The 126,876-nt window shown below is 40.4% G+C and overlaps 13 protein-coding genes and 1 long non-coding RNA gene across 30 annotated transcripts; 5 read left to right on the forward strand and 9 right to left on the reverse strand.

The window, feature by feature from the left end:
* The first annotated feature begins 2,771 nt into the window (after nucleotides 1-2,771).
* LOC135679811 (uncharacterized) lies at nucleotides 2,772-4,420 on the forward strand. The gene has a single exon (XM_065193795.1). The coding sequence runs from the start codon at nucleotides 2,999-3,001 to the stop codon at nucleotides 4,085-4,087; it is 1,089 nt and encodes a 362-aa protein (XP_065049867.1). The 5' UTR covers nucleotides 2,772-2,998; the 3' UTR covers nucleotides 4,088-4,420.
* A 1,183-nt stretch (nucleotides 4,421-5,603) lies between these two features.
* LOC135678087 (uncharacterized) lies at nucleotides 5,604-13,994 on the forward strand. Its single transcript, XM_065190453.1, has 12 exons — nucleotides 5,604-5,734; nucleotides 6,249-6,350; nucleotides 6,560-6,642; nucleotides 7,077-7,152; nucleotides 7,273-7,340; nucleotides 8,918-9,002; nucleotides 10,695-10,813; nucleotides 10,902-10,985; nucleotides 11,228-11,374; nucleotides 11,832-11,940; nucleotides 12,029-12,148; nucleotides 13,615-13,994. The coding sequence occupies exons 1-12, from the start codon at nucleotides 5,629-5,631 to the stop codon at nucleotides 13,686-13,688; spliced, it is 1,173 nt and encodes a 390-aa protein (XP_065046525.1). The 5' UTR covers nucleotides 5,604-5,628; the 3' UTR covers nucleotides 13,689-13,994.
* Nucleotides 13,995-14,905: 911 nt separating this feature from the next.
* Nucleotides 14,906-20,194, reverse strand: LOC135678088 (LRR receptor-like serine/threonine-protein kinase GHR1). Of its 2 annotated transcripts, XM_065190455.1 has the most exons (4): nucleotides 20,113-20,194; nucleotides 18,414-19,963; nucleotides 15,970-17,520; nucleotides 14,906-15,561 (listed from the first exon to the last, which is right to left on the reverse strand). In XM_065190455.1, exons 2-4 carry the CDS (start codon nucleotides 19,474-19,476, stop codon nucleotides 14,978-14,980), a joined length of 3,198 nt encoding a protein of 1,065 aa, XP_065046527.1. In that variant the 5' UTR covers nucleotides 19,477-19,963; nucleotides 20,113-20,194; the 3' UTR covers nucleotides 14,906-14,977. The 2 variants fall into 2 exon arrangements, with proteins under 2 accessions (XP_065046527.1, XP_065046526.1); XM_065190454.1 differs by lacking the exon at nucleotides 20,113-20,194 and having other exon boundaries at nucleotides 18,414-20,070.
* Nucleotides 20,195-20,611: 417 nt separating this feature from the next.
* Nucleotides 20,612-27,985, reverse strand: LOC135678089 (uncharacterized). Of its 6 annotated transcripts, none has more exons than XR_010514809.1 (10): nucleotides 27,242-27,985; nucleotides 26,494-26,560; nucleotides 25,728-25,845; nucleotides 25,588-25,647; nucleotides 25,271-25,492; nucleotides 25,074-25,130; nucleotides 21,977-22,136; nucleotides 21,663-21,872; nucleotides 21,351-21,574; nucleotides 20,612-20,951 (listed from the first exon to the last, which is right to left on the reverse strand). It is a non-coding gene; the product is annotated as an uncharacterized LOC135678089 (long non-coding RNA). The 6 variants fall into 6 exon arrangements; XR_010514807.1 differs by having other exon boundaries at nucleotides 20,613-20,951; nucleotides 21,351-21,585; nucleotides 27,242-27,984; XR_010514808.1 differs by lacking the exon at nucleotides 20,612-20,951 and having other exon boundaries at nucleotides 21,113-21,574; nucleotides 27,242-27,984.
* A 1,925-nt stretch (nucleotides 27,986-29,910) lies between these two features.
* LOC135679812 (uncharacterized) lies at nucleotides 29,911-35,070 on the forward strand. The gene is made up of 7 exons (XM_065193796.1): nucleotides 29,911-30,267; nucleotides 31,269-31,416; nucleotides 32,746-32,937; nucleotides 33,814-33,942; nucleotides 34,314-34,483; nucleotides 34,616-34,746; nucleotides 34,912-35,070. The coding sequence occupies exons 1-7, from the start codon at nucleotides 30,048-30,050 to the stop codon at nucleotides 34,987-34,989; spliced, it is 1,068 nt and encodes a 355-aa protein (XP_065049868.1). The 5' UTR covers nucleotides 29,911-30,047; the 3' UTR covers nucleotides 34,990-35,070.
* Nucleotides 35,071-36,959: 1,889 nt separating this feature from the next.
* Nucleotides 36,960-43,529, reverse strand: LOC103990958 (homeobox-leucine zipper protein HOX32). Its single transcript, XM_009410276.3, has 18 exons — nucleotides 42,795-43,529; nucleotides 41,469-41,628; nucleotides 40,948-41,060; nucleotides 40,756-40,846; nucleotides 40,581-40,676; nucleotides 40,389-40,502; nucleotides 40,209-40,292; nucleotides 39,898-40,053; nucleotides 39,747-39,821; nucleotides 39,563-39,669; nucleotides 39,277-39,469; nucleotides 38,968-39,159; nucleotides 38,794-38,874; nucleotides 38,579-38,713; nucleotides 38,082-38,410; nucleotides 37,647-37,752; nucleotides 37,365-37,514; nucleotides 36,960-37,268 (listed from the first exon to the last, which is right to left on the reverse strand). The coding sequence occupies exons 1-18, from the start codon at nucleotides 43,025-43,027 to the stop codon at nucleotides 37,122-37,124; spliced, it is 2,562 nt and encodes an 853-aa protein (XP_009408551.2). The 5' UTR covers nucleotides 43,028-43,529; the 3' UTR covers nucleotides 36,960-37,121.
* Nucleotides 43,530-49,141: 5,612 nt separating this feature from the next.
* Nucleotides 49,142-58,771, reverse strand: LOC135583152 (nuclear transcription factor Y subunit A-7-like). 3 transcript variants are annotated; one of them, XM_065190458.1, is made up of 6 exons: nucleotides 58,638-58,771; nucleotides 56,143-56,369; nucleotides 53,547-53,695; nucleotides 52,675-52,746; nucleotides 52,348-52,512; nucleotides 49,142-49,488 (listed from the first exon to the last, which is right to left on the reverse strand). In XM_065190458.1, the coding sequence occupies exons 2-6, from the start codon at nucleotides 56,168-56,170 to the stop codon at nucleotides 49,327-49,329; spliced, it is 576 nt and encodes a 191-aa protein (XP_065046530.1). In that variant the 5' UTR covers nucleotides 56,171-56,369; nucleotides 58,638-58,771; the 3' UTR covers nucleotides 49,142-49,326. The 3 variants fall into 3 exon arrangements, with proteins under 3 accessions (XP_065046530.1, XP_065046528.1, XP_065046529.1); XM_065190456.1 differs by lacking the exon at nucleotides 49,142-49,488 and adding an exon at nucleotides 50,504-51,102; XM_065190457.1 differs by lacking the exon at nucleotides 49,142-49,488 and adding an exon at nucleotides 50,504-51,102 and having other exon boundaries at nucleotides 56,143-56,391.
* Nucleotides 58,772-60,641: 1,870 nt separating this feature from the next.
* On the reverse strand, nucleotides 60,642-71,494 carry LOC135678091 (single myb histone 6-like). Of its 6 annotated transcripts, none has more exons than XM_065190459.1 (9): nucleotides 71,343-71,494; nucleotides 70,243-70,439; nucleotides 69,915-70,135; nucleotides 68,757-68,841; nucleotides 68,603-68,674; nucleotides 68,411-68,530; nucleotides 66,619-66,702; nucleotides 65,187-65,522; nucleotides 60,642-60,946 (listed from the first exon to the last, which is right to left on the reverse strand). In XM_065190459.1, exons 2-9 carry the CDS (start codon nucleotides 70,390-70,392, stop codon nucleotides 60,932-60,934), a joined length of 1,083 nt encoding a protein of 360 aa, XP_065046531.1. In that variant the 5' UTR covers nucleotides 70,393-70,439; nucleotides 71,343-71,494; the 3' UTR covers nucleotides 60,642-60,931. The 6 variants fall into 6 exon arrangements, with proteins under 6 accessions (XP_065046531.1, XP_065046532.1, XP_065046533.1 ...); XM_065190460.1 differs by having other exon boundaries at nucleotides 71,274-71,423; XM_065190461.1 differs by having other exon boundaries at nucleotides 71,267-71,421.
* A 4,979-nt stretch (nucleotides 71,495-76,473) lies between these two features.
* On the forward strand, nucleotides 76,474-78,396 carry LOC135678093 (phospholipase A1-Igamma1, chloroplastic-like). Its single transcript, XM_065190467.1, has one exon. The coding sequence runs from the start codon at nucleotides 76,522-76,524 to the stop codon at nucleotides 77,986-77,988; it is 1,467 nt and encodes a 488-aa protein (XP_065046539.1). The 5' UTR covers nucleotides 76,474-76,521; the 3' UTR covers nucleotides 77,989-78,396.
* A 3-nt stretch (nucleotides 78,397-78,399) lies between these two features.
* LOC135678092 (CSC1-like protein ERD4) lies at nucleotides 78,400-85,482 on the reverse strand. Its single transcript, XM_065190466.1, has 7 exons — nucleotides 84,505-85,482; nucleotides 83,221-83,369; nucleotides 81,996-82,271; nucleotides 81,062-81,906; nucleotides 79,392-79,647; nucleotides 78,726-79,107; nucleotides 78,400-78,649 (listed from the first exon to the last, which is right to left on the reverse strand). Exons 1-6 carry the CDS (start codon nucleotides 84,773-84,775, stop codon nucleotides 78,727-78,729), a joined length of 2,178 nt encoding a protein of 725 aa, XP_065046538.1. The 5' UTR covers nucleotides 84,776-85,482; the 3' UTR covers nucleotides 78,400-78,649; nucleotide 78,726.
* Nucleotides 85,483-89,011: 3,529 nt separating this feature from the next.
* LOC135678094 (protein kinase PINOID-like) lies at nucleotides 89,012-91,326 on the reverse strand. The gene is made up of 2 exons (XM_065190468.1): nucleotides 90,214-91,326; nucleotides 89,012-89,882 (listed from the first exon to the last, which is right to left on the reverse strand). Exons 1-2 carry the CDS (start codon nucleotides 90,798-90,800, stop codon nucleotides 89,123-89,125), a joined length of 1,347 nt encoding a protein of 448 aa, XP_065046540.1. The 5' UTR covers nucleotides 90,801-91,326; the 3' UTR covers nucleotides 89,012-89,122.
* A 3,225-nt stretch (nucleotides 91,327-94,551) lies between these two features.
* LOC135583258 (kinesin-like protein KIN-14R) lies at nucleotides 94,552-100,909 on the reverse strand. Of its 3 annotated transcripts, none has more exons than XM_065190469.1 (17): nucleotides 100,680-100,909; nucleotides 100,524-100,583; nucleotides 99,775-100,358; nucleotides 99,525-99,693; nucleotides 99,388-99,443; nucleotides 99,118-99,313; nucleotides 98,962-99,038; nucleotides 98,760-98,859; nucleotides 98,508-98,615; nucleotides 98,248-98,424; nucleotides 97,879-98,164; nucleotides 97,639-97,800; nucleotides 97,334-97,549; nucleotides 97,210-97,247; nucleotides 96,935-97,098; nucleotides 96,705-96,830; nucleotides 94,552-95,581 (listed from the first exon to the last, which is right to left on the reverse strand). In XM_065190469.1, the coding sequence occupies exons 2-17, from the start codon at nucleotides 100,537-100,539 to the stop codon at nucleotides 94,745-94,747; spliced, it is 3,312 nt and encodes a 1,103-aa protein (XP_065046541.1). In that variant the 5' UTR covers nucleotides 100,540-100,583; nucleotides 100,680-100,909; the 3' UTR covers nucleotides 94,552-94,744. The 3 variants fall into 3 exon arrangements, with proteins under 3 accessions (XP_065046541.1, XP_065046543.1, XP_065046542.1); XM_065190471.1 differs by having other exon boundaries at nucleotides 100,524-100,604; XM_065190470.1 differs by having other exon boundaries at nucleotides 100,524-100,909.
* An 11,233-nt stretch (nucleotides 100,910-112,142) lies between these two features.
* Nucleotides 112,143-116,554, forward strand: LOC103990952 (putative ALA-interacting subunit 2). Of its 2 annotated transcripts, XM_009410267.3 has the most exons (9): nucleotides 112,143-112,365; nucleotides 113,592-113,653; nucleotides 113,735-113,809; nucleotides 113,919-114,035; nucleotides 114,889-114,959; nucleotides 115,060-115,357; nucleotides 115,512-115,801; nucleotides 116,080-116,142; nucleotides 116,295-116,554. In XM_009410267.3, exons 1-8 carry the CDS (start codon nucleotides 112,287-112,289, stop codon nucleotides 116,132-116,134), a joined length of 1,047 nt encoding a protein of 348 aa, XP_009408542.2. In that variant the 5' UTR covers nucleotides 112,143-112,286; the 3' UTR covers nucleotides 116,135-116,142; nucleotides 116,295-116,554. The 2 variants fall into 2 exon arrangements, with proteins under 2 accessions (XP_009408542.2, XP_065046544.1); XM_065190472.1 differs by having other exon boundaries at nucleotides 116,080-116,554.
* Nucleotides 116,555-118,153: 1,599 nt separating this feature from the next.
* Nucleotides 118,154-118,691, reverse strand: LOC135679813 (glutaredoxin-C9-like). The gene has a single exon (XM_065193797.1). It carries the CDS (start codon nucleotides 118,561-118,563, stop codon nucleotides 118,162-118,164), a length of 402 nt encoding a protein of 133 aa, XP_065049869.1. The 5' UTR covers nucleotides 118,564-118,691; the 3' UTR covers nucleotides 118,154-118,161.
* Nucleotides 118,692-126,876: the final 8,185 nt, after the last annotated feature.

A 126,876-nucleotide genomic window follows, 5' to 3' on the forward strand; every position in this document is an offset into this window, starting at 1 on the left:
TACTGTCTTCTCCAGGTTATCTACTCATTTCAACACTAGATAGAACACACAAACAAACATATCTCAACATCGAACATAACAAATAATTCGACAAACTCAAATAATGAAAACATTTAAATTCCAATACAGTTTGGCAGTCATGAGATGCATAAACCAACATATCTTGCATCACTTTATCTGAATCTTGACAACAAAACAGCATATAAAAAAAACTATTATCTGAATCTTGCTTCCAAAAGAAACTGGGCCAATCAGTAACATATGTTTCTTCTCTTTTCCAATCCAGTAGGGAGTAAAATTCGACAACAGCTCTCTGAAAACTGAGCAGAAACAAAAGGCATAATAGTTGCTGGTTAAAGATGTTGAAGCCAATATAGTGCCTGTACAAAATCAACAGTGTGAGACAATGGCCAACAGGTAATGGATTTGCCTTATTATCCTGCAGATACTAAATAAAAATAGTAGAATGGACAGTTGGTGTGCTAAATAGAATACGATAGAGATATGATACCATGAATGACTCCATTTAGTCTGCTTATTATACAGAATCATGTAGTAATACCTCAGGAGCATCCATCTGAAGCAAGAATTAACTAAATGTGGTGTGACTTTGAAGGCTGGAACTCCAGAAGAATTTTGTATTGTGAGGTCATTGAATTATTTTTATTTGAAGAAACAAGAGTAAGTCGAAAGAAGTTTATGCAAGCAATTACAGCAAACAAGCACATCAAGCAAACAGATCTTTCAGTCGTCAAGTAACAGTAAGTCCCTGTTAGCTGAACTCATCAATGCTATAAACAGCCAGCTTACACACCAAGTTTTGTTAAGAAGAATTCATGTATCAAGTTAGTGCAATAGGTTGATCAAAGATTACATGCAAGACTAGATTGCAAGAACTTCAGATGGTATTATGCTCCTACTAAAACGCATTAAAAAAACTGCATTAGACATTGCACGGAAAAAGTAGATAAGTGCATCATACAGACAACTGCGAAAAAGTGTAATTCAGGATTTGGTACGATAAAATTCCAAAGGAGAGGTCAACAAGGTCTGCACATTTGAGTAATATGACCAAAGTTAAGCATGTTATATAGCAAATACCAGTAGGCCTTCCTCTTGTGCAGTATCAGATCGATCAGAATTATCTACATGAATATGTCTCCATTATTGACTACGTCGCAACAGTACCATTACAGAAAACTGAAGTACACTCGAAGCAAAATAGGCTAAAAAATTCTCATGGTTAGCATCAGCGGGTATGATAAAGCATGCTGTTGGGACATTGTTAGGATCATAATGACGACACCTTTAATGATGCCCAAGACTCAAATGAGCTAGACCGAGAGTTATCTAGAATACGGAGTTATTGGTGCGTTAAAATTCTGCAGATGGAATAGTTCAAGCAGACTGATTGCTACATGTTCATGCCGCCGAGAGTTTCTGAAACCATAATTAGCTCATATGTATTTGTTTCTACTGGGGATAACTCATCAATGTGGGAGGAAAGCAGCAGCCTACCATGAATTCGCACTCGATGTAGGGGTGAGCTACCGCCTTGCAGTGCTCCCGGGAGAAAGAAGAAAGAAAGAAATCCCGGCGTCAGACGGACAATTTCACGGAGTACGGCGAGAAGATCCTGTAATGTCTCGTCTACGCATTTCATCGAACGGATGTTGCCAGGCGAGACTGAAAGAAGAGAGAGGGCGTCTCCCGGCCGCAGTTCACGCAGACGAAACCCAGCCGAAGGTCATCCGTGCTCTCCCAGGATTCGCCTACGGCGTCGGCGGTGGCGGCGATGGCAGCAGGGGCGTTCGCTCTTCGGACTTGTTGGGGCGAGCGTGCGCACCGACTCGACCGCCAGCGCGAGGAATAGACATCTTGGGACTTCTTCTTCCAGCGCAGGGTGTTCATCGTCCGTGCAATGCAGGGCCAGCGGCAATCTCAAAGAAGTTAATCAGGTTGGGAAACGCATCTTAAGAACGTGGGCCCAAAACCAATAGTATTCCTATTTGGTAAGACCGGTCCAAAAATATATATCAAAATCATAAGGTATTTCGATAAACAAGTTAAATATATGTATTTAATAAAAATTTATACATTGGTATGAAAAGTCCAACTGTTAAAATACGATGAGAGTATAAATAAAAAAAAGATAGTTGATGGTTTAGTGAAATCAATGGACCATTTTGTCTCTACGCAAAATATGAAATCACAAAGACACACGTTTCAGAGATCTATTGGATTTTACGGGAGTGCGCTGTTCTATATAAAGGAGCGGATCCAACTCGGGCATGGTGATGTCATCAACGTGACTCCGATAGCAGACGTTAGACGTCCATCGGCTTTTATGAGAGTCGGCTGTTCGAGATCGATGAGTGGATCCAACTCGGCGGAAAAGGCAGCAACGGTGATGACATGCACGCGACTCCGATCAGATCACGGCGATCTGGACCGTCAATCAGGCATCACGGAATGATCACGAGGATATGAATGCCATTATAAACAACCGAGGGACTGTTCCGTAATTTCAGGTGGCACGATAACTTCGAGGGAACCAGCCGTGCCGTCGACTTTCTCTTTATTATTATTATTATTAGTTATCATCTTTCGATTAGAAAAAGAGGAGCCTACTCGTGTTGCTCCTCCAATGGTGATCTCTTCGAAGAAGGAAGCAGGGGATAAGAAAGAAAATGGGGGGAAGATTCCAGTGTTCTTCCTAAAACTTCTGTTCTCGAGGTAAGCGTTTCGTTTCTCTCTGGGCTTTAAATGTCAACGCTTTACACGAGAATTCCAAACTGGTTGACCTGAGATTGATACTCTCTGAATGCTACAATATCAAGAGATCCAATCCTGTCACAGGAGATAAGAGTTGCCCTGCTGCTTCACGTGTGTTTTATTTATATCGATAAGTATTGATCTTGTTGTGTCTTCCAATGACTCAGAATGAGTATGCACAGTGCTGTTGTTTGCAGCCTGCACACCTTCATAAGCCCCTGCCATGGCCAGGAGATCCCCCCCCTTGGTCAAGAGGAAGCTCCACCACAAGCACGTCCTGGGCCTCCTCCTCCTCCTCCTCCTCCCAGCGTTTGTCGTCGCCGTCTTCTGCCATGGCCAGAAGATATCGTACGTCCTCCGCCCCATATGGGACACCCCGCCGCGCCCGTTCACACGCATCCGGCACTACCACGCGCAGGGCTTGCCGATGGATCACCTTTGCCGCCTCCATGGCTGGAGCCTCCGGTCCTCCCCTCGCCGGGTGTTCGACGCCATCCTCTTCAGCAACGAGCTCGACATACTCGAGATTCGGTACCGCGAGCTGCTGCCTTACGTACATAAGTTTGTCATCCTCGAGTCGAACGTCACCTTCACAGGCATCGCCAAACCACTCTACTTCGTCGACAACCTCGGCCGGTTCGAGTTCGCGAGCTCCAAGATTGTTCGCGGGGCTTTCTCAGGCAATTCCGGCGGCACGCTGGGCAGAGATCCTTTTGAGCTCGAAGCCAAGCAGCGGGTGGCCTTGAGCTCCCTTCTCCGGCGGTCAGGGATCGCCCCGGGGGATGTGGTCATCATGGCCGACGCTGACGAGATCCCGAGCGCCGAGACGGTCAAACTCCTGCGATGGTGCGATGGCGTGCCGCCGGTGATGCACCTGGAGCTGAGGCATTACATGTACTCCTTCGAGTTCCCTGTGGACTACAGCAGCTGGCGAGCCACGGCGCACTTGTACAACCAGGGGACCGGATACCGGCATTCGAGGCAGGCGGACCTGATGCTGGCGGACGCAGGGTGGCATTGCAGCTTCTGCTTCCGTACGATCGAGGAGTTCGGGTTCAAGATGACGGCATACAGCCATGCGGATCGTGTGCGGCGGTCGAGCTTCTTGGATCGCCGGAGAATTCAGCAGATCATTTGCCGGGGCGAGGACCTGTTCGACATGTTGCCCGAGGAGTACAGCTTCCGTGAGCTGATCAAGAAGATGGGTTCGATACCGAAATCAGCATCGGCAGTGCATCTTCCCTCATTCCTGCTGGAGAATGCTGACAGGTTCACATTCTTACTGCCTGGTGGATGTTCAAGGTTGAAATAGATGATGTTAAGTTTGTTTTACTTGATGAACATGGTATAAGATCACCGGAAACAATCATACAATTGACACCAATAAGTCAAGAACCTTTATGCAAGAAGCAAAGTAGAAGACTTCTCATGGTTCACAAAATGAAGTTAGCAGTGTGGAAATGCTTCACTTGTATGTGATCACTTATGAAAGAGAACAACAAGTTGAATCTGTGATGTTTGCAGAACAAAACATCTAAATAGAGAGGAAGATGATGGCCAAAAGCTCTGAGACTTTTCTCCAATACCAGCTATTTAGTTGCATCTGGTCACTGCAGGAAATTTCCTATAGTAACTTCGGGTAGTCAAGGACAGAAATCTGCATTGATTAATCTGCTTCTTGACGTCAATTAACAACTACAAATGATTTTTTTGGGGAGAAAAGTCAAACACTTCTTCCATTTCTGAACTAGCTGGTGCCTCAGAAACATGTTCTGAGCACCAAACTACAATGATTCTTTTATGGGTCTCCAATCCTTCCTTTTGTTAGAGACTGCCCTTGCAACTCCTGCAAGAACGTAGTAGAAAAGATCTATTTGTTGCTAAGACATGGAAGACAAGGATGCTTCGATCCATCCTGATCCTGTAAAGCTATATAATTCCATGATAATATTTAAAGAAAACAGAAGAACTTGGAAACAAATTTCATTAACTATATTTGCTTATTCTCAACAAGAAAAAAAAAAAAAGAGGAAAGCAGCTAAATCATTAATCAACAGATAAAATATTTTTTAATAATTTTCCACCTGCAATTTTTATACATGGCAAGTCTTATTGCATTCTACAAAGTATGGCTTTAATTGCAGCAAAGAAATGCATGTAAACAGAGGGTTAGCCATGGATTCATCTTCTCAATTATCAACTCAGACTGCAAAAGAAAAGATAATTATAGCAACAATTTTTTTGGTTGTTTTGAATGATAATGACCTAATCAGAATTGGTCCTGTAAGTGGTCACTATGTAAACAACATGTTTTACAAATATTATATGGAATATCTCTTTGAGAAAGACTATTAGAGTATAATTTGATGGATGCCAACTGAGCTCTTGTTACAATCTATATATGTTATAATTAAGTATAATTTACTAAAATTTTAGGTCATTCAAATTTATAAGATATAAATTTTAGTCTTATAAGTATATAAGACTATTAGGTCATTCAAAAACATTTACTAAAATTTGAACCAACTATAGATAAAAGTATAATTAAGGTATATAATTAAGATATAGGTAAAAGATTTATATATGTTAATTATCCAGATATCCTCTTTTGTTTTTTCTAAGATAGTATTTATTATGTTTCATGTATTGGAATTTATTATTATTTTTTCTGTACCAAATTCTATTTGAAATATCAAATATGAATTTTATTCTGTATTTATTAGATTATCTATCGGATTCGGAGCCTAGGAGAATCCGCCCCGACAATGCGGATAACCGTTGTATGGCAAGCCCAAAACAGGAGCATCTCTACCGTTCGTCTGGCGATTTCCTCATCATATTTGATGGACGGTGATGCAATCCTTAATCAATACAATACGTATTTGCACCTCGACGCCCTTCTCTGGTTTCCCACTCCATCGGCGACAGAACCTTCGCGCTGAAGATCCAAACCTACCTGGTACGCAGAATAATTTAGATCCGTACTTTCCGATTCGTGTTTGTGCTTTCCGCTTATCTGAAGTATAATCTGATGTTTGATTTGGTTTGACGAGATCTTTCTCGATCTCGCGCCTCGGATTTTTGGATTAGGGTTTGGATCCTTGGTTTTCATCGAATGTGTGTTGCTTTTTGTTGTTCTTTTCGGTGGTATCGAGTTTTTTCCTTTCTCCGTTTTTATTTGGGCAAGGACTAACATAATTTGCTTCAAAAGATGCTTGGTTTATTGTATTTGATTGGTGGTTTTCCGATTCTCTTGTGCTATGATTCTCTAGGTGTGATACTTCGATTGACCTAATAGCAAGGTCGTCGCTTGTCTTTTTTTTTTTAATAATTTCTTTTGATTTTTGATCTCGTAGATTCTAATTATGAGCATACCGTGCGAAGAAATCCATTGCTTTAGCAAATTTATGCCCTTGGCTGGTGATATCCAGGCACTTGTAGTAACAGGAACTGAATCTAAGTTGTTTTCACAGACCTGATATTGAAGATGGGGCGACTGCAATCTTTGAGGAGTTTTGACGCATTTCCTCGTGCAGAGGAGCACCTACTAAAGAAGACCCATTCTGGAGCTGTTGGTATGTAGACATCAAACGTTGTTCCATTCTTCCTTTGTTCTAAAATCAGGAATCCGTCAGCATTTTGTCTTATACTTTGTACTCAGTTGTTTTTTCTTTTGTAGTTTCTATGCGCTGCTTGCACATTCTTATAGATAGTTTGTTATTTTGTTTCACATGGTATATGACACTTTTGACTATTATCAAATTCTTTGTTTTATTCTTTTCAGTTTCCATCATTGGCCTTGCTGTAATGGGAACCTTGTTTGTGCATGAGCTGAAGTACTATCTCACTACATACACTGTCCATCAGGTTTGCTAACAATTCTTCCCGCCAATGAACCTTGGCTTCTTTTTCTCAAACTTTTTTACTTCTCTAATGGGTTGTCCCTTGTTAGATTTATCAGACCTTATCAGCAATTCTTCTAATAAGGTGTTTGACATCCAAGCTTCTCTTAAGAAGCACTAGAATGATTATACATGTGGATCACCATTTAAAATTGAAAATGGCCAGAGTAATGAGCAGTTGCTGCATAATTCATTCACCTTTTCCAGAAACTGACAATAACTTACTTGCTGTTTTGTTTCTTATATCATTTCTTTGCTTATATGCGTATGTTTTGAAATCTCTGTAAAGTGTTGCTTGACTGAATTGATTTTCTCTTCGAAGATGTTTGCTATCAGTTTTCAGCTAATTGGTTGTGCATTTGGATCTATATTTCCATTCTAATACATTTATTTCTGCAGATGTCTGTAGATCTTAAGCGAGGAGAAACACTTCCAATTTATATAAATATGACATTCCCTTCATTACCTTGTGAAGGTAAATCATAGATTTTTCTGTCTTTTGCATTCTTTCGTTATGATATTAAGGCTTGGAAGATTCTCAGTCTTCTTATATCAACTTCCTGCATTATGACTGATTCTGAACTTTTTGTCCAAGTTCTGAGTGTGGATGCCATTGACATGTCTGGAAAACATGAGGTGGACTTGGATACAAATATTTGGAAGGTAACAACACTGATATTTTCTACATCTAGCTTTGTTTATGCAAGTTCACATCTCTGTAACTTGCAGCTATCATAAACTTCCATTGATTATAAACACACTGAAATTTCTATATTTGTCATCTTATAATTAGATATCCTCATTGTTATTCTTAATTAGGTTAGCAAATTTCATTTTACACTGAAATGCATGAATGAGGTAAATCACTAATGTTAAATGTCCTGGACTCTATTTATCCTGTTATTTATGGACAACAAAGTACCATGCTTTTTGTAATTGTGAAGACTTATACTGGAAACAAGAATCTCTTATGCTTTCTAAAATTGTAAAAAATTATATTGTAAATGAGAATCTCCTAGAAATAGATTGCTGTACGGACATTGTAATTTTTTTAGGTTCTTGTTTTATAAATTTGAGCAATTTGAAATTTCTTTACCTTTTCTATTTGTCAGTCTTTTACATTGTATTTGAAACTCTTTCACTTCTATGTTTTGCAAAGTGTACTAAAACTTCACAGTAGGATTCCATGTTGATATTGATTTTTTTCTTCTATTATCTGATGGGGAAAATCTATGCACAACTTAATATCATCAATCTCTTTAAATTTTGGCCATGTAGAGCTACATGGTCTCATGCCACACAGTGTAAGGTAGAGAGGGAAGGCAAGGAATGCAGATAGTGAGCGGTTTGAAGTTTACAATTGTTAATTGCAGGAATTGATTGGGTTCCATGAGGAAAGGATGTCAAGTTTAACTTCAGTAATAAACTGGACAATGAATTATAACAAAAATTAAAAAATTCTGGCTGTTCACAGGTGTAGAATCTTCCAGATATAGGAACACATTATTCAAAGGGAATATGGTCGTTTGGCCTCGCATAATCTTCAGGAGTTAAGGGTGGGAAAGCCTAGACGCTCTTAGATTGTTAACTATTTTTTTCTGTTCATATAGCACTTATTATTATAACAACATTAAGAGTAAAGTGTGCGACTATTATGCTTGGGATCTATCGTGAGAATGTAGATTTTCCTCTTAAATATTTCACCTTTCCTGTGTATTGAGATTGTGTAATGTACAATTTGATGAGCTTTCTTTTCTCTGCATATATTGCAGCTTATTATAGGTGTCAATGCTATATTGTACTTGATGAACTAACCAAAGGCCCATCTGTATTTTTTTTCATTTGTATACTGATCTTTTTTTCAAAATAAAACTGCAAAAATGAATTGATGTTTACAATTGTTTCTGTTTATATTTTTGTGGACTCTAAAAAAAATGGGAGTATTCTATACGCTTTACCATCTGATCCATGGTCATTAATATTCATTCTTGAACAAATAGGTTCCCTATTTTTCAATTTGTAGTCACAGTTAAGTTACAAGCAGCAATACTTTATTTAAAATAAAAATAATTAAAGAAAAATAGTTTCCTATATCTAAAGTATAAAAAACAGCATAGTGCAAATTAGGCTAAATGTCATGCAGACTTGTAGGATACAATGGGATGCGTAGTATGGCTGATACTGACTATGGTCATTACTGTTTGTTGACCTTTTCTTTTTCCTCTTTTTGAATATTAAAGCTTCGCTTGAACAAAGAGGGTCAAATTACGGGCACAGAGTACCTATCAGATCTTGTTGAAAAGGAACACTCAGCTCACAAGCATGGTAATTTCCTCTCCTGGAAGTAAATATTTTTTTCTTTTAGCTGGTTGTATGATCATCTTTGTGTTTTACTTACCATTCTTTACTTGATGCATTAATTGATCTTCTCCTCCTTACTGGCATGGTTTAGAAGTGACATGTGAAGCTTTTTTCTTAGAGGAAACAACTTTTTATGCTCCAGATGATCCATTTTAGTGTAGGATATTATGGTTCAAGGGGACAACACATCATAATTGAGCCATTGTCAGGTGAAATACCATCATTGAACCCTTTGACCTTAATATATTTTGGACATTTTCACTGATTTTTTTTTCCGATTTTCTACTGTTGCACAAATATCTTTCTCTGAATGAATGCTGCTGGTGGTAATAGTGGGAATTGGGGTACAGTTTATCAAGATTCTTAAAACAAAAGCCTGATTTTTTCAAACTTGAGGGTATTATGTGTGTTGATAAACTCTAAGAGTAGGAGGGATGCTTGTTCCTCCTGTTCTTATTAGGCCATTTAGAACAGCATCCAAGAATTACTAAGAAGGAAACCCTGGATAATCTTTTCTCAAGATGAATCTGAAGTCTGAACTCTACCATTACAAAAGGGTCATTGCACTATATAGACTACAGCTGTATAATTTGATGCCCCTGGCTGAGCAGATACCTCCTCTATGTTTGTGGTGTTTAAATTATGAATGACTATTCCCTTTTGTCTGACTGTCATGGAAAATGTTGACAAATTGACATCTCTGCTTAGTACAAGAAAGTCGAAACACTAGATTTGAAAAGGCAGAACTAGAGAGGTTTGTGCCCAGTGGGAAGATCTAAGCAGGCAGAAACACCAGGGTTTGGCTTGGAGATTCCAGTCTTAGCCTTTCTCTCCAGTTAGTGGGCACCCAGGTAGCTACCAAACACTAGATATTTATAGTTTTATACCAAAGGAATTCCTGTTCCATTTCCTTATACAGTTAACTGATCTTACCCCACTTGTCATGAATATGAAAAGTTACAGATATTTGATACACTTACCATGACTAGAGTGAAAGAATTATCATCTATGGGGTAGAAGTCAACCTTTGCTCTTTCGTAACATGACCGAATAAAAGGGGTTCAATATTATCTTTGACCATGGTTGTGCCATTAGCAAAGTAAGAACTACAAGATACTCTCATCTAAGTAATGGTGATACCTAAAATGTGACTTTTATTATTAATATTGAACAAATTGGTCGGAAGTTGACCATGTTAATTTTTTCAGATGTTGTTTATTGATGCTTCATTTGTAATTATGGTACTAACATAGTTATTGTGAAATTTATTAAGCATCACAAGATGTAGTTCATATGATGTACGAGTAATCTGTCTCGTGATCTCTCATAATTGACATGTTCTGATAATTCATACCTAGAAAACAGTGCATCATCTGATGGTGATCCGAGAGGATCATAAACAATACTGCCTACTTATTATTCTTGTTTCTCTTCCCAATTGCATTTATGCTCATTTATCTGGAGTTATTTACTTATTGAAATTTTCATTATAATTCTTTATTGTCTAACCATAAGTAGTTTGCTGATTTTTATGGTTGAATTTTGTTGTTTGCATTACTGGAGTTTAAACAGTTTTTGTGATTGAAAGGAATGTTTATTGGATATGGCATCAAGAAAATAATTGAATAATGGTTTTGTTGGGTAAATTCTTCACAGATGATAGTGATAATCATGATGATTCCTCCCAGAAAAAACATGAGGATACTTTTGGCTCAGATGCTGAGAAAATGATTGAGAATGTAAAGCATGCTATCTCAAATGGTGAAGGATGCCGAGTATGTTATTTACTCAATATGTGTATTTGTCTGCCATATTTTCAGGTTGAAACAGCCCACTGCTAATCAAGTACTTCAAATGAAACAGGTATATGGGGTTTTGGATGTGCAGAGAGTTGCTGGTAACTTTCATATTTCAATCCATGGGTTAAACATTTTTGTAGCTCAACAGGTTAGTTATTTAAAATCTTAATTAGTAGTTTACCATGAAGCTGAAGTCATTACCCAAGTAAATGCCCTTTTCATATTATGCTGATTATGAAAGTATGTTATTTATTATATCCATTGTTTTAAAAGTTTGTGACCTGTCTGGATGAAGGTCATTGTTTCTGAAGTTAATGACTTCGTCTGAAATTGTTAAAATTGTGTTCTGGGTTGTGCAATCATCTCCTCATTTTTATCTTTCACATATAGATTTTTGGAGGTGCAAAACTTGTGAATGTAAGTCATGTGATCCATGATTTGTCATTTGGACCAAGCTACCCAGGGATTCACAATCCCCTTGATGGAACTACCAGGATGCTACATGATACAAGTGGTACTTTCAAATATTATATAAAGGTAAATGCTAATCTATTATTTGGTACTCGCATGCTGGTATTTTATGGTTATAGGGGATGGCTTGATGTTAAGAATTAATTTACCATTTATTAAGTGTAATTTTTATAGGTTTTGATGCACAGACTCTTCCTTCAATTTCATGGCTCAATTGAGTTACATTTACTCTGTACAAGCATAATAGATGTTTTATTAATTATTATAAACCAGATGGAAGGATTCCCAATTTTGTGTGACTCTGACTTCTGGTCCTTTGTTTATCAACATTAGCTAGGAAGTTTTTCTTTTTTCAGAGAGACTTATGTAGTGATTTTTTACAATTTTCTTGTTCCTCTTTTCATTATAAGCTTCCAACCTGTTCTTGAAATTTCTTTAGTCTTGACTTAAAATTATGTTCTTTAATTATTATGAAGCAAGCAATGTGTTACATTTAAAAATTTTGTGTGTAAACATAATGCAGATTGTTCCAACGGAATATAGATACCTTTCCAAAGAAGTATTGCCAACAAATCAGTTCTCTGTTACAGAATATTATGTTCCAATACGTGTTACTGATAGGTCATGGCCAGGTCAGTGTCCCAACTGGCATCTTGAAATTCTTTATATTGCTTTTGGATGTTTTTTGCTGCATTTGTAAGTCTTTTACCTATGGTGCAGCTGTTTACTTTTTGTATGATCTTTCACCTATCACCGTGACAATAAAAGAAGAACGCCGCAGCTTTCTGCACTTCCTAACTCGACTTTGTGCAGTGCTTGGTGGTACATTTGCTTTAACAGGTTTTTATCTGATACCAAGTGTATGCCAGTTATTTTGCATGATTTGATGTTTTTTTAACTTTTAAAGTTTCGCACAAATATCAAACAAACTGCCATGTTTACTTCCCATCTCTATAGGGCTTGTTTTACATTTATTTTTGAAATTATTATAGTTAAACCTACAGTTACAAACATCTTTATTTCCTAAATAGTGATTGTGAGGATCTCATATTCATGGGATTCATAATTTATAGTTGGTTAGGGTTTAAAGTCTAATAATATTCACTGAGATCTGTTTTGATGTCTAATATAATTTAAACAAGAACTGGTGGTGCTAGCTAGTTTAGCTGATAAAGATATATATTTTTTAAACAGTAAGATGCTGGAATCAAATCCTACATTCATCACTTATCCAAAAAAACATATAACTACATCAATATCTGGCTATCGCATATCTTTATCATTTTTTAATGTCGCTTCCAATAATCTTTAAGATAATAGATGTTCATTCCTATCCATATCTATATGTATTTTGAAGTGATTAATTACTTTTTAAATTTTGGTAATTTGATTTATTTTGTAAGTTCAATTTTTATTTTCAGATTCATCCTTTTCTCACAAATTTGCTACGATGCCTCCTATCGAGATATATTTGGTGGGTTCAAACTAGTTCCTTAATTACTTCTGAGTGGTATCTTTTTTCCAACTTGCTGTACTTAGTTGAACAAGTACAGAAACACATATTACAAGAACAGACTTCAAGTGGGAGAAATGAACCGAAGGCTTAGGAAGAGAAATTTGTACTAGAAGTCTGCGTTCCTATACTAAGTCTATGGCCAAGTAATCCATTACAATTTGATTCTGTGAATGTTCTTTCCACAAGAATTCATAATGGATTGCTTGGTGATAGACTTAGTTACGAACGCAGGCTTCTGGTACATATATCTTTTCCTAAGCCTTCGGTTCATTTCACCCACTTTCCCCAAGAATTCATAATGGATTGCTTGGTGATACACTATTCGTAGATCAAGTCCATGACATATTTCAGGTTCACTTGGAGCTTTGGCAATCATCATTGTAGGTGTGTTTACAACTTTACATATACACTTTTCAAGGGGGTGCAAGACTTTTCATTTTGGCCTAATCTTTAGCCTATATATGACGTTCACATGGGTGGCCCAATGTTCTGCATGAACTTGCATATGAAGAACATTATCCAAAAGTTATACAACTATCATGGTCCTTTCTGTTCATATAAATACGAATACATCATTTAGATCTTATCTAAAAGGTATCAAATGTCTTATTTGTTCAAGCACCTGGTCATATTAGTGATCAAATGAATTCGCTTTTTACTGCATAATGATATATTTCTCTCTGTAAAAATGGTGTTGAAGTTTAAGCATAAAAATACTTGCCTGAGTATTGATTTCATGTCTAACGCTCAATGATGAAGAGGAATGACATCTTTGTACTTCATTCAACAGGAATGCTCGACAGGTGGACATACAGAATTGTCGAGGCTGTTACGAAGTCGAAGAGCAGAAGCGTATTGAGGTGATGATAAGTTCCTCTTGGTGGTTTTTGATGGGAAAGTGTCAGAGCTCATCAACGTTAATTGTCTTATCTTTGCCACAAGTTAAGAAGAGCATATTGATTCATGGCAAAAGACAGATATTAGGCCTGATCATTGAACTCAATATACCAAGCTCCAATTTGTTTTCACTTGTCGCAAAAGACATGTATATCTAGTTCCATCTGATCATTGAACTGAATATACAAAGCTCAACTTGGTTTTGTATTTTTAGAACAGTCATCATTTTCATGCCATATCACTCTGTGCTGCTAAAGGCAGATGTTTGTTCAATTTCCATAGTGAGCTGAAATGCTGAGCAAGATAACTGGTTGCATCCACTGGAACAGATACTTCTGTTAGAAACTTTTTACACTTCCATGCAAGCCAAATTGAGCATAAATCATCATTCTGTGCATATTATGTCACAGGATTCTGACAAGCTGGAGATGTTCATCTTTAATCCTCATTTTTGACAAGTTAGGTTGGAGTTCTAACTTCTTGGGTAAATTTTCGTCTGGAAGTCCTACAAATTGGCATAGTCGAATGCAGTGGTTGGGTGTTCATTTTGGTAGGTTGTACATTGTTACATGGCTTGATTGATCATGAATGTAATAAGTTGCTTTGGTCATCAGATCAATTTTTAGCATATGGAGAAAAGATGCATCAAAATGAGAGTTGCCAATACTTAATAAAATTATCAGTCTCACTCGAAGTACATAACATAAATATGTCTTCCTCTGTTCCCCAGTTGTAGCAGCAATTGATTTGGCTCATCATTCCAACCATTGACATTGTGATCTACCAAAATACAATATGCAGGTGATCATAATTCATACAACCTCATGTAGCTAAAATCTTCTCGGCAAAAACTACTTTTCTCTAAACTAGTTTTCTTTTGTTCTTTATTTGATGTCCTATCTGCCTAAAACCTGATTTGAATCCCTGCATGTCATATATCCAATTCACTTGGTATATCATCACCGATTGATACTGGATATGTTTTCACACCCAACCTTGGAAACAATGAGAAAAAAAAGGACTCAATTATATCTCACTGGCTAATGAGATCAATAGCAGCAAAACTACCACAAATGATCATGAGCTCTTGACTAGTATTAGACTGGATCTACATTCTAGAACACAAATCTACACAAACTACAACTGGTGAGTGATCTCTCGTAATAAGCTCAAAATGCTCAGCATTGATATAACACCAGCCATTTCAAATTACCTAAAAGTTAAATAAAGTCCTGCACAAATCGCTCAGCTAGAGCTCATATGGATGAGAGATCCTCATAAACAGACTTAATACCTGGTCGCTCCGAGAGCGGACGGATACATCTCAGAGCTATTCCTAGCATCTCTTTCATACCCTTGGATGCGACCGGATTTTCAACATCGGCAGCCATCGCAGGATCGAAGCAATCTGACCCACGCCCTTCTGCCACCCTAAACCTGACCCAGTCTGTTAGATCGACAACTCCCTCCTCCCCTGAGATCACATCCCCTGCGCATCTGCCTGTCAACAGCTCCAGCAGAACCACTCCGAATGCATAGATGTCCGATTTGAAGGATGGGGATGGCTTCTTGGATGCTGCCAACTCCGGCGCACGGTACCCCAGCACCCCAGCATCGAGGATCTGCTCGACTGTTCCTGATTGAGTCATCAGGCGGTGAAGGCAGTAATCTGCAACACGCGCATTGAGGTCGAGACCATCAAGTAGTATGTTTGTTGCTTTAAGGTTGCCATGAGGAGTGGCTCGGTCAAAATGGAGATAGTTGAGGCCACGTGCAACGTCGACTGCAACTTTGAGCCGCTGAGCCCAGGTTAGTGGTGGGCCTTTCTTCCCAGCTCGATCTAAATGCATAAGTTCAATCAGTGAGTTGCCAAACATGAACTTTAAGAGGCGACGAATCATAAAGTGTGGCAAAATTTTCTGCTCTAATTTAACACCGGAAAAAAAAAAGCTATAATGTAACTTCTTATCCAGAAATGTTGGAGAAAAAGAATCTCCATAAGAGCCAAGTTTATAAGTTGGATAAAACACAACTTGCATGTTCTCAATAGCATCATTGCTTATGTAAAGATTAATTTGGCTCTGTAACAAATCTTTTATAAGAAATTTAAACTTAATCTTTCCCCTGAACTGAAAACAGCGAAGAACAACCACTAATTCATTTATTAGACTTACGAAACCAACAACAGCGCATTTAAAAAGAGATGTAATGAGGGTTAGCAGTAATCAAGCTGGGAACATAAGCATACCATATAGAAAACTAGCAAGGCTTCCGGGTGACACGTAATCCGATAATAGGAGTTTCTCATGTTGGGTAGGGCCCCAGTAGTATCCACGCAATCCTACCACATTAGGATGCCTGATGTTTGCAAATTTCTTTGCCTCTTTAGCAAATTCTTTCTTCTGCTTTGCCACTCCTTCCCTAAGCCATTTCACTGTCAAGAATACCCCATTATCAAGTGTAGCCCTGTAAGAAGTCCCATGGCTGCTCCTTCCCAACACTTCTGCTGGTGCTCTAGATAGTTCCTCTGGTGTCAATGTAATTGTTTCATCCAAGAAATGTAAATCACCTGCCAGTCTATCAGGTGAACGGACATCCAACCTTCCAAGATTTTCTTGCGCATAAATATCACCAGAATCTGGTGACCATGAAAAGCGGCTGTTCTTGGATGGTGAACACCCACCAACTGCAGTTATTTTTTCTTCTGGACTGATCATCTCAGATGAAGAACCTTTATGGGGAGCTATAAGATCATCAGCTGAGATCACCACTGAGCCACCAGAGTCCCTGCTTTTGCTTCCAGTAGTTTCTGGCAGACTCCTTGTATAAACCTTCTTGTCCGAAAGATTTTCTGATCCAGATCTACTTGAAGCTCTCTTGTAATGCAAAATTATGGCTAAGAGGATTAGAATAACCATGACAACAACACATGCGGCAATGATTGCAGCTTTGAGAAAAGTTCTAAATGGCCTGTGACTGGGGCTTTCAGGTTGAGAATTAGCAGTTCCAGGCAGACCACTAGGGAACTCCAATCTGGAATTTCCTGGATGAAAAGAAGAATCTGGAAACTTTCTGAGGTTATCCGGGACAGTTCCAGATAGATCATTGAAGGAAGCATTGAAGTATACCAGCGTGTCAGGCAGTGTCGACGGCAAGGAACCAGTGAAATGGTTAAGGGATATATCAAAGGACGAAAGGTAAATGAGTTTTGTAACAGCAGGTGGCAATGTACCAGCAAAATTATTCGCAGAGATATCCAGGATTTGGAGGCCAGTCAAGGATTCTAGATTTTCAGGAAAGCTACCATTAAAGCGGTTTCCAGATATATCAAGCACGCGAAGGTTGGAGTTGTTGGAAAAAGATGGTGAGAGTACGATGTCACCAAAAAGCATATTGTTCTGAAGATGAAGCTCTTGCAAGGTAGAGGAGGCTAGTAGGTCATTCAGAATAGGACCACTGAGCTGGTTAGAACTGAGATCGAGGATGGTAAGCTTGGGAAACTGAACAAGAACTTCAGGGATAGTCTCCACCAGAGCATTATGGGAGAAGTTCAGATAACTAAGTAGCAGGAACTGGGAGGTTACATCTGGAATCGGCCCCATCAACAGATTCTGGCTAAGGTCAATGTACTCAAGATCATTTCCCCACTTAGCAATTAGAGACAAGTTCCCTTTAAACTGATTATCTGATAAATCAAGCACTTGACAGCTTCCTTGGACCACAGGAAGCTCACCAGATAGAGCATTAGAGGAAAGATTAAGGATCCGCAAAGTTGTCGATGTGATCATGTTAATATGCCCTAAATCATATATTAAAAACATGTCAATCTACAAATGAAAATCAAATACGAGAAACATAACATGGTTCCAGCTTCAAGGTGGAAAGATGTTAATGGAATCCGCTAATCCCAAAGAAACTAATTTGTGTTCTAGACAAAATGAGTACTTTTTTTCAGATTCTTTTAATGTGCCAATCCCAATAGGAAAAGATTTTATAGAACTTTAGATGTCAGCTTCAAAAATTAGTAATTGATTTAGACCTCAGCTTCATGATGGCATTGTTACATAGTAACTACTAGATAGTAAATTGATGGTTGTTAACTGACAAAACAAATGAATACTGTTGAGAAGTCGTTATGAAAACAAGTCAATACAAATGGATGACTAAGAGCAACTAAATGACAATAAAATTCGTCAATTTCCCTTCATTGACAAGATTCAACTTAACCTGTGAAATTTTATGAAAGTTAAATAACAATCCTTGCTGTTCAACCATTACATGTGGCGTACTCTACATCAAATTATTCTTTAACCAATTCAAGAACCATCCAGTCATTGTAATAGTCCATTGAGATGATATTAAAAGTTTTCTCGTGACTAAATAATCCTTCCTTCACTCTGACATCTGTCGGCCTTGTTCAACAAGCAAACAACAACGGCCGTTTTTTTGAAGCAACAAGTTGATGAAGATCATAAATCTTACACTAATAGACTTTTTCCCCTCGTCCTTGTTGCCATTGTGAAAACTACAAAGGCCATGATTAGAGATTTTATATAGAACTGGTGACATTAAAGTGTTGTTCATTTCCTAATTCACAACCACAAAGATCAATGCAAGCATCAATGGTAAGCATGAAAAGAAATCTCAACACAATCATCACAAAAAATAGATCTTCCATAAAATAAATCACACCTGTTAGATTGTTTGCACTCAAATCCAATTCACTTAAAACTAGAGAATCTCCTTTGAGAAGTCCACTTGGTAAGAAACCAGTGAAGCTGTTGTTCCGTAGCCTCAGAACCTCAAGATCATAGACATAATTAAACCCTGGTAGCTCTCCATATAGCTGATTGCAGCTTAAATCCAATACCTTCAAGTTTCCAAAATTAGCAATTCCAACTCCTTCAATCAGTGACCCAGTCAATCGGTTGTTACTGAGATTTAAATACAATATGGTCTCTGAGATATCTGACAAAGCCCTCAGCTCCTTTGAACTTGAAGTTAGCAAATTCCCACTGAAATCAACATAAACACTTGTGGTCTGCATAAGAAAATTCCAATCAACACTACCATCCAGCTGGTTCCAGCTTAGATCAACAGATTCTAGTGTGGAAAGCAGAGCCAGACCAGTTGGGATACTTCTGCTAAAAGCATTATAAGAGAGGTTTAAGTAAACCAAGTTCCTGAGACCTTTCAATGCCACCGGCAAAGGACCAGATAGAAGGTTTCGACTCAAATCAAGAGATTTGATTGATGCCAACCCACCAATGGAGTCAGGCAACGGCCCTATGAAGTTGTTCCCAGCCAAGGTAAGGTTTTGCAAGCTACGAAGCTTACCGATTCCTGATGGTAGCTCACCGGAGAAAGCATTGTTGGAGATATCGAGATACTCCAGGCTCTTGAAGACGGCCACATTGTCTGGCAAATTCCCTGAAAGGTTGTTATTTGTCATAGAGAGCTTCAAGAGTACTGTGAGGTTAGCAAAGACAGATAGGTCAGCATGGCCAGAAATGCCATGATTGTCAAGAACAATGCCAGCGACATTTGCACCGTTACAGACTATGCCATTCCAGGATGCAGGGCAGCCATTGAAGTCAATGGACTCCTCGTTCCAAGATCCCATGATGTAGCCCGTCGGGTCGTGGGTTATACCCTTCTTGAATGCAAGGAGAGCTAGGACATCTGGTGAAGGTAGCTGCGACGAGGAAGGGATTGCAAGCAGAAACAGCAGCAAGATTCTTTTAAGGAGCTCCATTTACTAGTACTTGTACTCGAACAACAGAAAGAAAACCAAAGAACGGCTTTTAAAACCTTTCGTCACACCATTTCACCTAAGTCTAGAGTGCCAAAGACGCAGCATTTGCTATTACAGCAGCGATCTGCCATTTCTTCACTCTTTACAGCAACCGAAATCTCCCACCAGCCAAAGAAGCGTAAAAGATTCCCACTTTCAAGTAGAAATGGGGTTCTAAGTAAGATTGGAGCACAAAAATTGCAGCTTCTCCAAAGATCCGAGTCACAAACAGCTAAAGATGACGACTTCTCGAGGGAAACAATGATTCAGCAGCAAGGAGAGGAAGGACCTAGCTTTTCCCTCTCTGGGACAAGGAATGCGGTCAGAGTAAGAGGGCTAACAGCAACTCCACTGCCGCGAGGGGGCCAGAACCAAGAAATGCTCCCAGCTTTGAACCCGCAGCAATCTCTGGCGCGGGCCCGCAAAAGATCCCTGCTTCCCCCTTCCTCTACAAGAACAAAACTACCAATATACAGAACATAGAAGGAGGAGGAGGAGGAGGAGAAAAACCCTAGAAACGAGACCAGGCAAGAGAAGAGAGGAGGAAGAACAAATGAAAACTCTGGTCCACAAGGAGAGAGAAACCAAAACCCTAACCGTAGAATGGGGTCGCACTCCGTCCTCGCCGAGCTCTGTAGCTTTTGTCATGGAGTGCTCCGTTCTACTTGTATACACCAAGTGTGTTTTACCCGCCAAAGTGGCCCTGCGCGCCTCGCGGACCCCAAATACCACTAAAATTCACCTTATTAATTAATTAATTAATTAATTATGGTTTTACATTTAAATCCTTACAAATTTTCGAAATAACATATATTACGTTCGGTATGTATAATTATTCAAGATAACTTCGAGATAGAAATATCAAACTTCCAAAATATCACTTATACGAAGAACAAGAGATCGAGAAAGATTTTTCAACTCGATCCCTTTAATATCTACATTAATAATCTAGAATATATTATTACGAATGTGATAATCAAGAGAGATAAGCCTCTCATACCTAGGTTAGATTTTATATGTCTGTTAAACTTAATTTTTGGAGATAAATACGAAAATAACTAACTAACTATATGTATATATATATATATATGTGTGTAATTTTATTATTAATAAATAAATGGAGGTGGATCCCGATAAAACCACACCCGATTTCTCATCAAAGATGCAGAAGAAGAGGAAACGAAGGTGGGTAGTGGGAAGTGGATGTAGAAAGCAAGGGAGTGTGTGTCGTGGGTCCATCTTTAATCAGGGGATGGGGCCACGGCAGGTGGAAGGAATTCTGACCCATTCTTTCTTGACCGCATTCTGCCGCTATGTTAGGCTTTGGTGCAGATTTGGCATGTGAATCGGAGAGAGAGTACTTCTCACTTGGAAAGCAAATATGTGAGTTCGCGTTTCCATCAGGTCTGAGCTGAGTCCGATTCTAAATCTTTGATCTGCAATGCAAAGGATTTTTACATGTTAGTATTATTATCAGGGGTTAAGAATTTGGGTCCGTCTCGTACCAATTTCCATATACTCTTACCAAATTGGTACAGTAGTACTATGTTACCAAGTGACATAATAACTTATGTTATCCAGTACTATGAATAAACAATAAAATATAAACTAAATGATATTGTTATGTATTCTGATGAGATGGTGTTTCGTTAGATGAGTAAACAAAAGTGAGGAGAGAGGAGACCGACTGAATGAATTAGACACTAACAAGAACCACAGACAAATAGCCTAATAGAACAAAAAGATTGGAACCAGGTTTAACAAGACATGTATTTTCTGATACCCTATCAAGATTAGATCCAAGCTAGCTAGGTCAGAGAAGGATGTGAGCTAACCCAAAGCCAGTTGATGTGTGAGATGGCATGGTTTCTTGGTTTTGCAGATTCCTCCCTGTTCCAAAAGTTTCTCATGGGTTGGTGTGAAGCCCAGCTTTTATGTATTAAAACTATTGCACCTTTCATATTTGGCTGAGAGTGACTTTGGATTCTCAGAAGCAAGCCTTTAAAAAGAGTTGGGAGGCTACTGGAGCTCCCCATCCAAGCTGTAGAAGTTAGTGCATCTGAAGAGTGTCTAGCAGCAGCAAGCTATTATTATGAGGTAGCAGAGTATGATTCACTGGGAAATGACAGATTTGTAGAAAAACTCACTCATGTGCTGAGTTGAGATGTGGCTTTGAGAAGGGGGAGTCAGATGGCGTTCAATTGTTGCTCTGCCCTTTCTCTCTCTCTCTCTCAGGAGTGGGGCCAAGCCATGCAGCAGCACTTTGAAGTCTTGACAGGCTCGTGCACTGGATCGTGATGCAACATGAGCTGCTGGGACCCGAACCATGTTTGTTCTGGTACTCACAGAAAAGCTACCTAGCAGCCAGTCACAACACAAGAAAACAGGACAAGAGAAAGGACATGAGCTACTGTGATAAATTACCTGAATGCAATACCAACAGGAAATGTAGGACCCAAACCTGTCAATTTATCTCTTAGTCCTTTAAGGCTTCTCAACCCAATTTCCTCAACAAAGTAAAAAAAGAAACATAATCCAATCAAAATATTGTTTGCCAACAGCTACAGAAACATATAGTTGGAAATGATTCCACAGTTTTGATCATCCCTTCATCCATATCCCTAACATGGTTGGAAAATGCTTGATGAGAAATTCAAATGTTAAGTATGCAACCTTGTATCATCTTTTTCGCCATCCAATTCAAGGATATGAATGAGTTCATGAATAAATAAATTAAGTACAACCAATGTTATAACTATCATGAGCGCATCATGCATGCTACACCAAAATAGGAGATAATATTGGCTGTATTGATATTCTATTGATAGTTGATCATCGATATACTACTTGCAAATTGCCAAATCTAAATGAAAACGTTACCAGGGAAATCGCAAATACTAGTTTCTAATAGTGAAGTGGTTCATGGATTCACATGAGAAGAGAAATAAGTCACACATCCAGTTAAGAAATCAAATATTCTCCAGCACATGAGTTGCCATCCACCATCAAAGGACTACCACGAGCAACAAAGCTTACATTAAATTCAGGCACTTCCCATCATTAAAATGGCTATGCCAACAACTCTGGGAGTAGCCATGACTAATACTTCTTTATCAAGAATAATTGACTGGAGGAAAAACAGTCTACCATTTTGCAATTCAAACTTTGCGTAAGATTTGCTACTGACATGTGAACAACATCATGCATATGCAGTTTAGCAGATGTTTATATTTTCTAACTGACAGGATCTTCTACATGCATACCATAGCATAGCTGAATCTTACCAAATACAGCTTATCAAACTGAACATAACTTCAATATTTAGACCCCACAGGACAAAACCCTTCTACCATATCATAAGTCATAAAATAACAAAGTAAATTTTTTTTTCTGAAGAGCAGTTGAATGTTCTTTGTTGCATCTTACAGCAGATAGGTTTCCAGTTCTCAATCATATAGATCAATGTTTCATAGCATGAACAAGAGATAACCAACAGATATAACAGAAGATAATACTAGTTACACCAATGTGAAGAGATAACTCAAAGTACGAGCTTAAGTGCAGTATTGCAGCATTGCTGCTTGAGAGTTTTTAAGTTTCAGAATTTGTATCACAGATGAAGTAACCCCCGCATTCCCATGTAGAAAGTTGGTGTCCCAAAACCTTAAAAACCTATACGATATGAAAATCTATATAAAGTTTCAACTAAAGAGAAAATAATAACTGACTCAAAAAACAAATCTTAAAAATTACTAATCTTCCTCTTCATGTAGCTGTTAACAACTTCAGATAAATCTGAAGTTCCTTAATCAAGTAAAATGTTATAAATGTCACTTTCTGCTGATAACTTCTCATACTTTCCAGAATAAGTACTTGCTTTTACTTCTTTGCATAACAGCAGACAAAACAAAACTCATAAAAGCAGTCAGAAGGACCACTTTTCACAAAAAAAGGCATTACCTGAGGAAACAAAAACACCCTTTGCCACAGTCAGAGAGGAGAGGCTAAATACAATACTGTTGTCATGCAAGTAGGAACATATTTCCACCGTGAATTCAACTATTGCTTTCAAGTTCTTGCTCATAGAAACTAGAGAGTTATGAGGATAATCTGCAATTTCGTTGATGTATATGGCTTTTTTGTTGCAAACAAATTACGATACACAGGGATGGTTGGAAGAAGCTCCACAGGTAAAGGGTTTGCTAAGCAACTAGTCTGCCCAAAAAATGCAAGACAAGTTTAGTCTAGGAAGGCTGGCATTGTGTATGATGCAATCCTCATCAACAAAAAAGAAAGTTAGTTATTAGTTAGTGCATGTAAATGTTTGTAGAAGCCAGAAAATTTGTCCAGTCCTACATTGAAGAAACACATGATCAAAGTTTTATTTTGGGTAATTAACTGTGCATTCAAACTTTGCTAGATGGTACATTAGAAATTACTTTTCTGAAACCACTATGTTCCTAGGTAGATAGAGAGTTTAATAAGATAAGGATGTTAACAACATAAAACACCAAAATGCTGGCTCTTGTAAGATCTCAAAGTCATCAGAATCATTTAATTAGTGGCATTCTCCAACATGAATTACAAGGGGTCGCAATGCCAATCTGAATCTGTCAGGTCAACCTAATCTGAATTGGACCAACACATTTAAATCACCCCAGTGGTTTGACAGGTTGTGTCAGGGTTGGTTTGGTTTCATCTCATCCATACTCTCCTTCATGATTGAGAAGCAACTTGACCTAACTCATCCAGACCATTTTCTACAAGAACATACATGTAAAAGTCACCTCGAGACGTCAATCCAATTTGATGCAACCAAGTCAGATAGAACCAACCAGCGCAAAGTACTTTTTTGCTTAAGAGGGCAATGAAGTAAAACCTATTATTTGAAAGTGACCTGTGATGAATCTTTTTAAGAATTGGAAACCAGCAGAAAAAAAGCAAGGAGAGCATGTTACTTCTTTTTAAAAATATCTATGGACAAAGTTTCTATTCAAAGACCACACTAACAAGCTGAAGGATATCAGGTTGTGTCATGTATAGCATCATGCAACATCAACTGCCAGGATCATACTATGCAGAATTACCCTTATACTGAACAATTATTAAATGCTCGAAGTGATTGTCTTTCAGATAGTGTGTTTCTTACTAAAGACTAATTTATTAGCCTCCATATGTTTTCCAATAATTATGACCAATACACATCTTGGTTTAGTCCCATATCGAAGGTGGATAAAAATTTAGATCGACTTACAAGAGTCCAATGGGTCCACTACTATTAACTTGGGCTTAAAATATTCTAGATCAGTGGTTCATATGCTATTGGTTTGGGTCATGATACCTCACATGCACCATATTAGAGTTGATATAAGCTATGTTTGGGCCAGGACATGAAGCCCATAAGTGGGAAAGATTTAGCACAAATGTTCTAGAATTACAAAAGACGACACAATTAATATAGCTAAAGACTCAGCCAAAACAATTACCTGAAAACATCTATGAACTGAACTCTTAGATGAATCATAATCGAGAAAGATATTAAAAGAGAAGTTGTCTACCTCAGCAACAATTCATGTCATTGATCCGAGAACCTTCTCATCTAAGAGCTCAGTCATCTGATGCACATCATATGGTACCAGGAAAAACATGTTCATATTTAACAGGATTTAGTTTTAAACAAGAGATCACATCAAACATACATCAAATAGTCCAGCAACTAATCCTAAATTATGGGCAAATCGGCAAGTGTACTTACAATAGTGACAACTGAAATTCCATCTTTAGGCAGCAGTTGAATGAACAAGCTCAGAGCCCTTCCTTTCTCCACATGACACACATAAAAAAGATCTTCTCTGTGAGGTTTCACATAATTTGCTCTGTTGGGGCTCACAGACTGGAACATGTTGTTCTCATCGACAATGATATTTGAGTACCAATTTTCATTCAATTCAGTAATGAGCTTTCCACCAGTAGCCATCTGCAAAGACATCAAAGGTTTGTAGCTTATCATAATCAGAGTTCCACGATCACTGTAGCAATACCCAAGAGCATCAAACAATTTGGAAAAAGAACCTTTATTTGGCAAGTGGTAACATCATATTTAAACTGATCCTTCCAAGCATGATTCTCCCACTGCATGTTAGTGGTTAAAATGTAAAAAAAAAGTCCCTTAAGGGACCAAAATACAGTAAATGCTCATATAGCTGACATACCTGCGAGGGGAGGATGATGTCCAGAAGATTCTGTCTTCTGTCTCAGAGCATTGTAGGTCCTCACAAGTGCCATCAGCTTTTGCAAGTATACCAAGCCGATATATATTTGTGATAATGCCTAAAATTCAAAAAATAAGTGCATACATGAGTACAGGCTAGATATAACAGAAGATAATACTCAACTCATCAACTGTGTAACTCATTTTGAACAGGAAAAACAAGCATGCTAGATTCACGATATGTTCAATATGAGAGAGGTCAACTTCCAATCAGTGGGGAAAACGTATCATTGCCAAACCTTTAAGAAGCAGTTGGAACTTTAAACATTTTGGATACAAGTATCTGATCATCGAAACTGACTCAAAAGAAAAACAACCTAAGTACAAAAAAACAAATATATCTTCTCTCTTCCACACAAGACTATTTTATGGATATAATAATTAGTGGTATTCCAAAGAATCCTTTATCAGTTTTAACAATTAAATGTGGAGAAGAAGAGTTCTATGAAGAAGTTCATCAAGAAATAAGAGAATGGATGACAAAAAGCAGCAAAGTAGTTGTCTGCAATATTTAACACATCACGTTCAGACAGTTAAGAAATCAAAGCTGCCCCAAACTTTGGAACAAGAAATCAAAATATACAAGTTATGTCCCAAAAAGTTAATGAACATTGGAAATATTAAATAACCACTTCACCACCTTAACAAAGCATATCTTGCAGCAGTTAACAAAGTAGAATTCTACTTCCCTATAAACAAAATAATACCTGCATTTTTTTAGTTAGCATTCCTATTTTCGTGACAACTCCATAAATCAACTTCAATTATTTTAACCTGCAGGCATACATCAGTTAGAAACCTTCTAGACTAGGTAAAAAGGGAAAGAGGCAGCAAAAAATTATTGGGCAAATTTATGCATATATAGAGTTTCTGGTTAATTGCACATTAGAGCTAGGAAGTCATCTATAAGCAATCACTTACATCATGCTGGCAGGGAGAAAAAACTTAAACAAGTGCAGTAGTTGATAAAAGCAACCAGTTTCCCACTTCTTGAGATTCTTTGATTATAAGTTTCAATTTTCTCATGCTATTCATGTGAACTTTGCTATATCCAGTTATATTACTAAAGCCATGTAAAATTAGAATATGAAGAAGCAACAAGCTTCCAAGGACTGCTTCAAGATAAACATAACAAAGACCCATTGAACTAAGGATATCAAGCGATAATATGGAAAGAAGATGAGTTTCGGTGCAAAGATCTAGTATTTCGCTATTAATCACAGATGCAAGTCATCCCAAAAGACAGGAATAACATTGAGTTTAGGTGCAAAGATCTGGTGTTTAGATTTCCCATCACAGATTAAATCATGCTACAATACATACAAATAATGCCGACAACATTGAAAGTTAATATGTAAACTGGGGGGAAGAAAGTTTAAAAGCACAAAAAAAATTTCCAGACGAATAAATCCTTTAACATGAAAAAGTGAAAAAGCTGGTGAAACGAACACTAACTATTAGAGGCGATTGACGACTTTTAGACCGCTCGAAGCTCATGATCTGCTTCAGAGTGGCCGTCTCACCTTCAACCTGTTTGGCTGACAACATACTTATCTAAGTCTCCAATGCTTAACTACGCCAACTATGATCAATGTAAAAGCAAATCCGGATCTAACTTTGACACCACCGCCCGAAAGGAATGTCAGATCCGAAGGTAGGGCACCCCTACCACCGTGGAAAGAAGGGGAGGCAAGCAGAAACTTAGTAGAGAACTGAGAGCATTGTCCTCCCCTTTGACTTAAAGCACGGTATTCTTCTCCTGGAGCCATGGTTGGATTATTGAAGCCAGCCCTAACCGGACCAGCAGTTCCCCAGATCACCAACAAAATTCTCTAGAGTCCGCCACAAGCAATCAACACCTCAATAGCTCAATAACTTCTCGATCCTGAAAATACGATGCAAAAGAAGGGGAGGAAAGAAATGAGAACAAAAACATGAACTGCAACACAAATCACCATCAGTACATGGGGGGAAAGCCCAGGTAGAATTAAACAGCAACGATTGGATGGACCAAATCCGCGAATGCAGCTACCGATAGCGAGCAGAAAGGAAATCAATGAATCGCCCAAGAAAAACGGATAAGAGAGCAGAGGAGCGAGGGACGTCGTCACCGCTAGGGTTTCTTCGGCGCGAGGTGAGGCAGGGGAAGGGAGAGACGCGGAGACCGGGAACGAATCAGGCGGAGGAGGTTGAAGTAGCCGGTTGGTGGTTGATGGTCATGAAAGCTAAGACGAATACTCTTTCGCGACGTACTCGGCTTGTAAACCTCTCTCTCAGCGGCGGTCCCACCAGTGGATCCCACGAGAACCAATCTATTTCCTAAATACACAGTGGGAATCGGTATATACACAAGGGCGGATACGGCAATGGTACGACTCAAGAATGGTACCACTAAAACGCACCATCATGTTCATTCTCCACGCGTTTACTTGGTGGGGCACACTAGATTAGAGGAGGTGCGTTTTTGGTGCCGCTAGTTGCACACGAACTCATCAAGTTGTAGACCGTTTACAGTTATCAAATCAGACGTGAATCCTAAAGCGTGATTCTGTGGTTGCTGATGTATGATTGTTTAGCGGAGTAATTTAATGAGTTTATTATCTTATCCGATAAACTTAATAGGTCATAAAAATTTAATACACTAACAGATCCTTGAGTTTGGCAAGTAGAATTAAACCGAAATATACGCTAAAAGTCAATTAAGAAAACTGCTAAATATGATAACTAGATTAGCCGTTAGAGTTCATGTGTGTAAAAATGCTAACTTATATAAAAAAAAATACGAAGTTGTAGTCTGTTCGATATTCAAATCAGTCATGGAAACAAAAAATAAGGGTTAAAATCTATTTTAATTTTTAAGTTTGAATTAACATAGATTCTATACGTTGATTCATAATAAATTATTAATATAATAATATATATATATAATTTTTTTTTAAATTAAATAATATATATAAATTTAAAAATATGAATCACTTCAATTACGTACCTTTTACATAATTATTTTCATGGTTACTTGTCTTTTACATCTTTTTTTCAAATGTTTCACGTAAGTTGTTTTTAAGATTTATTAATTTAGATTTTACGGGATGAATTTATATGTTATGTTTTTAAAAATATATAAATTATTTTAATCACAAGTAAATATATAAATTAATTCTGAGATGAAGGAAATCAAATATATAAATATATTTATGAATAAGGTTGACTCAAGAAATTACCCGACAACTTGCATCACTGATTGAGACAATTGGCTTTCTTTTGTCTATTCCTGCTTGTTTGCTTTATGTTTGTCATTTTGGACGTCTCCGCTTATGACCTCAACAAATGGCACCAACACATTGGACAATCCTCAACAGATCAAAATGGAAGTATTTGGAGAATTCTTTTTTATGTATTTAGAGACATTTATGTATCACTAATATTTCGGTCGAGTGACATTCCAACTCGACTCTTGTCGAACTCTTGAATAGAGAATATGAGACACAGCTTTAACTCAGGACTGCAGATGGCAAAAGATTCAATACATTTGATGATACATATGGATTCATTACAAATGCATTTTAAGCTTTGGTGATTAAGGAAATAATTAATATTTTTAGGTTACATCACATGATGCATACAAACAAATAAGACAAAATCTAGCTAAACCAGAGAGTTAACAATCCAACTAAACAAGCATGAATGACACAGAATACTCTTCCTATCTACGTGATTGTGAGCAAAGTGAAAGGCCGGCAGATTTCCTTATGTTTCACGTCTCCATCAAGAAACATCATGCAGGTCTTCCAACCTCACTTTGCCATGTGGCGATCCCACCCTTCTTCTCGGTAGATCTCCATCTCCATGTGTTCTGTATCTTATTTGACAATGTGCTTGTAATAATCATGGTGAAAAAGTCTCATGCAAATTGCTCCCTAATTCACGTACCTTTTGCATGGAATGAGCAGTTTAATCCTTGTTCTTCATTTGATTTAGTTTCAGAGCTTGAATCAGAGCGTCAATCTTATCCTCACGATTAAGTCGATTCCATTCCTGGCGGCGGTGGAGGTGCTGACTCTTCCCAGCGATTTGTCTTTTTGCTCCGAAACTCCTACTCTTTGGCACTTTTGCCGACCACAAACAACGAGCTCCATATAAGAAGAATGAAGGCTTTCTCCTCTGGCTTAATTGGTTGAGTAGGAGGAGGAGAGTGAGTTGAAGAGAGCGGGAGGTCAAAGGCTGCATCTTGCGGCAAGGACAGAAGCTGCGGAGGGTGACGATGAAGAGATACAGGAACGGCGAGGTGTGGGACTTTGAGATGGAGACGCCGGTGAGCAGGGATAGGGCCGACGTCATCCTCGGCCTCGACGGCGGTGCCGCCGCCACAGTCTGCGTGTGTATATCCGCTGCCTTGCCCTCCTTCGCCGGCCGCCTCCCTAACCCGTTCCCTGTCCTCGCCCGCGCCGTCGCCGGCTTCTCCAACCACAACTCCGTCGGAGGTACCTCTCTCTCTCTCTCTCTCGTGCTGAGGAGTTGTCAAAGATTCCGCCTTTATTGTATTTATGAGCTTCACAACGGTTCCTTATGGCATTATCGTCTATATTCACCTTTAATCTGGTGAAAGATCAAATTTTCTTTCTTCGATTTCTTCTACTCTTTTGCAGAACCAGTAGAAAGGTGCCTCCTTTACTGCATTTTGGTAATCGAATCAATTAATCTTCATATGGGTATAAGGAATCAGTTTTGCTTGCTCCCTAATAGAATTTTGTTCTTGGTTTTTTTGGCAAATGTAATTTTCTTTGACAAGGGGACAACATATAAAATTTGTTCTATTCTTCAAGTCTTTGATGTTCTGATGAACAAAACAGAGGATATATTCGTTATTTAAAGTAATATTTTTTTCTTGAAAAAAGAAAAAAAGCATATTCTCTTGCTTACTGTCCTGATAACTGAAAGTTCTTTAAGAAATGCTAAGATGCTTCATGCTCAATTGTTTCATCTTTTTTACTACGAATTTTGATAGTCAATATGATCAACGCTAATTTCGATTTAGCTCTTTAGTAAAGAAGATCAACTTGAGTAGGCTGTTAATAGGAGATGTAGATTAAACGTTATTTCCATGGGTTAGTGTGTCTATTCACATCGTAAGAGTATGCGAGAACATTCAAATGAAACAAGAGAGCTGCAATTTTAAAGGTGATGTTAGAAAGAAGGGATTGGCCACAATGATTTATGTCACATATATTTTTCTCCCACTGACTAATTATCCATGGTTTTTGACCTATTAAATATACCTACAAACTTTAAATCTATTCAAGTTCAAGTAAAATCCTTGTCATCTTTGATAACTGAATAAAATGACTTATATTTGCTTGATCAGACAATCTGAATATGCAATCTTACGGTTTTCTACAATGTGTGGGAAAGGGTTGATTTCTCTTTGTTGTTCCATGATAACTTCTTACTTTTGGTATTTACCTTCTTTTTTGCTATCATTTAGAAAGTGCAGCTAAGGAAACAATAGAGAAGGTCATGGCTGAAGCCCTTCTGAAGGCCGGTTCTAATCGTTCTGCTGTTCGTGCTGTTTGCTTAGCCTTAGCTGGTGTCAATCATCCTAGCGATCAAGAAAGAATACTTGATTGGCTCAGGTTTGTCAATCTCATTTATTGTGAAATTTTCTTTCTGTCTAATGTACTGTTTCTTTATTCTAATTAATATACATCATGGCCTGATTAGTGGATTTAGTTCTAAAGCTTTACATTAGTTATATGAGGAACTTGTATTCAGTTTCATTATTTTCGACATGCTGATAGTATTTTGCATGGAGTTGGAGTGAAAATGTGCTAACCTGCTGTTCGCATCAAACATAAATTTTAGATTGTGATTGAATTTTATGCCATAAAAATTACAGAGGTGTTTGTCATGTTTGTCAAGTTCATGAAGTTTACTGGGGACACTTGAGTCATATATCTCCTTTCCTTCATGGCAGCTCTTAGTGGTGCTTAATTACTCAGGAACTGGAATAAGGAATAGTTTAGTCAATCTGGACTGATCTAATAATCGGATTTACTATCATTCTGAAATTTTGTTGATTTTCTCTTCTCATACTATCTATGTGAGTGTAACTTCCGTAACATCGGTTACTGGCAACATGGTCAATATCAAACCATAAGGCCAAAAAATTGCTCAAAATAGGATCATTAAATCGGACGATTCCACAAACTAAGTTCTGTATCCATGCAGTGCTGACGCACATCTTGCCTTGCTCATTTGATCTTATAATTGAAAGTTGAAATTGATCATCTAGACTCCCCTGGCTTAGAGTACCTTCTGTGCCTGATGAATATGTCTGCAATAACCACATTCTGATGCATCCATGATATTGTTAGGACATCAGATTATTTTCTTGTCTAGCCCTCAAGATGTTACTCTACTTGTGCTAATGTTTCTCTAAGAGGTAATCAGAGGATTTACACTGCTGATCTTTAAAACACTGATATCATGATAGAAGAAGACAGATGAACAGAATGCAAGAACGAGGTGAATTGGCTGAGTTCTGAAATTGTGAATGGATTAAAAAAAACCAATTTTCTATATCATATGATGAAACTTAATTTGGCAAATGTTTGTGTGCCGACTGTTTGCCATTATTAGCATGAAGAACCTCATATGAAAAAGATTTGTTTTCTGCTTCTGCTTCTTTATTTTCTTTCTTCATGAATATTTAATGAAGGCATAGTTTTTGGCTTGTTGGATACTTTATCACATTGATATCTGATGATTATTCTGATTTCTTAATCAAAGCTTTTCTACTTTGAAATAATTAATAGCTGAAATAAAATCAAGCTTTTACAATCTCAATTCTCGACATCTTGTTGTTCAGTAGATAGTTTGCCATTACCTTCTCTACTTTGTAATGCTTTTAGAATTAGCTGAAGTGGTAACGATGTGCTGATCTTTTAATTTCCTTCTTTTAGAAACATATTCCCAGTGCGTGTCAAGTTATTTGTAGAAAATGATGCTGTTGCGGCTTTGGCAAGCGGAACCATGGGCAAGCTCCATGGCTGTGTATTGATTGCCGGTACAGGTACAATTGCTTATGGGTTCACAGAAGATGGAAGAGAAGCTCGAGCAGCCGGAGCAGGACCCATCTTGGGTGACTGGGGAAGGTTAGTCTTTGCTCATATTGTTCGTTGATTCACTGGATGATGGTATAGCCGCATGATTTGTATGTGAGGATCTCATGGAAACTTACTGAAGCCTGTGATCTACTAAATAGACAGGAAGTTCTTTATGTGTGATCACCTAATACTCACCAGAAACATCATCTGACCATATCAGAGGCAACAGTTACATTTAACATTCAAATACAACAATAACAACACCAAAATCATGATGTCCCAACTATTCGAGGTTGGCTACATGATCTTTACCGTGTATTTTTTTTGTCAAATTAAATGTCTTGAACATAATTATGGCGTGAAAAGTAACCTTTTGCCTTGCAGTTACTTCTGCATGAAAGTCAGTTATTTCTTGTTGATCAAGATAATTGTATCTTACCTAGTTGATACTTACAAATGCCATTTTTTTCCCCTTCAAATTCACAGGTGACAAGTGAACAACAAGGGTTCCTTCATATATTGTGGATTCTAGCTACTAATTACAAAAACAGGACATTGTCACAATAAGCAGGCCATTGAGGCTGTTCTTTTTGTTTTACCAACTGGTAGCTGGTGCACAGAGCTATTAGCTAACAAATATTTGGAAGGGAATTTAGAGATGATTTTTCAAGCTTTATATAAATTGGATTCTTTAATTGTGCAATGCCTAGTTTGCAACTGTAAGAACTTTCATTTGTTTTGTCAGCGTATCATACGGATAGTTACGCTTATGTATAAAGATGATTTCATTTTTGTGCATGAAAATAGTATTGATTATTTTGGCAAGCGATTTTAATCAACAAAAAGTTGTTATTATATCTTTCTTAGTGTCATGTTTTTGTTCGGAAGAAAATATAGTTATGTTTGGCTGTTTGCGTTGCACAGTGGATACGGGATTGCCGCTAAAGCATTGACAGCAATAATGAGAGCTCATGATGGACGTGGCCCTCCAACATTCCTTACTTATGGGATCCTCAGCATGCTTGGTCTTTCTTCACCAGATGAACTTATCGGGTATTTCTACGCACTTGCAGTTCTTCTTGGCCTGCTTCTGCCTAAAGATTTGACTAAAAACATGCTGGAGTTCCGTAGAATTTGACTAAAGATTTGTGACCTTTTAGATCATTTTGTCTCATGTTGAGAACTAAAAGTTGCCGGTTTAATTACTGCACAAGCCTCAGAAACAATAGTCGCATGAATGGGACAACCAAAAAAGGGGACTAAGTAAAGAAACAGTTTTCTGGATCGATTAGATTATTCTTTTAGATCATGTTTGCCAGTTATCTTAATCGTGTAGAAGAATTTACTTCTTAGGAGTGCCACTTCCATGAAACCTGATCTCAATGAATTAGCATTGACAGTGTTTTGTCGACTTGCTAAAACAGGTGGACTTATGCGGATTCATCTTGGGCTCGTATCGCAAAACTGTCCCCGGCAGTAGTATCTTCTGCTGAAGCTGGCGACGAAGTTGCAAACAGAATTCTACATGATACAGTCTTAGAGTTGACTTCCAGTGTCAAAGCTGTTGTTCAGAGGCTTGACTTGTGTGGTGAAGGTACAATGATTCGATTAACTTCTAACATCGCAATAACTCATTGGTGTGCCTTGAGGTAGGAGTAAGAAGACTCCTGCTTCACTGAGCTGATGCTCTAAGGTAGATTGAAGGTGCTCTGTGAACTGGATGCAGATGGAAAAGATTCATTTCCACTTGTTATGGTCGGAGGAGTTCTTGAGGCAAACAAGAGTTGGGATATCGGGAAAGCAGTCGTAGATTGCATCACAAAGATATATCCAGGAGCACATCCAGTTCGTCCCACGGTTGGTGATTTATCTGCAAATTTTCTTTACGGTCAAAATTAACTAGCAGCGATCTGACTTCTTGTCGTTCGATGGAGATATCAAACAAATAGGACTTCGACTTCAGTTCCTGATTGATCTTATATTCATGATATGGATCTCTCAATGCTCGAATCTAATCTGCAGGTAGAACCAGCCGTTGGAGCAGCACTATTGGCTTGGAACCATGTAATAAGTAATCTAGTCAGTGATTATGGCAGGTGATTGTTCAAACATGGTGTAGAATTCCTAAGATTTGATTACCACATGTAAGAAGGTCAAACACGAAATACGAACTGCAGTGCAGCTTTAGCTCGCCCATCAGTTTCTTCTTTAGAAATGTAGAGAGTCGAAAGAAGAGAGAATTGTTCTTAACAGCTGAGTGTGTCTTTATGCAGCAGCTGCAGTAATGGCAAACAAGAGGAGACAAGCTCCCTCTTTTCTTGAACTCTCGATCAAGAAGATACGAATTCATCACCAATTATGAATCGAATCGACTCGGATTCCTCCATCTACCCTGCTGCCGGTCAAATCTTTGACATTGTAGTCGGACCGTAGCATTGCTACTCTTGAAGTCCTGGCCTTCCCTGCCCCCGTTAGGCCACCGGGATCCCCGCCAGCCCCTGCCAGGTGCTCATCCTCCCGCCGCCCATCACCGATCCGAGGAGCCATCGATCTGCGGCTGAAAGATCCGCCGCAGCTCACCGAGATCTTGGTGCCGTAACACAACCAAAAGCCATAAAGCGCTCCCATCGAGAGCAGAGCTAAGCGCTGCTCCGCGGCGCGCCTTTGACGACGACGGGAGGACGTGGCTCTCGATGTTGCTACGCCGCGTTCTTTGGTCGTAACATAAATCGTAGCACGAAGCACTTACCTTTGACCAATGACCAGCGCATAGCATGCATGCATGATGGTCGCGACATGATGGGCGGCAATGGTGACACCGTAATTAAATGAAAAAGGAAAGGGTGGTTGTAGTGATAGGGGAAGGCGTGATACGCGTGCCTGCCGCGCTGCTGCCGTCTCGATGACGGAGGACGGGGGAGAATGGTGTGGCTTTTGAGGGGGACAAGCACGAGGTCTTATGCGGTGGCGAAACGTGTACGGTCGACGAGCGCGCTGCGAAGGGTCCCACTCAAATGACAGGCCGAGATCCGTCGTGAGATTCCCGACCGGGCCGAGTTGGTAAGATTTTGCCGTCTGCGGAAAGGGTAGAATTAATTTCTTTTCCTTTTTATCCTCGTCCCGTGTGATCCGTACCATCTCAGCCGTCCGCAAAATCAACGGGACGTCGCTAACCGTCTGATTTCGCCGCCGGCGGCTCGTGAGGATATCTCACACCCGTCTCACCCCACAAGCCACGGACCGAAACGCCTTTCGCCTCACCATTTGCCTACCCGCCTCGTGAGTGGTCGGAGAGATCACCCAACACGTGGGTCCCACATTTCGTGAGGTGGAAGACGTACGAGTACGGCTCGGATGGCTTTTAGTGCTCGCTGCGGAGCGATGGCGACGAGGGCTCGACGACAACAAAGGCCACCACCGGCGCTGCTCGTCACATCACATCATGTCACATCACATCACATCCCATCGCATCGAAGCCGTCAACGGCCGCTGATGCGACGCCGGTCCTCGCGATGTGACAGCAAGCGAAAAGACCGGCACTCGTGATGGGGTTTTCTGCTGCAGCATCGCGTGCATGGGGCGGGGGAGGCAACCTGCAGGTGACAGCGGTCTTTTCGTCATCTGCAAGCGTAAACCCTTCGCAGGTTCAAAGGGCAGCTTCGATTCAATGTGCTCGTAAATGGTTCCCAAACCCTCCCCGGTAGATCCAAGAGCAGATTTTGCTCATTTACTGTAACCTGTAGATCTACATGAAGAATGATGAATGCGATTGTTGTTTGATTCTGTAGACACAGCAGCTCTCAGGAGACAAAATGATGAAGAACCTGCTGCATCTTGAAAGACACATTTAACAGTACAAAATGAACGTGAATACCAGTAAAATCCTGGCATGAATCATCATCCTCTTCCATCGACGGCGACCGATCTCTCGGTTCGGTGCTCGCTCGGTGATACGTCAATTTGCATTCAACTGCTCCAAGCACAGTTATTAAAGCAAAAGGAAAAGAAAACACCATTCAAATGATTTCACCAGGTCGGATGAATCTAGCTAGAAAAAGAAACAAGAAATATAAAGCATAATAAGCAGAATTCATGGATTAAGATCACTTGAAGCTGACATGTTTCTTGGCAGTTCTTTAGAAACTGTAACTTAAGCAAAAGGGATGAGTTCTAAAGTTGCATCCACCCCTAGCTAAGTGGGATCACAGAAGGGCTAGAATTGCTCAGGGCATTCAAACAAAAGACCAGTTCAGAAACATGAAAGCAAGACAATGGGGTGAATCATCGTCATTCAGGACCTTCCATGCCACGGCTTGTTCATACGACACCGGCCTCCCCATGCTCGACAGGCAGATACCAGCAGGAAGATAGGAAAAGCCCTGCAGGTTGACGAGAGATGCACAGGTTTCAGCAAGTATGTATAGAAACATGCGCAGCAACGAGCAAAACAATAGCTGCACTTGTTTACTAATTACCTGCTGCATGATCTTGGGGAATTCCGAACAAAGAAGCTTCCGACCACCATCATCAAGAGTCTTCTCCAGCGTAATGTCTTGAAGAGCGATCAGCGTAGTTTCCAGCATATCAAGACCAGCTTGATTGGAGAAGGTAAAAACAGGAGAACCCTGCAAAAGAATGAACATTCCTGTCATAGACGTATTCTTATGTCTCGAGTATGGTCACATAAATACAGAACATATATTATAGTCAGGTGTTCTGAAAGCATGTAACAAAGACGCAAATATACGAAATCTTGCCTTCAAAGAACAACACACAATTGCATCCGAATGATGCCACAACAGTTTCAGCAATGAATCACTAGTTTGTGAGCCCTCACGGAGGATCTCTAGTCCAGTATGAGCCCTAAAGAACCAAAGATGATTCATTAGCAGATAACACACATCAGAAATCTACAGGTAAGTAAGTTTGTCATGATGTTCAATAACTACTAATTCAACATATACATTATATCGCTTTTGCACAAATAATTATAACAATTTTCAAGAGGAATAAGTTGAATATATGAGATAAGAAAGCAGGATAATATGTAGCCATGAAGTCCAACTTCTGCATTTGTGATAAAAAAAAGTTGGAGTGCAAGAAGGCGTAAAGTCCAACTCACAATTTCTCAATGGATCATAGGCAGGAAGGTAACAAAATGCAGAAGTACATGCAAGTATTGATGAGGTTACCTGTAGCTCTGAGAAATCCAACGTGCCAGCGTGTCAGCTTCAGGAAAACCTTGCGGTAAATGCTCGACTCCAATCTGACCGCTGGGTCGAGGTGCAATTGCCATAGCAACTCTCTGCACTGACGCAACCACGCTTCTAACATATTGCCGGGCCATTGCTGCAACATTATCTTGGAGATGATTCTCGTATGTGAACTGGAAGGCTATCGTGAGGACTGACCGCAGGTTGTATGAACTTGAAGCTGTCTCATTAACAGAGCGTGATGCAGCACCAGATCCAATCTCTAACGTGGATGCCAAATCGAGGGTTCGTGAAGCAACAGGAGAATCCTGCAGCATTGGCAGACAAGCTGTACGTAAGAATCAGAGGTGTGGTGGAAACTTTAATTACATGATAAATGTGCAAATCGTATCTAGCTAAAAAGAACAGCCATAAAAGCAAAACAAGAACCAATCACCATAATTTTTTAAAGACACTATACTGTTAAGGCACACAACTGTTTTAGGTTCCAGTGGTATAACACGGAAGCCTGAGGGTAGCAAAGGAACATCATCAGCAAAGGATTCATCAATGGGTGCAAAAACAAGCTGAGCACAAGCACCAACAGCATCCTCATCAACTCTGCTGCAAAGCTGCCATGGCATGGAAAGCATTAATCATTCAGCCAAAACACTAAAGCCAGATACTGAGGAATAACTTACACAAGACAAACCTGTAACAAGTACACATCCCTCGACAAAATGACATCATCTTGGTTAAAAACATGACCCTCGAGTTTGATCACCTCCAAGAACTATATTCAAGGACATTAGTGCAATACATGAGTAAAAGAAAACATCAATGAATAATCCAAGATACTGCTTCTTAGCATTAAAAAATAAACTACCTCTTCAAGCTCCAGAGTATGCGCGAGAGGAAGGATCACCTGACTCCCCGATAACCCACTGCTAGTCCTAACACCAGGGACTGCATATGGGCTTGTTCTCAATGATGCGGCAGAATAAGCATCAACACCACAATCAGCCCATTCTGATCTATGCTCCCTTAAAAACCGAACCAATATAGCAGGCGGCACATTCTACATGAAAAAATAGCGTTTGAGGACTAGGATTAGAACTGAACAAGAAAGCATATGTTTTAGAAGACATTCCTGCATAGTGATGGAAATCTTCTGCTTAAAAGGCAAAGGTTAGACCTGCAGCAACATTGATGCTTTTGCACATAGAACACCACCTCCTACGGTTGAAAACAATGCTGAAGAGTTCACATGAGACCCAATAAGTTTATTTGAGGAAGAATTTATAGCAATTGTCACATCCTCAACACCATCGCTGCCCAGTAATAACCAACCATCATCAGCAAATCCATTCACAGCATCATTGAAACCTCTGCATGCACCCAGCACATTGTGTTAAATACATAAACCTACCGTGGAAAAAAAAAAGGCTCAAGTCAAACATATTGACAAAGCCGCCAATGACCTGCTCAGTCTTTGACTGAAGGTCCTTAATACAGCAGGTTGTCGACCCCCACCATATGGAACTTCACCACTGGTTTCTTGAGCAATTTGTCTTAGGTGGTGAAGTGCCTGGAAAAATGACAAAAGTGTAACTAGCGGTCGGTCTACGATGACTGAAATGCATAATAACGAGTAATAAGGCTTACAGCAATTGTCATTTTCTGGGCCAGAAATTTTGGTGATTCATACAAGGGTCTAAGAACCTCAGGTACACTCCATGCCTGAAGCATCAAAGATATTGTCGGTAAAATATGGAAAAATGAACCTCAAGAAGTGTAGAAAGCACCTGGAACTCACATCTAAATCAACATGATCAACAATGTGAATCATTGAGCCACCACCCTCACATGGTCGGATTAGATATCCACTGGAAAGCATTTCAGCCCTTATGAAATTTGGAGAAGGAGGCCCAGTCGGACCACCAGTTGCAGGAGTTAAAGATCTCTCACAAATCTAGAAGAAACATGTTGAGTTAATGTGTCTTCTATCACTTGGAAGAAAAAAATTGATGATCATTTAAATGTGTTGGCACACATTTGAGGGCCACGGGTAAAACACCTAATGAGGTATGAAAAACTATCAATGCATAAACGATGCACAACTCATACCACAAGGCTGCCATCTTCTAAACCTCTAGTATATCTCAGAGTCCAAAAGTCACGTGCTGCTGCCAAAGTGGTAGGTGCATATGTCTGATAACAAGAGATTGAAAACAAAAAGTCAAATATTAGAAACACGGAAAAAGATGAACAACTATAATGAAATTCATACGAAAATACAAAACATACTTGCATGTATATAAGTTCTATATTCCCTCCATTACTAGTGGGAATTACAGTAAGCACATCAATGCAACGGCAATCACGATACCAAGCTGGACGATCTTTAAGTATCTCTGCAACCTAAGAGACCCAGCAAATCCATGAATTGCATAACATGAAAAGAACATAACTGCAGAGAGAATTCAGTAAGTGCCTAACCTTTGTGGGTTCCAGACTCACAAGGCCACAAGCTCGAGCTGCTACCCCACTACAATTATGGGAAACAGCAACGATTCCAATGGAATCCGGACCAGGCTATAATATATATGAGAAATCATCATGCAATCTGAATGGAATTGGTCAACACAAGATAAGAAGTCGATCAAAATATTACCTTCATCCCAACCATCTGAACCCAATCGATGGCAGTTCCAGTAGCCTTCGACAAGAACTCTGCCAATGTCTCCTCAGCGATTGCAAGGAGACTGTAGTAGAAATGTCCCAACACAAAGCATGACGCGTTAACAGAAAACAGCCGACGAAAGCAATCTAAGCTAGAGCCATCACAACAAGGAAGTCTGATTACCCAGCTGGGTTAGCATCCCTTTGAGGATGCTGAGGTGTTGGGTTTTGTTGACGTTGGTGCTGACCACTTGTGACTACAGATTCACAGCTGGTGTCGGTGGTGGCTACAGATGCCTGTATATCCATTAACTAGAAGTAAGATCCAAACAAGCATTGTAAATCATGAAAGATTCTACGTAAAATTCTGAAATTAACATGGAACATGAAACATAAACTCGTAATCATAACATTCCACTCTAAAGCAAAGAGTTCAAAGTGATGAAAGCATATATCAGAACTGGCTGGCTCATATAACATATTCAAATGCAGATCTTCGCTTGTTAAGCATAGATATTGGGGAGCATTTGACCAAGCAGGTAGCATAGCTTATATTAATTTATTAAAGTAAAAGCACTGCAGTCTTTGAGTCCTGGAAAACCAAGATTCAGAAGAAAACATGAGAGAATTGCTCTATGTAATACTAATTATATTTTGGATTGCTTCCATTTCCGGAAAAAGAGCACAAACAACATGGACACTCACATTGTGCAGTTGCTGTCGCATATAGCCATTCTCATAAACAAGTTCGGACACCTGCTTCTGCAGACGATCATTTTCCTCCATCAACAGCTTGTTCATGGCATTCAGCTTGCGGTTAACTGTTTGGAGACGAAAGGCTTCCTTCCTCTGCTTCTCTCGGCATCTACAAGAAGGAAGATAATGAATGCTACAAATTAATACAAAGACCAGCATTATAGTATTACACTAATTCGAGTTAATATGACATTCTGTAAATCAAATCTAAATTCTAAACTATTGGACATCATCAGACAATACAGTTACAAGAAGAGATTAAGATGTTAAGAATCTAATCACTTAAGATTGAAGGTTGGTTTCAAAGAGATTGTCATTTGTAGGTACGCTGCCTTGATAAAATTATAAATGTATAGCCTCCTAAATTAAATTTGACAGAAATAAGAACTACTACTTTTCCCATTAATGCAGTGTCAATTTATTTATAGTTTGCGACTACAAAAAGGTCTTCGAAGGTTCAGTGGCCTTCACTTCGGGAGGTAGTAATTATCATACATTAATATGAACCCTTAACCAAAATTATTACCTTGGCTTCCAAATTCAAGCCTAGGAAGCAAAAAATAGAAACTTTACAACCAAAAACTCAGAAACAACAGAAAATTGCAGAATCTGAAACCGATCGAGCAACATGTAAACTACACTCTAAACACATTAAGGAAAAACATAATCCTTCACATGATCATTAGCAAAATCCGTATAGTGATCTCAAACAGAGCAAGATCTTTAAAGACCAAGACAAAAGGCCACTTTTGGCACAAAAGCAACTCTATTGTTAGACAACCAGATTCAAAATCCTCAGAATCTCACTGAGGATTACCAGAAAGAGCCAAAAAAGAATAAGATAAAGAAAAAGAAGCATATTTGATTCTGAATGTCAATAGGAAAAATAAAACAAACAGTATGGAACGATATGTTATCATCTTGCAAAACATTGGCTACAACAAAAAAACCAAATAGAAAACCCGATATTTCAAATACACGAAAAGAATCCACTAAAAATGCTAAAAACGACACAAATGCAATAATGCTAAGCCACGAACATTATAGGATCGAGCATAAGATAGATGGAATACCAAAGGTGAAAAAAAAAATTTCGAGTTATATCCCCACCAGTGTCTCAAATGATTCAAATTTTCTACTAATCATTTCTCAAAGTATCAATTTCTACAAAGTGAACCGATGAAACAGCTACGATGAATCTCAATTGCTGCCTAAAGACACCAGACCCAACTTTGGGAAGAGAAAAAGAAGAGACCCTTTCCGTCGGTCTTTTACCTTCTGTTCTGGAACCAGACCTTGATCTGCTTTGGCTCGATGTTGGAGAGAATGGGACACTCCCGTACGAGCTGCTGCCGCCTCAGGGAGCTCGGCTTCGGGCACTCGCTGTATACCCTCTCGAGCGCCTCCACCTGCTCCGGCGTGTACCTCACGTACTTCCCCGTGTCCATCGCGGCCGCGGCTTCCTGCTGCCCCTTCCCCGCTTCCCTTCCGCTCGCAACCATCGCCATCCCCTCCCCTACGCAAATCCCTCAAAAATCCAATCTTTCCCCACCCGACGCACTCACCACCCTCGGAAGCCTCCCGCCCTCCCTTTCTCCCGGCTCCTCGGCAGCAGGAGACACATCACCGCACCTCAAAAACTCGCCGCCGCCGCCGCCGCCGTGGGGAACCCCATCTGCCTCTCCACCCACGAAGCAGCCATTGCACTACGGATAGAGGGCGGGACGCGGGGAAGAAGAGGAAGCTGAAAAGGAGGCGCCTTGGTTGGCGCTGCTAACCCTTCGAAGTTTAAAGCCGGGGGCGAGCGGCTGTGCTCTCCCGTTTCATATGCTTTCTTCTCAGTTTAATGGCTTAAATAAAGTGTGAGAGGCCATCTATTCTTTCCAAGTACATGTTTTGGGTCTTGACGTGTTGTTTATGCTGCTAATGCTTGGCCTGCTGCAGTGGCAGCAGCTGTCTCTGTGAGGAAGAGGAGGGAAAACATAAAGTGCTTTCTCTCCCTTCGATGCTCAGAGAGAGAGAGAGAGAGAGAGAGAGAAGAATGGATTCTTCAAATATCAAATCAAGGGAGGATGAGGCTGTTCTTTGTGCTGTCAGTGGTGAAAGAGATGGTATGTTGGTATGTGGGAGCAGCAGGCATAAATAGCATGATGCATGTTGTGATGGGCACAACATCCTTCTCCTTCGTCTCTCTCTAGCTTTACCCCCGTCTCTAGATTCATGTATCACATCATCTCCATCTGAAACCTGAGCTTACCCAAGACTGAAGTCTTCGACGGCTGGTGTTACTATCTTCTATGTTTCTGATGGATTTGTGTACTGTTCTCTTTGTGAGTGTGAGTTTGAGAACGATAACAAGGATATATATGACCGCTACTGCTCAACAAAAAAAATCTACGCTCGAAAGCTAAGATTAATACGACAAGCGCAGTTATTATTACGAGGCTTTTACCCGAATCTCTGCAACAAATGCTGTGAGATCTTTTGTCCGTCGTCTTGCCTCTCTACTGCTGCTGCTGAGAGCCATCGAGCTTTTCCCTCGTCTTCTCCCTCTCACTGTTCCCCCAAAAGTGACCCGAGTTAAGTTTGCTTGCCTTTTTATTTTCCGCCCGCAGTAACTCCTTTTCCATCACTGCACGGCCATCAGCAGAGGGGTGTGTGTGCGTTCTGCCTTTTACTCTGCAATCCCACCATTTCTCATCTCTGTTTGACCACACAGACACAGAGAGAGAGAGAGAGAGAGAGATTCTCATAGGAATAGACCTATTGACATTATCATTTAATCGAGCTAGTGCTAATGAGGAAAGCTAAGGGTGCAAAAGATACATATTTCATAGGCAAAAAGACAAAAGTCCTCCTTTTGATAAATGTAATTAGAGATATATATACTACTATCTTAATTTTTATGATAACTATAGAATCAAATATGTATTAAGAAAATAAAATCAATTTATTGATTGACTAGCAAATTGTGCTAAAAAGTCAACAATATCTATATTGCAAAAGTAACATAGATTATTTTTTTTTTGGAGTAAAAAACAGAGAACTCTAAACCTTGTGCTGTCAAAATTATACATGAGAGATCAAGACGCAGACAACAGATTTTACTCTCTTCATTTTTTGGATAGAAAGGATGAAAGTTGAGGTGGTGCCAATATCATTTATGTTTTTAAAATCCTCATAAGATTGCCATTGTTGATTTGAAGACACATATTTCTCTGTCACAAAATTTCACAAACAAAATTAATTTATAAAAGGTCACCAGACTTGTTTCTGAGCCAAAGAACTGAAAGGAAAAAAAAAAGTATTCTTGTCTGATATCAAAACATGAAACTTTGGGATTATGAATTCCACTGAATCTATAGTAGCAGGATTCATATCCTTATATTTGATCTGCATTTTTGTTTGAGTGGTTTCCAAGCAGGGGATTGATTTATCAGGCAAAGCAATTATAGATAGCAAGTGCTATATGTAAGATTGGGCACAACATATTTCATTCATGGAATCTTTGATGATTCATTCATGATCTTGAAGAAGGCTCACTCAAGCAACCTGGCTCACACTCTTCTTTGTCATGACTGAAGTAAAGATCTAATGCTCACCGATGCTAGTGATCTGTGATGTCCAATCCAGAACAAATAAGAAAACAGCAATCCATGTAGATGAATCATTATCATTTACATCAAGCAGCCCTTTTGCATCTCCTTCCTTCTTCTGTTGGTTCAGCAATAGACATCTTCTTCATGGCGGCATGTGCAGTGAATGTTTGTTGTATCATTAATCGCCATGCAGGAATAATCATATGTTTGAAGCTTGTCTATCATGGATAGCATTAGTATGTGTTTGCATCATGAGTTTGAGACTCTTCCCTTTTCATGCAATGTGAATCGTTTTGAATGGTGTAGGTACAAGGAACATGAACTGTGCTTGAAGAATTCGATTGGGAGAATATGAGAGGGTGGATATGTTCCACACGATTAACCATTTAAAATTTCAACCTAATCTATATGTACGAAAACTTGACCTATGATCAATCAACTTCAGCTGCCAGATTGTAGTAATGTCTAGTTATCATGCCAATGCCTGTGTTGATCTTCCTAATAATTTGGGATGAGAGAACCATTAGAATGATGAACTAAATGTTCAATCTCTGAGGCCTTCTCCTCAAAAACTCAAAAAGAACAATGAGAAGCTTTCATTATTGCTTCACTTTCTGCATGAGTTGTTTTGCCACCTCCCCTCTGTTATGGCAGCTATCAGCAAATGTTACAACCATGCATGAAGTGGTCCTGAAATATATCTTCCCATCACACAATTAGTATGTAGGTGATGTTGCATGCACCAATGCAATAATAATAATAATAATAATAATACACAAAAAACTTTGCTGTATATAGTTTGTAGATGAATCAATCAAAGCCTATAGTTGTCCACCTGAACATCCATCCATTACAAGTGCTGGTTCATAGAGCAAATAGTGTCACAAGTTGAATGTTCTTGATGAACTAACCTAAAACTAAAACCACTCTGTCAGACTATTTGAGATGAAGAGTTGTACTGATACACATTGTTTTGTGTTTCCAATCTACTGCATTTCATGCAGGACTGTTGCAAACAATCTTATGCAATTTTTTTGCAGGGGGGGCTTGATTAAGCTGGCATGGTTGGACCAAATATCCATGTTCCATAGAAGCTGTTCTTGCCACTTTACCACTAGAATAATTAGTGGGTCCTTGAAATAAGTTGATTGGTGCACAAAGAATTGGTAGTATAGTTGGAGCTAGGGTTAGGAGACAACTCATGATAGAGCCCTTTTTGCAGGCTCTACATCACATCTTTATGGTTCTAAAAACCAGTCAAAAATTTCTCCATCAGTGTATTATATCAATATATACATCATCAATCATGTTGATTGAGTCATCAGTTCAAATGGTAATTATAAGAGCTGGAAATGAGATCATACATTGCTACAAGTCCATGGATATGTGTTTTCTGAATTGAAACTGTGATGTTGCAAGCTCATAACAGCTCACACAGAAGAAAAGGCATGAACAAAACTCAATCTTGGATGATATCGGAGTGGATGCTGATGGATGTCTTGGTTTTCCAATATTTTCTGAGTCACAAGTCAAGTCTCGAACCATATACTGGTTTGAAGTCCAAGAGAAGATCTCACTTAGGTCATACTACGATTCTTCTTAGTTGCATGTTCTGCTTGTATGTTTCTTAACCCTAACAACACATACAGGCAAAGAAGTAGTAATCAGAAACTAAAATGCTTTCGAGTCCAAGAGAAGAGTCTCACTCAATTCATGCGAATGGAAGAACACATTCCAAAGCAGTAGCTAATATGACAGTGTGGATCAAATTTGAGCCAGTAATGTGCTTTCAAATCCTTAACCCTAAACCCTAGGATCCTTAAAAGCCACTTTGGTGTCATGACCTGAGTTATACAATCATCAAACACACTCACAGTCACCTGCATTTATATATTCCTTTTTGCTTGGTGACAGCATATATATATATATATATATATATATATATATATATATATATATAGAGAGAGAGAGAGAGAGAGAGTTGGCCACACCCTTGCCTTCACTCCCAAGCTTGTCATTAGCTTTACTCACAAAAGAGAAAGGATGTAAGAAAAGCTATTGGAGAGCAAAAGCGCAGAGAATTTATATGTTGCAAGGGTTGACATGCATGCACAGTAACCTTTGATCATCCATCTACTCTTGTTAGACATGATCAATTACAGAAGCAAACAACGACAACAAGAAGAACGGCAGCAATTAATGGGTGATGATGGGTGGTGGGAGAGTCAATGGGCATGGAAACTCGCATAGGGTTGTCTTCCTGTCTACCTTCCGCCATGATGAGGGCTGATGCCACTTTTCTCATGCCTCCCCTTCCTTGTCTCCCCTCCACCTTTTACTTCACAAAAAGAGAAGAGCAGTAAATGGGGGGATGACCCCCTCTGCCTTTGCGGTGCAGTTAATAAAGCATGCATGCTCCGAGATCCATTGCGAGATCTTTGCAGATTAGCAAGTGTGGAGGTCCAGTCCCTTTCACAGCCCCCTCTCTCTCTCGTTAAGGAGGGTCATGGGGTCCAGAACCGCCCATACGGGTGGTGGCGGTGGTGGTGGACGCCCACAGCCGAGCGCCGCGCGCGCGTGTTCTTCGGCATGCATGCTTTCTGCCTTTGCGTGCTTCCCACACCTCACACATCTGTGTTGTTTCTCCGTTGATTTGAACTGCAGATGCAAGTGCTACTGCTCTTCTCCATAAACCTTCGAAGGATGATAGTGATCATGGATGGAAGACATCAATCGAGCTTTGCATGGAACTAGGAACCATGATTAAGAGTCATGGAGTACTGTTTACTGCATGCATGGATTCATGATTAGAGATCCAACAAGAGTGCTGCTGATAATGACTTCAGGATTTTGATGCATTCAAGTCCTCTCTCCGTCTCTCTCATCCTCGCACAGATTGACACCAATCAGCTGGGGTGATGTAATACTTTGCTAGTTGGCAAAGATCGAGGGTAAGGATATGAAAGCGATAGCTATCACAAAGGACATGGCAGTACAACTGATAGCTTGGGCAACAAGAGACTGGGATGAAAGGAAGAGAGGAGGAGGAGGAATAATGTGGGGCTGTCCCCCCCCCCCCCACCCCCCACCCCCCACCCCACACCTTTGAAGAAGTGCCACTCCCTTTAATTATAGGGGGTTGCATCAGATTATTATAGAGTCAAATCAGTTGGAGTTCAATGCAAAACGAGCTCCCAACATGTGGACAGCCACTGGTAATCATGTTTGTCTCATGTTGTGAGCCACAAGGCTTGGGAGAAGAACATCTTTAAGCAGAGAACAGCTAAATAGATGTTTGTGATGATGCCCGTTCGTCTCATGTTGCTCTACATCTGCCTCGATGCTAAGGTAATTGCATCGACATTAACGCAGATAGTGGTGGCCACCATGATGTCTATGGCAACAACGGTGACCACCTCGCTGTTGACCCATTGGGCTGATCCCAACCTTGACCCCTCCCCTCCCCCTTTACATCTATGTCGGCGTCGACGTAATTGTCAAACAGCGAAAAGGGCTGCTCGATATTTGCATCGATACTTGTATAGATGCCAAGCAACTCTTTTGCTGCTTGATAACTGTGTTGACATCGACATATATACAAAGCGAGAGAGGTCGAGACTAGGATTCGCTCGATGAGTCAATGACGAGGCGGCTACCGTCTTCGCCATAGATGCTACGACCACCACCACCACCATTTGTGTCGATGCGGACGTAGATGTAAAGCGATGCAGGGCAGGCAACGATGAGGTCGACAGCGTGCTCCTCGTCGAGGCGGGTGGCATCGTGATGAGGCGGGTGATGTCACGATGAGGTCGCTAGGCAACTATGTCGACATCGACACCAGCGACATCGTCATCTGTCACCACCGATGTCGTCCACCACGGAGCATTAAAATTATATTTTTTACCTTTTTTATTTTCATCGATAAAACTAATATCGTTAAGATAAATAAATCTATATATTTTACTTTCGTAAATATATAAAATGTTAATGTAATTTTTTAAAGCGTATAAACCGAAAACACTAAAAGGGGGTAATATAAATGATCTAACCCACTCTCCATCAAGACTAAAAGAGGCATTTGACGATCTCCATCTGATCTGTTGTTGGTGAAACATGTGCAAACTTTTGTGGCAGAGCAAGTCGATCTTCCTGTGTGTTGCACGCACATCTAGATGATCCATTAACTAGCAAAACCTGTCCAATGGTCACGGTCGTCTATTCTCTCTTTCCTGATCAACGGAGTGCAGATCAGAATGGTGTGTGATGCTCCTCTCTCTCAGGCCCAACAGGCAGGCCGATGCATTTGCACGTTTCATGGACTTGGCGACAACATCGATCTGTGTGTGCATAACAGCAGCACCTATAAACTGTACAATATTATGTATCAGAATAACATCGATAAGGGCACCTTTCTTTAGATAAATAATATAAAACACTAGATGCAAATTCATAAGAGCGCCTCGCTTTAGGTAAATAGAAGAAGCATACCAGAAGAGGAGGGAGTCCCATAGCCAGAAACCTGTCCTCTACATAATCTTATGAGATTCATGTTATGACCACTGGGCACTATGATTCCAAAAGGATGCCTACAAATCTGAATCATTTGCCTAAGGATTTTATCATAACCCAAGAGCTTAGAATTGATTAGGACTTGTTCACCAGCTTCCGAGTTGATTTGTGCTTTATCCAACATGATATTAGAGAAAAAGCAAGAAAATTTAGTTGGATGCAAGTAGAGAATTGATTGGAGGCTGAGACAAGATTTAGAGTTTCTTGGACAAGTGATGATCATTATGAATAACATAACAAGTGATGATCATTATGATTATTGAAAAGGACTTTCTTGGACACAACTTTAACCCCCCAAAAAAAAAATCATACATGATCATCACTTGTGATGATCATTGTGATTATTGAAAAGGACTCTCTTATTCAAAGAACATTATTTAAAAAAAAAAATCCCAAAACACTCATAAAATTTAGCCATGAAACCCATCCGATTCCCAACCATTTCCAAGCCCAATCTGATTAAGATCCGCAAAAAAAAATTTCACCTAGGCTCAAGTCTTGACATGGAAGAAAATGGAGCTTGGCAGAGGGAAAGAGAACACCAGACAGGGCATTCTAATGCATCATATGAAAGTTGCAACAGGTTTCTCAACAATCTACAACAATATGTACCTTGTAGAGGCCACTAAAATACATCGTCCGGTCCGTAGTTCTTAAAAGCATACTCGGTAAGATGACCATAATTATTCTATAGATTACGGATCAAATCATGTCCAACGATCAGGCATTGCATCCTTCTCCGTAATGGATAAAGGATTCCCCTTTATTTTTTGTTCTATTTATCTTCCATCACACAAACATTAACTCCTATAGTGTCTGCAAGAACAACATTCATAGAGAGAATCAAAATTATCAGATGTTCTCTCACCAAACATTTGCTTTTATCAAGAACCTACCAAAAAACACCCGAGGAAGTAGAATCTTTACATGATCCCATGACGTTCCTAACTTACATCATCAAACTCTCCTAAGAGCACACCGATCACCAAAGCTACAGTTCAGATTAATTAAAGCTCTTGCGGTTTGACTCTACACCTACGCTGGCTGGTAATCCTGGAAGATACTGTACAGAAACACTGTCCTTACCAACATTCAGCAAATCTGGTCTCTGAACAAGTAAATTAGGGCGTTGGCTTTGATTCAATGTCCAGTGGTGTCTTTTCACAAACTAGAACCCTGGTCGATTCTGCTCTATTGCCGGAGAGCTTAGTAGTATTCTCCTGGTTAATGGGACACTTACCGGAACCTGGAATGTCAGAAGATTGGGCCTTGTCATTTGCGGCAATCTCGTTCAATTGATTTCCTTTGGACTCATTCTGTTGGTTTGCTTCTAACTTCGAATTAAGAAATCTACCTCCACATCCTCTAGCTCTTCTCAAAGCATGCAAGTGACGAGATTCATGCAGATAGGGCTGTAGAGTCAGCATGGTATACCATGGTTATAAAATATATTTGCAGTTAGTAACGAAAATATATTCAAGAAACAACATCATTTTAAGCACGGATTTGTCCATATTTGTGCAAGCACAAACAATTTAATGACTAATGAATGTTAGGTTTGTTCACTAATCATAATGAAAAGGCAAGTACAGCAATGTCCCAAATAAACCAGGCAGGATGAGATACAAATGATATCAACATAATCTGTCTTGTTGCCCTCACCTTGAAGGTTAAGGAATCTAGAAACTTTTGAGTTCAGTCTATTAACTACACCTCCTGAGAAAAGATTCAAGGTATTAATGTCTTCTACTGGGCAGGTGTCTCACAGAGACATCGAGACTGCATGTGAGGTCACTCATTCGGCAAACAAGACAAAACCAAAGAAAATTCTGATGATACAAAGTTTGTATGCGGGCAGCATACCAACTTGTTTGGAAATTTCCTTGATGTAATACAAAAAAGTGGGCTTTCTAATTAATTGGAGAGGTTAAATATGGTGTTTTGATGTGATACAAAAAAGAGTCCACCCATAGAGTGTTTTGATTTCCATCAGAAGACCTATATTATTCCAAAGATATACATGCATTCCAACCTTTTATATAAACAAGTTAAAAACTCAAGCATGAAAAAATTTTGAACCTATATTATTCGTATTGACTATTGTTTTAGGATAAATTTGTCCAGACCAATGGTAAAAGAAAATATATGATCAATCAAATATGGAAACTCAGAGACCCTGATCGTTTGACTATATTATCTAGCATGTTGACAAACAATTTTATGAACATTTTAAAAGACAACACTTAAATGCTATAGAATATCATTAAAATGAATCGAATCCTAATAACATAAAGTGGTGATTTTTAAGAAAATTGAAAGACATAATAACTCCATGGTCATAGGTAGCTCAAGGAAGCCAGTGGGTGCTCAAACGCTCGTGGAGGCACCTAGGTGAGGTGAGACAAGGCCCGAGTGCCCGATAAGTGGGCTGGGTGGGCGACTTCAACCGGGCATGCCCCGGGTGCTGGGTAGGCCAGGCACCCACTTGATTTAACTCAAGCTAGGTCGAGCCTGAGTCAAGCCAATTTGGTTCAATTTCAAAGCAGAAATAGGTGAATGATTAGTTTATTCAGCCCACTAGAAAACAAAATCTATGCTAACTAAACAATACACTCCAAGTTACCTAGCAAGTCATAGTATATTCAGAAGCTACGCACCTTACGAAGTTTTGCTAACTTATTTTCTGATTCAGCTTTTGCTCGAGACTGTCGACGCCTTAATATACCATGATACTGTTTTGCATTAACATAAACAGGTTCTTCAACTGCATCAGTTGGCAATGGCACCCCAGAATGATTCACTCCAATTAGTTGTGGATGAATCTAAAAATAATTGAAAATTTTCAAGGTAAGAAAATAAAAGATAATCAACAAAATATTACACCATACTGAGATGAAGATATAGGCACCGGTTAGCTCCTTGCCATCAGTGTTTGATATTCAAATAACAGAAAAGCATGTATGTTTAACTAGGATAAAATGTACCACATGTTGTCCACCATAAGCTGCAAAAATACCACCGTAGTAAGGATCCACATATGGGTAAGGTGTTGGAGCCTGCCACAGAAGATTTTTAAAGAAACATTTAGCCAAGCCAGTTCAGCACCATGTGATTTTGAATTCAATTCATAGTGTTCCCACCACTAACAAAGCATAGAAGTTAGGCAAAAATTGCCTTGAATTGAAGTATATTAATGTATTCTACCCTGGAAAAGGTCACCGTCCAAATCTTGTCTACCTAATCCACTGACCAGCATCAACAGACTCAAGACCACTTTATTGCTAATTTAATTGGTCAGCAAACTGTCTATAACTTAGCTAACAGTTATAATACTCTAGGGCTTCCCACATAATATACATTATTTTCCTGCCTGTCACCCGAGTATATGTGTGTACATGATATAACAAAGAAGATACCTCACCAGGAAGACTAGACAGCTTCTGAATTTTGAACTTAAAAAATGCAAGATTCACCTTATACTTTGTTTATTTACATCAATTGGCTAACCGACTCTAGATAAAAATTCCTAGGTTAAGCTAGAGTTGGTAGTCTTGATTTTTTTTCTCAGAAGCATAAGAATGGAGTCCAAAATGATGACCTGCAAAATTCTGGCTCATGTTTTATGACTTCAAATATAAATATAAATAATAAATAACTTCTTTACATGAAAGACGAAACATAACCTAATAGTCAATTTAGACCTGTGTAAGATGCAGAAGCAATAAGGTCATGAACCTGGTGTCAAACTTTTTGACATAATAGAAGGAAAAATAACAGGTTCTTCATGGCACATGACCATACACAAATGATGGGACCAAGAGAATTTGCACAAGATTACAGTTACAAGAACATTTACCATAGTCTGTCCCACTTCGAACTGACCAGCGGGCATCATGTACCCAAGCAAAGGTGTTGCTATGCCAGACTGCAAGCTTGCAGCACCATAGGGCTGCTGTTGGTTCTCAGATTGTGCCTGCTCATGCTGTTCATCAGGTTCACTGTTATCTGGAAAACATAGGACCATAAAACAAACATATAAAGCCAACTAGATGTCAAACCCAGAAAAGAGTTAGTTGAGGTAAACGTTAAAAAAAGAACAAATCTAAGTATCTAACAACCAATGTAGCAGAAAATGAGGATGGATTAAATAAGTAACAAAGCAAAATTTCAACAACTTGAAGACCTCTTCATCAGTTAAAAACACACCAGAAAAACCAGAACTTAATAGCCTAGATGAGCCAGCCCTAATGTTCATAGGACCCCATAGTGCTAAGGCCCATCAGTTACCGATATCCCGACCAAGTTAGAAGATGATCAAAATTTAATTGAACCAAGTTCAAGAACTTACTAAATCCTAACTAGCCTTCCTAGCTAACAAGGAATACAAGTCCTACTTGAACTAGGATTATCATTGTATTGTCAAATTTTGGAAGGCCTACAGCAAGGTCTTCAATTTCGAATAATATCGTCCGATACGAGCGGTACGTACCAGTCCGTCGGTAGACCGATACACAGACCGCCTGTTACCGGTATATATATATATATATATATATATATATATATATATATAAGATTTTGGCGACGTCGCCGAGCCCGTGGGGAGAAGAGAGAGGCGACGTCACCGAATTTTTATTTTATTATATATATATATATCGAACAGTATACCGCTTGGTATATAGTACCGTACTGAGCGAATGTCGAAACTCCGGCATGGTACGATATTTCAATCCTTGGCCTACAAAGTCTTATCTAGTCTCAAGTTAAAGTATAAGATCCTGAAATGGGTATGATATAGTTTAGAGCAGTTATTTTCCAATTTAGACTTGTGTTCTGGAAGTTCTAGAGTCCTGTTTGAAAAAAAGATATTGTATAAGCTTCCCTTACATGCATGTAAACTCTAGCTATTATTAAGTCGCTGTTTAGAAACAAGAGAGAGAAAGGGTTAAAGCCTATACATAAAGGTGTTCTAATCATTGTTTTATCAAATCTATTCCCTGTATATTTTATCTCGATCCGTCTATTCTCATCTTCTCTATCAATATTTCCTATCAACACCTCTTCTCATCTTCTCTCTCCTCTATTCTCTTAGAGGTGTCCTACCCTTGAAAAAAGTAAGTTCTTGGCAATAAATTCCAATCATATCTTGCCAATGGTTGATGACAATTCAACTTACAAGAAAGAGTAATAAAGTGAAACAAATAATGACTAACTGTGGTAATAGATGAGAATGTCAATCATAATGTATTTTTCTTTTTGGAAAATGTCTATTACCTGCAGGTTCTTAGGATAAAAAAGGAAAAGGACAAAAAATGTCACATGAATCCTTTAGCTCCTCAAACTTTTCAACAGCTTAAAAATGAGTTCCAAATAGAACAATCAAAGGCTGCAAACTAATAATAGCTTTTTCAGCACATAAACTATATTAAAGTCAAATTGACACAAATCCTCACAAACCATAATTATAGATCTCCATTCCAAGTGACTTTAAGAGTCTGATAATAGTTTTGCCAATTGGCTGGATCAAGACAATACAGGTATTACCGGCCAGTATACCAACTGTGCTGCCTGGTATTTACTGGAAAAATAGAAAGCAAAAAAAAAAGTACGATCAGAACTTGAAGTCTTGCTTACCACAACTAAGACAGACTTAGCTTTTGATGGTACAATAATCCATAAATCAGCCCAAGATAGAAATCCTAGAATTGTCAAAACTTAAAACAAATATGTTTTTTTACTATTTACATATCAAGCAATCCCTCAAAGATTCCCTACAGTGCATGTTAGTGAATACCAAAGCCCATTCAACAACATGAGGACCACCAAAGCTAACAAAATTTGTTGAGATTGTCAGGAAGGTTTCAACCAGTAGAAAATAAAATTGAACAAAATTACATAACTGAAAACATATTAGGATCCATTAAGCATTTAGACCAACGGAACTTAAATATGGATAATCTTGCTAATCTCAAATCTTTTAAAATGTTAACCGATCTTTGAAGAAAGAAAACAAAATATTTAAGTAACACAAAGCATAGATTACTGATTAATATCTTTCACTTCCTATTTCTTTTCCTTTCGCTATTCTCACAAAAAATCCTTTGTTCCTCCCAAACTCATCCTATATCAGATTTGATATCAAAGTTTGCCCAATATCAAAGCTTCCAACCTGCATCAAATTTGGTGTCAGAGCTTTTACCCTACTTCACTAAGCACCAATTCAGTTATGACAACCTAGAAACCCAAAATCTGCTCAGTTCCCAACTATAAAACAAGATCCTTTTTGACCACTTACACATTGAATAGCTTAGTATAAAAGTGGCAATACTAGAAGTATCAAATCATGGTTTCTATGCATCAGCAACTACAAGTTGTTTGTGCTTAATAGAAATTTACCAATATGCATAACATTTAATATATAAAAACAAATATCAATAATGGAAAGAGATAATTACCAGATAAGCTTTGAACTGAAGAAGTCATGATTTGTGCAAGTCTTCTCAGTTGGCAATTGGAACTAAAGAAAGGTTGAATCCAAAGCCACTCTCAAAATGAAGCGTAAGCAAGCATGCTCATGACACCAGCGACTATTATGTTTGTCCAAACTCAAAAATAACCTTCCCTTGCAGGTTCCCAACAGAGAGCATGAAATGTTTGTCGTATGATCATGAAAACTTCAGTCCTGAAATGCCAACCACAAATGGCTGATCACAAGTGCAAACTCAATAAGCAAAAACAAGAAAAATAAAGAACATTGAAAACCACAACTATAGTGAGGGTTATATTATTAGAAATTTAAAGTATAAATTTTTTAATCACAATACGTAGTCAACATCAGCGATGGCAGATCAGATAAAATAAAATGAGTTCACAAGTATCAAATATCAAGTATTGACTCAGCAATTGGTATTCAAAGAAACGAAAAGGAGCAAAAAAAAGAAATTACAAAGCTTTAAAAAAATATAGGGTTGTTTGTGTTTATGGAATTCTGCTGGGATTTTTCTGTATATCCAAACAACCAACAATGAGAGTGCAAATTATTTCAAACACAAATTTGTTTGTCTTCTTTCACATTCACTCCATGGATATGACAGAGGTCTCAATTTTCCCACTCTCATTACTAGCAACAAATATGCTCAAAGGAAAAGAATATCCTACTGATAATCCGTGTTGTACTGCTTTTTCCCCATATAATAACATCATATAGTTTACCATGACCAGAAATAACAATGCAATCTTATGCTATATGATACAGAAAATTTATATATTAGATTTATTTTAAATCTAAAATCCAATCATAAGCAATTCTCAACAGTCACTGATTAAAAAGCAGCAACAAAAACAACCACAAAAAACAAGGTTCAAGATGTCTAAATCATCAAGTAAAATATCACTACAAAAGTTAAACAGCCCCGCAAGTGGAAAACTACTGGACATTTCTTTCCATATTATTCCTCTGTATCTTCAATAAAAAGGTAGAAAGAAAGATGCCCTAAATAAGTTAGGCAAGGCTCAGATCTAAACAAAGGATACAGTCTCAAGTTAGTTCCCTTAATGTGGCACTCGACTGTGTTAATGGACATATAGAAACAAAGATAGCCAAAATACTAGATCTTTCAAGATGAGAAAGTAAATAACTTTTTTACAATGCACCACATTAAGGAGAATATAAATGAACTTATCCAGGTTGAAGTTAGTTTAATAGTGCAAGGCAATCAAAGAAAATATTTGTGATTGAAGATATAGATTGTCCAGTAACAAATGTAGCATAAAGTTGACATCAAGTTGAACTCATGAAATATGGCAACAAAGCTGAAATTTGAGAAACAATATTTAGATAAGATAAAAAGCAAAATGAAATTCATAACTCGATCAAAAAGGCCACCCAGAAATGAAGAGCAGTGGGAAGGTAATCAACGTAAGATGTCGATCAAAAAGGCCAAGTACCGGTTCTGAACCATACAGCTAGATACCATTACAGTAGCATTTAGTTTATTTTCTTGGTGTTTTATTCAACTAAACAGGTGGTATAGTTCAGCATACCACGTGTTATACTGCTACTGCACCCTTCTGATAGACACGGAAACTGTAGGGATATTTTGAAATCAAAGATCAAATGGCTGCAATCAAGACTTGATGAAAATACTAAGAGAAGGTTATCAATATAGTCTTTAATAAGTGAATGTGTGTGTAAAGAATATGGAACCAAGAAGGAACGAAAACAACCAATGACCAAAAAATGGCCTTTCAAAAGGAGCAATTCTCCATTTCAAAAAATTGGACTTAAAAAAAATTGCACTTTCCGAATTGGTGTAACAGAACAAAGAAACGAGAATTCACCATGAAGGGGGAATTGGGAAATCAGGCTTACTGTCTAAAACAGCAATTTAAGAGCTCGCAACAATGAACAAGATCGCTATCTGGAGAAATGCATCCTAATCGTGTAACAGAGAATGGACGACATTCCAAGTGAACGTTCAATTACCAAGATTACAGTAGCATCCTCGCAAACAAAGTGAACATTCTCGAATGAATTCTCGATATCAACCTTTCTACTAAATAATATTCCACGGAAAGGCAATTCTTGCGAGAGAGGACCTGACAGAAAGTTTCAACTTGGCCTTCCAACGCAATACCAAGAAACCCTAACGCACACAAAATGCAAACAAACAAACTCCAATATCACCCAAATAGGGAAATCTACACGAGAACCACGAACCCGAAACGCGTCTACACCAGCAAGGAAACAAAACCCAGAAGCCCTAGGATAATTCGGGACCAACAATTCGGCAGTTATGTTTTCCTAGGGAGCCGTCGGGAATCAAACCGACGCGGAAAAGACGCAAACAACAGCGACGGCGCTCAAGAAACAAGATCGGAGGAGCGAATTAGGGAACCCTAGATCCGAAAGGTATCGATTTGATTGCGAATTTCCTCGTTTGTCGCATACCTATATCGCTTGTCCTCGTCGCGCGCGCCAAGGTATGGAAAGGGTTTGAGAACTTCGAGAACGATTCCTCCTCTCTCTATCTCAGCAAAGAAGTACGCCGCCTCACGCCATTTTATCCACCTCGATTTCGTGTTGATGACAAAAAGAGAAGCGTGTGCATATATATATATATATATATATATATATATATATATATATATATATATATATATATATATATATATATATGTATGTATATATATATATATATGTATGTATATATATATGTATATGTATATATATATATATGTATATATATATATATGTATATATATATGTATATATATATATGTATATATATATGTATGTATATATATATATGTATATATATATATATACATATATATATATATATACATATATATATATATATATAATAATAATAATAATAATAATTTTTATCGGCTCAACTTAAAAAAAAATTCTCAAATAACATCGTTTCCACGTGAAATGATTATTTTACCTCTGACTTCATTAAAATCACGATCGACTCCTTGTTCTTGTGTTACCTTCGTCAGACTTAAGATCGAGCATCATATGCGTGAAAGCGAAAAGATCACTATGAAGCTTTTGTAGTTGACCGTTTGTGAAGTATTTATGCTTACGACTATGCACATAGGCTTAGAATCAAACCAATCAAGAATTGAATCAGTAACTTGGCAGCTTCGAATCGAATTAGAATTGGGTTTGAGATTCTGCATTTGTAATATAAAACTTCAAATTAAAATCGCCATTCGATTCTAAATAAATCAGAAAAAAAAAAAACATAAACGATCCAATGTCCCTCCAAATGACAAATCTTTCCCTTATAATTTAGAAATTGACTAATTGGATGCATTTAAAAACTTAAAAATTATTGATTGATGAGTTTATTGTGCTAAGTGATGATGATTTATTGATCGATGAATTTATTGTGCTAAGTGATGCTTCTAGGACTTGGTCATGTGCTAATGCAGCATAAGATGATATCATAAAGCTGTAGACAATTAAAACCACCATTCACAACTGAGAAATGGAACAGGATCATTCCTCAGAGAAATTAATCTGCTTAATTAACATAATATTAAGTTACATATAAGATGCTTTTACACAATTCAAACCTAAGACATATCAATGTTGCAACAACACACAAACCAAGATGATCTCAAAAGAAACAGAAATAAAAGAGTTGTTTTTACACAATACAAATTCTTTTTTTTTTTTTTTTGCATGGGCTCAACCATACTGACTAATAAGTGTGTACCAAAATTCTGAAGAAATATATTCACAAGGTCATAATCACATAAAAGTAAACACTCGAATCAAACAACTGATAAACTCATGCCATCATTATACTCCACTATAGTATGGTGTTGATCGAACCTTACGGAATTACTGTGCAGTTCATTCATTAAAAAAAGATCAGCACCATACAGCCCTTTCAGACTTTCCTAGGCAATTATTAAATCCATGCAATCATTATACTCCACTTTATTCTAGTGTTGATAGACTCTCACAGCATTACTGTACAATTCATTCATAAAACAGGACAACAGCATCCATATATTTCTGGATATTTCGATTATTTTACCCACAGTGAGGCACATACAGTGTTTTCTATCAGCCACTAGCTTCCAGGTAGTGCTGTATCATCTATATCATCTATTTAAGCAGGCATCTCTGAAGGGTCCTGACCCAGATAGGAGGTAACATGGCACACTGGAAACCCAAATGTGAAAGATTATTAAGTCCACAAGAACAGTAGCATTGATAGCTCTTTAGATGCAACATGCTGACCAGCAAACATCACCAACTATATGTTCTTGACAGCAATCCAAGATGACCAGATTATACAGGTTGAGAAGATCTATGGTTGCTAGCCAGAAAGGAAAACTTCAAATACCCTTCTCTACACTCTGGAAGACACCAGGCAAGACAGAGCAAAATGATCCAACCCATGTTGTTTTGGTCCAAACAACTGGTGTATAAACAAAACAAACTCAAGCTGCCGAAACAGCCCCCCATTTGCTACTTTATATAGCATGCCAACCAGAAATTGTTCTATGAAACAATAATGTGGAAGATTGAAGATAAAGCAATCTCCCAGGTCGACCATCCAAACAAACAAAGTGACCAGGTTCATAATTCATGAACATTATGGAAGATCTTCACAATATAAGCTATACAAAACCTGAACATATATCTACATGTATGACAAACCCGCCATGAGGTATGTATTGCAAAGTTGCATGCAGTAAAAAGCTGAGTCGCCCTTGTCAGACTTGAATCATCTGCATACACAAATTAAAAAAGGAGAAGTTGAACTAAAAATTTTGTAATAACTAAATGGCTGCTTAAAAAAATTGTACTGCCAGAGCAGAAGGCACACTGTTGTCTACTAAGCTGAGTGACAAGATATACAGACATGAAAAAGATCATCCAATGGATGCATGCTCAATTTGGAGTGAAAGGTCAGAGTTTTCATCTTCTGAAAATAAAAGCCATGGATGCAGATGACTAATCATGGAGACAAAATATCTTAATAATGGTGCCAGTTTTCTGGGTATAATTAGCCCAAAATGGCCTGTGCCCATTAATAGCTCCAGTATTTTTTAACATGGCACATACAGTATATTTCTCTGACTGCAGTACAAAAGGGTAAAGCTTTGCATATTGACCCTCCCTAGATCTCATTCATGGAGAACTCATATGCGAGACACCCCTTTATTATTCAATAGTGAGGGGAAATTTTAGATAAATCACTACTTTGGATCATGGGACAGTCCGGACACTTTTCAAGTTGTGTCCTTGGATCATTTATATATACTTATGCATAAATATACATATTTTGTCCCACCCTCTTTTGTCTCTTCTCTGCTTGTTATCTTATTTTATCATCTCCTCCTCTTATTCTTTTCCATTTCTGTTCAAGCTTATCATAGTATACTTTCTACAATTAAACTCAAGTCTTGGGTTTATAAAAAGAAGAAGAAAAAGTTAAGTTATGGGACTCAATCCTTTAAAGGGTTTCAAGTAACACAGCCAACATCGGCCCCAAGCATTAGACCGCTAACAATTAGTGGGAAACTGTGTCACAAGTCATGATCATGAGTCTGACTGTTTTCATTATAAGGTTAGGTACTTAGAAGTGACACTAGACATATTCACCATTCTAGTGCTTAAAATGCTGAGGATAAGCTAGAAGATTGTTTGGAAATGACCCCACCATCTCAATGCCCAGATGTGTTGCAACACTGGCAAGAGTTCTCACATTGTTTTGGATTAGCACAAGCAAAGAAGTTAGTCCAAATCGACACGGTTAGACGAGCAACATTGGAATTTAGAAACACTTTCAAGAAATATGCTAAATTGATAGATATGCTAATTAACATAATTTATTTCCAGAAGACTAAGTGGATAGAGAAAAATTTTAAGAAAATTAATAGTTGTCAATATAAAATTTGATATACTAGAAAGCTAACTATATATATATATATATATTATATGCCAAAGGTATTACTTTAGATAAGGGTCTTAAGGACAATGTTATAAAAAAATTAAAAGATTTGAGGATAAAAATATAGTACTAAAATTTATACTCTTAAAAAATGTTCTGAGTACTGTTTATGCATTTCAAATTGGACTAAATGATAAAATCAAAACAAAATCCTTGAATAATTTAGATGGAATTATCCAAGATATACCTTTAATAAAAAATTGACAACTTGAAGTGCTTTGAATGCCATATAAGAAGAGAAACTGTTGGATTTAAAAGAGTGCACGAGAGTTTTGGATAGGAGAAAAACAAAGAAGACATTGACTTCAAATTTTGCTACATCTTATGAGATCATAATTGTTAATATCCTATTTAAGAAAGAAGAATAACATTTCATTACTTATGAGTGGACATTATTGTTTTCAGATAGGTTTTTTGCATTATGGGTTGTAAATTTACACCCTGCGGAAACTTGACAAATCAACATGGACTGATGATTTTAGATATATGTTAGAAGAAGGAAAGAAAAAAAATGGTAAGTAGTTTTAGTAAAACTAGATGGCAAAATTTTAAGACCAATGCAAATTTTTTTAAAAAAACAAAATGGAGAAAGAGCTGTGCAACTTGTACAGAAATAATATTAATAGCATGTGGACTTCAATGACCATTACGGTTAGGATGTGACAAATGAAATTTTGGAAAATCTAATGACAGAAAATGCAGCCTTAAGAGGGTAGCTTCAAGAGAATGTGACTTTAACAAACAATAATAAGAGATCATGCTCAAAGATTGGCAAAATTGCAAATAACAATGACAAGTTTAGAAATATATAGCATGAAAAGGACAAAAAAGTTGTATGACAAAATACAAGGCATGTATAGTAAGATAGGTACTACTATGGAAAACAAATTCACTAATGATATGGAGACTAAGGGAAGATAAAAAAAAAAAAGGAGGTAATCAATGGATGAAGCACTCACCAATGCGGGGTCTAAGGAGGGTCAATGTATGCAACCTTAGCTTTAAATATTTAAAGAAAACTTTACCATTGTACCAAGGCCTGCTCATTGATAAGCTTTAAAGATAAGTGATCATGGTAAATTTAAAAATTATAGGTTTATTTCTAAGATTAGCAGAGATGACATAAAATAAGCTTTAAAAAGAATGAGGATAGTTAAGGGTGGAACCTGATGGTATCCATATTGAAATTCCAAAGACTTTAGAAGATCCGAAGATATATGATTGACAAGTTTATTAACTTTATTTAACAAAATTTTATGAATTAAAATGATGCCTACTGACTGAGGAACTCTGGAATAAAAACTTAAGTATAAGAGAGACATTCAAGGTCAATCCAACTATATAGTAAGTAGCATAATTTGTCATGTGATGTAACTTCAGGAAAAATAGTTAAATGTAGTTAAAGATGCTAATCAATTAATTCTAAAGATCATGATTTTGTTCCTGAAATATCAACCATAGAAATTATTTATTTAATTTGCATGAGGAAGCAAAAATTTGCATTTAATTTTTACTGAATTAAAAAGGTCTATGATAGAGTTCATATAGATTTAAGAATAACCTTAAGTATATTGATATGATATCATAAAGTATATGTATAATAGTATTTTCAGTTAGTGTTGTGTTGTAAAAAGTTTGTCTAATGGTTTTGTCATTAGTATAAAGTTATATCAAAAATCAGCTTTATGGCCTAACTTAACTAATCGTATACAGAATATACCACCATGTTGTATGCTATTCGATGATGATTCTGATTGACGAGAGTTTAAATGAGAAGAATTTTAAACTTGAGCTATAAAGATGCCTTAAAGCTACACGTCTTAAACTAATTAGGATTAAAATTGAATATATGAAATATAATTTTAACAATACTAAAGAAGGATTATGTATGCTAATCAAGTACCTTTAGATCAAACAAATATATTAGGCCAGATATGTTTAATGGATTTATTGGGAAGCTAAGAAACATATACAAAAAATTAATATAGTTATAATGCAAACAATAATTATGATGCAAACATTGAAGTGAATATGCAGAGCTAATAGAAGAGAAATATTATAAGACTTTTGTTCATGGACAACTAGGCAAAGTGATGTAGAATAAAATGAGGGACAATCATCTGAAATTGTGTGAAAGTATTCAAAGGAAACAGGTAGATAAATGGTGTCCAATTAATGATAGTGGTATAATGAAACGTAGATGCAGAACTAAGAAGGCTTTACTAAAACCAACATAAAGTGATTCTAATGCTCTTAATTTAACTAATGATACTAGTTTGTACAAAGCTTAGTGGCAGGAAAAAATTCATGTAACTAATTCTGGAAAAATCAGGACATCGCTACTCAATGCTATAGTTATGGGATTCAAATCATGGACTCATGCATGTCTTTCCCTCTCATTTTTATTTTTTTTTAGGACAAGTGATGACAGATAGTTCATAATCATGATAAATAGTAAAAGGCACACAACTATGGCAAGAAGCAGATGGTGAACAAGTAGGGTGTAGAGGGGAAGATGGGTGGCAACCAGGCATATCCTCTTCCTCCCTCCCTCCTGCTCGCTTCTCTTCTTTCTCCTCTTCCCTTTTCTTCTATTAAAACTAAGAAAATATTTTATGCATGTTTTGGTAGAGCCCCCCCAAGAAAATTAAATCATATACCATTACAATCCAGGATTTTTTTAGGGTGCAGAAAATCTGGTTAATATATCCTAATGATATTTACCCTTTTCTTCTATTAAAACTAGGAAAAAAATTTATGCATGTTTTTTAGATCATGTACAATCCAGGATATTGAGGGTGCAGAAAGTCTGGTTAATATATTCTAATGATATTTATACAACATTACTGCAACACATTATATGCAGATATGAACTTGAATTAGACACAGAACAGTGGAATAATTAGCTATAATATGAATCACTCAACTAAATCAGAGTTTAGCAAAAACCTAAGAACAGTAAATTCCACAAGTAGGATCACAGCAATTTGATGGCAATCGATGAAGAAGGTTACCAGTTTAGTAGCATTTTTATTTCTCAGTGTCAACATTGCTGCCTCAGCGAAAGCTTGAGCTGCTTCTGCATCAGCTTCAGCAGCTTCTGCCTCTCTCGCCGCTTCTTCGGCTTCTGCAATTGCAGCTTCTGCCTCGGCAACTGCTTTAGCAGCAAGAGCTGCAGCTTCCTGAGCAGTCATACTTTGTGTTCGTGCTAATTCAGCATCTACTTGAGATTTTAAGAGGGGCTTGATATCAACCCTTGATTCCCTTTGTCTTCCCTCAAGAAGCAAAAGCTTGGAGCTTTTTTCTTCTGAAAAAGCTGAACTTGATGGTGTACTATACTTGCGCTTCACCTAAAAGATCAAGAAACCTCTGAATTTTAAGTTGGCCAGTTAAACAAACTGTTTATTCATATAACAAACAATAAAAAATTATAAGAGGTAAATAAGCGGTAGTAGTAGATGAATACCTTTCATCATTTTAACCAAATTGCCATCTAATATAGAATCTGAAAATTGTAAATACAATTGTGTTGGAACTCCATAACATGATTGAGTTGGAACAATTTACCAAATCTGATCTTACGGAATAAGTACAAAAATATTCTTGCCTAAGCTCCCACAATCTAATTTCTAACAGATAATGGTACAACAAGTTTCCATAAAAAGTCACTCCACTTGAGAGGGTAAACTATTTATGTAACCCTTCTCAGACTCCACAATAGCAGGAGCCTCATGCATCAAGTTGCTCTTTGCAAAGGTAGATGCTTTATGTTTAGTGACAAAAAAAAACATCTACCACAATAGCACAGCTCATATCTAGTTTTTATTACTTAGTTGAACATACATCCAGATTGTGAAATTATGTAGTTTGTCCAATAAAAGGCACAATCAACCTAATAAATAGACCAATGCTCACAGGTAGTTTGTCAACTTTTGGACCTCCCTCTCTCTAGTGACAAAAGGGAGAAGGCTAATGAAACTATGCTCCATTGTGCCACAGTTGAAACTGCCATGCAGATTTACTATATTTAGCTTTTCATTGGTCCCGCATGATACAAGCATTTGAACATATAGGAACATAAAAGAGAATTGCAAATTTTACCATCAACTTGTTAAAATAACAATCACATCAGAAGTAACCAAAATTTCATGAGGCAATTTAGCAAAACTAAAAATTAAGGATAGCCACATGTATCAATGTTCAAGTATGATCCATAAACCAGACCTGGTCCACTTGGAAGAAACAACACAATACAAACTAAAGTGATAATGATTAGTTGGTTGAATGCAAATCCACTGGACTGCTTTGAGCACCAGTTAAATTGCCCACCTTAACACTGATACTTGTGCTGATAAGCTTAACAAGATTCTGTTAAATAGGTTACATGTAAAAGACACTGCTTTTCCATGGTATAGCCAACATTGTACATTTTGCATGACAAAGTACCTTGACCAATCTCCCACTTGAAGTTAAAGCCTTCAATTTTGCTGATAACAACTGTTTAAAATCTGTGGGAGGCCAATACCGATCCTACATGAGACAGATAAAGAAATATATCAGCCATTACAAAAGAATAGGTAAAGCATTCAATCAAAATGGATCTGATTAGTCAAGCGATTGCAACGCAAGATATGAGATCTACAAACAGAATATCTAAGATCCTTGAATTTTCCAGTTTGTGATGATCAACAGAATGCTTGTCCAGTTGGTCCTCATTTATGTAAAGGTGGTAGGTATCTTAATAATTATACAACAAAAAGAACGACACTATTGACATTCTTTTCTTTCAAGTTCATCTTTAAATTTAGACAGAGGGATGAACATGAATGTAGTTATGTTTAATGATGAAAACATATTCAGTCAAAATTTGCTAAAACAAAGCTTAAATGATATTTTTATAAAAAAGAACCCATCTGGTTTGGCATTTTGCACATTGTCCGCTAGAATTCCGATCAGCCTTGATCTAGTTGTCCTATTCCCTAACTCCAATTCTACATACATAATGCATTCATATGTGTATACATTCACGTACTAAAAGATTTATAGCTGACCTGGTATCCTATCAGCAGGATTGAGGGCTCAATCCTGCTGACTGAAAATCATTATGGAATCTAAAATCAAGCCCAAAGTTCAATGCCCAAGGCTCCTTCAGTGTGGGGTATGAGGAGAGTCCATGTAACCTCATAAATCTTAGTAGAGGAGCTATATCCATAAACTGCATCATGTCATTCTAAACTCACCCTTCCAATGGACATAATATCCAACATATAAATAATTGACATACAAAAATCATATGTTCTGAAGCCCCCCAACATATTTATCAAATGTATATAAAATTTCAGTAGTATTAGTGAACATATTTAATTTAAGTAAAAGAACTGGCTTCATACTCCAAATTGAAATTAACACCATTCAACATTATATAGAACATCTAAAGTTACAATTGCTGGTGGTAATTTCCAATATATTTAATTCCTGTAGCAAAATACTGCCTCAATTTTGTATATATATGTTCTTTCCTTTTAGTATAGACTGCATTGCTTCATATTAAAACTGGCAGCTTTTATTCATCTTCCTCCCCTACTTTGACCTCAAGTTATATCCTTCAATTGTAGTTTGTGTTGGATCAGTTTCTGGGCTGGAAACATTAGCTTGCACCAAGCATAGAGTTACCACTGGAGTTGTACCTGTCTGAAATTAAAAGAGAAGATCGCACTCATATTCAATTGTTCCAGAGGAAGAGAAACGCAGGCTTCATTTCCAAAGCTTTGATGAACAAATACATTTCATAATCTGTGAAAAAAAATCTCTAGATTTCTCCTCCAATTGGCAAAGATAAAGATTCACTCATCTAACAAACAAAGCATACTTACAAGTTACAAAGCCCCTATATTGAAAAGGCACAGAAATTTTAGAATTATCTAAAGCTAAAGGTAATGGTTAGAGCATATTTTTTATACCATTCCAAGAGTTGAAAAACTTTTAAACATGATAATGGAGTTAAAATCAGCAGAAAGCAAAAAAATGAAAACAATCTTTTAGGAGTTGCAAAAAGATCTCTCAGATTTCAGAACCAATAAACACAAACAAGAAAAGAAAAGGGATCAGAATAGTAAAAGAATTACAGGAGGCTCAAAACTGTAGAAGCAAGAAAAATAAGATAGTGCCATATAGAAACAAATATTTCCAAAAATAACCTCTAATCTGAGTATACAAGCAAAAAGAAAGATGGGCTTACCACCGGTTCACAATGTTTACAGGATAGTAAGTCCTGTACCTTATATGGACAGCCCACAATTGATGGTCTACATGTATGTTCATGCCGGTATAGGTAAATACTGATCGATACATACCATTCCTGATGAAATTGCATTTATTGACTTCATGTACGATAGAGAAAAGAGAGAGACATTTATGCAAGCCAACCTACCTCAAATAAGTTGAGCCAAGTACCAAATAACATGAATGCATATACAACTGCAGTAAAAAGGTAGTATATGGCCTTTGACAAATATGTTAGGTGTTATATTTTTTATTTTTCAAGAAAACCAAAAACAGGAATTAGCTGAAAGAAGGGAAAAAACCTCTATATACATGGCAATAGCTGCCTTGTCAGACCCAGCGGGCTCCTTCAAATTTGTTACAGCTTCCAGTATCAGAGTGTCTAGCCTGCATATGAGAAAAAGAAACCCAATAGATTAACTCATAATCAATACAAAGAAAAAATGATAACAAAAACTACCAGTTACAGCTAGAAGCCATGGTACAAGTGGACACTGCATATAACGAAGAACAAAAGGTGCTAAAATTTGAATCTACCAGTGTCCTTTTTATCACTGCTATCATTGTTATGTGGAAAAGGGATCATACAAAAAAGATAGGACTTCAAAATTCGAATCTACCAGTGATGTAATTATTGAGATCATTGTTTTATGAAAAAGGAAGTTCACAGAGAGTCAGGATCAAAAAGTACAAAGTACTGAATAGAATGCAGATCAGGAGTTTTCTTATTACTGTAGGTACTGTTAATCCCAACAATCAGGGGTTTTCTTATTACTGTAACTGCTGCTGTTAACCCACAATCATTTTGTTTCCTTCCAATGAGTAATAGAAACTTGCCAGAGAATGTAGCTCAAGATGTTGGAGGATCCAAAGATTCAATTTGAGATAAGTAATGAAGAGATGTGCTTGCATATCATGTTGGAAAGTGAACCTGTCAATAGAATATGTACAAAAAAGAGTATGGTAAGTAGAAACCAAGTTTCAAATATATGATGGGCCGGTACATACCAACCAGTATTTACTGGTCAACCAAGAATTGACATTTAATCATAGAGATCGGTATGGTTGGTTTTATTAATTTTTTGGTGACACTAAGGAGTACAAATCAATATATATGTACCATAATGGTTTGACTAAGGACCAATAAAGAACAATATAGGCTGGTACAGTTAGTTTTATTAGTTTTTCTAGTGATACTGAGCAGCAGAATAAGTATGAACAGAGACAAAAAAAGAATGAACATCTTTAAGCCCAAATATAGATTCATAAATCATATACCATTGTTGTGACTTTGAAATAAGATGGGAAAAAAATGAATGCAGATCATAAGTTATTGGTGACAAAGGCCCAAATTGAATTGAGATAGGAAAAGAGAACAAAAATGACATCAACACAAATGAGTATATGGTCAATATCTGTCGCCTTGGAGCATGAAACAATTAAGCAATAACCAAACCAACCTGAACAGAGACCTCTTCTGACCAGTAGTTTGATGTGGTTCACTAGACATGGTAAGAGGCTTGGCGTCAATAATTTCTGTGTCTGTATCCTCGACCGTGGTTCCAACAGACACTAGTGCACCATCATGCCTGGAGATCTGTCGGCTCTTTTTCAAAGCTGCCCTGGCCTTTCCTCGAGATCCCCATCCATATGCAGTTACATTAATATTCCGCCACTTGTCCTGCTCAGTCAAAGACAAGTACCTAGTAAGTTATCAAGGAAAAAACAAAGAAAAAGTGACGAAGAAAAGAACTTTTGCCCACATACATTTTACAAAAGAAGCTATACCTTGAGGTCAACATTAGATCGCATGCATAATACACCATTAAATTCAGGATCTTTTAAAATTGTGCGCCATTTGCCAACCCCATGCTTACGTACTCCAGCTTTGAGAGCAGCTTCTTCCTCTGGTGTCCATCTTTGCTTGGGAGCACCCATTGGTGAGATTAGGGCTTCAACTCAACAGCAAATATCTAAATTCTAACCTGGTATTTACACATGAATTGACCAATGCATCAAAAGTCACACAATGAACACTAACCAAAACAAATTGGAAACTAGATCATGTTCCTGACTGAAATTGGTGAGAATGGTAAATAAAAAAAATGTCAATTTTAATTACACGATCATATTATCTACAAAATGCAGATCAGGAACATCCAAACCGCATTAACTACAATAGTGACCAAGGCTTTCACATTCTTCCGAAAAACATGGAGGAGATATAAACTACAACAAAGGTCTATGATTTGCACACTGCAAAAGAAATCAGCAAGTCTGCGTCACCGAGTAAGTGGCGATTCAAACATGCTTCATTCGCATTTTATGCGCTTTAAAAAAGTGAGCAAAAGCAATAATGCGATCGCTATCACGGAGTCAAAAGATTCAGCAAACTGAGCAAGACACAATTTTAGATGGTAAGTAGTAGTCAAATAACCTAACCGGATGAAGGATCGTATCCTCTACAAGTGTTATCAGAGAACCAGATGGATGTCAAGAGTCAAGACAACAGCACGGATCGAGATGTACAGCGACGCAATCCCGTGATCATCTAAAAATTCGAGATAAGAAGATCTGCCTAATTATTTCTTTATTCTTACCCAAATCATCAAAACCCTAAATTCATGTTGATCTGCCTGAACTAAAAAAAAAAAAACCAAAATCGGATCATGAGAAGACGATTCTAAACATTAAAAAAATCATTGAAAAATAAAAAATCAAAACTCAAGCAACCAAATATCAATCCAATCAAGAAATTTTCAAGCAAAGAAGAAATTGTCTAAAAGCAATTGAGAAATTCGAAGGAAAAAACCCGCAACCATCCGATCGAAGAGGAAACAAGGACGACCGAAGAGAAGAGCGAAGGACACGAAGAAACAGATCGTAACCCTCTGCGGTGACCATAGATCGAATTCGATGACGCGAGTTCTCGCGATGAGCTCGCTTGCGACCATAATCGAATAAGAAGCCCTAACCCTAGATCGATGAAATCCAGCGCAGACCCTCATACCAACGAGCTCCTCCCCAGAAGTTTCTCGTCCTACGTGGCAGCATCAGACAAAACGCGCCTTGCGGGACCCGCAGATTAGGACGGAAAGAGGTGCCCTACAGTTGGTTTTAGAGGGTCGGGTTTCGTCGGTTCGGGTTAAGATAAGTCCGATTTGCAATGGACGTCGGAGATTTAAGCGGGGGGTTGTGTGTCGGGTTGGATAGGTAACGTGTCGGACCCAAATGAACATCAATTGGCCCGGTCCGGTTTAACGTTCTCGTTCCCCCGACCCGGCCCATCCCTTTTCCGTCGTCTTCCTCGACGGGTTCTCAACGCCAAAACCCTAAAATCTTGGGGATAAAAGAGAAGTGCAGCAATTCATCAAATCTTCTCACAGAGTTGGATTCCTCTCTTCTGGAATTCCGTTTTGCAATTGGAGATCTTTTTCTTGAATTTGGTCAAGTACTTTCGATCGTCAAGCCACGCTCATGAACACCAGAAAGAAAGAAAGAGCGATCTTCCATACGCTTTTCTCTTTTGTTTCTCTTTCGATAGTGTACACGGAAATTTCGATAGCCATACAACACAAAGAGGGTAAGAAGGTGGCCGCGACAACGAACGGCGGCGGTATTAGAATTTCCTTTTTATTAACTAAAAAATATTTTTTTTACTTTTTTTTATTCTATCCATGAGAAATTAAATATTTTTAATATATATATATATATCTTGATAAAATTATAATTTTATCCTTAAAAAATTAAATATTTTTTACTTATATCTTTAATTATGAAACTAACTAATTTAACATGTTATTTCGATCGAATTTGATTCTGATTGTATCTTGATTACTTGATTGAATTTAGATTCAATCATTATCATCTTAATCAAATTTAAAAAATTTAAATTTAATTAATATTTTATTTTGATCGATTTTAATTTTGATTGATCCAATTGGATTGATGTTTAGTCAAAATCTATCAACTCAAGTTTATGTAATCAAATATTAGATCTACCCAATTAAATAGGATTGATTTGTCTAATTTAGGATTCAATATTGAATATATGTATATATATATATATATATATATATATATATATATATATATATATATATATATATATATATAATTATTTTTTCTGTTATAGTTTTCTCATATAGAATATTCATAAAATCTTACTTGTCATAATTATAAATTATTATTTTTAATTTTTAAATTATTTTGACATAAATCAAATTGAAGAAATTTGCTAAAGTTTTATTTTACTAGTAGATGTTAAAATGGCCTAAGATGATACATTTACGAGATGTAAATTATAATAAATGTATTTTATCATTTATAATTTTTTTAAGTTATATTTTCTATTATTGTATTGGTCTTATAGCCATCAAAGTATATTGAATTAATAAACTTATAAAATTATATTAAAGAATTAATTTTAAATAATATTAAAAAAATAATATTTATGATAACACATATAATTAGAAGATTTTAATATAAAAATATAATTTATTTTAAATAATTATGTTATGGAGTTGGATGATACTTTTTTAAAGATCCTTACTATTTATGGTTGTATACGTAAAGATAAAAATATTACTTCACCATAATGGTATCAGTCTTTTATAATAGTAAAATAACACTAGATGTGTTAATATTTTACCTAAAAAATAAAAATCATTATCAATGGTTTAATATTTACTAAAAAATTAAAATTTTAATATTATATTATTTTATTATAATAATACTATTTTCATTTATTATATTTTATAAATATTCTTATTTTTTGAATTAAATTATTATAAATGGTTTGAGTATGTGTAATTTACATTGAGAGTTAGATATTGATTTTATTTGTTGAAAAGATCATAGACTTAGTTATTAAAAGTTTTATGAGATAAATAATTAAATGATTAAAAAATACTCGATTTTAATAATTATTAATAATATTTAGATTTTATTATAGTTTATAGTTAACTCATTATAATTTTTAAAGATCAATTTAAACTTATTGACAAGTTATTAGTTGATATTTTAATGAAAAAAATGATTAAAATTCAATATGATGGTATTTGAAGAATTCAAAATTATATCTTTAATATAATTAACAAAGCTGTAAAGCTCAAAATAAATATAATTGAATCTATTCTCATTTTTTTATTTTACTTTATAATTTTACTTATTTAAATTTATTATAATATAATTAATAATAAATAAAGCTTAAATGAGCTAATTAATATATGTGTTTAGGGAGAATTAATATAAAAAGAGAAAAATCTCATAATAGTTTGAGTATCACTCGTTGAGTGGTTAACTAAGATTATAAATTCTATATAAAAGAAAAGTATTCATAGTAAAGTTCTACAATAAAAAAAAGATCACTTAAAAAAAAGACTATAAGGTTTTAGTTCAAATATATATATGCTTTACATTTTTTAAATTAAATAATTATAAAAATCTTTTTCTAATACTTAGTTGATTGATTCTAATGTTTCAATTTATGTTACTAATAGTTGGATTTTATTTTAACATAAAAACCAAAGAGTATGAATATTCATCGTTATAAGGAATTATCTTAAGGTGAAAGTGATAGTAACGAGTACTCATCGCCTATTCCTAGAGATAATTGATCGAATAGATATTGATGATATATATTATGTTACTATAATTCTAGAAATTTAGTTATTTTATCAAAAAATATAAGATATTATTCTTTATAATGATAAAACTCAATATATTTATGATTTAGTTGGTTATGAAATTTTGTATGATAGCTTATATATAATTAACATGAATCTTAAGTTTACAACTACCATGCAATCAAAGATTGGAAATGAAAGTAGTTTCATAAATTTCTTGATATTATATATGCTTACATCTATATGTCACTTTATATTTTCTATTTTAATAGGGAGATATATCTTATCACTTTTATAAATAACCGATTTAGATATGATTATATATATTTAATTCATGTTAGATTTTAGATGGTTAACACCCTTAGTTGTATATAAATAAAGTCGAGAGATAGTTAAATAAAAGTTTTAAAATTATCAAATTTTTGTTGTACATAAATTTTATGATAGATAGGATGAGCCTAATCATAATTAGTTCTTGTGAAATGTGAAATCGTATTTCATATTTTATTATTCTAATTATAGTATGAGAGCAAGCGAATCTAGTAATTCCTCATCCTCAAATCAGCCCTTCCTAGCGTATTGTCTCAACAAATAAGTAATTCTAAATTCTCATATGGTCCTCGAGGAATTCCTTCTATAGCCTCTTAAATTATTTTTATACATTCCCATATTTCATGAAAAATTATTTCTTTTTTTAGTTGGAATCTTAAGCGGTTCTCGAAAAAAGATAGCGAAAAAAATTATCCCTAAAGTCGAGACTAAAAGGAATGTATAAACCGTACGTTCATCATAGAATATTTCTGGATCCCAATACACTCAATGCTAGATAGCTGTCAAGAAATAACTCTTTTCACAATAAGAGTTATCTATACGACATTTTATTATGAAAGTTGGCTAGGTAGTTGACTCTCTTAGTCCGCTCTTTTAATAATAGGCGCATTGGAATGTAATAATATCAATTTATACAGAAGAAAAGGTTCTTTATTGATTGAATAAACCAAGATCTTACCATGATTTCGTGTGTAGAATTTAGTAATGCAAGTTTCGATAATAAATCAATGAAAGTAAAAATTCTTAAATTTTGATTTTAATATCGAGGAGATAAATGTTGATACTCATTTAACATATTCTATTTGAAAAGTTTATTTCTCAAATCACTAAATATATTGATAAATACGTATAATAAAATAATATTATTGTACTCAAACATAATATTAATATTATTGCTTATGAACTTGTATAATAACCACAATCGATAGTTTTAAAAAAATCTCAAAAGAGAAATGAAGCATATAACTTTTGATGATAATGTGACATATATATATAAGAATGATATAAGAATCAAAAGGATCATTCATTATTTTTACAAGTTTAAAATAATAATGATTTTGAAAAATAATATAATAAAAAAATATATTAAAAATTAATAAACCAAAATGATATTTGAAAACTCATCGAATTACCTGACCGTTATAAAAGAGTTTGTTATTATGAGTATTTAAGGCTAAACATAATTCAAATGATAATATGGAACGATATAAAGCGTCGAATATTTCACTCATAAAAAAATTATTAACGAAGTATATGACATTATTACATTATTATTTTTTTAGTTTATCATTCATTAAAAATTATTATTATATTATTATGATACATTTAAGGAAGTATAACATTGATGACATATAATACTTGCATTGATAGTTAGACTTAATATTATATTATTATATTATTATATTTATTAGATTTATTGATCTATTTTATAAAATTCATGTAAGATAATTTTTTAAAATTTTAAAATTTAATTAAGTGAAATTATTTTTAAATAACTTTTTAATTTTATTTATTTTAAATTTAATTTTTTTTTAAATTTATTAATTAATGAATTAAGTAGGAGAATATTAGATTATGTAATCATGTTTAAATAAGATATATTATAGATACTAATGAATTATGATCGGATTAGTAGAAAGAAAATTTAATTATAATAGGACAGGATTACAATATTATAAACGATGATTATAATATGGTGATTACTTAAGTTAAACCCGATAGGATTACAATATTATAAACGATGAGAATTGTGTTCACATGGAAATCTTTAGTTCAGGCCACCGATGCCTCTCATTCGATCGATGGCCCCGACTCCACCATTTCCAGGTCTCCTCAGGAAAGGTCCGCCCTGTCTGATTCTGCTGCAGAAGTCAGTCAAGCAGTCTTCGATCTTGAGCTTCTGTCACCCCGAAATGGCTTTTGAGCAAAAGATTCCAAGCTGCAGAACTTTTAACTCTATCAATCTGAACTCAACACCGATTCAAAGTCCAACAGTTGATATCTTCAAATCCTCTACTGATCTATTTAAGTTAAATGCAAAGGTAATAAATAGCTTTTCTTATCAGAAACATCGAGTCTTTCCTCTCTGTGCATCAGCAGCTGCGTCGTCATGGACTTGCCTCTCTCCACCACCATCGACCGCCACCCACTCCCCCTCACCAAGCACTCCTTCATCATCTCCGCCGCCACCTCCGTCGAAGCGCCGTCGCTCCCAGAACGCCGGATACACATACCGACGACTCTCTCTAACCTTCTCCACCTCCACCTCGCGTCGAAGCCGGACGGCCGGACCGTTGACCGCCCAACCCCCACCGTCGACGACGCTCCGGCCTTCTCCCCGAAAGAAGACATCTCCTCCCTCTTCCCGGATATCCACGGACGCGCCGACTGGTGTCGCCTCCTCAACCCCCTCCACCCCTGGCTCCGCCGTGAGATCATCAAATACGGGGAGCTCGCGCAGGCCACCTACGACGGATTCGACTTCAACCCCTTCTCCGAGTTCTGCGGCAGCTGCCTCTACGGCCGCCACCGGCTCCTCGAGAAGCTCGGCCTGTCGAGGAGCGGCTACGAGGTGTCCACGTACGTCTACGCCATGTCCCACGTCGATCTCCCCGCCTGGCTCGAGCGCTCAATCCATGCGGACGCATGGAGCACGGAGTCCAACTGGATGGGCTTCGTCGCCGTGAGCGACGACGAGGAGTCCCACCGCATCGGCTGCCGCGACGTCGTCGTCGCCTGGCGAGGCACCATCGCGCCGACCGAGTGGTTCGAGAACGTACAGGGCAAGCTCGAGCCGCTGGGGGACGGCCACAGCGCCGTCAAGGTCGAGCATGGCTTCCTCGGTGTGTACACATCAAAGAGCGAGAGGACGCGCTACAACAAGACCAGTGCGTCCGAGCAAGTCATGGCTGAGATCAAGAGGTTGGTAAAGCATTACAGACGGCAGGGGGAAGAGGTCAGCCTAACCATCACCGGCCACAGCCTGGGCGGCGCGTTAGTTCTGCTCAACGCCTACGAGGCAGCGTCCGCCATGCCGGACCTTCCGGTCAGCGTCATATCCTTCGGCGCACCGCGCGTCGGCAACGCCGCATTCGGCGATAGGCTCAAGGAGATGAACGTGAAGGTACTGAGGGTAGTGGTGAAGCAAGATGTGGTGCCGAAGATGCCCGGGATCCTATTCAACGAGGGGCTGAAGAGGCTGGAGAGCGTGACCGGAAAACTGGGGTGGGTGTACAGTCACGTCGGCCTCGAGCTCGGGCTCGACGTCCGGTCGTCGCCGTTCCTCAAGCGCGGAATCGACGTCGCCGGATTCCACAATCTGGAGGCCTACCTGCACTTGGTCGATGGATTTCGCAGCTCGGACAATGGGTTCAGGAGCAGCTTCAAGAGGGATGTGGCGCTGGTAAACAAGGCCAGTGGGATGCTGAGGGATGAACTCAAGATACCACCTTGCTGGTATCAGGTAGCTAACAAGGGAATGATGTGCAATGCTCATGGGAGATGGATGAAACCTGCAAGAGAGCAGGAAGACATCCCTTCACCTCATGCACAAACACCTGATCCATGTCAAGCTTGAGCTTTGTAATAGAGCTTGAGCTTGCTGGTATCGGGTAGCTAACAAGGGAATGATGTGCAATGCTCATGGGAGATGGATGAAACCTGCAAGAGAGCAGGAAGACATCCCTTCACCTCATGCACAAACACCTGATCCATGTCAAGCTTGAGCTTTGTAATGGAGCTTGAGCTTGCTGGTATCGGGTAGCTAACAAGGGAATGATGTGCAATGCTCATGGGAGATGGATGAAACCTGCAAGAGAGCAGGAAGACATCCCTTCACCTCATGCACAAACACCTGATCCATGTCAAGCTTGAGCTTTGTAATGGAGCCAAGCTTGCATCATTTAGCTGTACATCATATTGTTCATCAATCAGATCAAATAGCAAGCAATAACACAGGATCACTGATTGCAAATTTCATATGAACTCGTAGCACAAACAGATCAGATTGTGTATAATTAAGCCATGGGAAACGTTTTATCAACAGCATCTACAAACCGAAAGAAGGGAAGGAAGAAAAGAAAAGTATCACTCACTACTACAATCAATACCAACTCATGGGGAATTTTATCATCTACAAACAGAAAGCATAATACAATCACATATACAACAAGGAGATGCATTTCGCTGGTGAAACTTCTGGCTTCTCGGATAGGCAAGGATTTCCTGATGAAGCATTCCTGGAAGAATTTACCAATTTGTGTTAGCTTGCTTGGCTATTAGATGAACATTATGTAGAGCAAAAGAGAAATGTACCTTATAAAGATGTAGTTCTCAACGAATGCGAGTGAGCATCCTCGAATTGGTCGGCATCCTGAAGCTTCTCGGTGCTCAAGCAAGGTGGAATGTAAGCTGCATATATGGATTCCATATTTGGGATTTCCTTTGTACCCTGGCACGCTACTTCAAGAGGAGTGTGGAAGAAGGCAAGATAGAAACGCTGTTTGCACACATAAGCAAAGATAAAGGAGATGGCGATAACAGGAATCAGAAACGGAGCGTAATAGAATTTCCGCAATATGCCAATGTAGCCAAGCATGGTGATCTGATAGACAATCAGAGCTGCAACAATCCGTGCATGCATGTGAGGCCACATTCGGCCACTGCTCTCATACCGAGGGACATAAACTTTCAGTGCCTGCATTAGAGAATGTAATCAGATTCTTGTTTGAACAGGGCTATTATGATATCAAAGAGAGAATCCACAATTCAAATATCAAAGCAGTTTCCCTTGAATCGTCTTTTGCTATGATAGATGACATCTAGTCTAAGAGAATTGAATGTAAGCAAAAATGTTGAATTATCTACTGGAATTCACATTTGCAAATTAATCTACGGAAGAATTCAAATTAACTAAAACTAGAACTTTGATTAGGATGCTTAAGATTTTCCTTGTTAAGAGTAAACAGAGCAGTGACTCACCTGATTACGTGCAACAAGCCAACCGAGGCCAAAGTACACCACACCAAACGGAATTATTATAGGAGCTATTACTGAGTAGCAGAGAACAATTGTGACGATAAGCATGTCGTTGGGAAATCGAGTAGCATAACCAAAATCACTAGGAGCCCAAGCCTCTTTCACCTCGGCTTCAGTTTTACAAAGAAACTTCTTTTTGAGATGAAAGATGATAAGAGGAACCAAACGCGAAAGTTCAAGCCCATAGCCAACGAAGAATCTGAGACCCAATTAAATATATAAATCAATGCTCTCTCATAATACAAGAAGAAAAAGACATTAACATCCATATTTTAAAATATTAAATTAGATTATGATCGAGGCTGAAGGGATAGACTCACAGGTGAGTGATGCATAAATTAAATAATAACTCAAACAGGAAGAACAATAACTAAGGCATTGACACCTCAGAGGAACCAGTGTGTTTAACATACCCCTAGCGATACAATGCGCAGAAGTTTAGACGAAAAGATGAAAACTGAGCAGATAGGAAACAGCAAGAAATTAGAAATGTAATTGAGATATAAATGGTAATTTAGTAATTATGTAAGCTTTCATGGTTAAATTTTCACATTTGTATACGAGTCTCTATTAAGTGTGTCATTATAATTACTCCTTCTCTGCCTACCATTCGACTTATTGTTCTTTTCTTCACAATCTATTTCTTTCCTCTCTCATTGCTGTTGATGTGATGCTTCGCATTCGATCTACTCAGGTGGTCATGCTTTTTGAAAAAAAAGGTTGATTAAATGCGTGAAGTTTCAACCAATGTGTAGTCCAGGGTGGGTCAATGTATGTAGTTTACCTATGCATAGTAGGGAGGCAATTAAGCTTTCTAGACAGTATCTTAAAAATCTAAAGCAATTTTACAAGCAAATGGTCAGAACAGATCTTGAAAAAGAATTTCTACATCTTACTAGGTCCTAATCTGCTTGTTCAGCATCATGACATTGTCATCATGACATTGTTCTGCTTGATCAAAGAAATCTGTTTTCCATGAAAACTACTCCATATACTTACATACAACGAGTAAAGAAGCAGTAACTCTCCCACTGCAGCATATGCTAAACCTGTCTTTCATCTTTTATTGAATTCATTGAAGATGGAGGATCAAAGATTTCATGGAAGATGACGAGTGTTACATTACTCTTCCACCTGTTCTTCTAAATGTAGCATAAAGAAACACATTGATTAAGATGCTTATCAAGTTTTTTCAATGTCAATACTTCCATACATTGTTAATTCTAGCAACATGGATAACTTGGTCTATTATAACCAGCATCCCCACTGAACACTTACTATTAGTAACTGGGTCTATTATAATGTTTAATTAAAGATGTAATAACTCATATGTTAGTTGAACTATACAAACTACATCATGTGCTAGTTGGTGAAGAACAAACATGACTTGCCAGAGTAACTATTGATATATTTGACAGCTTGTAGTTAAGAATAGAAAAGGAATATAATCATCCCTTTAGTCAGAACTTTGCCTCGTATAAGTGGAACTATGAAACAGTCTCAAGGTTGATAGATGTCATATTTCATGCAATCTACTAATCAAGGAAACAAAATAGTAAAATAAGCATGATTTATGAAAAGAAATTGGAGAGAAAAAATGAAAAGAATCATACTTCAGTGCAACATAGGTGAGGAAGAAGGTGGCACTTTTAGGCAGGCTCGATCCAAGCAGAGTGATAATTTGACTGGGTTTCTTAATAATTTCCTTTAGTGAACCATACAATGTCCCACCAATTGTTACTCCAAGGAAGACATTGAAGACAATGAAGTAGAAGTACTTCCCAGAGGCAGCTCGCACTGCATGACTCTCAGAGGGTATTCCTTCTTCCTTTGATAGAAACATAAGGAAAGTTGGCAACAAAGCCATGAACACTAGGAGTGCGATTTGAGGCAGGTAAGCTTCCAAAACAGTTTTGATCTCTGGTTGATCTACTATTTTCTTCAAAAAGGGCAGATACTTCTTCAAGTTTTCCATCGTTGTGAAGGCCGAGACAAACGCAATTGGGATCATGTAGAAGCATACGGTGAGGAAGACTATGCCATAGACAGTCAAAGATCTTATCTCTCTCTCGTAGAACTTCTTTGACAAATTTGTCCACAGAACCTGCTGTGGCTCTGGAGCTTCCATCATAGTCCATGTATCAATCTTTTGAGCATGGATCGTCTGGCTAGCAGAAACAGCAGCAGGCTTGCTGCTGAAGAAAACAAGAGCTGCACCTTGTTGTTTCTCTTTTAGAGTTATCTTTTGTTCAGCCTCTAATTGAGGCAGCAATTCCTGTATTTTCTCATTACAGTGATCAATGGTATCAACTTTTGGACCTACGAGACCGAGAAAGCCAGTTCTGTTGGTGGGCCTTGTACCTTCTGGTTTCCCTGTAGTTTTAGATTCTGCATACACAACTTCAGCTCGAGCAAGTTTCTTTCCGTAACCTTCTTTCTCTTCCCAGATTTTGTTGGCCTAAAAGAAAGGAGAGCAAGAGTGGGTGATGTGTTACCATAGCAGGTTGAACCATAAGTATCTATAATAGCAGCATAGGAGTTATGTACCTTTTTGTTATCTGTGACAACCATTGACTTGTAGAATGTTTCTGGATGAAGTGCTCTAAAGTATGAGTCAACATGATCCTTCATAGATTGACCTGGAGGAGCTGCTGGTATGTCCCTGACCAATACGGCAAACTCTTCAGGTTTTACTACTGCACTTGTTTTTGCTCCAGCTCTCAGATCTGAAACATGTGTGTAGGATTTCCAGAGCACATAGTATGTGACAAAGGAAACCCAATATACTCCAAGCAGAAATGCCCACAACCTTAAACTGCCCTCCTGGAATAAACAGAAAACAAACATCTATGAAAGGCAAATAACCAATAAAAAGAACTATCCTAGAAACAACCAGGCAGCCAATGTAGTTAAAAATTACATGCAATCAAGATTCCAGGAGTGTGACAACTAGATGCAGAAGTTACCATTTCTTTTACATTACTTACATCTAAAATTGACACAAAATATCTCCAACCTGCTCTGGTACTAGAGAGATTCTAAAAGGAAAAAAGAGGAGCCAACACCATGCGTGCGCGTGCACACACACAAAGAGAGATGCTGACCTAATTTTGTTTCTCATGAATTGTCTTGCTTACAAATTTTCTAAGGTTGTCCTTTATGAATGCCACACTGACCAGGTTAAGTTAAATTCCTTGACCTGGTAATTTTAATCCTTTGTAACTTGAAGATGTTTGGCAGATTAAACCTTAAACCTCAAACCACCAATTTAACCCTTCGTCAACCTGAATCAAGACTAAATCTGAACAGTTGGTTACATTATTTTATATTTAGTTTAAATACTGCTCAGTATATCAGTTATTGATCAGACCAATGCTTAAATAAAATCCATTTCAGTGAAATTTACTAGTAATTTGAAAGTTTATTATACAAACAAGAAAGAAGAAAAACGAACAACATAAAGGGGTCTAAAATCAGTGTCAGTGAGTATAATAAATGAATGGATTGCAATGAACAAGGAAAAACAGTTCCTATTTAAGCCCTACTGCTTGTCACATGCCATGACACCCGAGTGAATATTGTATTTTCTTCTTCACATTCGTCAATATTGTTGCATCATCGTCGTCTAAACAAACGAAAGACAAGACCAGGATCAAGGCTTTAAATCTCGGTCTAATACTGAATTCAATAACCTACCAGATTGACATACCAACCCCTATTACCTGGTATCATCGAATAAAATATACAGACCCATACTAGCAATATAACTTACTTGGACATGTCCCATCGTTAACTTGTCAAGGTTCTTGAAGGTTCCCTGGCTGTTGCTGTCGATAGTAGATTGTGTACCATTATCAGTTGCCGCAACCGGAAGAAGAACTGGAAGAAGAATAATTCCGGAGAAGACCAATATCGCTAAAACTGCATCAACAAATGTGTCAATCACTCAGCGGTTTTGGAGCCGTGCCTTTCCTTCCTCGCTAATTCTCAGTTAAAGCAACAAGCAGGAAGCACCAAGGTAGTAAAGTTATTATTTAAGTAGCTAGTGCACCTCTATCACATATAATTACATAACAGGAAAAAGCTGAATTCATCTATAAAATGAAGTGTACCTGTCGAACATGAGTTGTTTGTCCTACAAAATGACAGTGTATGCACAGTTAACACATGGTAGACACTGGATTAAACTGGTTATTTGATCAAAAGTAAATTATATTTGCTTAATTTATTGATAACAGTGACAAACGGTGAGACAGGAAGAAAATTCTAATAAGGTTTTAGAATTCTATCATTACTTTAAATCCATAAAATCAAATTAATCACCAAGCAGCTACAAAGAATTAGGAACAATCGAAGATGACTAATTTCCAACCAAGGAAAGCCGAAGACCTGTTAAAAATACAATAATTTAAATCCACGAGACCGTTCAAACTCCTACTCGCTGAGAAATCAGCAACCAAGAACCAGGAAACCAAGAGTTTTTGGTCATAGAATGCCTCGTCGCATATCCAAAAGAAATAACCCCTTATTTTCAAAGACAACTCGCTGAGTTGAAGTCGGAGAAACCTCCATGAGCATCCCAACACCTATCCACAAATGGCATCAAATATTCGATTGAATGCTTACATAACATCTCAATGCCACCTAAAAGTTCTTGGGAATTTAATGATTCTTTCAGCCAAATACATTCAAGATTTCTAAGTGAAGCTAAAGAACGTGTCTTTATTTTTAGCATCGAGCCAATGACTTACTTAAAGGAATCAACTTCTTACAAACATTGGACTTAGCAATGGAATTCAAAACTATTATTGCTAGAAATGATGAAATAGGGTCAATTTTTCACGCTTATAATGCAGAGGAAGAACACAAACTAATCATATTCAAGGAAATTTATGTCCGTATTAACACCTTGAATCACTAGATTCGACCAAATTAGACACTCTTGAATGGTTCTAAGGAAATGCAAGTCAACACGAAACTCTCCAAATTAGCCAGAAAGATGCAACCTTGAGACGAACCGTGAACACTTTTAACACAACGGGAGTCGACGCCATACCGGAGCTGAGGAAGACCAGGTAGACGGCGGCGTCGACGCCGGCGACGGCGATGACGTCGGCCTCGGACGCTTTTACGGCCTCCTTGATCCAAGTCAGGGGGTTCCTCGTCATCGTCCGCCCTTCCAGGGGATCCAAGCCCCTCAGGATGCGGTTGGGGTAGTAGATGACCGCGTTGCCGGGCTTCCTGTTCAGCCATGTGAACACTAGCATCAACACCACAAAGATGATGAGGGACGTCCCCAGCGACGTCACGAAGGAGCTAAAATCCATCCTTTCTCCTTCCTCTCCTCCTCCTCCCCTTCCACCTGCTCTTCTACTACGGTAGCTGTGCTAACTCCCCGTTGCTTCCTCCTCCCTTCTTGATGTACTCATCACTCTTGGAATGGTGGTTGTTACAAGTGGCCGTTTGGCTCTTTCTTTCCTTTTTCTCGCTCCCTTTGTCTTGGAACTTTTTTGGGAAGAGAGAGTAGAAAAGGAGGGGGCTTTGTAATGGAAATGCCTCTTCTTTTGCTGCTTATCTTGCTGCGGCTATTTCTTTTTGCTGAATGCAATCAATTGATGCGGAAATGAGGTGGGCGAGATGGTGATGGAATGATAGCTTTCGTGGCCGAAAAGGATTTCGAGTATGAAAGAGGAAAAGAGAGATCTGTGGAGTGTTGTTGACGCAATTACTTGGGTACCCCCTGGGCACGCACTTACCTTATCTTCTGTTCTTCCATGTGTCGAACGCCATGACTAGCCTCGTGACCTTGTTCAATGTCATGGCCTCTTTTCTTGCAAGTTGAGAAAAAAGAAATCGTAGAGGGTGAGCGAGGCACATGTTGATTTCTTTGAGATGAATTCCAAAGATGATAGAACAGAATCAGGACTTGTTCTGACAAGGGAACAAAAGGTGATGCGATCCAGCATCAACGTGAGAAGCATCATTACATCCTGCACAAGGGCAGACATGGCGGCCACACCCTTCTAATTCATGGCAACTCTCCTTGGATCAGTACTACCAAACCAAAAGGCAAATTACTTGGGATAGCGTTGAGCATGTTTGCTCGGAGAGAATAAAAAGGGGTTTTCATTGCACAGACAGATGGGGCTATAAATAATTGCCTTGTCTTGTCGTTGAGAACTGTAGCTCTTCGATCTGCAACAGCTGTGGACAGTAGTAGAAGTTTGAGTTTGAAGTATGCTGTAAATTTTTGACTCCAAGTGGACTATAAACTGCATGCACGACTGTAGATTTTGTCTTACTATATTTAAGATCCAAAGTGAATCTAAAAGCTGCACAGTGTCCGCTGACAAAGCTACAGCAAGCCCGATCCATAGAAAAATCTTATGGTACAAATAATTAGAGAAATATACAACCTATCATGCCAGAACATTAAAGTACATGGACAACCAGGATTTTGAAGACAGACTGCCTGATAGAGGACAAGACAAAGATAAAGATGGTTGAGCCATGAATCTGGTGATCTCAAACCAAACTTCTAATCGGTCTGCCTCTGATCCTTCTTCATATCACAAAACACCAGAAGAAAATACAAACTCGCTCCTCTCTGCTTAATTTCTTTGTGACATTTTATCGAACACGTCAGTGATCGAGATGTCTGCTCCCGACGACATTTTGGTCATTTGAAAGATAAGGGTAAGGGCAGTATCGTCACACCGCTGGGGGGACTGTCGGCCTCGCGTCGATCACACGTCTTCGTGTCGGCATGACACGTGGCGGCTTCATATGCGCTGCCGACAGAGCCGTTTTGACCGTTCGGAGCGTCGAGATCGCAACGGTTACCCAGCGGATCTGCTCCCGTGATGCGCGAGGGTCTATGGCACGCGGAAACCATACCCCCGCTTCGCAAGCCCCGCGGAGACCGACGTGGACCACCCACCGTCGCCAATAGATTTGGCTGGTGCGTTGACCCCGTGCCATTCGGACGTGGCGTTTCCGCGGTCGTCATAAATACGTTCGGTTCCGTTATTTATTGGCGGGTAAACCGGCATGCGGGAATGTGGCGCGACGTCGTCCACAAGCTCGCTTACAGTTTTTATCCAGCAGCAAACACCATAACATGCAATTAGATCGGGACTGGTGGACCCTAATATCAGTGATACCTTCTAGTTTGCTGTCTGCTGCTCAGTATGGAACAGCTTCCATCAGAAGATTTCTAATACAACGACAACCGCACCATGTGAGCTGCTACCGCATCTAGTTGAGTTGTGCCTGTCGATCTTGTGGCCCTGAACTGGGCCCACGTGTCCTATCACAGATTAAGTCTATCCGCCAGAGGTGTAGAAAAAGTATTATTAATAGAAGAAATAAAACAAGAAAAGAAGAGGAAGATATTGTTGTCAATGACGGGGCCACAAGGGACAAAACCCGGGAGTTGATGTGGCTCTTATCAACAACAAGATTTAAATGCTTGTCTGAGAGCATGGAAAGAAGAAGAAGAAAAAAAATCTGACCAACCTGCGTATATTTTTCAGAGGCTTTTAAAAGCACGTCATACAGCTATGGACAAAAGTCTTATGATGATAGTTAGTTGCCACAAATCTCAATATTTTTCTGAACTATGAGAGTGGGGGGATGCGTATAGTTGCATATAGGATTGAGTAAGTCTATCATTAAGTGATTGGAACTAATGAGACTAAAAACACATCACTGCATAAAAGATTAGACCAAGCCTAACAAATCAATATGAATTTCAAAGTATTAAATTTATAAATATGATTAAACTTAAAAGATTTAGATTTCATATACTAATGGAGATCTAGTGATGTTTGAGCTGCTGATGGGAGTTGTGGATTGTCTGACCAAAAAACTTGGACCATTAAAGCCCATTAGGTTTGACATGAGTTCAAACACAGGATTTCATCTCTATGTGAGAGTACAAATCCTTTGGAGACATCGAAAGGCCAGGTCTGTGTCCCTTTTGATTTTAGCAGCGCCAGCAGTATGCGAGTAGGAGGGAAGAGAGAGGAAAGAAATAGATGAACATGATTAAGATAAGGAAAAAGTACCAAGTGATCATGTGAGAATCCAATCTCTCGTAGCAGATTATACTGGAAACATATGTGCTTAAGTTCATGTTAGACGCTGGAAGTTTGAAGTAATATGCAACTTCTTTCTTTCCTTTTTCTCTTGGGGAAACCGAAATGAGTTCCTTTACAAGATGTGCTATCTCTCTATGACGAGAGAGGTATGTAACAGTTCATTTACTGCATAGGTTGTCGCTGACTTGTATATTCTTGGATTGTTTGTGTGAATGTGTATTGCCAACATGTTCATGTCAGAGCTCAGAGGAGAACTCTCTACGTGAAATGTCAAGGTGATACCAAACTGAAGGTAGCAATGGGGAAACTGCTACACCCTTCTATTTCAGCAACCTCTCCTTGAATCTATGGAACCCCACTAGGAGAAGAGCAGTGATAAGTAGGCTTATCATCCTTCACTTCTTCGGCCTTCTGAGAGAGCTCTTACATGAAATGGAAGTGCTATGCTTCTGTGTGTTTGGTGGACCAATATCCAAGCTCCAGTGTTACAATATATAATATATATATGTATATATATATAATACATGTAATCAAGTGTCTCTTTGGAGATATCTGATAACATTGGAATGCTATATAAAGAAGGTTAAACATCTACACCGTCTTCCATCTCACTGAACCCTAACCTCTCAGGAAATTAACAGGCATTTGTTGTCATCAGTACCTTTTCTCTCTGCTGTCCCTAGTTCTAACCTACCACATCCTTGGCCACAGGGTTTGAGATCTCCCTTGTCAATGCGACTGCAGACTTTACTATATATAGAAGTGAAAGCAGATTGTGTTTTGCTTTGCAGACAGAGCAAGATGAGAATAGTAACACAATCTATCTGTCTTTTATGTAGGTAATTCTCTGTAATGCTTCAAATGCATTGTATCCAACAACATCGTCATCATCATCATCATGAGACCCGTATCAGTAGCAGCTCAAAGGAGAACAGCAATAGGGAGATGGCAAAAAGAAGAAAAAGTGCAGAGCCAAAAGGTTGATCGGAGCACGTGAGCCATCACCCGTGGCGTCGCCATCGACGTTTCTTCTCTCTTTCTTTTCTCTCTCTCTCTCCCGCCTCGGTAGCTGAGCTAAGATAACCTACGGAGCCCTGCACGCCATGGCCGCAGAAGCTAGCGTCCTCACGTTACATTGCGTACGTACGAAACCCTGCTTTTTCCAGGTATTTATGATGGCAAGTCCGAAGAAGACCTTCGTCGTCCCTGATGCGAGAGACCTGTGTGACCGCTCACTGCCGGTCCATTGAAGTCAAGTCCACTGCTTCTGTCTAACCCAACGTTGGTAGAGAAGAAAGGAGAGGAGAGGCTTGCGGAGTCGTCCATCAATCGACGGATGAGACATGGGAGTCGTGCCTCCTCAATGTCAGAACGTGTCGCGAGGTTTAAAGCAGCAGATTAGGTACACATCAAGTCTCCTCTCGTGCTGCTAATGGAGTCCAACTCACAACATAGCAATGGTAGCCTGAGAACATATACATACACGATAGCGAACAGCGGCAATTGCAGAGACAAGCAAGTCATACGTGATCTCAAGGAGGCCAGCACGATTTTTAAAGCAGGGGGGTTCGGCTAGAAGTAATCGAGCCGGGCAGGTTTATTGGGCTCGTTGGACGAGCTGGACCGGGCCGAAGAGGGGACGACCGGGGGGCGGCGGGAGCGCATGAGAGCCAGGTTGAGGCCCTTGAAGAAAGGGTGCGCCTTGACGTCGGCGGCGCCGCGCCGGGAGCCGAGGCGGGTGGTCGGGTCCTTGGCGAGAAGGCCGGCGATCAGGTCCCTCGCGGCCGAGGAGGAGGAGGACGAGGGGTCGGAGGGGGGCCTGGGGAAGGCCAGTGGCTGCCTCACGATGTTGCGGAGGGTGGACTCGTTGGTGGGCCCCGCGAAGGGGGTGCGGCCGTAGAGTAGCTCGTAGATGAGGATCCCGTAGGCCCACCAGTCGACGGCGCTGCCGTGGGGCCGGCCGGCGGCGACCTCTGGGGCGACGTACTCGTGTGTCCCCACGAAGGAGCGAGACCGGGCGCCCACCGGCTCGGCCACGAACCGCCGGTCCGCCTTCGATGCGCGGCGGGGCGCCCGCCGGCCGCGAAAGGGGAGGCAGGAGGGATCGGCGCGGAAGTGGTCGTCGCAGCCGACGGCCGCCGCCTCACTGGAGGCGGCGGCGACGAGGGGTTCGATTGTAGGGGAGGCGGTCGACTCCAGGGAGAGGTCGAAGTCTGAGAGCATGATGTGGCCATCGGCGCGAATGAGGATGTTCTCGGGCTTGAGGTCGCGGTAGACGATGCCGAGCATGTGGAGGTACTCGAGCGCGAGCAGCACCTCCGCCGCGTAGAACCTGCGGAGCGAATCCAATGTAAACGACATCAGCGCTAGAACAGAGCAAAAAGATGGCGTCTTTCGGCGGGTCGATCACATGAACGGATGTGCTTTCTTTCCTTCGTACGATGGTGGAAAGTAACTGTCCGATTTCTAAACAGATTGAATGAAACCTATGATTGTGATCGTGAAATCGACTTCCGACAGGCGATAGCATTTGTAAGATCTTTACATGGAAACATTGGGTAGTTGCGTGGATTTGCAAGAAGTAATCGTTCGTCGTAAAAAAGTTGATCGAGGATGGGAAAAGGTGCGGTTTTTAATTAAGAAAAAGGAGGTCGATCGAGGACCTGGTGGCGGCGACGGAGAAGCGAAGGCGGGGCTGGCGGTGGCGGAGGGTATGGAGGTCACCGCCGCTGCAGTACTCCATCACCACGCAGGAGAAATGCGGAGACGCGTCGAAGTCGGCGTAGAGGGTGGGGAGGAAGGGGTGGTCAAGGACCCGCAGGATCCTCTTCTCCGTCGCCGCCCTCTCCAGCTTCTTCTTCTTCTTCAGCGCCAGCTTGTCCACCACCTTCATCGCGTACGCGCACGGAGAGGCCTCGTCGCGGAGGTGGCAGAGGTAGACGGTCCCAATGTCTCCGCTCCCGATGCGGCGGACGAGCTTGAAATCCCGGGGCCCGAGGTTGGCGTCGACGGCGCGCGACCAAATGGCCGCCCAGGCGGCGTCGGACGAGCGGTGGGGCTTCGAAGACAGCCGCGAGGGGGCGGAGGGGAGCTCGACGCCCACCGCCGGCGCGGCATCATCGAAGGAAAAGCGGCAGAAGCTACTGCGACGGTCCTCGCAGCTGCCACCGCTGCTGCTCATTGAGCTCTGGCTCGAGTTCAGCACAACCTGGCCCGACTCGCCGTCGGAATCCATCTGCAAATCCGACATGTTCGCACCAAACCTCACCCGCAAGCTCCAACGCCTCGAATCCAACTCCTTAAACAGTGAACATCATCAAAGAAGAAGCAAAAATGACAGGAAAAATCCGAACTTTTCCCACACTGGCACAGGGGAGCACCACAAAGACCGGGAAAATAGGAAGCTCGCTTTGGATCTTTCTCCGGAGGCGACAAGCAAAGCGATTCCAAGGCGATTACCCAAGCAGACAGCGAAATCCGAAGAGCAGCAAAGAGAAACAGAGGTTCTGTTCTCTCTCGCACTCGGGGATCGAAACTTGCCTGGAACAAGAAACCCACGAGGGAATCAAAGGAGCTCAGAGTCGTTCGGTTTCACTCACTCCACAAATCCAAGCTTCTGATTCCTCGCTCGCCCTCCCACCGCAGGCTCGCACGAAAAGCGAAAACGAGCAGCGGTTGTTCGCCAAGAAGGGAACTTCAACGAAGCAAAGAATCACGACTTGCAACGCGAATCCGCCATTAGAGCAGCACCTCGCGAGTCCCGTGCGACGTCTCGCCAGTTTCCCTTGCTCGGAGAGTAGGGACACGGACATCGAAACTACTTATACCAGCGGCGTAACGCAACACGGCTGCTCGAAGAGTAGGAGTGGCATAATGGTAAATAGGTCCGATTGGAGGGGGTCAAAGGCGAGTGACGCGTGCAAGCGAAAGATGCGTCCGGCGTCGGGGCAGAACCGTGATTTTGAGCGGTGTCCAAAAACAGAGGCCATGAAAGGTTGGTGGATAATTTGCATGAAACATCCCATCTTATCACACGTCTTGTAATTGATGATTCACTCCGTAAGATATTTCATCGGTTGGTAATCGTTGACAGGATGATGATATTTAGTAGCTGACCTAACAGTTGACATACGATAAGGAATGAGTAGAAAAGGATCATTCATGGAGTGCTTAGAGGACACATCGTCGTATTGGATCTCACATATATCATGTTCTTGATCGGGATGTCAAACATTTCATGCCTAAATCAATCACACATCGGAATCAGAAGATGATTTGAATGGATTCACAAGGACTAGATGAGTCTTTGAAGTATTTTGGGGGTAGAGGTTGAAACTCGCAAGTTACTTATTGCATCGAGTGTAGATAATGACACCATAAATCCAAATCCCACACATGAAGAACAACTTTGGCAAAACTTTCTTTTACATCTATCTTATTGACAATATCTTTTTAATGTCTTTTGGACGACATGTTTTAATTTCAGAGACAAGGTGGGCTTCCCCTCCATTAATGACTCCCCTGTTAGGCCATGATGACCTATGATTTATCCAAGCAAAGCAAAGCTCTGTTACCTCCACTAGATTCAAAGATTTTGAGTCTTCAGCTGAAGATTAATGTTCATTGCTTGGGGAAGAACAGTAACTTCTCTGTTGATTGTTACATGGATACATTTAATGAATTCCTACAGCTGTTCTTTTGATGTGAAGCTTCAGGTGTTACCTCTGTTTCACCTCATGTTCATTCTCTTGGAGTTGCTGCAGCTGCTAAAAGTCATTTCCAGTGATTTATGCATTGTCACATTCTTTTGGAATCCTCCAAAGTTGAGGGGTTCTATGTGTTTTCTTCCCCAAACTCTGCAAAAGCTTCGAGTGACAGACATTTTAGTGAACCTGATGGCCCAGCAGACAAGAAAAGTAGTATTCCTTGCTTGTTGGAACTGGTAGATCTAAATGCAAGTTAGTGCTAATTAATTAGTGGTGGATCAACACTGGCAATAATGCTGAGACAGTCATCATTTCCATCTCTCTTTGAATTGGTATCACCTGTCCTCTTCATCTTGGATCAAATTAGCATGTAAAGGATTACACATTCTCTTCACATGTTTGAATCTGAGTCAAGTTGATCATGTATCTGACCATGAAGATTAGACACCATCATGTAAAGGCTTAAGATATTAAGTTGTAAATCAACTCAACCATTATTAACAAATTGATTCTTCTCTCTCTCTCTCTCTCTCTATCTCTATCACACATATATTCATTTTTTAACTTATATTTAGTTGTTGATTGATCATCGATCCTTCTTATTTTTTTAAAAAAATTAAACATATCCATGTTCTTCGGTGTTATAAGACTTATTTTCGATCGATGATTCATTTTTACTTAATCTAATCTAATCTTGAATCATCCGGTTTAATTTTTTTTATTCTATCTCACTCGACAAGATTTTGCTCGGCTCACCTAATTTTGTACCTACATTAAGATTTTTTATATACATTTAAATCAAATTAAACTGATCGTACATGGAGATTGGACATCATGGCAATCTAATTCTATCTTTTATCTTCGCCGACCGCGAGTTTAAGACCCTACATTGATTATTAAAGGCCCCATGTGGAGGATTAATAGCTTAATGATCGAGATATCATCTCTCATTTCCTATTACCATGCAGTGTTCAATGATATCTTAGATCAGATGTGGAAACCTATAGATGAGAATGGCCCCATGAGGTATGTGATGGCAACCCTGTCTCGGCAAATGCCGACCAAAAGTACACACAGTGGAGCCAACCCTCACAAGAAGCCATCTTCCTCAATGAGAAGGATGCCAACAACTCATCAAAAAGATGCTTGTCGGTTTGCACAAGGACAAGGTTGGGGCTTCAACACAGCAACTGCTACCAGCTGATGAGGAGCTTAAGCAGCACACTGACAGTCCTAATTAAACAACAAAAGCTGTACTGTGTACAGTTCAGGAATCTGAAAAAGGAAATGGTGTGTTCCCTGTGAGAAACAGAGGTCAAGAATAGGGTTCCAGAATCAACAATGTTTGATTGTAGCACTGCAAGGGAATAGCTGTTCTATGTTGAATCATGTCCGCTGCTAAGTAGTTGTTACTAATCTGAAAAATAGTTGAATAGTTGTTCTTACTCTGAAACAAACTTGAATAGTTGATTAAGATTTAGTGCCTAAGATTTCATCCAAACAAAGTTGGATCATAGCCACAATATGTTATTTCTTATATAAGATTTTTTTTTTTTACAATAATATGATGAAACACCAATCTCATGGTGATGTACCAGATCCACTTTATGAGGATTTAAGGTTTGCAGCTTCTTCATACACCTCCTTTCAATCCTCCCTCAGAAGGGTCCTTTTTTGTTTTTAGTTGTTTGTGGAGCAGTCAGTTTGGCATTCCAAAATAATAGGATTTAATATGAAAATAGAGTTAATGGTCTCTTCCACTATGATTCAACTGTGTTCAAAGAGATAGTCAATTGTTTACAGAAAGGCTTGTGTTCGATATTAAGAAAAACAGACAATTGGATGAACAAGACTCCTCACCAATATCACAAAATCCAAGTACCTACCGTTGGGTAATTGTAATAGTAGTAGTAGTGGAGGATAGGTGAATACTGTCTTAAAGAGAAAGCATAGATGTGTCTTTCTCCATGTAGTGTGAGCATAATGATTGCTGATGCAAGATGGACATTTCTTTCCGAATGAGAAGCTTCAGTTCCAGCTAGAGATTGCTGGTGAATTGACAAACTGCATCTAGTTCACTTTAAACCATAGGAAATATTCAGAATATGACAGAACAAGTTCCATCAAAGTTTACATTCATGATTGCCATAGTTTCAGAAGCTGAGGCTGCATGTAGCAGAATCAACTGGACTAACAAAATTACAAATTGATGGTTTCCCTCCAAACTGTGTAACTGATGGATGTAAACAAGTCAACTGTCAGAAATTATTCCTTGTTGTTGCAAGGTCGGATTCATATTTATGACAAACTCTTCACTTTACTCATAGGAAAATGTTCAGAATATGACAACATGTTCTATCAAAGTTGACATTAGAGGTCATAGTTCAGATGCTGAGGCTGCATGTAATCAACTGAACCACTAGTAATTACAAACTGTTAGTTCCCCTCCGAGCTAATAATAACTGATGGAGGTAAACCAGTTCAACTGTCAGAAAATGTTTCGTGCTGTTGTTGCACCATGGTTCCAGCCTCTCTCCTTTTCTTTCTTCTGTTTCTGCTGCATTACTCGATCACCATCGCCGGCATTACCCAGAACCATTCTCCTTGCCTTCCTCCCGCTGCGACCTACTGAAAGTCTTAGCTTATCCAGCCCAGAAAGCGTTCCTCCCCTTCTAATTGCCTGGGGCAGTTGAGGCCTAATGATCACCTTCTTCTGCAGGCTTCTTCGAAGAATGCTGTTGATCTTCTTAGCACTTCTCTGCTGGCTGCGAGTTTCACCTTCACATGCACCAACAGTTGTGAGGGTAGGTTGAGCTTGTGAAGGTAATGGCGGTGAAAGGTTGTCCATGGCATTGATCAGGGCTTTTGCCATTGGAAGGGGAATAAGGGAGTTCCGGCGTGGTGCTGTGGTGACAGGTAGACCACCACGGATGGTAGGACAAAGGGAAACCCTGCTGGCTTTCCTCGGGAATGGCTCTTCAGCAATCTCTGGCTTGTTTTCCTTGTCTCTAAACTGGAGGAAGTTCTTGAAGATGACGTGGTCATTTGGAGACTGCAGCAAAGGCCTGTTGCAATTGTTATCAGCAAGTGGCCGCATCATATCTGCAAATTCTTTACCTGTTTCTTTTTCTATGACATGAGTGTGGATTTTCTCGATTGGTGGACGAGTGACAAGAAAAGATTTAGCCGATGAGATGTTTTCTTCATGTTGTTCCCTTCGTTGTTGTTGCTGCAACTGCTGTAGTTGATTTTCAGCTATTCTGTTGTCTACATGCTGTCTTGCCAACTTTCTTTCAATCAATAGTTGTGATTCCAGTTCCTTAACCTGTATATGGAAGTTCATCAGAGACCATCCTTACGCTCTCAAGTACCAAAGAGACAGAATAAAAAATGGTAATCTCTTTAAGCAACCAAAGCTCAGTCTTGAAAGAACAAAAAGATAAGCATTTACTGCAGATCTCTATATATTTCATTCGACTAGCCAGGAACGGTGATCTGAATGGGCACATGCCTCTGCATAAAGGAGAAACAAATGTTCTAGATTTTAAACTATTATGCAGTAAAGGTTTCACTTTCCTGCCAACAATCAAAGAACTAAAATTTAGACATAAATTTCAGTTCATCTTCCCAATACAAATAACATTTCTCTGGCGATTTTTTGTACATGGAAACCCTTATCCTATGAGAACCTAAAGATATATCAATAAAAGTATCGAAAAAGAAAGGTGAAATAAAAAAAAGATGGTATTTGGATTTTGGATCATATTCTCTTCATTGAATAATCTTGCATTAGTGTTTGAAAAACAAAGTATTTGTTCCATATCTAAACAAAAGGCTCAGCATTTGACAAGGTTGATAGATACCTTCAAAGTTTCAACTCCTAAGGAACTCTAATTGGCTCATAGTGCTAGATGAACATAAGAAACTACCCAACTGTTGTTTATAGTGCTAGATTGACATAAGGTGACAAAAAAACATATGAGACATGATGGGGCTCTATGCTGTGATGTGTCAGTTGTGCCTACCAGTTTCTGTTCAGTCAACTCATGTGCATCCATAATTCTAGGCCTGTACTCTCTAAACAACATAAAACTGGTTAAGCCTAAATGACTAGCTTTACATTCATCTAACCCTGAAAACCACCACAATTTAACATCCACCCTGGGGGACATCGGAATGTGATAGTAATAATCTTATATTTCAAAGTCAACAAATGTCAGGTGTCTAATGCTGCGTTGTAACTTACTTTCCATGTATAAGAAAGATTAATATATAAAAAGGCACCTAAGTTCATGATTATAAATCATAAACATAGATAGATTTCAGCTACAACTGCCAAAATCCAACTCTATCCTGGAAAGACAGATTGGTATACTTTTAGAGAGTCCAAATAATTATCATAAATTTTCTAATTGGATTAACCGAATATGAAGGTTTTTAGTTCATACTTTGTCTTGAAGATTTTTATTGATCATATCTTTTGCCTTGTTTTTTATTTCCAAAGATTGAATTGTCTCTTCCATCTTCTTCATTTGAGAATCTTTCAGCTTGCTGTCCTCCTTGACCTTACCAACCTAGCAAGAGCAGCAGGAGAAATCTTAGACTCAAGATTAACAAGAATAGGCAATACCAAGGCTCATTACGAAACATTTGTCTTATTTTTCATTGATATTCATACCAACTGTTTGTATCTGAATATTTCACTCATGTCAATTTGTCTTTTGGCAGGACCAAGTTCAATTCCCCTGACTCTGCTTGCAAAATTAAGAGAACAAAGTGTCTCGCCTACGTCATCCTCATTTGGGCTAATCTGCACAAACATCAAAGTCTTCGAGTCCCCACCTGAATATATTTACTTAGTTAAGTAACTTCATGTAGTAGTGGTATATGATGAGAAAAATAACAAAAAAAAAAAAGTGGTGAAGGGGAGGCAGAATAAGATATAAAGAATACCTAGGGAGTCTTGAAGTAAGTGGGTAAGCTTTGAATTCCTGAATTGGTGAAAATTCCAAGATTCAGATGATGAAGGTAGAGAGATGTTAATAACAACAGCATGCAAAAGAGATGTTTCAGAAACCTGAAAGGAACATGTGGGCTTTTAGTTGCAAGAGCTGATATCACATTGCCTAATGCAGAAAGTGACTTGTTGATGTTTTGTGCCTCTTTTAGGCGTTCTCCTTGAGCATCTGTTTTTGCGACTCTCTCACTACCAGCTAGATCAATGAGCCATAATTTGCTTCTTGTGCATTCTCCATTCACTAGATTCTCTCCTCTTATCATCACACAGTGAATACTGAAGAAAATTGAAATGATAAATATTGACATTAAGCTACTACTCTGAGAGATAATAAGGTTAATGGATCTGTAGAAAGAAAAAATAACCAGTGTGATCGGCTGCTATGCTCATTTGCATTAGTCGAACCAACAACTCTTGCTTTGCTGCCAGTTTGTAGAACTTCCCAAGCTTCGGTCATGTTGGTCACATGAGCTTCGACTAGCCCTGGAACATGGTGAACTCCCTCGGTAACTTGTCTAACTTCTAGCCTATAAAAAACCAGCAAGTCACAGACTGGTCATCTATCCTACCTGTCAAATTAATGTAGAAGTTAAACTTCTGCTTACTTCTTTGCAGCTGCAGTAGGTTGAGATCCTGAAAGAAGCAAATCATGGATCTGCTCATTGTAGACCTCTAGTACACTTACAGTGACTTCATAATGATATAATCCTTGTCTTTCTCTTATTATTCGAAATATTTCCTCAAGTGTTCTATAGTTGACTCCACGAGCTTCTTCATTTCCTTCCATCGTAAAGGTTTTGCCTGTCCCTGTCTGTCCATATGCAAATATGCAGACATTGTATCCATCCAACACCGATGTTGCAAAAGGTGCAGTCTTCTGAAAAACAGTTTCTGGTGTTTGGGGTATAAAAGCAATATTTAGTTAAAAAATTTGGTGACTCAAGTAAGCATAGAGCGCAAGTTTGGTTGAATACCTTGACCATCTTCAGGACTGAACACAGAGTCAAACTTAAAGGCCTTACTGGAAGATACATGACCTTTGACGATAAGCTCACCATCGTTTGCAGATTCAAAATCAACAACCATGGAGGCCCCTCCAGTTTTTTCTTCCGTGTTAAGAGGTCGACAACGACAGAATACTCTAATGTTTCCTGAAATACAGCTAAGTTCAAGAAAAGTTTTGTGCTTCTCATTTGTTTCTATACATATTAATCAAATTAAATGCTAGGCTAACCTTTCAGCTCTATAACTTTGTTGTATAGGTCTTTTTTTTCTTTTGACTCCTCATTGAACCTGAGCTTGAGATCTTCATACTCCTTCTCTAGGTTGACATGACGTTCTACTGTCCGGGGTAAAATTGCAGCTTGTTAGATTCCGTTTCATCAATTTAAATGAAAAGGAGCTTTATGAGATTAGAGGTTATTGACAAGCAAACAATTCCAAGAACATCATATGCTGAATGTGTGAGATATCTTGGATAACTTACGTGAGGTTTGAATTATGGTTGTTGCATGGCTAATATCCGCAAGGCACCTCTTAAATTCTAATGCCTCCCCCGATAGATTGACATGCTCTAGCTTCAGCAACTGATTTTTTCAAGTATGTTATGCTCTAGAAAAGTAATACATGATGAAAGCAGATCGCAAAATGGAAGTGAGGGCAGAATGACTAGTATGAAAACACATTACATGAAATTTCTCACTCAAGTTAGCAAGGGACTGAAACCACCGACTCTTCTCCTTCACTTGTCCCTCTATTGCAAAAGCTGATTCAGAAACACCCACATAAATTATTCATCAAAAAAGTTCTAATAAAAGATCCATAATTTCAAATAACTACAATACCTAAAGAACCAACATGCATTGACTTCTGCATGAGCTCCATTTGAAGCTTCTGCAATAACAGCCTTGCCTCATGGCATTCTTTATTCTTAAGTTCATTTTCCCTTTTGAGATTCTCCAGTGCTCTTCGGTATTCTGTTTGCTCAGTAATGAGCAATTGATAGTCTTCCTCGAGTTTACTGCATTTGACACATTCCTCCTGAAAAATTTGAGACTTGGGTTCAGAAAAATAAGCAGTAATTTCATTTTTCAGGTGCCACTAATTCTTCTTACCAGTCCCCTGTCCGATACTTCTTTCTGCTTCCCTGGTGTTCTCTTAATTGTCTCGCCTGATAAGTTAATGAATATCTTTCAATTATTGAAAGTTTAAGTCAAAAGGAAGATACAGAACAGGGTTTAACAAGATCTACCTGCAGAAAAATCCTGTCGAATTGAAATACCAGACACAATAGCGTGTCCTACCACCCCTTCAAATCTGATCGATAATCCCTGCTCGTGAACAACTGAAGCTCTCAAATCTGACAAAACCAGAGGCCGGTTTGATCCAACCCGAGCATATATATCTAGGCCGGCAACTACCTGAGATGATATTCCCATAAGAAAGCCTCCATAAATAAACAATCAGCGTAATTGGATTAGCATGGAGCATGACACGCTTACCTTATCTTCCTGTATAAGAACATCGAATAATCTCATTCCTGCAGGTCCTTCAGTAAACACAATCTCAGCAAAATGAAGGTCAACAAGATAATCTCCTGCCTCGAGTTCAGGAAATTGGTATGAGAAATTCCCAAATCGAGCAGATTGGTATAGTTCCGGTGTGCCGTCCCCAACCACAGCATCAGTTTTTACAGGATCTCCACCAGAGTAAAACCTGTCCAGTTCAAATTCGATGCCACCGCAGACCACGAACTCATCCACACATCCTGCATTTATACTCAACGATCTCTCCTGGATTTCTGGTATCACCCCGAGCTCGATAGAAGCTTCAAAAGCACCGTCTTTGTCCAACTTTCTATCTTTTTCTGGGCATGCCTCTGCCGTTCTTAATTCCGTCCTGCTATCAGAGGTGAAGCCGTCGAAGCGACTTCCAGGGAAGAGCTCAACGGGTGCGACCTTGTTCCGCTGAGGGGTTTCTCTGATGTAATCTGGCGATTCTTGAATCCCCTCGCGGAAAATGCCAGGCGAAGGGGAGCCGGCAAGTTGCTGCGGAGATATTGCTTGGAATTCAAATGCCTGGCCACCTGCAAACATTACGTCCCAAGATAACAAACCCTAGAAGTGGGAGTTTCGGACCAATCCCACAGAAACAGCATATAACTGCTCATAAATCTCATCCAAGAAAAACCCCAACCCGTAACAGATGATCTGTCGGCAAGATGAAACGTCAAAGCAACAGGAGAACTAACCGAAATCATCAGCCATTGCCACCGCTTAACCAAATCGTTTCTTTCCCTCTAAAGAACCACCTGCAAAGATCAAGCAGCGTTCTAGCAGCGAAGCGTGATCGGAACCTGACGAATTCTTGAACCCCCAAAAGCAAGGAAAGAAGGGAGAGAATGAACCTCGGCGGATCTCGATCTTCCCACCGCAAGAACGCTTCTTTTTTGCGAGAGGAGATTCGCCCAGCAGCGCCGTCGCGATTTGCGCCGAAGCGCTTCCAATTGAAGAAGGGAACGAACGAGAGATTTTGAAGAGGAGAGGAGGGAAATGGATCAGGAAAAGGAAAAGGAACGGCTTTTTGATCGGGAAGAGAGTTAGAGAGAGCGAGAGAGAGGGAGAAAGAGAGAGAGAGGGGGGGTGGGGGGACTAAAAAGAGCTGCGTGAGAGGGAGGGTGAAGGACCGTTATGTTTTCGAAATAAAAGAAAAAGTGACTTACCCATTCATTTTGTACCCTACATCTACCTGTGTCGTTATTGGATAAACTTGGTGATCCATCCATAATCAAAGTGGTCGGACGGATATCGTTGGCGGGTAAGAAAACCCAGTTCTGGTTTCAGTCAAGATTTCGAAATAACCTTTATTACCCATTAATTTCATACCCAATCGACTCATCCATGGACCCCACATGTTACTAATACCTTCATCCAATCAGAAGGTAGGTGAGGTAGCATACGAGGGGCAAAATACAATGATCTCTATTTGAAATTTGAATACTTGCCACAAAGAGGAGGCTTCGGTCGCAATTAAAGCAGGATTAATAGCTACCAAATTAAGTACTACACGTAACAGTAGCTCTTTAACTGCGGATATAATCCAAGCCTTATTGCATGCATCTCTCCATCAAGTGATTGATTTCTGTGCCATGAGACTTGGGAGTCAACCAAAAATAAAAAAAGGCAAATCTTGTCATTTAGCTATTGTTCATAGGAAAATTCTACTTAGGTGATTGCAACTAATGCATAAGAAGAGATTATTAGCTTACACTTCAAGGGATTAACTTTAGTGCATTCTACTTCAGCACTCATTGATAGGGAAAATACTGGTCGGATGACGCGCCGTGACGACAGCCCCGGAAGAGCAATAACGCTGACTAGACCCGCCCTAACAACTCCCGCTGTTGAACGGCGACCTCCGACCCCGCATGGTTGACCACGACAAGGCAGGACAATGGCCTACCCCCCGCCCATACCCTGCTACGAACCGCTTCACCACGTGACCCCAGCAGCCGCGTCAGACGCCATCAGAGGTACCCCCTCACTCCAGCCGGCGGTCAAGTCAGGTAATACTAACCTCCTCTATAAATACCCCTAAGTCCTAAGCAAAAGGGGAGGCTCTCAGCATACTCAATACTCGGAGGTTTCTCCTCCTCCCAAAAACCCCCTCCACATCTTTCGCTAACTTGATCGTCGGAGGGGTCGGGTCGAGCACCCCGACCCGACCTTGGTGCAGGTACGAAGCCTTCGGAGACTCAGCGGGCTCGAGGAGACTCCCCATCCTTTGACCACCACCTTCCGGACCCGAACCAAGCCGCGACGACCTTAGGGTCACGGCTGAACAGTTACTGACCGTAACATTTTGGCGCTAGAAGGAGGGCCCGGAATGTCGACTGGTCAACAAACCCGCCTCGGCGATTCCTCAGTTGCGAGGACGCACCCGATCGGGTCCCCGGGAGATCATCCTCCGAGGAGCCCTAAGGGGGACGTCTCGCTGCGACTTCGGAGCAATACTGGCGCCTGTTCAATGACCCGGGCTTGTCGCCGCCCGACGCCACTGTCGTCCCCCCATCAGTTTCCCCCGAGGCCTTCCACGACCTTGCCCACCAAGTGAGGGCACTGGCGGGCGTGGTGCAAGCCATCGTTCCGCTCATCCCCCAGCCGGCGCCCCCGCAAACGCACCACCCCCCGGGCCTCCGTCGCCCCGAAACCAAGCGACCCGGCTCGGCGACCGGGACACCGTGGGCACGTCGAGCCGCCCCGAGCCCGAGTGGCCACCCGCGAACTCAACCCACACCTTGCAGGCGCAGCTGCATCTTTTCAATCAACGTTTGAATGAGGTACAACAAGAAGTTCGCAGGTCGAAAGGAGAGCCCGGAACGGACGGATACCAAGGATCCCCGTTCGCGCCCGAAATACAAGATCAGGCCATCCCGCCGCACTTTCGGCTTCCATCCCTGGACACCTACAACGGCGCCACCGACCCCGCGGATCACGTAGCCGCGTTTCGCGCCCAAATGGCGTTGTACGGAACCTCTGACGCCCTGATGTGTAGGGCGTTCCCGACAACTTTGAGGGGACCGGCCCGCGCATGGTACGGTAGCCTCAAGGCAGGAACCATCTCTTCCTTCGACCAGCTCGCCCGGGACTTTGAGCTCAACTTCCTCGCCTACGCCCGCCCGAAGCCATCCGCGGCGCTACTCCTCGGACTCAACCAAGGGGAAGATGAGTCCCTTTCCCACTTCTTGGATCGTTTCACGACGCAGATCCGAGGGCTCTCGGACGCTCATCCTTCCCTATTGATGCAGGCATTCATGATAGGCTTACGGCCCTCCAGGTTCTTCTGGTCCCTGGTAGAGCGACCCCCCACAACTGTACCAGAGATGCTTCAACGGGCGAGCCAATTCGTCGCGGCAGAGACGTGGATGGCCGGGAGACCTAGGGGACACAGGGGGACCAAATCGGAGCCGCCTCGATAGCAACATCCACCAACATCTCGGCGCAGGTCGGACAGATCTGACCCAACGGCTCCGAGGCCCCCCCTACCAGCTTTGAATTCATCTCAAACAGACATATTCCTTCATATAAGGGGAAAAGGTTTGCTCAAAGAACCCTACCCGATGAGCGACCCCCGGGCGCTGGCAGATCAATCGAAATACTGCCGCTTCCACCGGCAACGTGGGCACGACACTGAACAATGCCGGGAGTTGAAAAGACAGATCGAGGAACTCATCCGCAGGGGGCACCTTGGTCAGTATCTCCACCCGGACAAAGAATCTTCTCCCCGCCCGGAAGGGCCCGTCGAGCGACGCATCGACGTGATATCAGGCGGCCCCGCATCCGGTGGAGACTCCATGGCCCATAAGAAGGCATACGCCCGAGCCACCTCAGCTGAGGCTCCCAGACACGCGCCCGGACCCAGTGTCACCTTCCCGGCCAGGGCGTATGAACAGGCCGAACACGATGATGCACTCGTGATATCGGCCAGGATCGCCAAAGCGCAGGTACAAAGGATCATGGTCGACACCGGAAGCTCGGCCGACATACTATACCTCGACGCCTACCTGAAGCTCGGCCTACCCAGAGATAGCATGAAGCCGGTGTCCTCGGCGCTCACCGGCTTCACCGGTGACTCAGTCTCGCCGCTGGGGGCGGTTACTTTGCCCCTGACCCTAGGAGTTCCGCCGAAGTCGAAGACAACGATGACCACCTTCCTGGTCATCAACCTCCCCGCCGCTTACAACACCATCCTCGGCCGGCCGACACTCAACAAAGTTAGAGCTGTCGTCTCGACCTATTATCAGACTGTGAAGTTCCCGACCTCGCCAGGAACTGGCGAAACTGCGGGAAGCCCTCGAGAATCCCGGCGCTGCTACTTGACCGCCGTCTCGCTACCTAAGAGGCCCAGAGTCGAACCACCGTTGACGGACCCCCGAGAAATACAGAGGTCGGCCCCCCATGTCGAGCCGAAGGGAACCACGGTCGCCGTGTCGCTGCAAGAAGGACGCCCGGAACGGGAGATTAGGGTCGGGTCAGAGCTGCCCAAGCACGAACGAGAACAACTCGTCGGCCTCCTGCAAGAAAACGCTGATGTCTTCACTTGGTCGCCCTCTGACATGACAAGCGTCGACCCAGAAGTCGCCCTACATCGCCTCAGTATCTCCTCCGACGCACGTCCGGTAAAACAAAAGCTGAGGCGGCAAGCCCCAGAACGGCAGACGGCCATACGGGAAGAAGTAACTCGCCTCTTGAAGGCGGGCTTCATAAAAGAAGCTGGATACCCGCAATGGCTGTCCAATGTAGTTCTTGTCAAGAAAGCAAATGGAAGCTGGAGGATGTGCGTTGACTACACAAGCCTTAATAAGGCATGTCCAAAGGACTGCTATACTCTACCAAGGGTCGACCAGCTGGTTGACGCTACGGCAGGCTACGCCCGCCTGTCATTTATGGACGCCTTCTCGGGCTATAACCAGATCGGGATGGCACCTGAAGATCAAGAACACACGGCCTTCATCACCGATCATGGGGTCTACTTCTACAAGGTCATGCCCTTCGGACTGAAAAATGCCGGCGCGACATACCAAAGGGCAGCGAACAAGATATTCGCCCGCCAGATCGGTCGAAACATGGAGGTGTACGTCGACGACATGATCGTAAAAAGCCAAGAAGCCGGGACTCACTTGACTGATTTAGCCGAAGCCTTCGCTACACTCCGCCAGGTTGGCATGCGGCTCAACCCCGCGAAATGCGCCTTCGACGTCACATCAGGAAAATTCCTTGGATTCATCGTGCACGAAAGAGGGATCGATGCCGACCCGGAGAAGCTCCAGGCAATCATCAACATACAATCGCCCCGGACTACCAAGGACCTGTAGCGCCTCAACGGGAAACTCGTCGCCATGTCCCGATTCCTCGCCCGCTCGGGGGATCGCTGTTTCCCCTTCTTCAAGGCACTGCAGAACCCGAAAGGCTTCCAATGGACGACAGAATGCGAGGAAGCCCTCCAGCAAGTAAAACAACACCTGGCCAACCTCCCTCGGCTCACCTCAGTCTCTCCCAGCGAAAAACTGAGCATCTACCTGGCTGCCTCCCCGCACGCAGTAAGCTCCGTCCTGGTTAAAGAAAGCTCAAACGGCCAACTCCCGGTCTACTACACGAGCCACGTCCTCAACGGCCCGGAGGAGCGATACCCCCCGATCGAGAAGTTGGCGCTCGCCCTTGTGCTATCCGCCCGGAAATTACGCCCCTATTTCCAAGCCCACCCCGTGGAGGTAGTTACGGACCAACCACTTCGGCTGGTCCTGTCTAAGTTTGATGTGGCAGGACGGCTTCTCAAATGGGCAGTGGAGCTCGGCGAACATGACATTCGGTACGTACCCAGGACGGCCATCAAAGCCCAGTCTGTGGCCGACTTCATCGCGGAGTTGACCCAAGGCGAGAACGGGAGCCTCGAACGACCCCTCGAGGCCTGGGTCTTGCACGTCGACGGGTCAGCCAACTCAAAAGGTGCGGGCGCAGGGTTGGTGCTTCGAGCCCCCGACGGACGGTCATTCGAGCGTTCCCTCCGCTTTGGGTTCCGCGCCACTAATAACGAAGCGGAGTACGAGGCACTCCTGGCGGGACTCAGGTTGGCCCTCGAGATGCAGGTAGACTCCCTCCATGTCCATACAGACTCCCAGCTGGTGGCCGAGCAACTCAACGGAGGATATGAGGCTCGCGACCCGACCATGGCAAGATACCTGACGCAGGTAAGGAACTTAACCGCGAAGTTCCTGCACTTTACATTATCTAATGTCCCGAGGGTGGAGAACGAGCGCGCTGACGCGCTAGCTAAGCTAGCCTCAAAACCTGCCCCCGATGTCGGGCCGGAAGTTGAGGAGCTACTTGCCCGTGCCTTCGAGATCGCGGTCACGGCCACCAGCAGCGCGTCCTCTTGGGTACAAGAACTTCTGCGCTACAAACGGGACAGAACTCTCCCACCCGACAAGGCGACGGCCCGGCGCCTGCTCCGCACGCACGCGTGGTATATTGAGGCGGGCGGGCGGCTCTATAAGCGATCCTTCTCATACCCCCTCCTACGATGCTTGGAGCCCGACGAGGCGCAAATCGTCCTGGCAGAGATACACGAGGGCACCTGCGGAGAACACATCGGCGGACGGATCTTAGCGCATAAAATACTCCGCCAAGGCTACTACTGGCCGACCATGTGCCGGGACGCAAGAGTACACGTGCAGCGGTGTACCTCATGCCAAGAGCACGCCCGCACGCCTCGACTCCCCGCAGTCCCGCTAGCCCCCATCGACTGCGCTTGGCCGTTTGCGTAATGGGGCTTAGACATCCTCGGGCCCTTTCCCTTAGCCGCAGGACAACGGAGATTCCTCATCGTCGGCGTGGATTTCTTCACAAAGTGGGTCGAGGCCGAGCCACTGGCAACAATTACGGCACAGCAAGTAGAGAAGTTCGTATGGAAAAACTTGATTACCCGGTTCGGCCTGCCCAAAACCATCATCACGGATAATGGGCCCCAGTTCTCCAGTAAGAGGTTTCGGGAGTTCTGCGCAAGACATGGAGTCCGCCTGAAATACAGTTCGGTCGCTCACCCCCAAACGAACGGGCTAGCAGAAGTGACCAACCGATCCATCCTGGATGGGCTCAAAAGAAGAGTATCCGCAGCTCGGACAACCTGGACGGACGAACTCCCGAGCGTACTCTGGGCGCTGCGCACCACTCCAAAAACAGCAACAAGAGAATCTCCGTACAGCCTCGCATTTGGAACCGAAGCTGTACTTCCCCCCGAAGTAGCCATTGCCACCTTCCGGACGAAGGGCTACGACGAGGGAGCCTCGGAGGAAGGACTCCGAGCCGCCCTCGACTTGCTGGAAGAGCGACGTGCCGACGCACATGTAAGAGCCCTCTCCTACAAGAGGGCGATCGCAAGGGTTTACAACCGAAAGGTACGACCTCGACCCATCAGATTGGGCGATCTGGTCTTGCGACGGACCGAGGTCAGTGACCCGACCCGACAAAGAGGCAAGTTAGCCCCCAGTTGGGAAGGCCCCTATCGGGTGATCGAAGTCATCGGAACCGGAGCATTCCGGCTCGCCACAGTGGAAGGTCAGTCCCTGCCAAGGACCTGGAATGCACAAAATCGCAAAAAGTTCTTTCCATAAGACTCGGCCAGTCCCGAAGCACAGATCATTGAAAGGAGATCATATTCATTCAAAAACAAAGGGGGTGTTACAAAGAACAAAAGCAAAAAAGATATGATACAAGGGACGTCAATCCTCAGCGACGTCCGGGCTGTCGTCAAAAGGAACATCGGCTGGCATGTCGACGCCCAGATCTTCGGGGAGGGAACAGAAGGGATCCTCCACCACCTCCGAGTCGGGATAGCGTGCCTTGAAGCGGGCAAGGGCAACTCGGTACCCGTACTCGTACGAGACCCGCCCGGTCCGAACAAGGCCTAGCTGAAAACCCGAGGAAGCTTTGTAGTCCTCGATCAGCTCCTTGTCCTTTTCTGGCCTTTGGCGGATCTCGGCCTCCAGAGCCTCGGAGGCCCTCGACGCCTCGGCCCGTGCCTCCTCGAGACGCCGAACCAGCTCGACAGAGTCGGACCTCGCCGAGCGAGACTCCGCCATCGCCGCCTTCAAGTGAGCCTGCGACTCCGTGTTGCGCTCCTCAGACGCCTCCAGCAACGTCTGCAACTCCGCGAGCCGCTCGGTAGACGCCTGAAGCTCAGAGCTAAGCCGCGCCACCTCCGCCTCCGAATTCAAGGCACGCTGCTCGGCCGCAGCCACCGCCTCAGGGCCGACCCCGGCCCGGGTCGTATCCACCTGCCGCCGAAGCTCGATGTTGCGGCTGCTCAGAACGGCGATAACTTGCCCCGCGTCTCGAACGCGATCCATCAAGGCGACGGCATAGTGGTTGCCCTGAGAAAAAGGGCGTGGTCAGAGTTAGAGCCAAGCCCGTCCCCGGACAGGTAAACCCAGGGGCAAAATGACGCTTACCCATAACAGGGACTTGGCTGCCTTGCTAAGCAGGGCGTCGGAAGACAGGGAGTACAGGTCCCGGGCCATATCAGGATGAAGCCCACCTCGGATGAACCGGCCCGCGATATCCCCGTCGGCCCACACCCGGGTGCCCCGGGTAAGACCATCCCACCGAGCTACCAGAGGGTCGGTGGCCGCGCCGCGGGGGAGAGCACCCACCTCCCGCACCAAGTACGGCTCATCCTCCCTTAGCGGAAGGCAGAGAAGCTCGCGGACGGAAGGTTGGCGAGGCGCCTCTGTCGCCACACTCCCGCTCGGTCCGGCCCCGCCCTCTCCGAAGCTTCCTGTGGTACCCTCTACCGCCGACGCCACCACGACCCCCGCTGCCGGGACTGCGACTACCTCAAGACCCTCGCCTGAGGATGCCCGCACCCTCTTCCGAGACTTGCCCGCCTCGACGTCCACAGGAGCTTCCCTCGTGCCCCCCTTGGCGACGGAAGGCGAACGGCCAGGCACGGCAAAAGTCTTCCCCCCACGAAAGGCCTCGAGACGCACCATATCTGCCGAGAAGGATCGGAACAACTGTCAGTCAAACGACAACACGCAAAGAAAAGGAAAGGAAACCCCCAATGGAACCGCTCCTCGGAGCGTACCTAGAGGCGGCGGGCTAAGACCCGCCTCCACTAACCACCGCTCAGACATGCTCCGGATAGCTTGGGAGGACGGAAGGATTTCTCTGAGCCGCCGAAGCCCCAGGCGCTCGTCGTCATCCAAAACCGGGGTGGTGTTGTCTATCACACGCGCCCCCCCAGTGGACGTCGAACCCCCAGTCTCTCGAGCGACTGACAAAAAAGAAGCGCTCTTTCCACCCCTTGTTACTGGAAGGGGCCCCGCTTACTCTGAAACCCACTCGAGCAGACAGGTAATAACCCCCCGACCCCTTGGAAAGACGAAAGCAGGAGAGGAAGAGGGAACGGGTCGGGGGTATGTTGGCGTAATGACACTCGCCCAGAAACACCACCAAATAGCGCCACGAGTTCGGCGCCACTTGAGACGAGGAGATACGCCACCAGGAGAGGCAGGAGGCTATGACAGGGTGCAGAGGGAGGCGGAGCCCGGCCTCAAAAGCGTCAAGGGTGAGGGCAAAGCCCCTAGGAATTGGGTCATACGCACGCTGGCCCGGCTCGGGAGCTTGAAGGACAAACTCCTCCGGGATACCATAGCGATCCCGGAGGAGAAGCAGCGCTGACTCGCCCACGACGGAGTCGTGGTCGTGGGGCCACATCAAAGCCTCAAGGGCCCTAGCTGCCTTCTTGTCCGACGACGACGTTGGGCTCGACGGAGCCGCCGTCCCCCCAGCCTTCGACGAAGAAGAAGAGGAACAGGAAGAGGAGGACGCCATTCTTACCGACCTTCGGAAAAGGAAGGAGGAACGGTGGGCACGGACAAGGCGATCAAATGCGAGGCAACACGGCACACTCGGAGAAAAAGATCTTCCTTCAGCAGCCAGCCTCACGTCACTTATAAGGAGACCGCATCCCGCCAGAAGGCGGTGACCCTTCCTCTCCCGAAGCCCGTTGCAGAGGAGGAAGGCGTCACCTCGCCATAAATGCAGCCTGACATGGCGGAGGGCTGCGGCGCGGCACGGGTACCAAGGAAATCATCATGCCTCGGGGACGGTAATCGAGACAGCCTTAAATGCATTAATCACGCTTAGCCATAATCATGTCAAGCTCGAAACCCGACGGGCGCCGAAAGGAGAGGGCCCCTTAACCTTCCCCAGAGAAAAGCCGGCGCAGCCCGCCCGGGCCTTCCTCCTCGGTCGCGTAATGCCCGAGGCGCCCCAGCGCGGCCAGCCCGCCCGGGCCTTCCTCCTCGGTCGCGTAATGCCCGAGGCGCTCCTGCGCAGCCAGCCCGGCTGGGCCTTCCCCCTCGGTCGCGTAATGCCCGAGGCGCCCCAGCGCGGCCAGCCCGCCTGGGCCTTCCCCCTCGGTCGCGTAATGCCCGAGGCGCCCCGGCTGGGCCTTCCTCCTCGGTCGCGTAATGCCCGAGGCGCTCTAGCGCGGCCAGCCCGGCTGGGCCTTCCTCCTCGGTCGCGTAATGCCCGAGGCGCTCCTGCGCAGCCAGCCCACCTGGGCCTTCCCCCTCGGTCGCGTAATGCCCGAGGCGCCCCAGCGCGGCCGGCCCGCCTGGGCCTTCCTCCTCGGTCGCGTAATGCCCGAGGCGCTCCGGCGCGGCCAGCCCGGCTGGGCCTTCCCCCTCGGTCGCGTAATGCCCGAGGCGCCCCCGCGCGGCCAGCCCGCCTGAGCCTTCCTCCTCGGTCGCGCAATGCCCGAGTGCCTTCCTCCTCGGTCGCGTAATGCCCAAGACACACCAGTACAGTCGGCACACCCAAAAACCCCATCAAGGTAAAACGAGCTGGACCGCCTACCGCCTGAGACCGCCTCGACACCAAGAGACGCAGCCATGCCTCAAGCTCCCTTCCCCCGTCCCAATCGACGCATGGCTCCTTTTCGGGGGGGGAATATGATAGGGAAAATACTGGTCGGATGACGCGCCGTGACGACAGCCCCCGGAAGAGCAATAACGCTGACTAGACCCGCCCTGACAACTCTCGCTGTTGAACGGCGACCTCCGACCCCGCATGGTTGACCACGACAAGGCAGGACAATGGCCTACCCCCCGCCCATACCCTGCTACGAACCGCTTCACCACGTGACCCCAGCAGCCGCGTCAGACGCCATCAGAGGTACCCCCTCACTCCAGCAGGCGGTCAAGTCAGGTAATACTAACCTCCTCTATAAATACCCCTAAGTCCTAAGCAAAAGGGGAGGCTCTCAGCATACTCAATACTCGGAGGTTTCTCCTCCTCCCAAAAACCCCCTCCACATCTTTCGCTAACTTGATCGTCGGAGGGGTCGGGTCGAGCACCCCGACCCGACCTTGGTGCAGGTATGAAGCCTTCGGAGACTCAGCGGGCTCGAGGAGACTCCCCATCCTTTGACCACCACCTTCCGGACCCAAACCAAGCCGTGACGACCTTAGGGTCACGACTGAATAGTTACTGACCGTAACACTCATCATTGAGGATTGATTTGTGAGATATTAAGAATATAAAGCAGCAGGTCTCATATTTTGGTTGAGTTGTATTGAGGTGGAATTGCTTGTCCAATCATAACTTTAAGATTAAAAAAAATTTAAAATAATTGTAACACCAATGAAACTTTGAAACTTTATAAATATGAGTCTTATAATATAAAAATTATATTATTGAGATAATAATGTTAAAATAAATATTTAAAGATAATAAAAAAAATTATTCGAAGGATAAGATGAAAGAGAATTATGTAAGATGATATTAACAACAAACATACGAATGTGATAATTAGAAGAGATAAATTGATGAATGTTTAATGATACAAAGAGAGGTTAGAAAGAAAAAAAAAAGATCTTAATAGAAATTATATATAAAAAAATAAAAATATTTTAAATTTAATTAAATATATATTTTTTATAGATAACGAGAAAAATAATATGATTGAGACTTATGATTTTTTTTATATATCTTAATGTGAAAAAAAAGATCGAACTCGGGGACATATATATATATATATATATATATATATATATATATATATATATATATATATATATATATAGTATTTAAGTAGAATTAGGTAAGGATCGATTTGCATGCTTACTAATTGAATCTGATTGAGTACAATTTCAAATTGACCCAAACCCGGTTTAGCCCGCGGTCCAATCTGGGTGAGCGACATGGACCGCTTGAGTCAAAGGTTTAGCCCGGTCCAACCCAGTTTATTCTCAGCCCGCGCGGCCCGTCGCGGGGGCTTTTACGTCGTCAATATTGGCTTGTCGGCTAGCACTTTGGGCATCGCCTCTCACGAAACGGAGAGGGATCCTTAGGGTTTCCTATTATATCGGTCAGACCTTGATTTCCGATGAAATTGGATGATTTAGGGAGTGATTGGAGTTTGGGTCGGTAGGAATTCGGTATGTGATTTGATGGAAATGGAGGCTGGCAGCACATCAGCGTCCGGCGGAGGAACGCAAGCCCACTCCTATTCGCCACTGCGGTCCAAAGGTATCCTTTCTGTTAAATCTGCGGGATTCTGATCCATTTAGATGTGAAATTATTGAGTTTTCGATGCGCGAAGGCTTTCTGCTCTTCGTCATGCCTTAAATCTGTAGTCTTTGTTCCAATTACATGTCTATTATTTTAGCATATTTGATGCGAAGTCAATCGCCGTATTTTGTGGTGAATTTGCGGCACAAATTCCAAACATATACATTCGATACAGCATTCGATAGTATTGTTTTGCACCGCGTTAGAAATTTCGTTGTTTTCTTTTCCTGTATGTGATATGATGTAGAATTTGGAGTCAGACATTATTTTATTATTTTGCAGAGAAATTATTTGTTGGCATGTGCTATTACTTAATTTGTAATTGATTCTAATACAAGTAGAAAATGTCATACGTAAGAGGTTATCAGTGGTCTTGGACATGTGGGATCTGAGTTAAATGCATAGTTATAAAGTCATGATCCTCATCGATTCATTATTGGCCATTTAAGATCAAAAGCATGAAATTATTTTGTTTTCCTAATACCCTTTATTGTTTAGAAGAAGGAAAATATACGTTAAGCAATCCACAACTTCTGAGGTGTCTTAGTGAGTTCAGCAATGTCAAGACACTAACATTGCTGTAAGGATTGTCACTGGTCCTGATAGAGTTGTAAGTCGGTTTTGACCCTTTCAACTCTCATATGTTTGCTGCTAAAATAATGCTTTTGTTTTGTTTCATGTAGACAGTAAAACACTGTCATGTTCTGTGATTACAAAACAATTTGAAAGAAAAACCCGTGTTTCCAAATAGCTGAGATCATCTACATGAATCCTCTGCTTCATTTTGCTATTTTAAGGGTCACAATATCTTTTAGAACTATTACTATCGAGTGTCTAGTAAATATGTTTGTGGAAATGGAAATAATAAAAGAGCTTTATTGAGTAGTGGACCAAGTGTTATGAAATTATTTCATTACCAGATCGGTAACTTCGATTATCATAAAAGTTTCTAGATGAGCAAGCACGAGGAACATGACTTGCTTGTTCATAGTTCCCTTCATAAAAAGTCTGTGTTATCTGCTTATGTGTTGTGCCCTTCGGATCATTTCTTAGTTCATTCTACTTTCGTTTATTTGCATCACCATTTTATCGATTTTAGGCAGTTGCCTCACGGAATGTTATTTATTGAATTGAAAGTTTTGATATTTTTATAGTTTTTATTAAAAAGATTTTTTGTTTGGCAGCATTCTATAAGTTTACCCAGCAGAATCTTCCAGCTTGCAAACCAAATCTGACACCAGCACGGGTGAGATTTTTTTTTTTTTTTGAATGTCCTGAAACTATCAATAGCCACTTGGATCTTTTACTTAATTTCATCCTTGTGCAGGTTATAGCAATATTTCTGTTAGCTGGTGTTGTTTTTATACCTGTTGGTCTAGTATGTCTCCGTGCTTCAGAAAGTGTAATCCTTGGACTCAAAACTCTGTTCAGTCAGTTTAAGTTCCTTATGTAACTATCATCTTGGACTGAGGTTATATTGTATCTGTTGGCATTTTCTTCTGATTATGTAGGTTGTGGAAATTCTTGATCGTTATGATATTGAATGTGTACCTGAGTCTTATAGAAACAACAAAGTAGCTTACATCAAGGATAGCTCAATTTCGAAGAATTGTAAGCGTCTAATAAAGGTAAAGTTTATGCTATGCTCAATGCTAATGTTTCAACACTCATGGTAGACACGAACATCCTTGGAAGCTCTTTTTATTTAACCTTCCTATCAATATTATTCAGCCATTTCTAGTGAGAACAACAATTAGTTGGATTCAAGGATTTTATCTTTTCGTACATTCACATGAACTCATGTGGTACCCTATCTGTGGCCCGATGATATCCATGACTATCAAAACATAATGTCAACCTGCATTGCTGTGACTGCACTGCAATCTATTCCAACAACTAAGTCCACAGGAGAGGCATATATATTTTCATTGATGGAACAACCACACAACTATTCTTTTAGTATCCCTATGATGTTCCATGATATGGTTTCTTATATCTTTTTGCCATAGCTTCTCTTTTTCAGGGTGCCATTGGTTTATCTTGTTTCTCTTTTAGCTATTTACTGCACAAATGTTCAATATTTTCTTAACAGTTTTGAGGTGATATTAAATTTAGATATGATAGTATAGATCCCCTAAGAGGGAAAAAATTGTAAGACTTAAAAATGAAGTGTTCGTTGCTATTTACAACTCATCTTTGGCCTCTGATAAAGAAATCCATTTGTGCATAATGCTCTATGATGCTCGAATGTGTCAAAATAGTTAGGGAAGTTATTGGTGTATATAATATATGCCAGCACTCTTCCTCTCTTTGTCATTTTGTAACCAGAGAACTAGGGAATTATGTTATTTTGATGTCAATGATCTTCTATGTCTAGATAGTAGTTGAGTTACTTGTTTCTATATATGACATTCTGTTTTATCTTACTTGTCTTCTTTATCTAGAACTATGTGACATTAAAATATTTAAAGTTCTCTGCAGATTCAGAAGCATATGAATGCACCAATTTATGTCTATTATGAACTTGATAATTACTATCAGAATCATCGACGGTAATCATCTTGTTGGCCTTGTGTTTTTTTTTAATCTTACTAGTTCAGTTCCTCAAATTGGTTTCTGTTGATGCATGATAAGTTTTGGAAATTTGCCCAGGTATATAAAAAGTAGAAGTGATAAGCAGCTTCTACATGGATTGGGGTACAAGGACACTAGTTCATGCAGACCTGAAGAGTATAACAATGGTCTCTCAATTGTTCCTTGTGGGTTAGTCGCATGGAGCTTGTTCAATGATTCTTACACCTTCGTGCGTGAGACTGTAGAATTAAGAATCAACAGGAGAAACATTGCTTGGAAGAGTGACCGAGAGCACAAGTTTGGTAGAAATGTATATCCCTTCAATTTTCAAAATGGAAGCCTAATCGGGGGAGGAACCCTTGACCCAGATGTTCCTGTGAGTATTTTGATTGTTCAAATTCTGTATATTGTACTTGTTTGTAACATGGGGAGGGATCTTACATCCAAAATTCGCTAGCCTATCTTGAAATATATGGTTCTAGTATATGTATCTTGAAGTGTTTAATCATTAAATTTTTACCTCCAACTAGCTGAGTGAACAAGAAGATCTCATAGTTTGGATGCGTACCGCTGCTCTTCCAAAGTTCAGAAAGCTGTATGGTGTAATCGAAGAAGATCTACAAGCTGATGAGATTATTGAAGTACACCTTGTTAATAACTACAACACTTACAGCTTTGGGGGAAAGAAGAAGCTTGTTCTTACAACTAAAAACTGGCTCGGGGGCAAAAATGATTTCCTTGGGATAGCTTACATGGCAACTGGAGGCTTTTGCATTTTCCTGTCCATCTTGTTCGCACTCATTCATGTGAAAAATCCAAGGTAATTTTTTTTTGACATGACAGTACTTTTGATGAATGACATTGCACACATCAAATGTGGCGAGTGAAAAAAATGTTGACGAGATTATGCTTTGTGCTATGATCTTTATTAAATTTCACTTCTTGTTGATGCTCTTTCTGGTGCTTATTACATTTGTTTTCTTCTGATGAATCAAGTGATTCTTATGTAAAGACATTAACAATATTTTGATGTAATACATTACTTTTTGGACTATTGAGGTCCATGCTTATGTCTCCCTTGTTAATTTCTGTCTGCAGGCCTCATGGCGATCCTACTTACTCTTATGGGAACAGGAAAAGCACCACTAGCTGAATCTTGCTGTAGGTTGATGATGACAACGTGAAAAGTTCCATTGCTTATGCTTTTCTGTGAAGTCATCAGATATCAAATTGAAATAGTTGTTTGAAAGTTGCATTTGTATTAAACCAGGTGAACCATTCTTACCATTATAAACTATGCTGTGGCTGTACAGGATAGATTATGTCAAGATCAACTTGTGGCTCCTGCTTCCACTGATCGAGCAAATGCTGCTCCCGGCGCAATCATGGCTGATAGTCGCAAGTTATACTTCTTGTAAATTTTGTGGTGGCCTATTTGGTTACTCGTGTATGTGTACATCAGAACTCTTGTGCCTATCAGAATATCAGGATTTTATTTCAGGAAATTAGTACACAGATTGTAACTGATGTTTTCTCTCATCTTGTAGAAAAAATTGTCAAAAGATTTTTTTTTCTTGTTTTTCTTCTCTTTAAATGTTGATATCACATATAGTCAAAGCTGGGTGGTGTTTCTCCATGACCCTGGTTGCCAACTTGCAGATTGTCTGGTGAAATTTATGAAGGTATCTAGGAATGATAGTAAACTGATTGGTGCTGCCAGAAACTACACTGTTAGCAGAGCTCAAGAATTGCCCCCCCTGTTTTTTCCATTTCTTTGATGATGAAAGCAAAATGTGACCAACAACACCTGGAACTCTGTTTTAGGTATTGTTTGCAGAATGGAACTGTGTTTTAGAGAGGGCAATCCCTAGGAGCAGCAATGCTACTAAGAAATGGTATGCAATCTTTTGTTTATCATGGAGATTAGATGCTTGCATTTTGTGTAAACCAGCCAGCTAGAATCACTAGCAACAACCTGTGATCACTCTCATCACCTTTGTCAGAACGTTTGATCGTGAGGATTACCCAATGTGTATATTTTCTTCTCTTCTTTGCTGGTTCTGTGAAATGTCATTTGAATCATCTGCAAGTTGTCATGTTCTTCTTAGTGCATCTGCAGTGCTGTCGTTCTGTGAAGATGTAAGTACTGAAAGTTTATTGTGTTCAAGACTCGATGATGTTCCATTTGAGGTCATCTATTTGCATCTTATTTCTATTTTATAATATGCTCAGTTAAATCATAATATTTTAGCAAAATTTTTAGTATTAACTGTTAGAGATGTTTAATTAAAAGTATATCCATATCATCTTAAACAAGTTGGCATTCTTAGAACTTTCAGGAATCCACGTGAACATTCTTCTATCATGTGAATTAACGGATAAATCAATTGATCGAAAATAATTAAATCTCATAAGCCCATATCACTAATCCAAAACAATTAATTTAAATTAGTAATATATTCATCTGGTCTTTCTTCAGTTTCCAGTAAAAGTAAGGGCATATTATATTCTTAGAATTTGTTGTTTAGCCACTCTTTCTTGTGAGTTCTAAGTGGGCATTTCCTATTTGTTTTTGTATGAGGCTTTGAATGGGAAAAGGTGGTGGTCATGGTCAGACCCCTCTCTGCACACAACCCTAACTGTTTGTTGAAATGAAACGTCATCCGCTGCTGTGAGCGTTGCAGGCACACAGCCTCTCCCAGAGACCACCTTCTTCTTCACATGCAAACGTATTATCAACCTAATCTCTCTCTCTCTCTCTCTCTCTCTCTCTCTCTCTCTCTCTCTCTCTCCTCTGTGCAGCAAACACAACACTTCACATGGGGAAGACTGCACTCGCTCTCGTCTCCAATTATAGGCATACCACCACCACCATCATCATGTCCGCACCCTTCTTTGCCGGCTCTAAAGATTCCTTCTTCATGTTTGTCCATGCAAAAATGCACTTTGCCTTTCGCATGCATTCTTACTGTTACTAATGGCATACATTGGCATTGGAAAGCTGTATGCATGCATGGAAGAACAAAATGTTGGGATAACTCATGCTTTTTGGTGTGACAATTAACGTATGCGACATAAGCAAGCATAGAATTTGCCTTGTCATGGCAAATACTTGATAGAATTCGAAACACACGTATATTTACAGTGGGAGAGAGAGAGCGAGAGAGGTGATGGAGGCGTTCAGAGCCAGAGAGCACCGGCTTGCTTGAGTAGCGGGACGAGGGAGCCGTTGATGTGGCACGACATCACCTTCTCGACGCCGCCGAGGAGCTGTCCGCCGATGAAGACGGCGGGAACGGCTGCGGCGGAGACGGAGGTGGAGGGGGAGGGGGAGGCGGCGGAGAGGAGGTGGGAGAGGACCGCCTGGATCTCGCGGCCGCCCTTCCCCAGCTGGTCGAGCTCGTACACGGTGGGGCCGACGCCGAGCCCCAGCAACAGGCGCTTCACCACGTGGCACATGCAGCAGCCGCTGACGCTGAACACCACCACCGCGTTTCCGCTCGCCATTCTCGCCACCCTCTCGTACGGTCCGCTTCGCCTCATCATCACCATTCCCTCCGCTTCCTCTTCCACCATCCTCATCCGAAACCTTCTTCTTCTTCCTCCTCCTCCTCCTCCTTTTGCTCGTATAGATAGCAGAGAGCAAGAGAGAGAGAGCTGGGCTGAAGGTGGAGTGGAATTGGGTTGGGGTGTTCTGCTACTAGTATAAACATATATACATATATATAGATAGAGAGAGAGAGAGAGAGAGAGAGAGAGAGAGAGAGAGAAGCAGAGGAGGGAGAAGGATGAGTCAAAGCAACACGATTCGGTAGCCTTTGCAGGCGACGGTGGCCCCTGTTGCCCGGCAATCTCTGACCTCCATCCCTTCTCTCTCATGCACGGAGAGAGAGAGAGAGAGGTGCTGTAAAAGGGAAGGCTAGGGGGAGTAGTACGGGGAATAAACGGAAGGGGGGACAGCGTGGCCTTCAAATGGGAAACGTCCGTCACGGACGGGTAACCGACAACCCGACAGCTAACGTCCTCCCGCCGCCGTTTGACCCGTGCCCAAACCTCCAACTCCCTCGGCTTCGGCTTCCCCTTCTCCCTCCTCTCGCTCACCGAGTCAGCTCAGTGAGTCTCGATTCGCCTTCGATTCCGAACTCGCGAGCTCGTGACTCAGTTCGCGTATTCTACTTTTAGCCGCCCCACTTTTTCCTTTTTTTTTTTTTTTGAACTTTAAGGCATAATAATAATAATAATAATAATAATAATAATAATAATAATAATAATAATAATAATAATAATGTTGATGATTATGATAGGAATAGTTGAGAGTATACACATGGAATTACTTGCTTATTTCATAGTCAGGGACAAAGAAGTGTCAAGGTTTGGTAGAGATGAGAGAGAGGAAGACGATGCTTGTAATTAAAGTTAGTATCAGCTGCTGATAACTCAACCTTAACTTACTATTTCTACATGATTAAGACCAACCAAAGTGATTATTAATTGGGGTATGCACTTAAATAGTTTTTTGATGCATCAATCCATGTGATTCCATTTTTCTTGGTGACATCACGTTTGGTAGATGTAAGCTTCTCACAATGGCCAATTTGCAAAGGTCATCATGATTTCAGAGTCATCAACTGTTGACAGTATAAAGGGGAAGAACAAAGGCCGAAGCCTGCGTCACCAGAATCTTCTCATTTGCTTCATGAAGCTAAGAATGAGAACATTGCTCTCTATCTCTCTCTCTCTCTCTCTCTCTCTCTCTCTCTCTCTCTCTCTCTCAGTAGTTCCTCTAACAATTCAGTGTCTGGAAGGACTTGCCCTCCACGCCACTCTGTGACTAGCTTTGAGCAAGTGCTTCTTCTATCATGTGAGTCCATATGTGTTTCTGAGACTAGTAAAACTCGTTCTACATGGGAATGATAGAGAATGGTTTCAGTTTGGTCCATTCTTACTGAATCACATCAATTCTCAGTTCCGTCTCACAAAAAAAAAGAGTTCTTGACATCTGACCAGTAAGGTTTTACAGCAAGTTTGGGATGTGCATCACCCAATGACTCTTAACAGATGCTATCAAGTTGTCACTGATGAACATGACAAGTTAATATCAAAGAAGGACTTCAATAAAAATACGAAATAAAGATATTTGCATCCAGAATCATGAAGCACTTCACAAGTATTTAGTAGTATATCCAACCAAAAAACTCTCAGTGATAGACTTAGCCAGCAGAAGAATCCTAAATAGAGGTAAAACATCCCGTGGAAGTTGGTCACTCAAGATATGTTCAGACAAAGTTGGAACCTTGACATGCTTCTTCTTCCTAATCTCATGAGGCATTGGCCGAGAAATCAAGAGTGCCAAACGGCTCCATCTGCTTGTGCATAAGGACTACAGTGTTGTCATGAAACTTGATCTCACTATTATCACATCATCCCCACACACCACTACACAAGAAAACAACATGCCCCTTCTTTACTTCACCGCAAGGTTGTGCTTCCTTTATTGTGGTTATGCTCTCACTCAATCATGCTTCTCTCCTTCCTCTCAAAGCTTGTATACACACAACAAATTTTGCACCAGAGTTGTCTACCATTAATATTTTTCTCACCTCGACGAAAGTTATTTTTGCTGCAACACAGTGTGCAAATTCAGCTTGTCTTAGTTCACCCAGAATTTGTACACAACAAAATGTTTCTTCCTTGGATTTTCTTTAATGATTAAACTGTAAGTCTGAAGCACCTGAACTATGCAGAGATTTTCAAATCAATAAAACAGGAAAAGGAACACTAGAATTACTGGCCCAATAAAATAGAAAATTAAAGTAAACCTTTACAATATCTTCAAGTCGGTTGAAGGAAAGAAAAAATTGCCTACAAAATATCTGTTAAATAAAAGAATTCCTAGCTACCATAATATGCCTCCTCCAATATCTAGAAAGAAACGACAAACAATATTTAATATGCACTTGACATTTTGAAATCTAGCATCAAGTTGTCAAATACTCCTACGCTCTTCCACCCTTGACTTCCTTTCTCAGCCTATTTAGCAATCAAATTTGTTTGAGAAGGACAAACAAGCTGGTAACAATGGGTTGGAGGTCGATGGCCATGATGTTGAGGCAAAATCACATTGAGAGAGGTGGTGATGGTGCAGGTGAAGTGGGCAAAGATGGTGCAGTGGCAAAGGCAATGTTGGTGGTACCCAAGAGGAAGCTAAAATTATTAGAGGCGATGTTGATGAAAAAGGATCTCAGTGAATTTACAATGTTGGGGGCATTGTAGTCGTTGCAACCATAGTAGAGTTGGGCAGCAGGGGCGATGACAATGAGAAATTTGGAGGTTGATCAAAGAAGTAGAGGAGGTAGGAAGGTCATGGAGCAGCAAAACGAGGATGACACAGATAAAGAGGAAGAGAGGAAAGGCATACTGCCAATTTAGTGCATTTTTAGTTAAAAAAACAGCGAAATATTCAAGAATTGGTCCTTCGAACAATCGTGACACTAATGGATAGGCATACATCAATAAGACAGAGGTCTTCTATAGTCATAAGATCTTGTGTGCGTCAGCTGAATAGTCTGTTTCGAATAAAGGGTAGTGGACGAGTTGTCACGAATGGCCCTCACACGTTTGCAACACGAACCGTTCGATGTTTACTTGTACAGTTGTTTGGCATTGTGTTTTGCCTAGTTTTTGTGTGTTTTTACTAGGTTTTTGGAAGCATAAGCAATTCACAAGGCTACGAAGTGATTGCTAACCATATAGGGCAAAACTAGGCCAAACTACTCCGTTTTCGTATGCTATGGCCTGTTTTGTCAAGGTTGTTATGCAGTGCGGAATATCAGCCATCTCAGCCCCTTGGAAACCGCCCAAGTGGCAGAGGGCTAGATAGGGCTTTGGAGTAGTGTTGGACCCTGTTTGGATAAACAAGTTTGTACACAAAGTGTGAGTAGACTTGCCTTACACCCCAACACCTAGTTGAGTAATCGTTTGTGGACTTGCGGTTGTCTTTTGCCTTTCAAACTCCTTATTTTTCCTTTCTCTTTTTTCTCTTTTTGTACTTTAAGTCTTTGCTGAATTACTTTTTGCTAACCCTTAGTGGACGGATATCACAATGGTGTCTCACGACTCAAACAATTCTAGCTAAGTCCATGACAGAGTGACAAACATTAAAACTTCTGTAGACCAATTCTTACAGACTTAACAAAAGGAGAAGAGAAGACTCTTAGCAATTTGGATTTGACTTAGATAAAAATTGTAAAGTTCTCTTTTATGCCCAAGGCAGAATAAATAAGCTACAATCACATGGCATATCTGTTAAACCAGAAATAGAAAAATAAAAACGAACTCATAACTCAAACATAAAGAGACAAAAACAATACCTGAAACAGAAAATATTGGCAACTCAGCTTTGCAATTGTGCCATGAGCTGCTTTTGCTTCCTGACAAACTATTGTCAAGACTCCCATTTAAATGGAAGTTCTGAATAAACTCTTGAAACCACATATTGCTGGTACTTTGGTTATAATGCTGAGAAATTGTGGGATGCTACACCACTGATGCTTGAAAAGTTAAATCTAGTAAAACAAGGCAAAAGAGAATAACCAGGATTCATGGCAGAAAAAAATATTTGCCACTTTTCCACTATTGATTATTATGTCCAAAGAGATCATCGTGTGATATTAAGCTACTACTTCACCATTAGCTTCATAAGACAGTACAAGGCTACAAGTGTTGAACAAATGGGGTTAACCGAACAAAAATGACGACCTCGATGAAACTTAATTCTCTTGACTTTTGAACTTAATACTGCCCACTTATAGGGCCTAGCATAAGCACATGAAGAAAGTTGAGAAAGAAAAATTGGATGATAACATCATTGTGTCTAACAACTTATAATCCACCTGAACAGCCCTCGTTTGCCAGATTTTCACAAGAAAACTAGCACAATTTACATATCTACATGGATTCAAGCATGAGTCTTGCTTTCAAGTCATATTTTTGGCTGTCAACTATACAAGGCGCAATATAGATTGCAAAAAAAGTTGGAAAATATATAAAAGGAAAAAAAAATTGATTTTAACATCCATTCAAGATATCCAGGACCTCATAATATCATTGAGTCAATACACATCGAACAAAGGATATCAAACTCATTGAACTAAATTTATAAATTAATCATCATTTGGGCATCCCAAGAATGAGTCCAGCTCCTTCTTAAGTCGGTTACTATCATCACAACCATATAGATTTCAAGAATTCAGATGTCAAATATGAAACTCAACAAATGCCACTATGTTTTTCTTTTTATTTTTTTAATTAATCAAACTGTTGGTGTTTCATCATGAATATGGGCTTCATGATTTTCTGTTCAAAAGTCAAATAACACCAACTTAAGTTCTCTTTAATGCATTTATAAACATCAACCTTTTGATGTCCTTTCTTATGTGAATGCAATGGACACAGATTATGCCCTTCACTTCCCTTTCATTAACCAACAAGTTTATGATTATAACTGAAAAGCAATTACCAGTTTACAAGACGAACACTTCTCAACGTAAGGACAAAAGGATCGATTAATGAAAGAATTTCAGATAAAGAGCAACACCATAACATTGATATTATCAGATCCAGTAACAAAACTAAATAGCAACGACTGAAGAAGCATTTTATCAAACAAGTGGAGGACGAAACATATTCTTGTAAACTGGCTTTCCACACTCTGGAATATATAATCATCAGCATCAAAATAACGAAACATTTGAGATAAAGTGTGCAATCATCATCACGTTGATAACATGACATCTGACTAATTAGCAGCAACCGACGAAGCATTTTGTCAAACAATCGGAAGATGAAAAATACCATTAGAAATTGGGGTTTGATACTCAATCTAATCATTCAACGTTCCAACATCTTCAGTTAGTCGTTCGGATTCACTGATGCGCATACAGATCTGATGCTATGCCGATGCAACGCTGACGATACGCATTTCGGGACATAATAGAACATGACTAGCAACGCAAACCAGTGGACCATTTCGAGGTGAAGAATCCGCTCATTCTCTTCAACAACTCGAGTGGACACGGGGAAGAAATACCAAGGAACATACTGCTCTTCCCTGATAAGTTGAAATCAAGCGGAGACACGACGACCGGAACATGGAATTGCCCGCAAACGTTGGCTATGCGGTTGCCATAATGCGACGAAGGGGCCGCGAATGAGCAGTTTTTAGGAACAGGGTCACCTGCTAATCGGATGCGGATCCCACTGTAACAAATCATGCAAACTGATAACAACGATATCGGATTTGCATCCGAATCAGGCAGGGGAAGAAACAAAGATATGACTGTTATTAGATCAGTAACATCTCAATTATATATGCATTTGATGAGCGTCTTATTATTTGAATCAAGTCATCCCGAATGAACTATCTGATTCACATTGTCATGGAAAGTTGTTGCAGAAGAACTATCTGAGTCGAATGGAACTCAGCCCATAAACTTGCTCTAGAAGTGACTCGAAGAGCAGATGTGTTTTGGGAAGAAGACTGTTTAGATCTTCAGCATCAAACTCGGGTTGGAACTTTCAGCAGTTTAGCTGCCAAGTTTGGCATCTCCAGCTTTCTGCACCTCTTCTCTCGCATGATTCATGTAATTAGTCTTCTTGTTCCCAGGAAAAAAGAGTTTACTTACACACCAGCCATGTTTTCTTCGAGCTCCGGCCAAGTGAGAGAATGGTGAAGTGATCTGTCGAACGACAATGTTGACTACTACTTCTTCTCCTTTACGTCGAGCAATCAATCACTGAAACCAATCATACACTTCCTGCAGAAATCTCACGTAGCTAAAGTGATGCAAATGTGTTGACTAGTTTGATGTTCCTGAAGAAAAGGATGCCTATGATTTCTCGACAATCCCACGTTTGCAGGCAGAAAGCACAGCATCATGTTAGATCTCCTAGCACAGCGTGCACCCACTCAGGTCGCGAAACGTGTCCACACCACATGCAACTGCAGCTGCTGCAAAAGCGTCGCTCCCTGAATCCACCCACCATTAACAAAGTCCAGTCGCCATTGATATGTGCCAAAGCTCCTCTTCTCATCTCATCAATCCAAGAGCTCCTCTTTCTCTCTCTCTTTCTCTGCTTGATCCCAATCTTACTTTAATCACCTCTTCCCATGCTGAGATAAGGAAGCTTTCATCTTCTCCTTGATGCTCTACAAATGGAACACTAGGCTCCACATGAGGGTGACTTGGCCGTACAACTTAGGACGATAGGTGTAGGGATTTAAGTAGAGGTGTAGCTGCTTGGTTCGAGGTTCAGGGCATTAGTTTTGAGGAGAGAATTATGATCCACCGAGACCACCAAACGAGGATGCGGAATTGGATATGGCCTGCTCCTTCCTGTACATGTGCATAACTCAAGATTTATGCACCAGGAGTGGGTGCAAACATTATGCAGGGTGGTCCAGAAACTGGTGGTTGCAGCTTGATGTCTGCTCTTTCTAGTTTTTGGTGGGTGATTGTGACACACATGCCTCTCCTCCTCCTCCTCCTTCTCTTCATCTTCATCTTCATCTTCATCTTCATCTTCATCTTCTTCTTGTTGCAGTGGAAAATGAGGAGTGCTGACATATATATCCCTTGGAAATCTTCTTTGCATGCAAACTAGTATTATATATAATACAGCATAGAAGCATGAAGATGTCATGTTTGAATCAACCTTGCAATGCTGCAGAAATCAAAATCAATATATAATGAAAGAAGTACTTCTCACTATTTTATTCAGCTCCAGTTTCTCCCTGTCCAAAAGAGCAATGTGACCCCCAGTTTGGAGAGGCAGTAATGAAACCTGTATCCATTCTGCTTCTGATTAGTATCTATTTATGCAATTCAGTTCAATGATTCCCCACTTGTTTCACAAGTAAAGTAAAGAAAGAAAGAAAGAAAGAAAGAAAGAAACACTGGCAGTCTAATTGTGAGCTTTTCCATGACCTTTAGGAGTTACATCAGCCATGCTCACCCGGACATTGGAGCTTTTAACTCTACCGACTCATTCGGAAGGGCCACGAGTCGAGTCAATCCATAGATGACAACAACACATCAAGGTCATAGGACACCAAGGCCACCTGCCTTTCTGAACAAACAGTGACCAAAGTATTGGGACTCACTGTTGCAAGTTTCACAAGATCAGGCTCACCAGTTCCTCGCTGTCCTTTTCCGCCGTACACACTCCATTGGTGACATTGAAGAGAGGTCCATGGTTATGGTGTGGGATCCCCCCCAAGGTCAGGGGACAAAGGCCATAAATTGCAACAAAAAGCCAAGGAGCTACAGATGTTTAGTCGCCATAGGCTTAAGAATTCATGATTAAAGATGGGGAGACAGCAAGACACGTATGCTGTCTACTCTCAGATCTCCATTCTCTGCATAGGAATCATCCTATTGCTTGCAGCATTAGACAGTGCATGCTCAAAGCACCACCAAAAGCTTCCCACCTTATTCTACTGATATCCATCTTGTGCCATCATCAGAAAAAATAAAAAAAAGTGTAGCATTCTTAAGGATCCGAGCTTTATGATTACTCGTGACTAAGTTTGATATGAGTGTGTGGAGATCACTGCTTATGTTTCTTCTTTTCAGTGCAGCTTCAAAAAGAAGGCAGCAGGTAACATGCCACCCCTATACAATGTTTCATAAATAAAGATTGCATGGGTTGTTTCTGACAGTCGCTTTAGTGAGCAAGGAACCATATAATCATCCACTGACCCACCAACCATTTGCTGTTTCCTAAAAACAAATCAAAAGATGAGGGTTTGGGGCCTAAGGGGTGTGATCTGCCAAAAGCATGATGGCGAGGAGTCTTTGCATGCATGATAACAATGGATGAGGTTGGTATGATGAG

This window comes from Musa acuminata, chromosome BXJ1-7 (genome assembly GCF_036884655.1).
Source record: "Musa acuminata AAA Group cultivar baxijiao chromosome BXJ1-7, Cavendish_Baxijiao_AAA, whole genome shotgun sequence".
Lineage (NCBI taxonomy): Eukaryota > Viridiplantae > Streptophyta > Magnoliopsida > Zingiberales > Musaceae > Musa > Musa acuminata.

Excerpts from the sequence above, each read along its gene's own strand:
- LOC103990952 (XM_065190472.1), top strand. The coding sequence starts at position 112,287 with ATGGAAATGGAGGCTGGCAGCACATCAGCGTCCGGCGGAGGAACGCAA. Across the intron at positions 113,810-113,918 it reads GTCTCCGTGCTTCAGAAAGT|GTTGTGGAAATTCTTGATCG; the intron begins GTAATCCTTGGA and ends CTGATTATGTAG. Across the intron at positions 115,358-115,511 it reads CCCTTGACCCAGATGTTCCT|CTGAGTGAACAAGAAGATCT; the intron begins GTGAGTATTTTG and ends ACCTCCAACTAG.
- LOC135678091 (XM_065190459.1), bottom strand. The coding sequence starts at position 70,392 with ATGGGTGCTCCCAAGCAAAGATGGACACCAGAGGAAGAAGCTGCTCTC. Across the intron at positions 68,842-69,914 it reads CAGAAGAGGTCTCTGTTCAG|GCTAGACACTCTGATACTGG; the intron begins GTTGGTTTGGTT and ends TCTCATATGCAG. Across the intron at positions 68,675-68,756 it reads CTATTGCCATGTATATAGAG|GCCATATACTACCTTTTTAC; the intron begins GTTTTTTCCCTT and ends TATTTGTCAAAG.
- LOC135678087 (XM_065190453.1), top strand. The coding sequence starts at position 5,629 with ATGCAATCCTTAATCAATACAATACGTATTTGCACCTCGACGCCCTTC. Across the intron at positions 6,351-6,559 it reads GACCCATTCTGGAGCTGTTG|TTTCCATCATTGGCCTTGCT; the intron begins GTATGTAGACAT and ends TATTCTTTTCAG. Across the intron at positions 10,814-10,901 it reads CAAATGGTGAAGGATGCCGA|GTATATGGGGTTTTGGATGT; the intron begins GTATGTTATTTA and ends CAAATGAAACAG.
- LOC135678092 (XM_065190466.1), bottom strand. The coding sequence starts at position 84,775 with ATGGATTTTAGCTCCTTCGTGACGTCGCTGGGGACGTCCCTCATCATC. Across the intron at positions 83,370-84,504 it reads CCTGGTCTTCCTCAGCTCCG|TTTTAGCGATATTGGTCTTC; the intron begins GTATGGCGTCGA and ends TTGTTGATGCAG. Across the intron at positions 81,907-81,995 it reads TTGTCACAGATAACAAAAAG|GCCAACAAAATCTGGGAAGA; the intron begins GTACATAACTCC and ends CCTTTCTTTTAG.
- LOC135679813 (XM_065193797.1), bottom strand. The coding sequence starts at position 118,563 with ATGAGGATGGTGGAAGAGGAAGCGGAGGGAATGGTGATGATGAGGCGA.
- LOC135583258 (XM_065190469.1), bottom strand. Across the intron at positions 99,314-99,387 it reads AAGTATCGGACAGGGGACTG|GAGGAATGTGTCAAATGCAG; the intron begins GTAAGAAGAATT and ends CAAATTTTTCAG. Across the intron at positions 98,616-98,759 it reads AACCATAATTCAAACCTCAC|TAGAACGTCATGTCAACCTA; the intron begins GTAAGTTATCCA and ends TACCCCGGACAG.
- LOC103990958 (XM_009410276.3), bottom strand. The coding sequence starts at position 43,027 with ATGGCGATGGTTGCGAGCGGAAGGGAAGCGGGGAAGGGGCAGCAGGAA. Across the intron at positions 39,160-39,276 it reads AAGCATCAATGTTGCTGCAG|AATGTGCCGCCTGCTATATT; the intron begins GTCTAACCTTTG and ends TTTTTCATGTAG. Across the intron at positions 37,269-37,364 it reads TCCCCAAGATCATGCAGCAG|GGCTTTTCCTATCTTCCTGC; the intron begins GTAATTAGTAAA and ends GTCAACCTGCAG.
- LOC135679812 (XM_065193796.1), top strand. The coding sequence starts at position 30,048 with ATGAAGAGATACAGGAACGGCGAGGTGTGGGACTTTGAGATGGAGACG. Across the intron at positions 30,268-31,268 it reads CAACCACAACTCCGTCGGAG|AAAGTGCAGCTAAGGAAACA; the intron begins GTACCTCTCTCT and ends GCTATCATTTAG. Across the intron at positions 31,417-32,745 it reads AGAATACTTGATTGGCTCAG|AAACATATTCCCAGTGCGTG; the intron begins GTTTGTCAATCT and ends TCCTTCTTTTAG.
- LOC135678094 (XM_065190468.1), bottom strand. The coding sequence starts at position 90,800 with ATGTCGGATTTGCAGATGGATTCCGACGGCGAGTCGGGCCAGGTTGTG. Across the intron at positions 89,883-90,213 it reads TTCTCCGTCGCCGCCACCAG|GTTCTACGCGGCGGAGGTGC; the intron begins GTCCTCGATCGA and ends TTCGCTCCGCAG.
- LOC135678088 (XM_065190455.1), bottom strand. The coding sequence starts at position 19,476 with ATGGAGCTCCTTAAAAGAATCTTGCTGCTGTTTCTGCTTGCAATCCCT. Across the intron at positions 17,521-18,413 it reads GAGTGCAAACAATCTAACAG|GGCATATTAACATGATCACA; the intron begins GTGTGATTTATT and ends TATATGATTTAG. Across the intron at positions 15,562-15,969 it reads CCTTGCTAGTTTTCTATATG|ATCGAGCTGGGAAGAAAGGC; the intron begins GTATGCTTATGT and ends TTATGCATTTAG.
- LOC135583152 (XM_065190456.1), bottom strand. The coding sequence starts at position 56,170 with ATGACTTCTTCAGTTCAAAGCTTATCTG. Across the intron at positions 52,747-53,546 it reads TCGAAGTGGGACAGACTATG|GCTCCAACACCTTACCCATA; the intron begins GTAAATGTTCTT and ends CTTCTGTGGCAG. Across the intron at positions 52,513-52,674 it reads CTTATGGTGGACAACATGTG|ATTCATCCACAACTAATTGG; the intron begins GTACATTTTATC and ends AATTATTTTTAG.
- LOC135678093 (XM_065190467.1), top strand. The coding sequence starts at position 76,522 with ATGGACTTGCCTCTCTCCACCACCATCGACCGCCACCCACTCCCCCTC.
- LOC135679811 (XM_065193795.1), top strand. The coding sequence starts at position 2,999 with ATGGCCAGGAGATCCCCCCCCTTGGTCAAGAGGAAGCTCCACCACAAG.